Raw genomic sequence first — 144,179 nt, forward strand, 5'->3', positions numbered from 1 at the left:
TCTAATAGACGTGGGAGCGTGCACGCCTTCCTTAGTGTGTGTTACACACTTTCAAGGCGTCTCTCATGCTCGACTCGATCGTTTATATGTTTCGACAAATCTTTGATCTCACATTCACAACTACTCCATGAAGACTGTATTTTTCACAGGCCACTCTTTAGTAGCTGTTTCATACAGTCGCCGAATGTTCCGCAGGCTTTCTCTAAACTGGGAATTGTGGAATCTTAACACGCAAGCTTTACAGGAGGAAGATTCTGTAAACAAAGTGAGAGAATTATTACTAGAGATAAAACAAAGTCGACAGCTTCCACTGTTTGCTCATTCGGAAATGTTAAAAGGAGAGTAAAACATGAGCCGTGTGCTGTTTCATGCGAGCTCTCTAAAAGAAAAAAATCCTGATAAACATTAGCTGTATGATTTACTTCACAAGCCGCACGCTTTTGAAAGGCACAAGCCAGAGTTCTATAGCAATGAGTTAAATACAGTTCGAGCGCAAATACAGAAATATGAGACGCAACTGTAAAGGAGCAGTGGCGCGTTTACGGCCAACTCGTTTCATAGATGAGGAGCCCACAGAAAGGGCTCTCAGTGATGAAAAGTGATACGCATTTCGAAGCAAATATTACAAATTGAATCTGGTGGTTCAGTATAGACAGAAATGTCGTAAATAATAGCCACATTTGAAGATCATTATAAAAAAATTCTTTCGCTGCAGTTAAGCTTCAAAATGGTTACGAAGAGAAAGCTGAGCAATTTATTTCCCCTTTACGACACACACAAGATGATGATCGAGTCATAGTTGAAGGGTCAATAGCTCGCGAAGAAATTAAGTTTCCAATTGAAACTCAGCAGAAAAACAAAACGTATGGCCCTGATGGCATAAGTGCTGAATGCTATATACAATTTCAGGAATTCCTGTGTCCTTTTTCTTGAGCAGCTTTTCAGGGAGGCTCATAAACATGGTGAGCTCCTTCCGTTTGTCTATCAGGGCCGCCCAACCTTAATACCAAAGAGCACTGACAATGAAGCAATAAAGTGAGTAAATGGATATAGGCCGATATCATTATGTAACATTCATTATAAAATATTTGCAAAAGTACGTGCAGGTAGTTTACAGACAGTTGTAGCTAAATAGTAGGTGACCGTCAAACATGAGGAAGTCGAGAACGGCCTATACAGACATTCATATGGCACGTGCAGTCCTTGAGTACACAGAGCTATTAGCACGGATCAGGTAGTTTAGCGTTGATAGAACGTCGCTAAGTATATCACTTGTACATAACCTTTCCCTGAATCTATGTATCGTAAGTCGCATCTTTCTCTATCTAGCCAAGATGTGCTTTGCTGTGTCCACGGAACGTGTAAAACAACAGCAGCGAAAACATTTTCCTTGAAGCTGGACGCGCCCAACCTGCTCCCAACAAAAGGAATGCACGTACCCTGGAATGCAAATTGTAGACTTTGCTACCAACCTGAGACAACATAACATTGCTTTGTTCTTTGTCGTAACACATTTTCTTCTTGGGGCATTTTACAAAGAACTATCAAATCAGGGCATGCGCAGCCCATCTCCCCTCCATTCTTCCTCCGCTTCCCGCCTCTTGGTTCCACTGAGCCTTCCTCCTGCACTTTCGTCCCCACTCTTCTATATCGCCTTTATTTCATCTGCCACTGCACTCTGCGTTCTCGTTCATTCTTAGCGGCACTCGTTCGCTCGGTTACGCCGACACCGCCTGCACTCGCCGAAGGCACGAGCTATTGAGAGCTGCACTATAAAAGAACTTTCTCTCAAATCTGGACAGTATTCGGTTCCATCCTTTCAAAACGCAATCAGTTATAGAGCTTGTGATTTGTTTATGTTATTAGGACTCTGTTATCGCGGAGAATCCGCATGATTGACAGACAAGCGACTGACAGTGCCTGTGTTTCGAGAACAACCTGCTCTAGTGCGTAGTGTGGCTGGAGCCTTTGATTCCGTTCCTGAGTGGATTTCGAATCTGGACACATGTGCTTGCTCGCCCGATTTTCGTACTTCCATTTGCCTGCGCAGAGTGTGTATATTTGTTTTTCCTCTGTGTGTAAATATAATCCGACTGATTTTATTCCCAGACTACTCATAATTGAATGTAATAAAGGCAAAAGCTGTGGCTTGTTAGCCTAGTGGGCAAGACACTTGGCTTCGGAGGTTGAGGTAATAGGTTCGAAGCTTACCACAGCGAACATTCTTCCTTTCGAATTTCTTTTGTTGATACATTAATTTGCTCATAGTGATTCGTGTTACGTGTCAGACCGACGGAGGGATGGGTTTCGTTGTCGGGTCGGCATAGCAATGCTTACGTGTTTCAAAATTCTGAGTCTCAGCGTGAACGTTCCTGCGTCGCTTCCGTTTGGAGCTTGTACGGTCAGGTACAACCGTCGCATTATTTACATGTATGTACATGAATGCTATCACCCTTGACTGGCCCCACTTAAGTTCGTGTAAATTATTTGCATTTTGTTTTTATATTTAACGTATTTCAATTTACTTTACCAAGATGTATTAAAGCAGTCTGAAAGGGAAATAACGCAGATTTTTCCAAAATATTGGTTTTCTTAATGTCTGTGATGCATTTTCTGCCAACCATCCGACTTGGCCGATCTCCACAGTTCTGCGTCTACCGCATCAAATCAAAACAAGTCAGGTCCGATCATTTCGTTTGTGCGAAGGAAAGAGCAACAGCAAGAAGGGCAGCAGCAACAACAACTACAGTGAAGACTGTACACACGAGGTTCACATTTGAAAGAAGAGAAACAAGATAAGTAAGCTTACAACGTATTTATAAAGGAAGTTTAATTTCATTAAGTGATTTCTCAACACTGAGACGTTACATAAGTAAGTGGGTAGCGTGGAAACAAAACAAGATGTAATATAATAGCTTAGCAACGTTATAATAAATTGTTAGCAAGAGATTTCTTGAATTCTTTGGTATGGACGATCGAAACAATGAAAGCGGGAAGGTTGTTTCAGTAGGCGCTTTTTGTGGGAAAGAAAGACTTGAAATGCAGGTTAGTTCAGCAACGTAGGCAAATTAACGCTCAACTGATTATTGTTTCTTGAAGAAATGTAAAATAAGGGTAACAGTTGAGTAGCCTAAAACAGGATTATACTTATACATTTTATGGCAGGCACGAAGACGCAATATCTTTAGACAGTGATAGGCTAGGCAAATCAAGGTTGGATTCAATCAATGTGACACTCGCTGCGAACGAGTAGTTGGATAAAATAAATGTGCTACACGGTTGATAATGGCTCTTATTCCGAGATTAAGCGAACTGACACGAGAAGAAGAACAAGTTCATTGACTGGAAAACTTGGGTCACTAAGTGCGTGGCGCTGGGTGTGTGCCGCAGCTCAAAGAACGTCTTTTACGCCAACTATGATGGCTGGGTATATGCAACTGTATATGTGCACCGCTTCAACGAGCACCTTTGACGCCAACTTGGATCCCAAGGCAAGTTCCAATGGATTTGTGCCTCTTATCAATGAAAAAACATTTTGAAATGTCACCCGTGCTGGGCAGCGTTGAACTCGCGTCGTATACAATTAGACAATTTTGACTGAATATATATCTACGCACGCACCACCAGCGGACTTTCCCGCGGCGCCACTAGATGATGCAGCGTGTTCAATGTGGCAAAGATTAGTGCACATCGATCACAATGGATGTACATGAAAAATATAACCTGGGCGGTGATCATAAACACATAATCTTAACGCTAGGGGAGATTGCGATGCAAGATAGAAACCAATAGCAACAGAGTGCATAAATATAACGCAGTGGCGTCTAATTTGATGTTTTTTACCGTTGTGCAGTGTCCAGGTAACCACAGAAAAATGATTATGTGACATTAGCACGTCGCACTTGTGTGTAGTGCGTTCATTTCATAGACTAGTTGAGTGCGCTGACTTGAGCTCGTTTTGGTGATCTCAAGGGATGAGCGCGAGTGTGCGAAAATTACTCCTTTTTTTGCTGCAGGCTCATAGTATACATGTTGTAATGCCGTCCGCATGGCTGTCAGCTCTCTTGCAGAAGGCGACGTCTTATGTCAGACCTTCTGCTTGACGAGTAGCCCAGTAGATGGTCCTCATATGCCTGTGGTTAATGATCCATGGGTCACAGAGCCGTCTGTATAAGTTTGCATGCTATAGCTTTAGTGCTTTATCACGTCTTCTATTGTAAAGAACAGGAGAACATGAGTAAGCAGTGTGGGCATTTTGCAAATCCTGGGACTGTTGTTGATACGTTTGACGGAGAGAACTGGCACGCAGAAAGTTCTGCTTGAGCAAGGCCCTGAACGATTTTCCTCGAGGTGAACCATTACCTGAGCGAACAGGATCACTGCCGAAGAATGTTCGTAGCATGAGATTACTAGCGAAAAAAAAAATTTTGTGGATGTTGTTGCGTCTCAATGGTGGGGGCAGGCCGACATAGAACTACATAAAACGTTCCCATTGGAGATTTGCATTTTGAGAGTCCCAGACATGTTTCTACGGATGCAGCTTGCATACTCTTGATATGCTTCTGGTTAGTTTGAGACAGTGGCCGCCGTGCTGGAAGACTGTGGCACGGCCCTCTGTTGCAAAGAGCGGTAGGACGTACGAGGCCTAACAGCCTCGCGTGTTGCCTGTCGGCACACGCAGAATGTCCAGGAGAGATGAAAGCTCACTTTCAGTCGAACACGTGGGATCCGTGGGATCTCACGCATGCACAGACTGAATTTTAGTCCCAAGAACATATTGTCTAGGGCGTAGGGTACCATGCAATGGACTCCAGACAGATATACGCATTGACTGCGCTTTGCAAACACATCATTAGCACTGAGTTATCGGAAGTCGCAGGATTAAGAAAGCGCTGATTTGCTCGGTATTAAAGCTCTGTCCATTTCGGTTATCAATCTAGAGTAAGAAAAATGACAGCCCTGAAAGAAATCTCACAGCCGTCAGCGGCGTTCCTATAAATTTGTTTTCTTCGCGTTTAAGAACCGCCATAGTTACACTTGCAGCGCGGAAACATTACTGTTGCACAGTGAGCACATGGCAATGCGTACCGCATATTTTTCTACCCCAATAATAATACCTGCCAGGTATTATCGTCAAAGCGACACGAATTCATGCTTCGTTCATGTATATATTTATAAACAATCTTACTACTGCCGCTATGACTGCACTCATTATGCTTTATTCGAGCTCAGCACGCGAAATATTCGTATCTTCCTCGGAAGATTGAGAAACTGAGTTTCTGAGTTTTGAGGATGCTACTTCCAACTCGTAATGGGCGTCTAAGCATGTATATCAAATTCGCCGCCATACACAAAGAACTTGCCTAACACCGCATAGCACCTATCGTTAAGAAATACCTTTTACTGCAGTAGAATTGTACAGAACAGTCACAGCGCTTCCTACTCTAGTGAAAGGAGGTCGATTTATTATTGCATGTTTGACATTTCAAAGGAATGCGAACGCATACTAATATAAATTCGGAAGTATTTTACGTGCCGAAAGCATGCCATTATTTCGAGGCGCGCCATAGTGGAGGTCTCTGAATATTTTTTTGGACCAACCGGGGTTCTTTAACGCACACCTAAATGTATGTACACAAGCGTTCCTGCATTTCGCCTTCGTCAAAATGCGGCCGCCGTGGCCGGGGATCGAACCCGCGTCCTCAAGCTCAGCAGCGCAACACAATTGCCACTAAGCCACTAAGCCACGGCGGCGGGTTTTCGAATGCGTATTCTGGGACGCTTCGCATTTTCTCTTAGATATAAGAAACTACGACCGAATAGAAAGTGATCGATAATGTCAGCAGCACCGGTTCGTGACAACGCACAATAGCGAAAAGAAACAAAAGCACTACACATTTTTTTTTGCTTCGTGACCAGATGTCGATGCGCAGATAAATTGGCTTATGAAGGGTTCAAAGTGTCAAGTATGAGTGTGCACCGGGACCTAGGAGCTGATATGTAAGCTGACGGAGGTAGCATCAAGAGGATAGTTTCGCTAATCAACGCTCTCGCCATGCTAGCTGCCCCTTTATCTGTGGGCCAGCCCTTGTGGCAAGGCATGCGCGTAATATAAGTTTTAATCTTACGGCACTAGTAGATTAATTGTACATGAAAGGAGTGGACCACTACTCTGAGAGATGACCGCAATGACAAAAGTACCCATAGCAATAGCAACTGAAAACACTGGCGAATAAAATTTTCATCGTGCTGAAAAACTCACCAGGAATTCTCGTAAGTGAACAGGACACCAGTAATATTATGGTACAGGCAAGCGATGAAGTGAACAGGAAGATCGCTTGTCCTTTCTACTTGAGGGTTTATCCTGTCCTCTTCTTTCCTTGTGTACGAATTATTTTTACTGGTTTCTAGCTGATATAAAGTATGAGCCAAATCGCCCCATAAGACACCCTGCTGAACCGTCAGAAATTCTGCGGCAGGTATGGGGTTAAAATAAGGAAATCTAATCTATAAGGGCCAGTGAAGCGCAGGATAGAAATGAATATAATACAGCGCGGAAAAACACAAACTGGTTGCTGGAAGCAAAGAAATAGAAATTGGCAGACCGTGCACGCCAAAAAAAGAAAAAAAGAATCAAGAAAAAAAAAACGCAACCTTACTTTTTCTAAACATTCATTAGCCCCAAGATGAAAAATGAGGAGGCGTAGGTACAACACTGGAATGTTGGAAGATCACTGCAACAGACATAGATGTTTCATTTCGTTTACTACCTTTCTCAATATTCAGAGATGTGTAGACTTAGTTGATGCGTTTAATGATCTTCGCGGAAGTGAGAACAATCGTATACGCTGAGGGCCATCTGTGCAGCATAGCTGTAAATGCTGGAGCGGAGTGCCTCATGGTAATATGCAAGAATAAAGGGGGTTAAGTGAGGGGCCTGATTTTTATTAATCATATAATAAGAAGCCAACAAACACTGACACCGAGAAAGACAGGGGAAATTACTTGTGTTTAATAAATGAAGAAAAGAAACGATATATTAGTGGAAATTAAAGTGGATGAAAAAATAGCTTGCCGCAGGTGGGGAACGATCCCACAACCTTCGCATTTCGCGTGCGATACTCTACAAATTGAGATACCGCGGCGCCGTTTCCCCACCCACTTTCTTGGGTATGTATGTTTCCTAGTAGAACTCTGGAAGTGTTAGCCAGCGCCCCCACTCACATACCTTGGCGGCGGACGTGGAACAGTCTTTCTGCCGCAGGCGTTACGAGAACGTGATTAATGATTAATGAATGAATAAACTACCGTGAACGTGATCATTTGATTACGCACAAGTAATTTTCTCTATGTTGTCCTCAGTGTCAATGTTTGTTGGCTTTTTATGTCATGGTAGTACGTGTATCACGAGCTCAAGGTTAGTGCATCCAAGTATAGTATTTGGATTCTGTACCACTGTCCTATCGTTATCACCTATTCGTCTTCGTTCAGTGCAGATAGCGTTCAGTGCAAATCGAGAAAGGCTGCAAGTCACCTTCGCTATATTAAATCATGCTTCATTATTCTATTATTAATTATCGGAAAGATTATTGTAGACCAGAGTGAATAGGATTAAAAACTGGTTGTAATACAACGGTATTAGTGCATCTCACTCAACATGGAGATGGTTCTACAGTTTCCAATTATTACTTATGGCAGCGCCCTGATGTTTTGCCTGATGCGCTATCGCTTTAATGATACAATTTTAATGGCGCAACGATAGCGGTTAAGCAGGCAAAGAGAGTGAAATTCCCCTGGCAAAATGCAGCAGTGCCATCCCAACACAAGCTTGTTTGGTGATTGATGCTTTTGTTTCGGAACTATAAAAGGAAATGATGACCTCTCAAATTTCAGTTTGGCAGTGCAGAGGGTGGACTCCCTAACCAACGAAGGCGTTGTTTTGGTGCGCCGTAACTCCATCGGGACAAAAGTGCCTTGTGCTTGTTGAGACCAATGAGCGTAGGTCGATTTGCGAAAATATTGAAAGTGGATCGCTGGCGAGCCACTTACATCAGCTCAACACATTCTGTCGACAGCCATAGTTTAGATGAGTTGAAAGCGCTGTCCCACATATCTTTTCTGGACTGAAAAGACACAAACTCTACCTGTCGATGCCCTCCAGTGATTTTTTGTCTCCTTTTGTTGTGGTTTTATGTACTGAGCTTGTATTACCTAGTATTCGGGCTCCCTCACCCCTGCCTGCATCCTACTCTTTCTTTGTTTTGATTCTTGTGTACTGAGCTTTTGTTATGCTGTATCCCTAGTACCAATCCTGCCTACTACTTCGAGAATAGGCCGGAAATATATAACAAACAAACAAACAAACAAACAAACAAACAAACAAACAAACAAACAAACAAACAAACAAACAAACAATTAAATAAATAAATGAATAAATAAATAAATATCGACTACAACTGAGTGGCATCATGTAGAATGTTACAGCAAACGTCTCACAGTCTGAGGCAGTCATAGGTGCTTTATTCTTTTATTTAGTTAGCAAAAGGTATAAATAAGCTTTAGCTAACATTATAAATGAAAGTGCTAATCATGTGTAACTATTATCGAGACAGAGAAAGAAGAAAAGGATAAATGAAATGCAGGGAATCTAACCAAGATGGAGCTCAGCTGGTTATAAAGTTCCCCGATATTGCGATTTGTGTAAATTAAGATCCTGGCAACATATTTAGTTATTTTGCTTGAGAACGCAAAACGATTCCTCGCAGCATACAGAGGGGAGTTCTGGGCCGCCTCCATGATAATGAATTTACTGTTCAATTAGGATCGAAAATTTTTCGTTTCACGATTCAGATTGCATAAAGATTTGATTAAATAAAATCACGATGAGTCGTATCTATCACTAATATATCACTTCTACATCTAATCGACCAAGTGTAGGCCTTGTTCTTTCCGATGAGTGAGAACTGCTCGAAATTAAGCAGTGAAATTCGCCACAAGCTCGTATGTGGCGGCATGGGCCTTTCGCGTGACCGGCAAGAACCACAATTCATGAGAGAGCTTCACTGCTATGTTTCGTATGTTTCGCGTTAGATATATGAGCGAAGGCAGCAAAGTGGTATGGGGGCAAAAATAGTTGTCGGCACAGATAGAAAAATTAGACCGCCCTTTCTAACGTTACGCAACTAGTAGACGACGCCAAAATGTCTATCATACAGCTGTTCGTTTTGAAAACTTTATCATTGGCCTATACCTAGAGATGTTTCCAACTGTTAAAACAACTTGGTGTCACACTGCCATCAAATATTGGACATTTATCTAAAGCCGATGTTATCAGGTCAATTGTACATGCAGTTAAAAAACGCCATGTCCATTATAACAGCTTCAAAACTTTAGACGGTGGAATGTCTCTTCCATCATAGGGGTAAAGTGCACTCAAGGGAGTCTTTGCTTTGTGATCTCTCTGTCGTTCCTGCATCATGTTCACCGTGGTGCAGTCCGGAGTGCCGGCATCTTCCTGTGACTGGATCAAAGTCGTCTCCACGAGACTCCATAACGATCATCGAACTTGCACGATGATAGGAGATGGCTCGTTGTTAATTACAATCACTGGAAGGGAAAATAACGGTGCCATGGTCTCATAGGTGACTCATATAGAACTTGGGAAGGGAGGCTATTCTCTCTTTCCTTTAGGAAAGGAGAAAATATAAAAATGATTAATGTATAAAGCTTAATGCATAAAGGCAACTTGTGCAGCCCGTGTGGCCAACGAGGAAAATGGCACACATGCGCTAGAAATCTGAATACCGAGGTGAAATAGCAACTCACTATATGCATGCTATGTTTGTTTGATACCTACGGAACACATTTTTACACTTCCGCCTGCAACGACACGCACGAAATTAGAAGTGGCCTGTGTTTTGCAACATAGCTTATGAATGTGAGAATGATGCTTTGTCGCACTCTACTACGCAAGTCTCGTGTAATGGTACGCGAAATGTAGTTCTAGCAATATTACAACGTTCTTTTTTTTTTCTTCCTGGGTTGCCACACTGCATAATGTTGGAATGAAATAATATATAAGCATCATGCATTGACAAGTTCATGAAGAGCCGCAATATAAAACTATAAACTGTGTTGTCGATGAGTCATTCTTATTACCCTCCAGGTTCGTTACTTTGTAACTTCCCACCCCTACGTACACTCTCGCGGACGGCCTTTGTCCCAGGTCACGTACAGAGTAGATAATGGTTATTTACTGCAGACACAAGAACGATGCACTTGTGACACTGGACATTCTCTTCATATGGTTGACCCCAGGTACATGCAATAGATGTTGTAAAGGCTACTCCGGCCCTCGAAGTCTTCTTTCCTCCTTTCTCCGAATGAATTGGACAATGTGCGTGACGGTTACTTGTCAGAAGGTACTCGTGACAAACAGTTTTTTTTATTTGATCATCTTTTAAAGAAAGTTCACAAACTTGCGCGCATCACGATTTAATGATGGAATGATATAGCGCAAAAAAAAAATCAGGAATAAAGGAAGGACAAAGGACATAGTGCAGCGTTCTCAATGTCTGCAGACCAATCCGCTCGGCAATGCATCTTACTTTTATCACGTCCCGGTATACAGAATAATTATCGGCCCAGACGGATAACATTTGCAAGGAAAAGCAAAGCCATCTATCCATTAATAAACTATTTGACGTGAGCTTCTTAGCTGTAAACTTCACGGCAGAAATTGATAATAGAAAGTTGAAGAGGCTTGTCATAAAACCTAGTTCTCTGTTTGGAGACTGAAAAAACAACAACAACAAAAAACCTACATAATTATCGTCAAATTGTTCGTTTAATTTACCTGATTACACACGCAAAAAGCGAAGTGCGGCTAGCGGTGAAAATCCCCATGTGACGCAACAGGGCGGCACAAAATGAACCTCGGCTATACGGCGTGGTAAGGCGGTCCATCTCGCCCATGCTGCTTATGGGATTTTGCATTGCAGCGGCAGCTGTGCACAGCGCAATTCGGCCTCAGATTGTGGGAAAAAGGGGAACGCGACAGCAGTTTCATTTTACGTCAACTTTCTACGTCACAAAGGGCTTCAATGGGGCCACGTATTCTTTTCGAATTTAAAAGATAAGCACTTGCCGTAAATTGCATGATAAGGACTGTAATTATTGCCCTTAGATTAGTTGGTAAAGAAATAGCTTTATTTTTTCGTTGCAGATAATGTCCGCTTGGGCAGGCTGTAATTTAGGCTGCAATAAAGCAGGCGTCTATAGGAAATTTCTTTAACGCAAAAAATAATAAGCACGCTGCGTACATATAAAAATCACCTTCTTCTCGACAAAGGACCACTCGTGTGCTGCCAATTTCGCGTAGCTCTGCGAGAAGGACAAGCGAAAAGCGATTGCTGAAATGGGTAGCTAAATACCTTTCGGTGGCTCTTGTTTGATGACAATTGTGGACCCAGAGCCTGATGATGGGACTATTACATTCGTTGAATCCGATGATCCCGTTTGAACAATTATGGTTTCACCTGATATACAAAGAGTCAGAATATAGAGGCGCCAATTATCGGAAAGTTAAATAATGCTTCTAAACTGGCGATTGAACAACGAGCAGGAGTGTAGTCTTTTCCCTCAAACACGAGTGAAAGCAAGACATTCAGAATTTTTTGCATTCTTGAGGCAGCGAATCGTAACGCCTGTGAGTTACGAAACGTCGCCTACACAAGGGGCTCTAGGTGCTCCAAGGGCACTGCAGGGGTCTGCCTCGGCCGTTCCGCCCCCCTCGCACACGTACACACGCACGCACCCACGGAAACAGGCCAGATATTTAGACTGTACATATCCACGGAAACGGGACACATTTTTAGACTGCACATACCCACTGAAACGGGCTACATTTTTAGAGTGTACTTATCCATGGAAACGGGATATACTTTTCGACCCATGGAAACGGACCAGATATTCAGACTGTACATATCCACAAAAACGGGCCACATTTTTAGGCTGCACATACCCACAGGAACGGGCCACATCGTTAAGCTGCACATACCCATGGGAACAGGCCACATTTTTAGGCCGTACATGCCCACAGAAACGGGCCACATATTTAGAATTTAGACTGTGCGTACCCACGGGAACGAGCAACATTTTTAGACTGTACATGCCCGCAGAAATGGGCCATATATTTAAACTACATATCCTCGGAAACAGGCCACATTTTTAGACTGCACATACCCACGGAAACTGGCCACATTTCCAAACTGTACATATCCATGGAGACGGGCACACATTTTTAGACCCATGGAAACGGGCCAGATATTTAGGCTGTGCATATCCACGGAACGGGGTCCACATTTTTGGACTACACATACCTACGGAAACGGTCCACATTTTTAGGCCGTACATACCCGAAGAAACGGGACACATTTTTGATCTGCACATACGCACGGCAATGGGCCACATTTTGAGACTACATGCCCACGGAAACGGGTCAAGCTTTTATATTGTACATACCCACTAACGCTGGCCACATTTTTAGACTGTACATACCCACGGAAACGGGCCACATTTTTATACTGTAGATGTCCGTGGAAACGGACCACATTTTTAAATCCAAGGAAACGGCCCAGATTTTTAGACTGTACATATCCACGGATACGTGCTACATTTTTAGATTGCACATACCCACGGAAACGGGCCTCATTATCAGGCCGCACATAACCACAGAAACGGGCCTCATTTCTAAGCTGCACATACCTAGGGGAACGGGCCACATTTCTGGACTGCACATACCCACAGAAACGGCACACATATTAAGTGGCACATACCCATGCGAACGGGCCACATTTTTCGAATTTAGACTGTACATACCCACGGGAATGAGCCACATTTTTAGAGTGTACGTGCCCACAGAAACGGGCCATATTTTTACACTACATATCCTCGGAAACGGGCCACATTTTTAGACTGTACATATCCATGGAAACGGGCCACATCTTTAGACTGCACATACCCACGGAAACTGGCCACATTTCCAGACTGTACATATCCATGGAAACGGGCCACATTTTTAGAGTGTACATACTCACGGAGATGGCCACGCTTTTAGGCACTACATACCCACTGAAACTGGCCACATTTTTAGAGTCTACATACCCACGGGAACGGGCCACATTTTTATACTGTGCATACCCACGTTAACAAGCCACATTTTAGACTGCAGATACCCATGGAAACGAGCCACATGATTTTGGCTTCTAGCGGCAATGGCAATGGGCCAGCCACAGCCACATATTTAGCCACATACACAGCCATACAGCCACATATTTAGGCTGTACATACCCATGGAAACGGGCGACATTATTGGACAGTACATGCCCACCGAAACGGGCCAGATCTTTAGACTGTACATATCTATCGAAACAGGCCACATTTTTAAGCTGTACATACCCACTGAAACTGGCCACATTTTTAAGCGGCACATACCCACGGGAACGGGCCACATTTTTAGACTGTACCTACCCAAAGGAACGGGCCACATTTTTAGACTGCACATTCCCACAGAAACGGGCCACATTTTTAAGCTGTACATACCGACTGAAACTGGCCACATTTTTAGACTGCACATATCCACGGAAACGGGCCACACTTTACAGAGCGCATACCTACGGAAACAGGTCACATTTTTAGGCTGTACATATCCACGCAAACGGGACACATTTTTAGACTGCACATGCCCACAGAAACGGGACACATTTTTAAACTGCACATAAGCGCGGGAACGGGCCACGTTTTTAGACTGCACATACCCACGGGAACGGACCACATTTTTAGATTGCACATGCTCGCGGAAGCGGGCCACGCTTTTAGACTGTACATACCCACTGAAACTAGCTACATCTTTAGAGTGTACGTACCCACGTTAACAGGCCACATATTTAGATTGCACGTACCCACGGGAACGGGTGACATTTTTAGACTGTACATACCCACAAAAACGGGCGACATTCTTATACTGCGCATGCCCCTGGGAACGGGCCACATTTTTAGACTCTACATACCCAAGGACATGGTCCACATTTTTAGACTGCACATATCGATAAAAACGGGCCACATTTAGAGACCCACGGAAACGGGCCAGATTTTCAGACTGTATATACCCATGGAAACGGGCCAGATTTTTAGACTGTGCAACCCACTGAAACGGGCCACATTTTAGACTGTGAAACCCACGGAAATGGGCCGTATTTTTAAACTGTACATACCAACGGAATATATACATATTTTCAGACGGCACATACCAAAGCGAATGGCTTTAGACTGCTCAACCTTCGGGATCAGCCTATTAAGGAGGCTGCGAATACACACATGGTGGCATGCCGAATACGGAAAGGGGGTAACTCAGAAAGGAAAACATCGTCTATAAGAAAAGCACGATGAAGTATAATCATGATATGCACAGAGGGACAATGCTGATGTTATCGTCGTAAATCGGTAAGAGCTTGCCGACAAAACCAACCGCACGAAAAATGAAAATGAATATTACAGCTCACCTGTCCACGCTAGTTAGAAGGAGGATCGAATCGTTCCTTATTTCTTATTTTTATGGTGGCAAATACTTACTAACTCTCACGAGCTTCTGTGTACGTGCCATTGGCGTTTGGTAAAATGTGGGGAAAATGCCAGAGCTGACCGGTGATAGCGGTTCTTTTGGCCCCGTGTATGTTGCTTTGCTGCTTTGCACTTTATAAAAACTGCTAACACCTAAATCTGGCGTCGCAGTCCCTGTAATGGCCACTGCAAAGAAAGCAGTCACGTGCTACACAGTGACGATAAATTGTAATTATGTTGCGCGACTTTTATAGGCTTTACCTTGAAATACGCGAGGCTATTTGGCCATACTTGTACAAAGCTTTTGTTAAGCTCCTATAACGCCCGTTAGCATGTATGGGAAACTTACCCAGTGCGGTGACAAGCACTGCTGTGAGGATCAGAAACAGGGAGGCCCCAATCATGTTCAATCCAGCGCCTGTCTGCGTATGCTGATTGGCAGCACGAGAGAAAAAAATATGTTAGCACGCTTGACGTAAAGTAATGTGTTTGCGGCAGCATGAATAAACGAAAAAGCTGATGCCATGGCGAAAATGTGCTTGGAGTGTGCATGTTATTGTTATCGCAATAAAGAAGAAGTCATGGTGAGGTAAGGGCACCACCCTTTCAATGGAAGAAGTGTCCCTCTCTTCGCACTCATGGCAGTGTGGTAAAGACCAGATAAAATTAGCCGCAAGAACTCTAGGGCCAGCGCATTTCAACTGCGAGGTTCTCAGAGTGAGCTAGTTTGTTCTCCACTGAAGCAACCTGAAAATTTGTTGGTTACTGCTGCGGCCCGATTGGACAATGTTTTCTGGAAAAGGAAAAAAAAAGAGTGCGTTGGAAAGGACATAAACCTACTTATCAAAAGCATTTTCAAGACTGATGAGAGATAACAAAACCTACACTCACGGTTTCCATGACATCAACACTGTTGCACAACCCAAACACTGAAATGTCACGCTTAGCGCACAACCTCGCGCTATATGGCTCACTAACAGTGTGTACATAAGTGAAAAGCACTCGTACATACGGTGCTCGTCAGGTATTGCGGTCTACCGGAGGAACGATGCACCGTTCATATGGACGCACAGTCATCGTTGGCCTCTAGAGTGAGCTTCCTATGACTGCAGATTTGGCTCTCTCACGCACACAGAAAGCTTTCCGTTGCTTGTCCACTTGGTATTTTCCCAACGAAGGCATGGTGAAAACTGTGTACTGTCGGCCAGAAGAGCAAACGGACCATGGCTTAGATGACCAGAGTGGCTGCCGGGCCACACCGTGGCGCTGCTATCTCGCCCCGCGCGCTGATGGCGAGAGTGCCCCGAGTGACGCCAGACTTCGCCCTCACCTTCACGCGGGGCCTTTTCACGCTTGATCCATTTCTGGTGCACCGTTCGGTTGCTCAGGTGATGACGGTTGCGACGAAGGGCACCGTGCATTTACCGGTAGTCTAGCACACGGCGTTGCCGCACAGTAGCGGATGGCAGCCGGGCACCAAACCGTGGCACTGAGAAGGAACGAAGACCCATTCTGATTGTTGTTTTGCTTATATGCACCTTATCTTTCATGTTAGTGCATGTCACCGGCGTACACAATTTGCGTCCTTCCCACGATGCATGATCTGAGTCACTGATGATCGCTCTGTATCCGTATTTGAGTATTCTGTCTTCCCGTGCCCGCAGAGTCAACAGCCCCGTAGTACCGTAGTTGAGTAGGTGCGTCCAATAGTAGGCTGAACGCATGCGCTATCATGCTTGTGTCTTTTACCACTTTTTCGGATGCCTCTTCATGCACTCTCAAGTGGCAAAGGCCTCCAAGTTAGCAAACGACAAGTTGGCGTACCTGGATCCTTATGGGTGCTTCAAGAAAATTGTAGATTATTTTTCTTTTGTAAACCACGCCTTCGAGATTTGAAGGAAGCATTGCCGGACCGCATCATATAGAAGGAAACGCGCAGCAAGGTTGGCGCTTTTATTCATGCAACAGTTTTCAATTATTTATTCTACTTGAGGCTAATAATAAGGTAACGCATGGCTGGCTTATCAGAAATGAATGCATGCCAAGAATGTGTGCTTATTACATGCCTACCCTTGTGCCACTTCTCATGTTCGTCCCACTTGCAACCTTTATGAATGTTACGGATTGCATATTTGTGAGAGGATCCCTAAACGCTGCACCGTAAACGAAAGCTTGTTCCCTAGGTGCTCCCCAAAGGCTGGACTGTGAACGAGACTGCGTGACGGATGTGCAACAAACATTGAGTTTAGCTGTAGAATTTTCTTTGAAAAGGTTTCTCATTTTTGCACGGGGAATTATACAGATTTCTTTTCACACTAATAATTAATACACTCTTAGCGACGTGTCCAGAGTGTACTGGTTGCTGCCGTAGCTCTTCTGCTGCACACGCAGCCGAGAAAGCATGATCATATTGCATACGTTATTTGCAATCTATCCATTCACTATGAAAGTGAAAGGGTGCTTTATACAATCAACGCACATTATTTGATAGCTCCACTGTATTCCCTATTTTGTGTTCGTGAGGAAAGGTTTGAGAAATCAGAGTGACGGAGGAGAAATCTCGTTGCCGAGAGGGACGAGTACATTTGCATATTTGACTGACTATATATATTTGTATATATATTTGGATACAATGATGAGAGAAGTGAGAATAACTGCGTGGATGAGCGCGAGAAAAAAATGTTGGAACTGTGCACTTGCTTGATGCTAGCCAACAAATAAAGTCCCACAGAAATAAAGAGTCCTACGCCACGGTAAATTTTGTTTGTAAGCATTGACCCAGTTGGCGTCGATGTACTGGCGGCGAGTCGGTAGATCACGCTTCACGATGACGGCAGCAGCGAGCATCGAACATGCGGGCGGGGGTCATGGACGGTCGAGGAGAGAACGGCAGGGTGGGCCCGGTGCAGTCTGGCCCCGGATAACCAACAAAATGCGCAGGGCTTCAGCTCGTCACGGCCCAGGTAAAGCGGACCATCGTCTGCAGAGGAAGCACCAGGCACGTGGAGTAACCAGGAAGAAGGTGGACTTCGGAACTAGAACCCGACGAGCTCTCGCGGCATGCCACTATTCGTTTCGGTGCCGCTGATGCCGCTGATTATGATGGTCATGGCGTGGGCAGATATCATTGGTGCATACTCGTGAAAATTGCCCAAGATTCGGGCAGATTTTATGTATGTGCTAAGGGAATAAATTTGTATGTTTGGTGCTGCTCCACGAGCTTCTCTCAGCACTTTTTTCCTTTTCCTCGTTCTTCGCGTGTAATTTGGCTATTGGCCGAACATGTTCGTTTTTTTCCGGTTCTCTCCTTTTTATTTATCTCCCGTCCGCCAGACGCCAGCAGCATTGTCTCCTTGCCTTCTTCCTCGCCTTCGCATAATTTCGCCGGCACACCGCACAGCACCCCGCAGACCACGCACCACGTGATGAAACCGCGCATAACATGACAGTATTGTACAAAGCGCAATTAGGTTAATTTGGCGTGCAGGGCGAACCCTGCAATTTGGGGGAACCTTACTGACAAATCTTCTTGTTTCTTTTTATTAAATTGAAATTTTCCTTTGTTTTACTCTTCTGTTTTCTGTTCTAAAGTGTGCCTTGGCAAAACGAATGGTCGTTTGTTTAAACCTTTTTGCATGTTCCTGGTCAGTAGGACACATATCCATCCATAGTTTTGATGTGTAAATCACCAGCACATTGAGGTAAATTTTTCTTTGCCTGCAAGAGTGTCGAATTGCCCGCGGCTGAATTTGTTTGTGAACTTGTGTTGGGTCTTCATTATTCAGCATATATGCATTACTAGAACGTGGTCCGAGTTCCGTAAAACGTGCAAATCATTCAATATACGTGCTTGTTTTTTTTATTCAGGTGATATTTAAATTGAATTATCTGACAACTACATGTTCTCTTCAGCATTCCACGATCTTTTTGCCGGGTTAATGAGCTTAATGCAGCTGCGCCTTTTCTTGTAAAATAATAGTCAGTGAAATCTCAATAGAGACATTGCAAATGCAGGAATGTCCCATTTTATATACGTGAAAGTTTTACGTAGCTGAAGATGGCCCTTTGAGCTTCTTGTACAATGCCCTGGATAGCCTGGAATAAGTACTGCCACGTATGTCGGCATAATCGTGATTGGTGAAGCAATCTTTCAGATGCTGTTATATTTTACAAGAGCGAAACTGCATCAAATAGCTGCAACATAGAAAAATCAGCACCACTGTCGTTAGTAGAACAAATTGCAATAGAGTAAAAACTTACTCGGCACTCACTCTATGACCAGCTGCAATACAGTAAAATTAGCAGAACTCCAGTTATTCTCTTTCCAAAGAGTAAGGCTGAAGTACTCTTGTGCTACTACCTCCTCTGAAAGAGGCCGTGTTGGGAGTACCTAGAATACATGTACACTAAAAAAAGCGTCGAATTTCGTCAAGCAGCTGCTCCACTGATACAGCAACTTTTACAACTTGAATACCCCTTTTGTTTTTAAAGTGCAGATAGAGAAGGTGTCAGTAGCCAATAGAAATAGCCATTGCTTATTGAGAAAATGCTTAAGCATTTACATGCCCACAAAAACGAGCAGCAGTGTGATACGCACACAACAAAATATGGAGAAAGATCACACCGCCCAGAGAACCACTGGTGATGGAATCTTCTATTCCATCTAAAAGTGATCTTGTATAGCTAGATACATAAACTAATGAGGCGCTTCTCAAATATCTCGGGAATATTGAATGGAACGTCATCACCAAAGGAGCCAGCAGAAGCAGTGAGTGATTGTCGTCACTGCACTCTTTTTCTCGTGTTATTGCCAAGGTCTGGCTTGGTATTCCTTGAAATCCACGATTTCAAGGAATACCAAGGTATTCCTTATATCCACGATATAAGCAACGTAACTTCAACGGGCAGTTAAGCTATATATCAACAATATATTGCTGATGTTTACGCATACACTACCGAATGCCAATTTTTGTATGCAGTCCAGAACCATGTATAAAAAAAAAATATTTGTAATTGCTCAGGATGAATGCGCACTTTTCATTACAGTATATTGGCAAAAGGATGAAAAGAAATACACTTCACTTGCAGCAATTGCTTGCCGTGTTTAAACGCACAAATGTATGATCCATGGAGTAGAAATTGAAGATAGCAGTGTTTTGCTCGCGAAATTAGAAGAAAAGGCTGCAAAATTTGAGATAACTGTTTTGCATGATTGATGGCTTCGCATAGCTTATTACGTTGGTGTTTAAAGTCCAAATGCAAAAGGAAGTGCTACGTCATTGATTCGATTGTTTTTCTGTGAACCTGACTGTTGCAAAAGGGAAACTGCACGAGCCCGATGCAAAGACGCGGGCGGCATGATTGAAGAGTTTGGTGACATCTAGAAATGTATAAAACAGTAAGCGCATACCTTTGCAACACAGGAATGTATAGATCGAAGCACCTTTGAAAGATCTTTAAAGTAAATGCCTCGTTGGTTCTTGAAAAGCCTATCCAATAACTCAAGTGGCATGTTTCTGGGCAACAAGTGATCGTGTAAACTTACCTTCTCCTCCTGGTACTAAGAGCCCGGGGATGTCGCGGGAAAAAAATTGATGGTACTTACACTCTTATCCAACAATATGGGTGCGAACGATGTATGTCAGTCAGGGAGAAAAAGATAGCTGGCCTAGTTTCTTCATCGGCATTTGTGTTCCTGCGCAAAATACAGGACAGCTGCTCACTTCTTCGAGTGCTACAGTAAGGTGAAACCTTGTGTCAGATAATGTCAGATAATGACGAAAAAACGTGGACTCGAAAAAGTGCGATGCGAATAGGTTTCTGTTCCTACAAGGCTGCAGCTGGTGCCGGAGGAGGAGGGTGAGAGAAGGGACGCACAGGATGTGCGAGACTTATGAAACAAAGACAAAATAAAAGATGTGCATCATGCTTGACGTGCAGCTGACCGGATGGCTTTCTCGCTACGTCTGTTGCCTTGGTGTATGGCGCACAGTCTGCCACAAAATGAAGTATAAAATGAGCAATAAGGCTATACACAAGTTGCAGCCTGCACCTGCGCTACATGTAGAATAGATCCCCATACAGAGTTCGCCTGCCTGTTCCGCGAACATGTGAAAAAGTCGACTATGCAGGTGGCCTTGCGATGACATGGAGAGAAGTGAACAGCGCGTGGATTGCGAGAGCAGCAGCGAGGGACAGACGTGGAATTTCCTTTGCATTGCATCAAAAGCTGTGCGTCCAACGAGGAAAAATTTCAAGTGCTGCGATACAAGCTGTAAGGCCTCTTACGATTAGTTCTCAGAAAGCGAAATGTAATTGAATGTGATATGAAATGTTCTCAGATAACATCAGCGTATCTCGGTTTACACTTCGTAAGCAACTTGGGGGACCATTTTTGCTGCTGTGCACAAAAAAAGAAGAAGACAGAAACTAAAGGCGGCAAGACTCGAAGCCTGGGGAGCACGCCAGGAACTGACTGGAATGAGGTAACTGATAACATAAAGGCAAATGCTACAATATATATATATATATATATATATATATATATATATATATATATATATATATATATATATATATATATATATATATATATATATATATATAAATATATATATAACAATTGGCCACCATGTATGAGCAATGCCTCATGACCTTGAGGGTACCGGAATCTTGGAAGCACGCTACCATAATACTAATCCATAAGAAAGGGGACGCCAAAGACTTTAAACATTATAGACCGATCAGCTTACTGTCCGTTGCCTACAAAGTATTTACTAAGGTAATTGCAAATAGAGTCAGGAACACCTTAGGGTTCCGTGAACCAAAGGACCAGGCAGGATTCCGCAAACGCTACTCAACAATAGACAATATTCACACTATCAATCAGGTGATAGAGAAATGTGCGGAATATAACCAACCCTTATATATAGCTTTCATTGATTACGAGAAAGCGTTTGATTCAGTCGAAACCTCAGCAGTCATAGATACATTACGGAATCAGGTTGTAGACGAGCCGTATGTAAAAATACTGGAAGATATCTATAGCGGCTCTACAGCCACCGTAGTCCTCCATAAAGAAAGCAACAAAATCCCAATAAAGAAAGGCGTCAGGCAGGGAGATACGATCTCTCCAATGCTATTCACAGCGTGTTTACAGGAGGTATTCAGAGACCTGGATTAGGAAGAATTGGGGATAAAAGTTAATGGAGAATACCTTAGTAACTTGCGATTCGCTGATGATATTGCCTTGCTTAGTAACTCAGGGCACCAATTGCAAAGCATGCTCACTTACCTGGAGAGGCAAAGCGGAATGGTGGGTTTAAAAATTGATCTCCAGAAAACTAAAGTAATGTTTAACAGTCTCGGAAGAAAACAGCAGTTTACAATAGGTAGCGAGGCACTCGAAGTGGTAAGGGAATACATCTACTTAGGACAGGTAGCGAGCGCGGATCCGGATCATGAGACTGAAATAATCAGAAGAATAAGAATGGGCTGGGGGGGGGGGGGGGCGTGCGGCAGGCATTTTCAGATCATGACAGCAGGTTGCCATTATCCCTCAAGAGAAAAGTGTATAACAGCTGCCTCTTACCAGTACTCGCGTACGGGGCAGAAACCAGGAGGCTTACGAAGAGGGTTCTACTCAAATTGAGGACGGCGCAACGAGCTATGGAAAGAAGAATGATGGGTGTAACGTTAAAGGATAAGAAAAGGGCATATTGGATGGGGGAATAAACGCGAGTTAATGACATCTTCGTTAAAATAACGAAAAGGAAATGGGCATGGGCAGGACATGTAATGAGGAGGGAAGATGACCGATGGTCATTAAGGGTTAGAGACCAGATTCCAAGGGAAAGGATGCGTAGCACGGGGCGGCCGAAAGTTAGGTGGGTGGATGAGATTAAGAAGTTTGCAGGGAGAATATGGCCGCGGTAAACTATGCCCTAAATTATAATTTTTACAGAAGTAATCATATATACAGGGTGTTTTTTTTTAGCTGCACCAATCTTTTTAGGTATTACGTATGGCGGGTAGCACAGTTCTATTACTTCATCTAAATTACTAGATGAGCTAGTCATTAGTTCTACGAGAAATCGAAATGTTCAATAGAAGAATTAGGGCAATTAGGCTAAGTACCTTTTCTAATGAATGACCTTAAGTCACATATTTCAATATAGGAATCATAGCCGCTGAGTTCACCTGGCGTATGTACTTGGAACAATTTCACTGGACAGCACCAGTTCCGAGATATTATATTTCCAAAATGACCGTCGAAATGCATTGCTGGTCCAGTTACTTTCGTGCTTCAATGTATAAAACAGCGATTTCCTAAAATATAACTGGAACGCCAGTGCATTCCGTCAGACACATTTAATATTATTATCTCGTAACTGGTGCTGCCCAGAGAAGTCATTCCAAGTGGATAGGCCGTGCGAACGTAACGGCTATAATTTGTACATTAAAATATGCAGCAAAAATCAATAAATTAGAAACTTAATTAACATAGTTGTGTTAATTATTTAGTTGAACATTTTTTATTCCTCGTAGAAGTAATGGTCGCCTCATCGAGTAAATTATAACGATGGTTAGAATTGTGCTATCTACCACAGACAATGTCTAAAAAATTTAGTGCAGCTAAAAAAGCACCCTGTATATCCGATTACTATATGTAAAAGCGGCGGTTGTCCTGGCTGAGCCAGGAGAACCATCGGGTTTGTAAGCGTTGATGTGCGCCGCACTGTTTGGGCCCTGTTTCGTTTGCCATGTTTACACTGCAATGTGCCGACTGATACGGAGCTTCATTGTTGTCTCTCGTTGGTGCCCCTCACCTCTACACATTACATATAAGTCAGATATAAAGATGTACATGCATTATTTACAAGAAAGATAACGACACACAAACAAGATGGCTGTCGAGACAGAATTCACTTCGGCACGACTGATCATCTTGCGACTGTAGCGACACTCCTGGTTGCGCCGTAACAATATCATAGCGACATTACTCAATCATGCTAATGGTGTCTCTCGATAATAATATCCAAAAAAAAGGTGTGACGTCACTCGTAAAAACGATACCCCAGAAACAGAATCAAACAGCTGAAAATTGTAGTTATATTCAGTGCACGTTGCTTCTCATTGTTGTTTTAATACTGTCCATCAGAATGATGCACCTGGTGACATGAAAATAGCAGATGTGCTTCGTGGAAATTTTTGTGCTGTAGAACGAATAAAGTGAGCGCAAAAGTGCCATTTCATCACGCCGGAACCTGGAGCATTGTTTGGCTGCGTGACGTCAAGGATGTCAGACGAGTATCTCATCTCGGTATGCGTCACGTTTCCTCACTAGACGGCAACTCTGGGATGACATTGCCGAGTGCATGTCCTGGTAAGGCCACGTGTACTTTACACCTAGGTCTTATTTGTGACCGTTTTTGATACCTTGGCAACAACTGCAGTGCAGAAGCTACACCCAAGTCTTTCTCAGATGCTTTAACGCTAATCCCTTAGTTTACACGTGTTCTGCATAAAGGACTGTTCTGCGCATCTGCCTCGCCAGAGTGCGTGTAGGCAAGACCTGCAGTGCATAAAGCGCAATAGGCTAAAAGCATGGTACAAGCAATTTACATCGTGTATGTGTTACTCAAGCAACTTTCAAGGAACTCCTAAGCAAACTTGCCGTGCAAAGGTATGAGAAACTCGACAATCGTATGGTACGTAATAATCATACTCTTCCACTTTTGATTTATAAGCTACGCAGTATTACGAGCGCTTTGCCTGTTTATGCCCTCACAGAATATAAAAACTGTCCCATGTCATAACTTGAACATACTAGTGAACTAGCTAAATGTTTTATGTGACCCTTAGTAGCAAACGAGGACTGTTTGGTTGTAAACGAAGTCTCTCTGAAAAAAAAAACTGATACTAATGTTGAAAGAAATTCTCAATTTAATTGGTTGAGTCAAAATACAGGTGGTTATCCTGAAGGTACAGACAATTTTTGGCGAAAGAATTACTTGGGAGCTATTTAGAAGAATGGCGCCAAACTTGGCAGTGCTAAATTTTCACGTAAGAGAGTGTGTGCGTCACGTTGATCGGCTAGATTTAGGAATATTTGTTAGTATGACACCTACCAAAAATAACAGTTGAATTATCCTGAAGGTACAGACAATTTTTGGCGAAAGAATAACTTGGGAGCTATTTAGAAGAATGGCGCCAAACTTGGCAGTGCTAAATTTTCACGTAAGAGAGTGTGTGCGTCCCGGTGATCGGCTAGATTTAGGAATATTTGTTAGTATGACGCCTACCAAACATAACAGTTGAATTTTACATGTATACCAATAGAGAGGCCTTCAACATTGCTCAATTACGCCGGTCTTCGTGGTCACCAGGGATGCATGAAATGTCACTGCCGAAGACACTTACCCCCTTCGGCATCAGGATTTGCGGTAAGTTTTCATATAGGAACGATTACGCCATAGGTTTGCTGATGCTGTGTAACGAATTTGATTTTACGTTGCAATAAAGTTCACTTAGAGATAGTTTTACGATATGACGTATATTTACTAGAGTTCTAATATTAGAGATAAATATTAGAGATTTTTTGGTAATACTAGTAGCAGCAAAAACGCGTGAGTCATGAACTGCCTTCGTGCTGATATTCGTTCACAGTGCAAACAAATCCTTTTTTGCAGAACACTAATGGCAGTCAGACATTGATAGCCGAATAAGCGTTTATTCCCTGGTTCCTACCAGCTATATGGGAGTAGATATAGATGTATAGCGTGCTAAAATAACAGAAAGGTCACGAAGGCCGAAAACTCCGTTTTGAGACCTAATTTATGCTTTCCATGTAATATACAGTTTCTGCAAGGTGACACAGTTACGTACCTCTTAGATTGATCGATAACTCGAACAATCCAACAATCTTTGGTTGTATTAAACTAAAATTTGATAGAACTTTCTTCACTCAAACATACTCACGCGCAAATAATTTTACTTACAATATAGCAGATTCTCTTACTAAAGATTGTGTGTATCTCTGTATTATCTATTTCGCGGCCAAATGATTATCTAAGTGATGTTACGAATTTGTGCCAGAAATCACGTCACGAGCACTGACACGAATGAGTCGTTGTTTTATGTTTTCCATCCTCCATTCAAAGTAGCAAAGTAGAAGAAAATGGTGGCTTGTTGGGGACCCATTGTTATCGATGTGGCCCTCGGGTGGCTGCGATGACTAGTGGTCGTGCATGAAGCGGACGACACTGATAACGGCGGCGAGCCAGCAAGAATCCACCGTAGTGGTGTCAGGGCTAAAGAAAGGCTTATCTTGTGTCATCGTTGCCTGTGTTACGCTTTGCAACTGCAGACCTTCCTTGTGTAACCTTGTAAGAGTGGCAGACCTATTCAACGTCTACTATATGGTCCTTGAGCCTGAAGAATGCATCTGGACAGATAGAACCTTCCGTTACTACTATCATCAGCAGCAGCATCATCTCATGCAATCACCTCTGTCTTCCGCAAGCTGATCCCTTTTTGTGCCTACAAACTTCCTTATTTACTTTAACTACCTAATTCTGTTCCCCTCCTCCACTGCATTCCCCTCCCTTGGTACCTATTTTGTAATTCTAGTACATCACCAGTTCTATAGGGTGCTTAATAGCTGCATGCACTAAAAGAATATCTGTGGCAGATAGAACAGTTCTAATCTCCGAAGTAAATTACTCAATGAGGCGGGCATTACTTCCATGATCAATAAATGCGTAAATGAAAAATTAAAAAACTTTCACAAATAAATTTGTTAAACTAATATACAGCGCATACAGCAATTTACGAATTGTAGCTAGTGAATTTGCAAGGCATGTTGGCTTGGAGCGAATCATATTGCTCCCGTTTCAAGATACGCACTGTTAGACGTGTGCCACAAATTCATATTTGTTGCACTTGCTTTTTTTAGGAAGACGCGGTTTTATTCATGACTTCAAACTTCAAACTTCAAGCACAAAGGTAATTGGAATGCCAACGTATTCTGTCGTACGGTCTGAAAATTATTATTTCAAAGCTGGTAACCCAAAATTTGTTCAAGTGCATACGTTTTGCGAAGTCACCGGCCACAATTCCCAAATTGGCGTATGTGCTGTAATGTAATTAATTACAAAGTTTATTAGACATATTTCTTAATTAGTCGGTTATGCATTTTTTACTTTTCGTAGAAGTAATGTACGCCTCATCTAGTAAGCTAGCTATACGGCTAAAATTATGCTGTCTGCAACAGATGATTTTAAACGAAATTGGTGCAGCTAAAAAAAAAAAAAGAACAGCTTCGTATGCCCTTGCCATTACCTGTACTATACCCAGCTTCATTTCTAAATTTTTATGCCAACTAGGATATTGCATACCACCATTTGCTCTATGATATACAGCGCTATCTTCCTGTCTGTTAACATTACGCGTAATATTTTTCGTTCCATTGCTTGTTGCACGGTTCGTAAAAGGGTGTGGAATCACTTTTTTTTCTTTAGAAGCTCTCAGGTCACTTCCGGAAGAGTATTGTGCCTCCAAGGAATATGTTACTGAAATAATTAATCGCAAAGACCTAGTACGAGCCGTACACACCATGAGCGAAATATTTATCCTTCCTCCTCAGCGTCCACCGTCCAGGTGATCCTGCGCGGTTCCGTTTACGCTGCGCGCGCGTCTACGGCGTCACCTGACTTCGATATTGTGTTTCTCCTCTCAGCGGAAATCGACGGGTGCTGTCACAACACATTTCCTGTAGCTTTTACTATAGTCAAGTCAGTCGTCGCTTTGCTGCACTACAGTCAACTAGATAGCTGCACGCGGCTATTTTCTCTCGTACCAAGTGGCACAAATAGCAGATTTGCATTCGCACTTATCTCTGCGGCAATCTCACAGTTTCCGAGGCTTGAACTAAAAAGTTGTCTTCGCTCGAGTGACTACGTCGGAGGCGCGCACATCGGCTCCGCAATGGGTGCGGCAATACGTACTGGCGTAATTGGAGAGATTCCTAACGTGACCAGCGACGACCATGAGTAGATGCACGTTGAAGGTATGCAACCCGGGAAGAAGATCAGCGGTGCTATATATGCGTAATGCGCCGAGTTTGGCGAAGCTCGGAATCTTCACCAGTTCTGGCGACGCTCCACGATGAAAGATGTAACAGTACCAAGACAAAGTTTGTTCCTCAGCACGCCTCCAGTTTCATTAGTCTATCGAGATTCACTCTGGGTGGCTATCGTCCCTTGGGCGTTGCCCTATGGGTGGTCGACAAGCTGGGGCTCACGTAATCGTACCGTCGGTGCATGGTCCATGCGTTCTTCCATTTACTTGTCGTTCAACCGAGTGCATTGCATGCACAAGAAAGTTAAAAAAATAAATGCATTTAGTAAAATATTATTAGTCACCCGAAAGTTGTTAATAATGATTTTAATGTTTACCGGGTGTGCAATGAATGCATATTAGACTAATTTGTAATTTTTGTACGTTTCGCGTTTTACGACGAGCGAGTGTTCCCCCTTCTCTGTCCTTTCGATTGGTCGGTGCGGCTCGCAACGTGCTGTCCATTCGAATTTTCTAGTACAAATTGCTGTGCGCCTGGTTTTAGCAAGTGGTTTCAAGAGATCGCTCGGTGGTTGCGCTAAGGTAGTGCTGCTAGTTGAACTGAGCATCAGCTAGCGCAGAATTAGTTTGCCGCGCGCTTACCATGTACGCCCACAGGAATGCAGGAAAACACTCGTACAAACAACAGTAAGAAAAGTACGCTTTAGGTTCTTTTACTTTGTGATGCAACTGCATACTGGGTTGCACCGAGCGATTGTTTTTAACAACCGCGGGCAAGAATCTCCATACTCGTTAGCCCCAAGCGAACCATGACTTCTGAGAAACGCAATAAAGGGTCTTTGCAGCGCACGTGGCCGTTATTTGACTGCCACCACATCCACGCCAGGTGGGAATGCAATAGCGGTGCGGTTATCCTTTGGCTGTCGCTAAGGAAGTGGCGATTCATTTTTTGACAATGATTTTCTATTATTTCTTTTGCGTGTGAGCGCCCGTGATAGCGTCCACAAAGTTAACGCTGCGGTTGACTGTCTCCCAGTGCAGATTGAGGCTCACCCCGTTAGGATCCACTAAATTTGGGAGAGAATTATATGCGCCCCATTCGTCTATGTGAATATTGGTCCTCGGTTGAACACTGGCTGCAGTAATGGGGCCTAGCGTCGCCGCGTCTAGTCGGTCGACATTGAAAAGTCGCAGCTACCCTGTAGTCGCGCAGGCCATGCCGAAAAACCATTGGTCCACTATTTCAAACACGGTCGTAATTTTCGCAGTGCAGCGGAACGTTGTCGACCGCCATCAGGCGGCCTTGATTGTACGTTCGCTTGGCGCGAAGACGGTACTCGGTAATGTGCACTATCATCCCGGGGCCACAAAATTGAGGTCGTGCTAGGAGCCCGTTCCTCACGACCACACGGGCGTAGTTCCTCCAGTCGGCGATGGCGTGCTCCGACAGAGGAAACAAGTAGCCGGTCATCTGCTTCAACAGCCACATGTCTATGCTTTTGCTCACGTAGTACATGAGCCAAATCACTTGCTGCTTGGAGAGGCGGATGTTCGGACGGCCGAGGTGGTCCATGCTGGCGAAGTAACTTCCTTTGCATCTCTGCCCGTGCAATGCAGCAGTACCGCGTAACTGCGACAACTAAAAAAATCGAATAGTGGTGTTTTACGTGCCAAAACCACTTTCTGATTATGAGTCACGCCGTAGTGGAGGACACCGGAAATTTTGACCGCCTGGGGTTCTTTAATATGCACCTAGATCTAAGTACACGGGTGTTTTCACAATTCGCTCCCATGCGGGATTTGATCCCGCGATCGTCGTGCTCAGCAGCCCAACACCATAGCCCCTGAGCAACCACGGCGGGTGACTGCGACAACTGCTTTCGACACCTGTTGCATCGGAAAGCAGCCCAGCGTCCATTGTGAGTCGTCCTATATTATGCGACCCCTTCGCCTTCGCAGGTTGGTTGTTTCGGGTTGAATCCCAGGTCCTTGCAGCTGCCCCTGCACTCTGATGACGCCGCCCGACCTGGCTTGGAGCTGGTGCGCGGTGGACGCACCGCGCTTGAAGTCGGAGCTAGCCGAATTATTTTTACGAACTCTTCTTCCGCAACCTAGTCAGCATTTCATGCTCAGAAAGCGTAATTTCTCCGCCAAGCTGTCTACGCAGGCCAGGGTCTTCGCCTCACTCGTCATACAGCCAGTGCTATGGCGTTTTGGAAAGACGAAAATGACGCTGAACCTCTACGTCTGTCATGTAGGTGAACGGGTCCAAACAGTCATATTGACGCTTGCTGCCGCTGAATGCGATGACAAAGGCTGCTGCTGCCGCCGCCATGTGCCCAAGTTCAACTAAGGCAGGCAGGAGGGGAGGGGTCGCGATTTACGTGTTTTGCCTCAGTGTGTCTGTGTATCAAAACCATAGTTCATGGCCCGTGGGAGGCATGAAACTCTTGCGCCCGCAGCCACCACGGTGGGGCCGGGTGCAATTTATTTTTCGGCAACAGCGACGGGGTGCTGAACTGAGAGGCATATCTTGACCGCGGAAATAAAACGCGCACAACGCACTGTCATCGGTGATGTACTGAGCACCACTGTAAAAAAAAAAAACAAAGCGTCTGCTGTCGCTGCTGGCTTATGCACACATCGTCTCCGGATGCGATGGCCCCGCAACACGGTTTCATTCCTTGCACAGTGGCGACGTAGCGCACAACAAATAATTATTGGCACGCCACTCTAGCTACTTGAAAGGCGCGAATGCGCCGTGGTGGACGATGATGCTCAGGAGTCTGTACTGTTTTCCAACTACAACGTATCGCAGCTGTCATTTGGCATGGCTGCTCTGCCTTCGGTTATGTATCGGAGCCGCAGTGTTGCAAACATGGTCAGCGTCGAGAATCACTCGCTTTTCTTTACCCAGTGCGATGGCATTTCTTCATAACAAGCACTGCGCTGTAAACAATGGCGACACCCTCCTCCGCTGTAAGTCTCATTTCATAACTGCACACAAGAGCCCTCACCTGTCAGAACGCGATTGCTGCTTTGTTGTTACGATATCCATCTGCGATCGCTATTAGCTCAGCAGATGCAATTGGCAAGTACGTTGCAGTGCACAACACACTCAAATACTGCGTACATGTGCTCAGAGGCACCTTCACTGGGCAAGCAATGACGAGTGATGAGTTGTGTCACTGGGTAGCACGCTATTCTTCGCAACGCATCGCGGAGGCTTCGCGCACACAGATAAAATGGTACCTTTTCACTCTGCCGCGCCATTAAGGCTCCTAGAATGCCTACCGTCACTTTGCAGCGACAGCCATTGCTACCGTCTCTATGGTAGAGTGTCGTTTTAACTTGGTAAAACGGCGGAAATAATAGCCTCAGTGCAGCGCCTGCGCTAAGCAGCCATGCCATGGCACTGCGTTGCCACTCGCCTTATAGACAGGGGCTGTGATCCAATACCCGCTGTAGACAGCTAAGTAGACGGCTGAGTGGACAGCGGCCATTTTGATTCTCGTCCCAATTCTCACGAGGACGTCAACGCACACAGCTTCGTGAAGACAGCATCGTAGTCAAGAATGATGCAGGTTACTTTCCTGTCCAAACAAGATGGGGGCTGAGCAGGACACTTGGAAATCCAACAGGAAGCTTCTCTTCGCACAATGAAATGTTCACATGCTATCCTACGTCCTTTATGTAAGCTAGCTCATGTTTTTCGTAGGTTAGCAGGCAAAAAGGCTCAAAATAGATAAATAATTTGTGCTTTTCCCCACTTTTTCTTTTTGCAGCAAAGGGGCGTCACGTCGCAGGAGCATCTTCCATACCTCTTCTAGACGGTTCGAAACGCTTTGCACGACGTGGCCTTGAAGCTGTCTCGGCTGTCGCTTTAGCTGTCTACGTAGGCTGTCTCCGATGCCAGCCAGAATTGAAATACAGTCAAGGAATGGTCCCATCATTGTTCATGGCTGAGTTTATTGAGAATAGTATGGTAGCACTCCTTGTGACTGCTCACCGTATCAAGTCCATCGTGTGCGCTGTCCTGTAGAATGTATCCGCTTGTAAGCTTTCGCCTCACTGTCATCACTCGCAGTAAAAAGGCAAAATTTAATCATTCCGTCGATATCCATCTGTCATCAGAAATTTACAGCATTCAAAACGAAAAACAGATACTTTAAGAAGGACATTTTATATCATTTTGTGTGTTGTATTTTACCTAATTCTATTGAGGGAAAAAGAATGCGGTCCGTGTGCTTTGTTCGCATTCGACCGGAGATAGAACGATAATGCCCGAAAGAGGAGGCACGTCCTTGACGAAACCGAGAATGGCGGGACATGCGGCTCACGGCACATGTGCAGATATACAGCGGGACCGTCACGGCATTGCTAAACTGCGAGAATACGTTGAAAACAATACGCGACGCTGGCGCGTTTCGTTGCGCGGCGTTCTGAGCTTAAAACGCAGAAGCAGTATGTCGAGCAGGGTGCGCTTACGTTGTCATACGCGGCTTTTCCTGGACATTTTTTTTGCCTGTTGCTTTTGCGCATTCCATGCTATCTTCGTTCACTGACTGCCAACGAGAAAACATGGGCGAAACTCGCGCGAACGAGAAACTGGGCGCATCATGCACAACAGCCCAGAAATAGCCAGATGTCTGCATAGCAGTCTTGTGTACTCGCGTACACTAACCGACACGCTAGTCACTGCTGAAGCCCAGACGCAGTTGTCATCAGCGTAGATGAAGACACTGAATGTTTTCGGTTAGGGATTGAGCGAGCCTGATAAGCGTGGCGATGAGAAAGTAGTGGTTGAAGCGTCGGCTTAAAGGACCCGATTTCACATGTAGCGCTTGCAAGTCGAGATGTCTTCAGCAAGCATAAACAAGGAACGGTAGAGCGCCAGTACGCATGTCACAACCCTGCTGTTAGAGGCTGCACCCCGCCGTACCCTTTCGCAAGACCGACGTACCATCCCCAGATAGATGGCAAAATGATGATTGCAGCACACTAGTGTGAACTAAGACGCTTGAGCACAAAGAAAGGATGAAAACGAGACTTTTCCTAGCATCTTGCATCACCGTAGTGTGCTGCAATCATGAAACATGTAAAGCCAACCACCCACAAACTTCAGTGGTCGACCAAAGAATATTTACAGAAGCACTGCACAACTTTTGTCTTTGCTAGAACTTCATTATGCAATTAATAGCAAATGTCACTTTCTTCGTCTGCATGCAGCCAAATTAACCCATAAATGGTGGTTCGGGTTATTTCTTACATGCTGAAGCTGCTTTGACCGCGCCGCTTCACGAGGTCGCGGGATCGAATCCCGGCCACGGCGGCCGCATTTCGATGGGGGCGAAATGCGAAAACACCTGTGTACTTAGATTTAGGTGCACGTTAAAGAACCCCAGGTGGTCGAAATTTCCGGAGTCCTCCACTACGGCGTGCCTCATAATCAGAAAGTGGTTTTGGCATGTAAAACCCCATAATTGATTGATTGATTGACCGCGCCGCTTAATGTGCCTAATTTAGGAACGAGTTTCCAGAGACGTATGGCTGCTCTAGACAGCATAAAACCTACATTGCAATGGCACCGGATTTTTGTTCACCTCCTAGCAGGATTTCTAGCTCACAACTGCTGCAACAGAGAGACTGCAGAGTGTCCTTAGCAGATGTGAAATAATTCTTAGTGAATACCGGAAGTTTGAGTGGAATATATATGGTGCTACCCATTCTTTCAAAACCAGAAGTAAGACTAATGTGAAGCCTTACTACAGCTGCGAAAAGGCAGCTTTGATGTGAGAAATAAATGTTATAGTCCACTGCGTGCAACGACGCAATAATAATTGAGATACACTTGCCCCTTGCCTTGATGCCACCCTGTTGCGTGCATATATAGGCACCTTTCTTCCTCGGCCTCACTTACTTCGCTATCACGTGATCCTGGGAAAGCGGTGACTGGGTGCAGGAAAAGAAGCTGAGGCGCAGTGTCAGTTTTGATGCGTGCATTTGACTACTATTGAGGTTTAACTTCAATAACGGATGAAGTGAAATAGTATTTTTTGACAGTGACCCTTAACGTCACCTGTTCAAACATTTTGTGAATAAGAAGAGTAAGGTTATATAAAACCATACTCTAGTAAATTTTTTGGGTAGTGCAACATAATCTTGACCGAACAGTGACTGGATGAGAGAAGACAAGAGACCGTTAACGAGAGCCTTAAAAAAACATTTTGTGAATTAGTAAGGTTTTGCAGAATAGCTGATTTCTTTTTGCGGCCCATGCAATGAAGAGGCAAAAGGCCCGCAGATACCGGAGCCGTGTGAAGACGCGAAAGCCTTGTTACAAGCCGAGACGCCAGCGGTCTCGCCCATATTATGATCACCGACAGAGTATCTAGGCTTCGAGGCAGGTTGTCTTACAAAAACTGAGACAGGTCAAAGAGAACGGCAGCATGCAGATGCATGCTTTGAAGGCCATTTTGAAAGATCTCCGTGAAGAAACGATTTACCCAGTTCAGCGGATACCGGCCGGGGACCGACATCACAAGCGTTTCTTTCGATGTGTGAACATCACGGCTCGAATGTGCGTGAAAGACATGTCGCACTGGTGTGTTCAAGGTAAATGTCCGGAAAGGACTGCGGTACATGGGCTGTGGCTAATACTGAAGTGGACTCTGATAAAGTGCGCTGCTGCATGTGGAGGATATGCGTGCCTCAATATCATCAAACTTCACAGTTTTTGTCTTCGTGTTCTTTTCCTACGCTGTATATATGCTAATGTATTATGCAGCGGCCGGATGTCTTAGTCACCAGGGGATCATCCGTAGGTTGGAATTATGCTTTATAGGGCTCCTTGTTTCAGTACGGTAAAAAACAAAATACGCGATAGCGGCACATGATTTCCTTATACCGTTTACGTTTTCGAGTTAATTGAGCGTGACCATAGAGATAACACGATGCTCAGGTTATACGCCCAATTGTGAAATAAATCTATTCGGGATGTATAGAAGGCACAGTATTTGTGAGACCAAAAGTTTTTATGTAGCTGACCGCTTCTAGACTTATCGTCATTTCATTCACGCTAATATGAGGTACGCAACATCAAGTTTGACTAGTGAGTGCCGTAGCCAAGGCGTTGCGGAGCCTTGAAATTTGTTCCGGTGACTTGCGAAAGCAAAACGGCCGCAAAGTTTTATTCTATATGGCTCAGCAATAAGCATATTTTGGTGGAACCATCCTTATGCTGAACAAATCGTCATTTTTTAAGCAGACTACGTATCATTGTACAACTCAACAGCCAGATATCTTTGCTCAAGGAACATTCGACAACACATGTAATAGAACTCTGGAATGTTATTGCTGATGTCTCTGATTTAAAGAGAGAGAGAGAAAGAGAGAGAAAGGTTTCGTTTGTTTACCGCTTCCAGATGACTGTCTGTGACATCTTTGTGATAAGTGGAAATTACGCTGGCATAAATCTAACTGCAGAAGCAAGCACTAGTGCATTTACTGTGGAAATTTATTTAAAACATCGCATAATGTGATGACTGATGAGTTCAACAAAGTTCTCTATATGTATCATTCATCGCGAACGCAAACAATGATTGCCAGGTCTTCACCACGGGAGGCGCACGCTCAGGTCCGCAAAAATGTACGAAGCGGCCGTCCAGAGGGCTGTGCAGAGGTCCAGTTCGTGGCGGTCCAGCACGCTCATCGTGTCCGCTTCGGTGTGGTGGAAGTAGAAGTACTTCTCGTTCGCCGTGCTCAGCGACGCACCGGGAACGCCCGCTTTCATCCAGGACGAAAGGTCTGGAGCCGAAGCGCCTAGCGTGAGGCGCGTCGCGTTGATGCGAGCGAATAGGCGAAGCACTTCGGCCACGATGCAACGAGCGTGCTCGTTGGAGCCGGAATAGGCGAGGCCCAGGGGACGGAACGTTCCCGTGTCCGATTCCATGACGAGGTTCATGCGGTGCAGCTCACGCGCGAAGTGGCGGCGGAAGTATTCCGCCGCACCGGCCATGTGTAGCTCCTCTCCCGTCCAAAGGACGCAGCGTAACGTGCGGCGAGGCTTGAGGCCCAGCCTTCGCAGAATGGCCAGAGCCCGCCACGAGATGAAGGCGCCCGCACCATCGTCCATGGCGCCTTGCCCGACGTCCCAGGAGTCTAAGTGACCGGATATCAGAACAACCTGCAATTTGCACCAGAATCGTACAGGCAATGTACAATATTTCGTGCGTTCCACTTGTGCGAGTCAGAAAAAGTAATTAGCCGTACGATCGAGGAATTAGTTCTTGAAATCTGTCAAAATTGTGTACACGACTGTGAAAGTGTAGTGGTAGGTGGCGGGCTTAACAAAGATAAGTTGAGTCAGTTTTGTTTAAATATAGCGTGCGATCTTTCTTTAGACAAAAAAAACGCATTTAGTCTTACCAAATGTGCGACCCCAAAACAGAAACGAATGAGGAAATGGTTTATATGCGTCACGAGCATTACGAGTGACAGAACAAGTGGTTGGGGTATGTTACCTCCTCCGGTATGCTGTCGCCGCGAATTTCCGCGATCGTGTTTCGAGAGCTTGCAGGCGGCAGTGACTTGGCTCCCATGACCAGCTTCACGACAGGCTCACTCCCTAAGAAAAGATAACAAGTAGGCCAAATGAACGTGTATAATTATCACGCAAATGTTAGTACAGGAGAAGGAACTCTAGCGCTAGAGATGTGAGGGCTAAAAAAAAACAGAAAGCATTTGTAAAAACTTCTCATTTCCAGAATAACTTCTTGGTCGACTTGGTGCTCGCTTAACGCAACCTTCGTAGAGCAAAAAACTCGAAAATAAAGGATAACAGCGAGAGGAACGAGAAGACAGGAAAGACGAGGGTTACGAACGCTTTTGTTCCGTCTCAAGGCACAACAAGCGGCCGAAAAGAAAGCGTCAGCACTCTGAACTGGTCCCAGAAAAGCTGGTATAAGTAATGGTGGCGTTCCGACTTGTTGAGGGTTCGTTCTGTAAGTCGAAAAATACTTTCAAAAAAGCAGAAAAGTGCGACACGAAAAGTTTGTGCTATTACTTCAGCACTCCTTTCCCTAGTGTAAAGTGTTTCAGCACTTTCCGCACATATAAAGCGTCCACGCTTCTGACCTAGTTGTTACAATTGTGGGTTACGCAATTCACCACGTGACAAAACAAAATCGGCGCGCAATAAGAAATAGTAAAGTTACAGAAGTTTGCAGACAGTGCAGACAGCCTCGCCTCTTTAGTAAACTAAGAGGGCGAAGCTTTCACGGACAGCCAGAAAAGAATTACGAAAGTTGTGACGAATTTCGGAGCGAATAAAAAAAGTAAGCTATTTGTCGTAAAACATTCATATCGTGCCAATACATTTATAAACACGTCTTTGCGTGCACCTCGCCTGCTGTCATTTTTACATCCCCATGAAAAATAAACAGGTTAGCATACTTTTCCAGTGTGTCGAAATTTCCTGCAAAAAGAACTAGCTCTTTCTTTTTGGTCTTTCTCAGGCTTCGAGATTTGCGAAAATTTGACATCACTATACATCACAGATATTATCACTTTTCAAATTAATTCCTAAATATCTAGATGGAAACTTGTAACTTTTGGACATTTTGGGTGGTGCTAAAATATTCCTGTAGAGCAGCTATGGCTATCACTGCTGTGACACTGATGTTAAATACAAAAACAAACAAAAGCCGAGTAGGTCTCCGCTCCTGATTAGCGAGACTAGCGTAGGTGAAGAACAACATGAAAACTGTAAAAAATAATGTAGATCCCACGCTCTATGGCAATCGATGTAAGCGAAGCTTTCTGAGCTGTTTGCTTTGGTTGACGATAATTAGTGGTGATGTTGACGGCAAATGTTTCATTTTTTTCAACGTTTTGTCTAACACAAGAGTGGTGAGTTGATATCAAGCGTTTACCTTGCATGCACCACTGCTGTTTGTCGGCGTAGTACACAAAACGCAAAGGGAGAGGTGTTTGCTTGAGGCGTTGTTGTGCGCCATATTTCGTGACCTCTGAGAGGGTTGAGCATTGTCATTGCCTCACATAGCATATCACATCGTGCCAGAAGCGTTATACTTTAATTGGATTATGGGGCTGTACGTGCCAAAGGCAGGCCGTAAGGGCACCACCGGATTTAATTTTAACCCCATGGTGTTCTTTAACGTGTCCATAAATCAAAGTGCGCAAGCCTTTTTTTATTTCGCTTCCGTAGAAATGCGGCTGCCTCGGTCAAATCCGTGACCTCGAGCAATGGCATAGTCGCATAGATATCGCGGCGTGAACAGAAGTGTTGATTTGACATGCGATTGCTTGCGATGTGTCGCCTAGACCCTGCGGTGTCCTTTAACCAACGCGGCTCCGCTTCTGCACGCCCTGCGTAAATTGTCCGCTAGACATATTTCATGGTTTTATTTTTCAGAAATCGCAGGAAGGCGCGTTACTGTACCTTGAACTTAACTTTATCTAGCGTTTCCTTGCCGTCTCACGTCGCCATTTCCCTATCCACCCCCCCCCCCCCTCTTTGTATTTGTATGGGAACTGCGAGTGAAGAGTCCAAAGGCTGTTATTCACTCGTTTTGCGACTTCGTTGGTTCTACCCATTCTTTGCCTCCTCTCCCCCTCCTGTCTTCCGTTGTATGTAGCTTTTCTCTGGACTTACACGTTGGTAGAAATGTAACTGCTTGCGGGGGCTCACAGATAAATACAGCTGTCAAGAGGCTGAATGGCGACGACCCGGGAGCTCCAGAGGGCATTGTGCACATTCGAAATGGTGCGGTCCAAGAGAGTTCTTCGCGTCTTTTTTCTTCTCTGCCATGCTCGTTGAATTTATATACGCATTCTGAACCACCCCCCGTCGCCGTGTGCCAAAAAGCAGCAGCCACAGCAGCAGAAGCAGCAGCAGTGGGAATGTTGAAGGAAAAGGTTAAGGAAGCATCGCTGTACTATAGTTCCCGCTGTGCCTCACTGCTACCATATAGGGGGAACGAAAGCAGTAAAAGCGCCACTGTTGAGTATGTCTCTTGCTCCAGCCGTACTGAGGGCATTGTGTGCCTTTTGCCCTATGAGCATAAATTGTAAAAAGCAAGAAAGCTAGGTTCTGGTATCATAGTTTTACAGGACGCGATAACTACTAGTGTTTACGGATGCCAGACTAGAAGGATTCCTCTCACACAATTTGATAACTTTTCTTATCCTCTACCGTTCAAGGCGGGCCGATTCCCGTGATAACAAGTTCAGCGCTACTCGGGCCGCTGATGAAGTGCGAAAATGGCATTACAATACAATCGCAATTATTCTGGTAGAGGAGGCATATTACGCATATATTTGAACATATATCCCTTGAGATTTCGCAGCGACTTCATTAAAATTGGTTCGCATAAATTTGGAGGCAATTGTCCACCTGCACATTGCGCATTCAACATAAGCACAGAAAGAGGACGATATGTGGAGTTTTACACCTCAAGGGCCTATCATGGCTGAAGCGCATCAATAAGTACAGAAGAATGTCCCGGAGCTACACAATTAACGAATGTACTTACTCGACCTTGTACGCTGCCGTACAGAGAAGAAAGGAGCGGGTAAAAGGCATGAAACGAACATATATTTGTCCAGTGAAGCACAATAAGAACAACAGTTTTACTGACTGTCGTATGGGTGTCGTTTATAAAATTCCCCTTAGCTGTGGCCAGTTCTACGTAGAGCAAACTGAACGGTGTATCAATCAGAGGCTAATGGAACACAAAAGGTCGTTAACTGGTGGATCGCCTTCGAATCTTTCGCTACATTGCCGAGATTGTGACTGCACGCCAGAGTTGGATGAATGCGCGATATTGTACAAGCATAAGAGTTAAGATACGCGTCTTATGATAGAGGCATGGCATATCTAAAATAGTCGAAGTGCGTGCGTGAGTCAGCCTTCGATTACTTTACACAAGGAAGAGATTAAGTGCCTTAACGGTTATCTCTCACGTAGACCGGCACGTGTACCTGACTGACACGTGATGTTACCATTCCTGAGCATGCGCAGATGAGTTTTGTGTCTTCTTTCTTTTTTCGCCTCAGTGCTCCCTTCAGTTGATAGTCGGCGTTCGTGTTGTTCACTTCTCTACTCTTGTGTCCTGTCTGCACGCGTCACTTATTTTTTTGCATAATGAATCCTTACCAACTAGCTCAGCTTTCTGTCGTTCTACGCAATCGTTATCGTTCATATTATAAACTTTTATTTGATAATCTTGGTGTCGCTTAATCCATACACCGAGACGCTGCGCCTGACACCATTACTAAGCAAATTTTACGTCGACTCATATTTTTTTTGTTTTTGCACTCGATCATCAATCACCTAGTTTTTCCTACTATAGATTTGTGACTTTGTATTTATGTAGCTCTTTACCTCGTTCTTGCAGTCGAGCCAGCAGTTCGGCGTCCTCGACGGTGATAGATGCAGTCGGTATCCTGGTGACGTTTTCGTCGTACTTCATGTAACCCGTGTGCGGGCTGTTGATCGACATGGGCGTCAAGGAGCGGACGAGTGCGGCCACGGCGCCGGCCTTCGCCGCTGCCGAAGCTCCCTGCACGCGGTACTTGAGCGTCTTTCCGTAGGTGACGTACTCCTGGTTGAACACCACTATTTTGCCCTTTGCCTGCAGCGGGAACGGAACATGTGAGAAGCATGCGGAATATTTCAATTGTGCGTGAGTTAGGTATCGGACATTCGTGATCACCATCAAAGTCTGCGATTACCTAACCGGAATTCATTTAAACTTAAGCGAGCTGATTTAAAACCGTCGTTGGAGATGTATCGTAATTAAATAAGAAATTGTTTCACAATTTGTGAATGTCCAAAATAGGAGTGCCGCCCGTGAGCGGCTGCAAGGTAACAAACGTGATTATTAAATGACGTTATTTCAACAGCTGTAGAAAGGTAGTATGGAGAGGCCGGACAAGAGTGAAAAAGAAGCGATGAAAAACAGAGAGAGTAATCAGATGAACTGCCTGGTTGGCTACTCCACATTAGGGGAGAAAGGAGAGGGTACCAAAGACAAGGAGAAAAGAAGAGGTGAAGACCTGGGTCGGCACAAGCCTGAGGAAAGCAAATGACAGCCACCATCGAGCTTTTTGTTCCGTCATGGTTGTTTTAAAAAGAACACTAGCGGTATTAAAGCAACGCGAATTGACGTTGATTGTGACTAGGGTTGAAGAATTCTATTTTGCGTAAGAAGTGATTGTCAAGGTCGTCGAGCGTAGTGCCATCCGCTTTTGTTCTGCGTTAAGACGAAGACAATCACAAAGAAGGACCGCAATCATCTCGTTGCAGCCACAAGCTTCCCATTTGACAATTTGATGCATTGCGATGAGGAAGGCTAACGTATTAGTCAGTACTACTCCGAGCAGTCAACGACAAACCATTGTTACGTCACGTTATGGTCAGCCTTGCGGAAGGTGCAGCTTTAGATAAATAATGTAGGGTATCCGCACGCACCATAATGTCGAGAAATCCATGAGAAGCTAGAAAACAGGCAACGCTGCTGAAATAAAAGCTCCTACATAACTTACACAAAGGTCAAGCTAAATAATGTTGGCATGGTCGCACATGTGTGGTATTGCTAACTTCTTATGAACTTTCTTTTCACTTTTTTAGTAGCGCCTTGCTTTGGTAGCACGTCTCCTTTATTTGGTATCTTGTCTTTGCACCATGTATTGTTCAATATTTAAGCAGAAAAGGTTTCTAAATGATGTCCCTTGTGATTCCCGCTAGTAGTGACGAAAACCTGGAAAACAAATGAGAGGAATGCAATTGTAAAACACATTTCGCTGACTGGCCTAACACTCCACTTTTTACTCAAATATTAATCTACTATAATACCTAGGCGGATCTCCATTGCTGTATTACGTAAGTAACCGTGAATTTTGTTTTCGCCTTGCAGCGCGAGATTTTCTTGAAGCTCGAAATAATCCTTCGGATATTACGCATGTATAACCTTGACTGTGAAGGATTTAATGAGACGTTTCATGTATTCTCTTGACTTCTACTTCTCCATACCTTGCATTTATCGATTTGAAGTTAAGAACAGAAGCTTCAAAGAGTTCGTTCGTGAGTGTGCCTATCGGCTGCGGATTAACTGATGACATAAGTGTGTTGTTCCTAAAGGTACCTTGAACCATTTTTTGGACCACCTCCTGTAGCACTGGAAAGAGTTTATTATAGATTGATGAAATGTTAACTGCACCCTGGCGTGTCAACGAATCTAAAGGCACAGCCACCGACGTCAAAGCCACAAGCACCATGCCCCACTGCCGCTGCCAAAAATCACCACTGCGAGTACTTGTGGTCGGAGCAGGAGGCGGTTTCTCTGGTCAAATAAAATAATGTATACTTTCAGCGTTCTCGCTGGTGCTACGAGATGGCCGCATCCCACAGTACCAGAAGAAACGATGAAAACGACATGCCTAACTTGTGTCGCAGGGCCCCTCTAAGAACGCATGCGCTTTCTTCTCTCCGTAAGCACATGCGACGTTTCGGATGTGCCCCTGAATACATACCACGGATTCACAGTGTTAAATTTCAGGGCATAACGAGATAGGAAGAGCCTCTTAGCACCTCATTTCAGTGCAGCGCAGGGCTTTCTACAGAAATCGATGTTTCTTTGCTGCTGTTAAAGAAACTATTATGCGCGAGTATTATGAGCTCAGAGGCACAACGACAGCTGTAGCTTTGCTCTACGAAGATCGGTCCAGCGGACGTTACGACCACGTATTTTTTCAATTATATGTATTTACTGTTTGCTCTTATTTTGTCCAGATAACTCACTAAACTTAGCTAAGTGAAAGTTTTATCTTGGTAGTATAAGTGTTTTTTGGTAAAGGGACCGGGCTGGATGTATAAGAATTGTATGTTGGGAAACATTGTTGGAGGGGTCTAGGTAATTTATGTGGTGTTTTATCAGATAAGAATGGAGAGCAGTGACCATAGAACCAAGCTTTAACACTTCTGCACATTGCACTTGCAGAGCACATTTTGTATTATAAGAGGCATAGTGTTAAAGTAGGGGAATTTGAAAACGGTAGTACTAATTAAAGAGACTACAGGGAGCTTGGTCGGAACAATCTGCTCATGAGGAAGCCGTGAAACTTTAGTGATGATGTGTAGTGCTGCAATCGTTCGAAGGCGCTTCAGAATATCAGTGATATTTACTATTATTACTGGTCCAGAAAAGACGGGTTTATAATTTGGCGTTAGTGTTCACATAATCCGCTAGCTGTAATAAAGGATATAAGATAACATGGTGGATATTAGTGAACAGAAAACAAGTCATTTTGTGACATATATACGAGACATATGTCAGCATCGCGGCCTTAGAAAATAACTTCACCAAGTGGCACTATAGTAACGGCAACTCCCCTGTCGTCTTGGAGCGAAAAAGCTTGTGCCTATGTCGCTTTGGACATCATAAAGCACTGTTACCTATGGAATGTGTGTAACGACAATTCATTGCTTCCTTCTCTATCGTTGTATAAACTTTTTTAAAACAGGGTTGAAGTGCCTCAGACAGGCTGGCCAACGTTTCGATAGGTGGACCTATCTTCGTCAAAGGCGGCCTCGTCATCCTCGGCGTGTTAGTTTTAAAGGGTTAGTGCAGTGACGTCACGTGCGGGTGTTGTTGCTGGCGGCTGGTTTTAAAGAGAGAGATTACAAGAGGGAACAGGCGCTGTCGTCCGACGTCTGTGAGCCTCATTCTCAAGACGAAGGGACAAGAGCGTGAGAGTGGGCACGCGGGGAGGAAAGAAAAGAAATAGAAGCAGAAAAAAGGGGGAAAAAAAAAGCAGGGGGGTGCCAGGGCCGTACCAAGACACAACAAAGGGGGGGGGGAGTGAAAGAAAAAGCAAGAGAAAAATGAAATCTTTAAGAAATATGGGGGCTTGGGAGCGTGTTGGGGATGCGAACGGTTAGGAGGTAATCCGAGGGAGTCGTTGGCGGCATGTTTTTGAGGCAAAAACATGCCGCCAACGACTCCCTCGGATTACCTCCTAACCGTTCGCATCCCCAACACGCTCCCAAGCCCCCATATTTCTTAAAGATTTCATTTTTCTCTTGCTTTTTCTTTCACTCCCCCCCCCCTTTGTTGTGTCTTGGTACGGCCCTGGCACCCCCCTGCTTTTTTTTTCCCCTTTTTTCTGCTTCTATTTCTTTTCTTTCCTCCCCGCGTGCCCACTCTCACGCTCTTGTCCCTTCGTCTTGAGAATGAGGCTCACAGACGTCGGACGACAGCGCCTGTTCCCTCTTGTAATCTCTCTCTTTAAAACCAGCCGCCAGCAACAACACCCGCACGTGACGTCACTGCACTAACCCTTTAAAACTAACACGCCGAGGATGACGAGGCCGCCTTTGACGAAGATAGGTCCACCTATCGAAACGTTGGCCAGCCTGTCTGAGGCACTTCAACCCTGTTTTAAAAAAGTTTATACCACAGTGTGCCATTCCATCTGCCAGCCCCTTTCTTGTTTTTGGACTTCTCTATCGTTGGTTTGTTTACTTCCTTATTAACGCCATTAGCGTTTTTACAACAGTTTCTCCAGCAATTCTCGAATTAGAACCAAATTCCTTCACTTCTGTAACATTATGTCAGTTACACAAACGTCATTGTAATTAGAACATTTTCGCTATAAATTTCAATCCTGAAATTTAGCATAAACAATTTCAGTAAGGGTAAGGGGGCATTTACATAGATTACGTGAATGTGGTAGGAGAGAGGAAGCAATAGGAGGCACGGTACGGGGCTCAAGTAGACGAGTGTTCGGATTACTACTGTGGAAGGTTGGCGTGTGGTAAGGTTAAATATGAGGGGAAGGGCAAAAAGAGAATCAGTGAGCACTGCACGCACGTAAGATCCACCACATGAACTACAAATAGCCACTCAGGATTACTAGCGACACGAACTGCCGCCATGGCACTGCATTCACAATTCGGCGATTGATCGAAGCGCTTATTACCTTGCTCGAATTCTCCTGGAGTTCGTCGAAGCACCCAACGACCAGCACCGGCGCCGTGATGCCACCTGGCGGCGTGGACACGCTGTTTCCCAAGCCCAGGATGTTCATTCGCTTCAACCTGGGCTTCACCATCCACGCCTCTTCGTGACCCCTCTGCCAGTTTACCACGCTGGCGTTCTCAGTATGCACGAAGTCTAGTCCCTGGCCTCGCAGCATGTCGAACATGTAGTCGATCGAGTCTTCCAAGCTCTTACTACCAGATGGCCGCGCGCCGAACGTGTCCACGAACTTGGCCAGTTCCTCGTACGTCACATTTTGTTCGTCGCCGTACACAACGGTGTCTATGATCTTGTCTACGATTGGCTTGTATTTACGGATCTCGCGCACCAAACGCGGAGGAAGCATAGTGTCGCTGTCGCACGTATATTGCTCTTGGCATCGCGATATTTCTGCAGCATGAATCACAAGGAGGGTGCAGGTGAAAGCGTAAAACCAGGCCATGGCTCCCCGCTTGCGACAACTACTCACCTGCAAAGGAACAAGGTATTGCATAAGTGTGCGATCATCATTAAGTCTTTGAAATATTGAAAGGCGATAAGAAATAAAGGTAACGCAGAATCTGCAAATAAAGATTGCATTCCCACAGGGATTGCCACGATGTACTTACAAGGTTGCATAAAATATCTTGCATGTAAAGAAAATATAAGGAGTAAGCTATGAATATAGAAATCCTCACAGTGTTCTACTATTAGAAAGAAATTATTCAGATTTAAGTCCTAAGTGATACTTGGTGTTACGCGAAAGATTTTGCAGGTATCTGGTATTCGAAGGACGAGCCCACCATTTGTCAAGCATTTCTTTTTTAATAAAGATACCCGGAACAAGGCCAGAAGAGAACCTACTTTAGGCACAATGCCTGGAATGAAACAAAGAGTGTTTCGCAATAAATAGTAATATATATACTTTCAACGAACACGATCAGTTAATATTAAGAACGTTCCTTCTAAAACGGGGTAGCGTCGAGCCTCCGGTCACCGCTATTTATTGGATGTGTCGTTAGGCTAGCGAGTCTGAAATTGTGGGTTCGGTTCCCAGGAGAGGTGGGCGTGTTCTGATAAGAATGGTACGTAAAAAAAGCTTATCCATTGAACGTGAGTGTGGGTTATTGAGTACTACATTGGTCCAAGTTATTACTATTGCCTCTACTGCGTCGTCTGTTGATGCCAAACCTACCATTGCGATGTCCCTCACAGCCCAGGTGTTGCTTAGGCACTTTGATCCACCAAACCATCAGTAACCGCTGTGTGGCGTCTTGCATTATATTAGGGTAAACATCGCTATACATCGCCATGATTTCTTTATTGTGCGTTCTTTTTCATGCTAAAATTAATCGCAAATTTTTCAATTCTTACCTACTTGTGTCCATCGCATCCCCTGCCTCTGCACTGTTGCGGAATGCCTTTATGAGGCTGTACCAATAGCCGCATTCACTAAAGGATGCGTGCCGCGACATTCCGGCAAAAGAAGTTGAGAGATTCCGGAACGTGATACTCTTTTCCGCTACCTCGTGAGCAACACACATTTATGAAAGAGTGACAGACCAGTGACGCAAAACGTTATTCTGCAACTTGGGAGAGTTACGGCTCCCAGGTGCGTTTTTATACGCCTATATGTATCGGTGCCGCAGACAATGGATAAAGTTCTGTCTTCTCTTCATCGCCTATCTTGGCTAGCAGTAACTGAGTCGAACACATTATGGGGCCGCGTATAATATTATCATTGTTTAAGCATTTATATTTACGCGGTTTACTTGGGAGAAGTAGTGATAATTGGAACGACTCCGTATATTTTTCCCTAGAAAGCAAAGTTATGATTACGAAAAAGATCGAAAAGTACGAAAAGGATCTAAATATGGACTTCAACCAACGACTTCAGTGCAGGACTTGGGAGCAATGAATCATTCCATGACAGGAAAAGCAGATGCAAAACAACGTGAGAGGTGTTTGCTTGAAGGTGCGCATTCCTTGCAGAAGTTTGCTGCGAATCGTAAGCGCCAAGATATCCCCCATGCAAAGTATTGTCACCTATATTAAAGCCAAAGATTTGTTTCTCTTGCAAGCCGAAAAGGAAGGGGGTTTGTCATCCTGTCCGAAAATACCTGTCAAGCAAAAGCGCGTCTGGCCGTAAACCAAAATTTTGCGCCCCAAGAAACTCGGGTGCCGCGCGTGAGAAAAGACTTTTTGCGTTGTTGTAAAGATATCACTTTAAATACTTTAGCAAAAAAAAGCAAGAAAGGCTCCCCCACAGTTTTCTTCAGTGCAAAAGCGCACAAAACAGATGTATCGTTCAGGGCTATTGTCAGTGAACGTGACGCATGAAAACTTCAGGTCAGGAAGTCCCTGTTAAGGTGCCTTAAGAATCTGGAAGTGAAAGACCCACTGCTTGTTCCTAACTCGGATGCAATCACATCCTTTTTTCGTGACAACAATGTTTGCTTGTCGTTCACTATTATACAGAAGACCTGGTTTATTCCATACCGCACCGTGAATTGTTTGCTGCTCTAAAGACATGTGTTAATGACAGAGGTGAACCCGAGTTTCAGAACGGTGTTGGTCTGAGTTCTTGTCATTTTTAGCCTTACTGGACACCCCATCTGAGTAGCGCTTTTATCCTTTTTGACAACCACCTGTTCTTGCAAAAAAAAGGCCCTTTGTATTGGTTCATGCGCAGTACCTTTATTATGTCACGTATTTCTTTTGTAATGTATAAGAATCTCGACGACTGCCTTAAAGGGCACACCTGTGTTAAGAGTTTTTAGGTACGTCGAATACTTTCTTTTACGATGGACCAACAGTATTTTTTAACTTGCCGTGACGAAATTAACAAGTTATTGGATCTTTTTAAACTCCATGGTCAAGGCCTATCTTTTACGCATGTTCCTCCAACTTATGATCAGTTGCAGTTTCTTTTTTTTAGATTCAGGCATCAGGTTTTTATATGAGCATGCTTTTTGACGCTATTGTCTGTCAGCGCAAAAACGACTCCTGCCCATGGGAATCTGTCTACTGGAAAATTGTTAAAAGACGTATAGCGACACTCTGCCTAGGGTCCGCGCTTAGAAGGACGTGTGTTCACCAGCTCCATCGAGCGTCAGGTCCAGCGGCTTTTAAATGCCTGATTTCTTCGTTCGGTCATCACCTCGGTGGCACAAACCTTGCTGCAGAAGCTCAAACGTAGAAATAATTCCAAGTGGAGTCAGCGAGGTGAGCAGGATCCCTGAAGAAAGATCCAGGTGGTACCTTATAACCACAAGGTGAGCCAGAACCTCAAGAAGGTGGCGAAGAGGCATGGGGGTACCTGCTGTATTTTCCAGCCCGAACAAACTGGTTCGCCTATGCCCCCTAATCACAAGGTGTGCAGTGCAAACGTGCGAAGTCAGGCACGCAAAGCGCTAGGTGGAATATTGTTCCACTGCTGTGGTTTACCAGATGCCGCAAGTTGGGGGAAGACCTACGTTGGGCAGACTGGCCGTTGTGTGAACGACCGAATGAGGGAACACGCATACAATTGAAAAAAAAAAGGCTATGAATTCCCATTCTCTACGCATTTCAGGTCGTGCTGTTGTAAGCCACGTTTTTCTGAGGTAAGAATTCCAGGTAGGAGTAGAGATAGAACCGCGCGGCAACTGCTAGAGACATGTAACATTCACATCAGCGGTCAAGCATGTGCTATGAAACATCTGTTTCGTTACATGATTCGGAAATGAAATTGTTGGACTTGACGCAAGCAAGATGACCTGTCGCTTGTTCTTTGCTGCCCTTGATGTCGAGAGTGTGCGCGGTATATATGTAGCAAGCTTCGTGCCTAATAAACAATTGGAAATCTAGTGTCGTATTTCTTTCCCTTCTTTCTGTCCTTTAGAATCTCCTTTTCTAGTTTTTTTTGCGCCACAACAACATGTAGTTCAGCAGACACCAACTCCCCCAAGAAGAAGTTATCTTGCAGACCCTGATAATTCACAGCATGTCTATCTGCACTTGAATTTGTGTCAGCCAGGCAACTACTGCATCTTTCTTGATTTAATTTGCAGTATAGTACGACAAAAGAAAATTCGAAACATTGTCGGACGTGCCAACTGGCAGCTCTTGACACTGACAAGAACAGTGCCATGCACCGCCACAACAATAAAAGTGAGGGCACTACAGCAATCGTGTAGCAGCTAAATAAATGAAATTTGGACGACCTGGGGCTAGCGCATTATGTGGGCCGTGCTAGACGCACACTGAACATCCTTGCAAAACACACAGAGGAAACCGTAGCCAATCGGAAATAAAACGAGCGAGGTTCAAAAAAGAAAGGTCACCTACTTCAAAAGTGTCACTGGGCCGGCTTCCAATGCTGCAGAGAACGCCGCGTGCAAGTTCTGCATGCAGAATCCAAAGAAGAAGAAAGTGATTTGTGCACGTAGAGCAGGCAGTCACGTGGGTGCACTTGTAAACCGACACGGGTGCACGCGAGGAGAACTATACTGCGCGTGTCTTCGCAGCACAGTGATTTGAAATAATTTTTTTTTCTCATTCTAGGCAGAAACTGCTCGCCGTGCCATGAACACAGGCCACGAAATTGCTTATTCGAGTCACGCAACGAGCCTTCCTGCCACGATTCTTCCAAGGGCGATCACTGATTACCGCCCCGAGGTGGAGAGCGCAAGCAGAACGCAACAAGCACAAAAAATAATCGATCGAGAAAGAAAGAAAAGCTGCGTGCAATAGTGCTTCGAAACTGCGGTGAGCTGTGTGGGTCGTACCGCATTTGCAATAACCGCGTAGAGAAGCACGAGGTCAAGAACGAGTTGCACAAGATTGAATTTATTGGCGGTCGTTAAAGTGCCTATGGGTATGTGGCAGGATTCATAGGAACTGTGAGAGACGCCATTGCGGAGGCCTCCGGATTAATTGTAACTACGTGGTTCTCCTTAACGTGCCCACAAAGTACGGTAGAGGAGCATTTTTACATTCGTCCCCACTAGCTAGGCGACCGCGTAGAAGAATAATATCAAAGAGGCCGCTGCAACCGGTGAGTTGGAAAACAAGGCGAGCTTGTGCACATTAGGTTTTCATACACACTTTCTTATTATTTTGTCCATCTATCTTGACTTAATTTCCCATTTTTATACACATACCAGCCCCACGTGACTAGTCACCGTGGAAAGAAACACAATAGAAGAGGTCCCGACGTCGCGTTCTGGACGCTGGAAGTGCAGTCACTTTGATGTGCCATCTCCTTTTGCATTTTCAATGACCTCCCCGGAGTAGATAGGCGCGAGCTTCGAACTAGCATTGTGACGAGTCACGGGAAGTGTGCGCTGCTGATGTGCCTCAAAACGAAACATACAAGACTTCTTCAGTAGTATCACCAAAGCAGACACGCCCTGCAGTTATTGTATCACGTTGAATACAATGTCCCTACATATTTTTTTTTTTGCTTTTTGTTTAAGTAGCGACGCGCTTTGAAGCCCTGCCGATGAATCTTATTGAGCGGTGGTCATTTCCGCCATCCATGTTCTTCCTAACGCTGTTCCCCCCGCAGTCGCTTGCACGCTGCAGCGAGCGAACTTCAGGGTCGGCTGAAGAGGCATTATAGTGAGCTGTGATTCTGTGCGCGTTTATTTTTGTGTCTTTTCCTTGTGCGAAGGATTTTCTGTGGTCGGTGCGACCACAGCAACGTGGCAGGCGTCGCCGTAAAGATGAGTTGAGGATGGACACCCTCAGCCACTTCGGCCCACAATTACGGCGAAAAATTTCGCGTTTGGCCTGAAGAGAGCCATACTTAGCCACTTTTGGGTTCGTATTTGATTGTCTGGGCCCATGCCTGAAGCTTGTATTTCCCTCGTGTGGTGCAGCAGCTGCTGTTGATGGTCGGATGCTACCTACGCGGGTACGCTGCTTCAGGAGGTTAGCACGAACATGGCGGCCGACGCCAGCTGCGTGAGAGGAGATGCCGCTACTTAAACAAGAGCAATAAATCTGGGGATTTTAGTTGAAGAAGTCGACGAAGATCGGCGCTGTGATTGCGTGGTGGCCTGTTTTGCTGGATGGCGCTCACACCCGTAGCTCACAGACCCAGCACTCAATTTTGAAGCTCACACACCACCTTGACTCCACTTACATCTTGTCTCACTGAACGGAATGTGCTTCGAGAAAAATCCGGGCCGAAAACGTTTATCTTACTTTTCAGACACCCAGAGCAGCGAGATCTTCACGGACGCGGACGCTACGGAAACGAGGATGTTTGGACCACCAGTTACAGCGCGCCTTTGCGAAAAACAGCATGCGACTTTTGCCACACTCCCTCAAACAGTGCCTGGCTGGCCTGGGTCCTTCCTAAGCTTGTCTTCCACCTCGTGACAAATAAAGGAAGCCTTAGTGAGTGGTTCAATATTTTTTTGTCAATTCGGAGTCATAGTTTACCAACATCCTTCTCGTTTAATTTCAAGAAGGCAGGTAAATGAACTTCGGGATGGAATATAGTTTATTCCATTTAACGTTAAGTTACCATGTGCTTGATACAAGGTACAATAGTGGCCTGGGGTCCAATAACGTAAAACTATTCCAAAACATTTTTATTCCAATCTCCTGACGTCAAATTTGCGAAACCGCCGACGCAAGCATCGGGCGGTCATCCGTAGGATTGTCTGAACACACCAATAAAACCCTTTCCTCGTTCATAGGAGGTCACTTTCGTTTGCTTGAAAAATGAATAACATTGCCCACACTGAGCAGCTTGTCTTATCTAATTGGCTGACAAGAGGCGAGGAGCACGCTCAGCTGGAAAGAGATTCGATGGGGCCGAGCCACTGCGCTGAAAATCGATAACCGGATGAAGAGGGTGGTGCCGGCGTCTGCGATTGGTCCGCTTCCCCTTGCTTAGCTTGAGGTGGCTGGTCGAAAATCGCGGCGGCATGCAACGGAAGCTTAAGAATGCCGCTAAAACGGATCCTCAGCAAAGAAAAGTTGGCAGAGCGAGTTCGTAAACAAGCCGTATTGCTCAAAAACGTCACATGGCCACGCAGAAAGATTTATTGTACAAAAATGAACTCATGCTCTCTGGCACGTGCGAGTAGCCAGTGCCTGAGCGATCGGCGGCAGCCATCTTTTCTTCCTTTCGGAACGGGGCAACCTGCGGCTATCCAGAAGAAAATTCAGTTTTGTTCGGCATATTAATGCATCTTTAACGCGTACACGTCACTTTGACGCGGTGAGTTTTCGCGGTTTTGTGACGTCGCGTGACAGGCAGGTGAAGTGTGTGCAACCCGAAAAGTTTTGACCAATAACCGAGAGCTAATGGCGAAAAGGCGTCGAATAAGAAATAACTATTTTTCTTTTGTTCGGTCAAATCATGCATAATCAGCGTGCACACGTCTCATCATATGGGGAGGGATTGCGGTTTTCGTGACGTCGCGTAATAGACAGGTGAAGTGGGGGCGGTCCAAAAAAGTTTTGGCCAATCGCGGAGGGCCGGTTGCAGAAATGGAATAGAAAAGTTTGGAATAGTTTTACGCTATGGCGCCCCTGATCGCGTTCCAGCGAATTGCGAAGGCTGAAAAATTTAGTCGCAGTAATCATCGAAGGCGATTGAAAAGTAAACAAAAAATCTGAAGCTGATGAAGAAAGTTCATGGACGCACTAGACGCACTACCGAAGTATAATGTTGATACTACTTACGGTGTTTGATGGTAGCACTGCAAACTATTGTCGAAGCGTTTCGACATGCGCATGAAATGAAAGCGTGGTGACGACGCAGTCATGACGACAGCGGAATAATGGCAGCGTTGCAACAAATGCGCATCGACAGCTGCATTACGACAGCTGCACGACGGTAACGGAATTCATTATTTATTATTTATTTATTTTACAATACTGCCGCTCTCAGCCGAGAGCCTAGCAGATGGGCATGAACACTTTCTTTTCCCGACATAAATACATGTGCGAGTTACACAAAGAATGAAAAAGCAACAATATTCAAGAAAATACAAAAGATAAGGTAGATAAGCTATACAACAAAACACTAAAAAGCCGAATAAAATGAACAACAACCGGGGCATATCATAGTCAAAGCAAAAACGTGAAGTATTTGGAAACAAGCAAGGGTATACATTTTTTTTCTAAGCAGTTAGTTTAACATAAAGAGAACAGGGAGCAAACATGAGAAATCGATATTAATCTCTTGTGATGAGCTCCAGTTGTGAAACGAACAGGGATAAAGAATTTGTCGCTGTTAATGACGAGTTAAGTTCATTCCATTCTCTGATTACTCGAGGAAAGAATGAGTACCTGAATGCGTCATTAGAAAAGGAATACTCGGTTAGCGTATGTTCGTGTTGATGCTGTGTTATCCAAGATTGCGAATATGAAATGTACCGGGTGATATCAATTTTATAGTGATGGTGCAGCATTTGAAACAGAAATTTTCGTCGACCTTGTTTCGCTCTCGTGGATAATGTGTTGAGGCCTGAGGAAGCTAAGAGACGTGAAGGTGAGTCAGTAGAACGATATTTGCTATGAATGAACCTTGCGGCTTTTCTTTGTACAGCTTCAAGTTTAGCTATGTTTGTTGCTGTGTAAGAAAACCAAATTGTGTTAGCGTATTCTAAAATAGGTCTCACAGATGTTTTGTAGGCCAGAAGCTTAATGTTCGTTGGAGCGATCTTTAGGCGTCTTTTTAGATAAAATAGCTTTCGAATGACGACAGCTTGACGGCGGTGGCTTCAAAAACATTGTGCGTCTGCGCTTTCTTATCCACTCGTTTAGACCATGGTGGCCAGATACAGCTCCGACTTTCTGCTTTAAAGTTATGCAAATCCAAAGCACCGTGAGAGCCAGTCTAAGCCAAGCTCTGGTGAGCTGAAAAGTTGAAACAGTGCACGTGGACAACAGACGCGCAGCCTAATTCGGCGCCCCGCAACTGTCGGAGGCGGAGAAGCATGACCCGGAGCCATGACCTACAAAAGCATTTAAACTTTCAAATGCTACGAAGCTCTCGCACGTCTGCACATTCGTCTCAAAGAGCTAGTTGGCGTTCGGGAACCGCAGCCTGTGTATTGTTACAAAAACACCACATTTAGTAGGATTTGCCGCTTTCTCTATTTCTATTGAGCACGTTTGGCGTTTTCAGAGCAGCTTATGGCAGCCAACTTATCTGCTCCAAACGCTATTCCTAACTCCTGTCACCTATGTCTCACAATCAACCTCTCTTTCTTCCGTTTCTCAGTGTATACACGAAGGCGTCCCACAGGCATGATCTCCCTCTTTGACCTTGAAGTGTCAAAACAAAATAATATTAAGTGTTCAGTGATATATGGGCGTTGGAGCATGTAAGGAGAATAGGTCAATAAAAGGAGCACGCTTGTAGAGAAAATATGTTTAGTGGTACCTGTCGTACATGGATATCACAACTTGCGAAGAATCACGCAGGGAGAAGCAGCAGAAAGACCCGAGTAACAACGATGGCAGTCACAGATCACGTTTACGAATGTTTGTACGCCTGCTGAGCGGCAAAATCAGGTAAAGATCTTGGCTATGGGATGGAGGGCGTGGGCAGAGATGCCTTCGTATTGGAGTGGATGTAAATGTGGGCCGATTGTGTAGCCCTACTCTCACGAAGACTATGGAGGCGGGCGCCCAAGAAATTCTTACGGTGTATAAATGAGAGAGCCTTACTTGTCGCTGGCTTACGTCGCTTAGTTTAGTGTTGCATCGAAACGTTGCTCAGTTTATAGCGCTGCTGCGTTATGTCCCCGAGTTTAACTGTTGCTATTTATGAAGCAGCAACAACGCAAGATGGCAAACTGGCCATATTGCGATCTATCAGCTGAGTTTTATTTGCAGATTTTTCATCGGTGTTTCACGCACATTGCGTTGAGTAGTCTTTCTCGATGACACCACTCTTCAGCACAGTAACACCACCTTTCTGAGCGATGGCAGTACTTTTCTGAGCGGCACCATGTTGCTCACACTACATTTCTTCGCCGGGTTCGTGGGCGAACTCCACCTCATACTCTAGGGGGAAGCCGCAGTGGTCGCCCGACGGGTACCTCGAATGCGCTGTTTCTTACTCGTCGTAGTCGTCCGTGGTCGCCGACCATGGCGGGTCCCCGACTACGCGAAAGGCAGAGCCAGCGGCTGCAGCTCGCCGTGCTCACTCCGCAGCCGCTCATTAATGCCATCAAGTGAATCACTCGTTAGGCAGAGCCAAACCACCTACACAGTATCGAACTTGTTCATCCCTGTCGCCTGTTGCGTCAGTGGCACAGGGGTTAGCGCACTCGGCTACTCAGCGGTTGTGAGTCGAATGCTCACCGTGGCGGCCTTTAATGCGAACAAAGCATTATATGCCCCATTACCTTAAAATCTGTCGGCGAGACCAAAAGATGGTACTAAAGATGGTCGACTGCACAAAGTGGTAAGAACATTTCAAAAGCATGCTCGGATTGACGTCTAATTTCTCAGGAAGGTTTCTGTACACAAACTAAATTCATGTCTTTGAAAAGAAAATTTGATACATTTAGGTCTTGCTATATTTGATACATTTAGGTCTTGAAGCACCCCGGAGGCCCGGGGTGCTTCAAGTTTCTGGTCGATCAAAGGTGTGCATAGTGCTTGCGTTCTGAGCGCGTGCATGCGTGCTGTGAGCGCGTTCATGACGTTCCGAGGTCGACAAACGGTACCATGTTTTCGCATTCCCGCACGAAGTGTTCTTAAGTGTCTCTGTCAAAATTTTTTTACTTAGCCGAAGTGGACGTAATTTGTGCGCTGTTTTCCTTGCAACGTCTTTATGGTGACGGTGGATTCGCACAATGAACCAAATAATGTTCCAAATAATGTTAATCAAACTGAAGTAAACTGAATAAGAATAATTACTGCAGAAGCTCCACTGGAATAGCTTTAATATGTGACACTTGCTAATCTACACGCAGGCCGGCGGAATTATAAATATTATCAATATTGATCCGACCAGTATAAATCCTTATCATCCCTTAGTGATAGTTAGCAACCTTATCGGAATAGATCCAGCCTTTATCAACCCTTATCGGTTATTATCATCAGATTCGGTTCGACCCTTCTCAACGCTCATCGGTCGTTATCAACCGCATGGGACATGATCCTTATTAACCTTATCAGTATCGATCCGACTCTTATTAACCCTTATTGGTCCTAATCAGCATTATCAGAATTGCTCGGATAATTGCGAGCCCTTACCGCCTTTAGCACCTTATCCACCCGCGTCGAACCATTATCAACCGTGATGAGACAAATAACCCCCCATCACTACTTATCAGCCTGATGAACTCATTGCGCATCTGTCAGTGTTGCGCGATGCAACACTGACATCGGTCGGTGACATCGGTCGGAGAAGGAACGCCCCAATGGAAGTCACATCCTGCGACCACCGAAACACATCGGGCATGTGGCGTGCTTGGCGTAAAATTTTAGCAGAGTTGAAATTTTCATGATATCTACAATGCTCCAAGTCGGCTCTATACATGATCCTAGAGATGGCTATTATTCCACCATCGCCAAATCTTTGAACAAAGCCTTCATAGAAACTGTTATCTTTTGACATTTGTCTTGTGCTACCGGCACAACGCATTCATACCGTTCAGATATATTCACCTTCAGCAAGCGTGAGTGTTTAGCCCAGTCGGCGAGGCTTAGCGTGGTGTCGCAGGTTTGAAGCTCACCAGCGCCGACTTTTTATAGCGCAGGCACCAATTCCTGCGGCAAGCGTCGACGTCCCTTTTAACCAAGTGAACGAGGACAACGAAGCACGAAAGAATGAACGCAGAGCACTGCGGGGGATGAAATACAGCCGTAACGAAGAGCGCGCCCCATATTCCCCATTGTGCAAAATCCATCGGCGTAGTAGGCGGCACCGAAAGATGATACCCAAAATGACCGACCATGCAAAGAATAAAAACGCTTCGCAAAACACTTGGAGTGGCGTAAAATTTCCCACGGAGGTTTCTGTAAACAAAGTAAAATTAATGGCTTTGAAAAGAAAATTTGGTTAATTTCGGTCTGGGTGGGAATCAAACCCAGGCCTCCGGGGTGCTAGGCGCGCACGCTTCCCTGACGCATGCATGGCTACTCCACGGTTCTCGTTTACTAAAACAGTGCCTAGTGCAAGCGTAACTGGGCACGTGATGGCGCAGCCAGAGAGAAGGAGGTGGATGGAGGGATGGATGGATGGATACAACTTTCTTGTACGTCCGGCAAGGTTTACGCGACCCGGGCTCAGGTCTCCCACGGGGGAACGTCAAGGCCCTGCCTCAACGCCACCTCACGGGCTTGCTGAACTGCCCACATCTGGATTCCGAAGTCTGAGCTGCGCAGAGCGGCGGCCCACCTCGACGACAGGGTTTCCGGAGTAACTGCCATCCCTTCTATAACTACATTGTACTCCCACAGCATCTGTTTGAGTGTTGATGGTCCTTCCTGGCACAATTTGCACGTGTCGTCCTGATGCATAACTGGGAAGATACGTTTCAGACGGAATGGATTAGGCAAGGTGTTCGTCTGGAGTTGTCGCCATGCGACGGCCTGCCTCCTGTTCAATCTGGGACTCGGCGGTGGGTATATCCTTCTGGCGTTCAAATATGCACTGGTTATGTCTTTGTATCTGGTGAGCCTGTCCCGTACTGCTCGAGAAGCGTTCGCTGTCGTGCGAGAGGCGCTGCCCTGTACATTTTAGTACACAAGCATGTTTGTTTTTTTCATTATCATTGAAGTGCAGCGACGCGGCCGTGATCGAACCGGTAACCTCCAGAGCTCAGCAGCGCAACGCCTTAGCCATTGGGATACTGCGATGGGTGTAGCATCAACACGGTTACAGGCTCAGACTTCATTTGAAGTGAAGTCACGTGCTGCCAATCTCTTTTTTTTTACACTTATGGTTACAAGTGGCTGCTTTTCTTTTTTTGCCAATAGAGCCCTGTCTTTTGCATCTGAAGGAGCTCCGCATTTTGACGCGCGATGTACGAACACAGACAAGTGTATGTTTTTTGCCGCCCACACATACCTAAACACGTTTGACATTTCTATTTTAGTGCAATTTCCACACGAGAAGGCGACTGTAAATATCGCACTTAATTACACATAGGTGTGTCATCATAACACGCATTGTTTAGCCGTTAGGGAACACTAAATGCTACAGCACTGCAGCAGGACCGCATTCCACCAATACATGATTGCACAGGCCGTAGATTTGATCATAAAAGCAGCACAGCAGTGGACAGTGTGCCGCTGTTTCATGAGGGCTGCACTATCTGCAAGACGTTCATGCGTTCCTAGAATAATTAGTGTAGAGGTCTCGGCTATGGCATGGTGAATTATGCGAGTAAACCCTCAGTAGCCATGTTTGCAATACTTTTGATATATCACTTGGTATTATAACCATATACTTCACGTGTTCATCCCATGTCATATTTTCTGAAAAGTATACACCTAGTGATTGAAAGGTCTTTACTATTTCGATAGTCGTGTCGTTTAACACAATGTGTGGCATTTGGGTTTGCCTGTGACGGGGGTGAAATAGGACAGTTTTTCTTTTACCAACGTTCCAAGATAACTCTACGCTACAGCAACTCTACGTACGCTGGAAACGAGGCCACGTTAAGTGCAATATCTGTCGACGAAATATCGGTCGTGTCACACTTAGAAGCGTTGCAATAAATACTGGACCCGCCGAAGCTTATCCTTTTTATGCATTATACGAGGTTCATAGCAGGCTCTGCCGCTTCCCCAATGAGCTAAAAAGGTATCTTGATCACACTTCTTTAAAATGAAGCGCAGGTCATGGATAATGTGTAGGCGAAGTTTAAAATGTGTGAAGAAATAACGCGGCATTAGCAGTAAATTACGTACAAGAACTATCAAGAGCGTTATGGCTGCATTTGCGAAAGAAATACACAATTTACCCTGCAGCCCTGGGGCAATTACTTTTGGCAAGATCACATCTAGAGAAAATTGGGGGATCATTATGATCAATGCCCTCTCGATGAGGGAATTACTGCCTTCGTGAAAAGTATGTAGCAAGTGTCCGAATATATTCGATAGTGGCAGGGTTTCAACGGGACTAATCATATAAGGTCAACATTTTAAAGGACGCGAGTTCATTACAGGCAACTCTATTTCTTGTTGCAAGTGCTCGAAATAAACACCTTCGCTAGAAACTGCGTTGTGAATCTGCAAGAGAGCACAGGGTTGGTGTCTTTCCTTTACTATGCTTTCATTTCAAAATATACAATGTGACTTAAGCTACAAGATGAAAAAGAATAAAAAAACACTGTAATATGCTCAGCCCGCGTTGTTTCAAATAATTTAGGCTGCCAGCACCAATAAGTGAAGGCAGGAAGGTGAAATGATAGCGATAATAAAAGCTAAATGTAGGTATTCATTTTGTTCCGTTTACATAATCAGGAGCACTCGCTACTCCGTATATATATTTTTGGAAGCTGTGCTGAGCACGAAATATGGGCCTTTATTCAGAACTTTTGACCAAATTCATTCATCCGTGTACTGCTCTCCGCGTTCTGCGCCGTTCATCTCTTTGGATTTGAACTCTCTAATAACACGACTGCCAGCAACTTCTACACTAGCCTCAACTACAACTCGCCATCCCGACGATTAAGAAGAAATATCGAGCACCGTTGCAAGCTTTACAGCAAGCAACATTACAAGGTATGCGCAATGTGCACCCAGAACGCGGCAACATATGTACAGAGATGATTTGGTGTAGTTAGACAACGCTGCGGCTGCAGTCATCGTTTCGGCAATATCTGCTGAAATAAACTGAAGACATGACCTTGTGTAACCACATCCCTGGCTGCAGAACGCCTTGGAGTCCATGCTGCACTTGCATTCATTAGTGATGAGGCACCCCAACAATGCAAACTTCTGTGCGACTCTAAGGCAGCTCCCCAAAGCACAGGAAACACAGTGCACACGGACTTATTTAACGACTAGTCTGAAAGATCATCTACACCGTGACAAATAACACAATATACTTTTTCAGTTGCTTGCGGCACCCCGCGATATTAAAGGGAATGACCCTGCCGACGAAACCTCCTGATCTGAACATGAGAGCGCTCAATCTGCTTTGACTCGCTTTCGCTATCTGACGCTGCAGCTGAGCTACGCTACAGATGTTCCGTGAATGTGCATTGCACCTGTGGAACTCGAACGTTTTTACCATGCGTCGTTTCAGGTCGTTGCACCCAGAACTACCGCTACGCCTACCACCTATTTTACCCACTGGCGAATAGATTATGTGGCTCAGCACTGCATTTACTCAATCTTTGGAATGAGATGAATGACACGACAACCTATGAACATAGCTTAGACGAGCTATCCACACATTTATATCGTCATTTGCCCGTCCTGAGTCAAGGGACTGACGTGAACAATGCTGTATACACTGGAGAATTGTTTAGTATCATACCACAAAGTTCTACGCCAGTGTTCCTAAGGGAACTCCATGCAGAAAATTGTATTATCGCTGTTCAAGTCCCCGAAGTCTATGGGCTTACATGACATTTTTTTAGGAAAGCTGCCTGCTACTGCAGTATAGCATGCGCAGTGTGGTTTGTCATGCTCCTCTCCCTTTATCTTTCCTTGTGCTCTATATCTCTGTACCCCTTTTCTCTCGTGCAGGCTAGCCAGACCGAACTACTTTTGGTCATCTTTCCTGCTTTTGTATACCCTAAATCCTTTCTCTTTCGTTATTGTTGTATTTATGACCATTCAGAAGAAAGAATCTCGGCTTTTGTGGCAATGTTCAGAAAGTTGAGTCCCATACAATTCACCTGCATAACTAATGAAAATGAAACACCCGTCTTCCCATCTCGTCACTGTAAGACAGAAATCCTGTTGCTACACCTTTTATTTTCCTTATCTCTCCATCTGCATTCAAGATGGCTAGTGGGAATGCGGGTAGACACGTAAGCCAGGGACAGGGCTGCTGTCTAAGTGTCGGTAAAGATGCTGAAACAGCAAGGAAGAAAGGCTTTGAGTATCCGTGTGGAAGCATTCTTTTTTCAAATATATTGAAACCATAGCTCAAGATTACCAGGTCTGTAATTGATGATTTACCCTTTTCGCACGTTACAATAAGCGAAATTGAGACTTTTGATGGCGCATGTACTCTGACCGTAGCATAGGCGAATACAAATTGGCAAAGGAGGGCACTAATCAAATGACTTGGAAGCGATGCACCCGCGCACACGAATGGTGGCATAGAATGAACCTTACCTTCTCACTGACGTCAGGGACAATATTGATGTTCTAAGCACCCTCATTCCGAGATAGTCTATGCGCAATGAAATGTTCGCTGGGAACGTTACAGCTTAATGCAGCAGGTGGGCGGTGTAGCGTACAAACGGAAAACTAAGGGACATAGCAGTCTTTGCCAAACCAACCCAATAACTATGCATAGAAATGACTTTAACCGAGTAAAAGGGGACAGATAAGTGCATGATGTTAGGAAATATAAACGTAAGCCTAGAAGCCATAAACGTAAGCCTTTGTGCCCCAAACTCATTCGTGCCTGGTAGCAAACTACTGTGAGGGCTTTCAAATGTTGAAACGGAACCCGTCTCGTGTGTCGAAAACAAAGCGAAGCCACTTAGGGACAAGAAAATATTGGTACGTATTCTTTTCAGCATAAACAAAAAATGCTCTAAGAGAAATCTTCGCGCTGGTGCGTCGAATGTCATGCCTGCCAGCAAACGCTGCTTTCGACACTCTTTCTATATAACAAAATTTAACAGGGCACACAGCAATATGGATTGCTAAAACTCATTTATTCACCACAGCGGTGTTGATAGCAGTTTACAACATAAAAAATAATAAAAAGAAAAACAGTGTTAGGACGCACAGGTACAGTGGCACTTGCAGCACGAGTACATAAAACTCGACGCCGCGATCGCGCCTGTTCACCATTACACTTCACTCAGGCGAATAGGCCCGGACGGTTGAGTTTATTGCTTATATATTACTTAAATTTTTCATGACGCTCTTTGCTGAATTGGATAAAACGACGAGTCATACGTAGACGGAGACTTTTCGCACATACACTTAGTATTACTGGGAAGACTTTCAGCGGGCGCGTAGTGATGCGCTTTTGAATAATTATGCTACACGAACACCCGCATGCCAACTCCTTGTAGGTATTTCTGGAATTTCGAGGTCGCTGGAAGCAGTTTGCGGAATTTGAAGCAGAATGTGCCTTTCGGCTCCCTTTGTAGACTCGACGATTGTTTATCAAAGAAAAATGAGCCCGACACATTCAAAAGGGGGAGTTTCCAGCAGCAGCCGCCAGGAGCGCTGATTAGCCAGAGTCCCTGAAAGCTGGATCCTTCGTTATCTACGGCTACGCCTCCGCAAATGTGGTCAGATTTATGATACCTAAGTGAAATATTGCACCCATATGTGTATCCTCCGGCCGCTTGTGTTAGTCCAAGTTACAAACGTTTCTTCGGAAATGGCGTCAGCCGTATTACAGAAAAAAAAATAATGGTGTATTTCCTGGTGGTGTCTACCGCACTGCTGTGTTCTGCCATATCCTTTGCACCCAGACAGTGTGAAGCGAAGTGTACGGACGCGATGGGGGGTTGAATGGTGGTGGAATGGTGGAATGCATGTCTGTGCGTTCAACTAATGTAGAAAATGTTGCAATTTCTGGCGGGACGGCCGATCGCTAAGAATATTAAGCGTATTATTTTTCTTGTGGTCTACTAATTATCGGTAACGATTGTGGAAAGTCGCTTACTGTTAGGCAAAACACCATATTTTATATTCGACCTCTTATAGAAGGATACATTTCACCTGAATGCGCTCAGACCAATCTGTCATTCATAGGTGACTGTCCTATGCGTCGCATCAGGCACATTACGCAGGCAAAATAAATGAAATATAGAAGTTGTGTCACCTTGGACACAAAAAATTTTAAATAAGAGTGGATAAACCTGTACAATAATAACTTATATCTACAATGCTTTTTCATCTTTTATTGTAGTCGTAACACTTTCCCACTGCCGGGAACTATTCCCAAGAGACTGATCTCAGCAGGGCCTATCAACCAGCGCTTAAGAATTGTGGAGGGTCATCTGGGTGTGTGCACTTACTTCGATACACTCAATAGACAGCTTCAAAACAATCATTTTAGTCTGTGGGAGGCGGCACGAATAGGTAGCCGCTGTAGCCGCGGTTTATTTAGACCGGCCAGCCATGGTACCAGGGGATCGTGGGAGCGATGGACGTCGCGGCCGCTCAGGCCCGCTCGGTATCCTAAAAACCTGGACGACAATGGTGGTTTCGGCTGCGGCGAGGGTACCGCCCTCTTCGCAATGGCGGTTGTAGACACGAAAGGAAAGACCATGAAGGCGGGCTCTGTAAGGACCAGATCGTCGGAGACAGTGGAAGAAACGGCAATCGCATTGGCTGTAATAAACGGTGGGCAACAAGACAGAATAATAATCAGCGACTCCAAGATGGCCATTAGTAACTTCACAAAGGGCTGCGATCCCTTCGAGGTGCCCAAAATCCTGAACCGAAGAGCAGAAAACTTCAAGAATAGCAAACACGCCCAAATACCTCAGATGGATCTCGACACAGATGGGGGAAGTAACCACAGAGGACTCGAGTACACCTCCCAGCCTTATCTAGAAGGTCCACCGAGCCGTACGGGAACCAACCCACCGCGGCTCGGACAGTGCCGGCTTAATACCCCGCATCTCCGCGGAAGTAGGGAGCACTGCGGCGGAGGCGATAGAGAACACGGAGGCTATGACGACGACCGTGTTGCGATACAAGACAATAGGGATAGACTGGTCACGTACCACAACCTGCTGACACGCTATGCGGAACAAAAAGAAACCTACCTACAAGCACACAAAAAACCCGACAGGTCCTAAGAAACAGATTGAAGAAGGTTGCAAACTAGAACCTTCCGAAACCCAGCATACTTAAACAGAATAACTTCCAGACAATACCTAGAAGCGAGCTGCAAGCTCTGCAAGCACGAACACATAGACATGGCGCACACCTTATGAAAATGCACAGAGATCAGAGCAATAAACGTAGAGGACAATATAGAATCGGTCCTTCTCGAGGAGCGATGGCTAAACACCCTGGCTAGGTCGGATCTACACGATGAACTATGTGCAATCCAGTGGCCCTGAGCAGCGGTGAAAAGGCTGTGCCTCATCGCACATAATGCTCGGGTGGCCTGAGCTCGGGCTGGTAACCTCCCAGGTGCTTTTCTCAATAAAGTTCTTTTTCCTTCAGTCCGTCAGGCGGAGCTAGCCAGCGTGTTCTATTCTCGCCCTACCTGCATGCGATCCCTTTTCTTCCCCGACGGATGTGGAGGCGGTAGACACGTCCCTACCGGGCGCCTCTCCTAGTGCGAAGCGGGATTGAAATTAAGTCGCACGCAAAAGGCCAAGAAAAACAGTCCAGCTAAAGCGTACAGATGGTGTCGTCATTGGGAGTGTCGGGTTAACGAAATCCGGAAGAGATGCACCAGGCAGCACCGGTAGCATATGTTGCGAGCGAGGCGCAGCCACTGTGATGCCGTAGAGCGAAATCACCAGCTCTAGTAGTCGGAGCTCCAAGAGTACACCGTCTGGCAGCTCGGGATTTGCGCAGAGATAGCGCAAGTGTTGGTCAGTCCCGATGTAGACTTAGTACTGATGCTCGAGCTGAAGAAACCAGATTGCAGTGCTCCTCCTGTAAAACTTTGGTAGGTCATGCATCCGCGGAAGGTGTGAGCATATAATATCAGAAGGCTGCTGGTGCTTGAGCTGAAATCTCGAATGCTGATGGTATCACTGTTGTGATGGTGTCTGAAGGCATGGCCAAGGTTGTGCTTGTGGCGTCCCGTGCCTGCGAGAGCGAAATTCGCACCTAGTGGGGCTGGTGGGTGACCCTCTGGATCGATGATGGATGAGGTGCCCCCGAACGGAAAACGCAGAGCTTGCAGGAACGTCCAAGGAAGGAGAGCGGGGGGCCGTAGAATTGCCGTAAACGCTTACTTTTGACCCAGTGAACTCCAGTTACACGCCGCCAAGGGATGCCGTGTGTCTTCCATCGATTGTGATGCCCGTTTTGATCGTGAAGGGGACGGCCTACGCTATATATAGGCGTGGGAGCATCATTTGTCGCTTTACTTGCTGTTATGTTACTTGCCTCGAAGCCAGCTGGCGTAATGGTTGTGCACAGGGACTTTTTTTATCGGTGGAGCCTGACGGGTCCTTGCTGGCAGTGAAGAACGGCGTTGTCGATCTTGCTAATTGGCCTTTAGCTTCGTAGGGAACGTCGTGGAAATGATGTCATGACCGTTTGTTTGGAATAGGCCGCCTCGAAACGATGATAATGTTTCAGGCTCTACGGTATTGTCTTTGTGTGGGTAGGGGGAGGATTACTTCATGTTTCCCTGTCTAAAACAAGAGTAGCAGTACACAACGGAAGGCTTGAATGGACGCGGGCGCAGTACGCAGCCATAATACAGGATACGTTCACGTGGGGAATTATGACATTGAAGCGTGATTATACCCGTACTATCACTGCCTAGGTATCGAGGAGCTGCGACCTTTCGCGTGGGACAGGGTAGTTCCTGCAGGAATTTTTCGGGTTCTTCGTCATGGTCAACGCCATTAACGACATTGCGCCTTAAATCAGAACCACTCTCGAGCTGCGCCTGGACTGGAAGGACCCATTCTTCTAAGACTTGTATCTGTTGCAGTTCTTCGAGCTTATGAACTAGTGCCACAGCAGAAACCCATACTCTGAGGCCGTATTGGTAGGTTGTATACAGAGAAACCTTGAAATCATGAAGTGTTGAGGCAGGCGTCCAGGGCCATTTGAATGATGAGGTTTGTCACAGTGGACATGTTGTACCAAGCACGAGGCTTGATAACCACTTCCTACCCCGATGTCTTTCGCGACATCGGAGACGTATCCGTCGGTCGTGTGGGCAGGGCTTGTGATGAGCGTGGTCTTTGTGGCGCTGCTGGAGCTATATTCTCTTCCGATGGAAGGCCAGAAGCTTCCGTCGTTCTCTTGGCTGAGGTGTGCGCCGTGACTGCAGGGCTGTTGTGCTCCATGCAGGTGGTATCCATCCTCAGGAGACCATCTACGCCCGTTGCACTCGTCCCGGAGAATGAGACACTAGCGACTTATATTGCTGTTGCATCGGCAGCATTCCGCTCGCTCGATACAGAGGACGGAAATTTTGGCACTCCACGCCGACGCGGCGAGCGTAGATGCCTACTAACCTTGTAAATAGGCGCCAGTAATGATTATGAACCGCCAAAGCGGCCCATAGGCACCGGGCGCGGGTTGCGTTTGGACCGATGGCACCTTCATGCGGCGGCACCACAAATGTAATGGCATGTGACGGCCAAGCAAGGCTCAGCAGGCGTTCCCGCCAGCTACGTTGATTTAATATGTTCAGTCGTTTTTCCTGTTCGCGTTGGCGAAATACCATGTGAAACGAAATCTCATCAAACATGTTGCGTTTTTGGGTGCACGAACAGTTAGTAAAACATTGCTGAAGGTGGTTAGGCCATTCACTTCAATCGGGCTTCTTTGCGGCCTCACCAGATGGAACGATGAAAAAGACTGGTTACGTATAGTAACCAGTCTGAGTACGTATAGTACTCAGCAATTGAAGCGCGATACTGAGGTGCATGGCCACCGGCAATTTTTGCACCGCTTGTAAGCGCTGGGGACACCGAGCTGATTCATCGGTATACACGGTGAAAGTGAGCACTTTTGTGATGCATTGTGACTGCGTTTAGTCCCACGGCGATCACTTGAGCTAAATAAAAAAGATGGTGGCAGCCGCGCTTTCCGAGTATTGCGTTTCAATAGATGAGCACTGTACATTTCCAACATGCTTTGCTACGGTCTAATAGCTGTAACTTTATAAAGGAGCCGTTCAAATGCAAGAGCTTCGTGTCCCATGTGAATTGTCTGTCCTCGTCTCCGCGGCTGTAGCGTCGCCAGAGCTTGTGCTGCGAAGGTGAACATTCAGATTGGTAGTCCCCATTTCGCCATCTTATCAGTTCTTGTCTTCCTTTTAGGGTACATTTTCCTCCCTCGGGCTTTCCAACTCTGGTTGTGTTCGTCGCATGACCCTTTGCTGTCCGTCTCCGGCAATCGAAAACTCAGTGGCGTGTTCACGCTTGCCGTAGTTATGGCTCTTGTCGCGTTAATCAGTGTGAATGGACCATGAGTGAAGATTGGACTAGTTTCTAAGACATGAAGAATGACAAAGTATTGCAGAGATAAATATAGCTACAACGGAAAGAAGCAGGGAGCTTACCGACACATGCGCAACCAGCGAAACAGTTAAAAAAGGGAGAGACCTGCGTCTCCTTTATTTTATCCATGATTTTAGAGCGCAGCTCTTAGGCGCCCATTCCTGCGTTAAGCGTGGGCGTAACCGAGCGAAAAAGCACAGCGAAGAGGGAAAGAGCGAACGCGGAATGCAGCGGGGCATGAAAGATGGCGATATAGAAGAGGGCATTAGGAAGAAAGTGGAGGGGGAGGATGCAGTGAACGATGAGGCGGAGAGCGGAGGAGGGTATGGGGAAAATGTGAGAAGAAAAGCGTAGTACCGCGCAAAATGGGTTCCGCGGTGACGACCGCTACGACATGTCGCCGGAGTAGCGCGCCGTCGTCTGTTCCCCGATGGCATGCGGAAAGCGCGTCTGCCGATACTATATATGCAGGGTAATCTTAGGCAATCTTAGGTAGGGTAATCGAGAGAGCCGTAAAGGAGCCGCGTCTTCCTAAATGACAAGGGCCATTGCGCAAGTCAAAGCCACACGGAAATTATTTTCTTTCTATGCTGCTCGCAAATATCCGCACTATTCGTCCTAAACTAGACACAGTGAAAAGTATGATAGACACATGCATCATGGATATGATTATCGGCACCAAAACATGGCGGACCACTGACATCCTTAACGGTGAACTATCCCTCCCGAGTACCTTGAAAGTTTTTCGCAAGGATTGGAGCGATTGCAAGGGAATAGGTGTATAGATCGCTATACAGAACGATTATCAGGCCGTCACCTATGACCATTGAAACGCCGCTTTAACTACTGTATGTTATGTTTAGACATAATGGCATCACGTACGTGATAGGTGCGTGTTACCGCCGCCGTAGCACGTAACGTGACTGCTACGTAACTTAATTGATCATTTTTATAACTCAATAGAATACGTGTTCAGCGTGCATCCCACAATGCATTCTAAGATAAGACAGTGATTTTAATTACCCTGGTATCAATTGTAGAACGTTCTCTGTGTCACAAGTCCCACTTTCTTCACACAATACCCATGTTCGATTTGGTCCAGCTGGTACGCGAGCCGCATAGAGGCAAACGTATTCTTGATTTCCTATTCATAAATACCCCAGGCAAAGATCATACAAATGTACTTCAGAAAATTAGCGACCACAGACTCGTTTACTGTACACTGCCACTCTCCCGCGAAGCAAAATCTACTGTCACAAAGCAGATACTAAACTATTCCAGAGCTGACACCACTAAGATGAACTGAATGTTGGATGAGTTTGCCGCCATGTTCGCAGTCACGTTCAGTACCCGGACAACAAACGAGAACTGGATCGCATTCAACGATAAAATGAAAGAAATTGAACTTACTTGTAGCCCTAAAATAACCATTAAAACCAGAACAGATGCGCAGTGGTTCACAGGATATGTTAAAAAACTTCTTAATAGGAAAAAAAGAGCATATCGAACAGCGAACAAAACAAACGCTGCCCGTGATTGGCAAAAGAACAAACAGGCGCACGCTACGGCTGAGACAGAAATTAATGACGCTAAAGACAATTTATTTAATTGTACGTTACCGCAATAACTAAAGACTAAGCCTGCAAAATTATGGCGAGTGATTAATCCTAAAGATGAACACGCTGTTCTTTTAATGAACGATGAAAGCGGTGACTCTCTTCCCGCGGAAGCCACAGCCGATGTCTTTAATAATTACTTTTCTGAAAATTTCACTAATGAGTCACCTTTCTAGATTATTCTCGAGGGCACTAATTCAGCTCTTCGGAAGCCATGCGCAGAAGTAACAACAAGAGCACCAGGCGTAGCCCGTGCTATTGTGCGGTTGCCACTTAATTCAAGCCCTGGTCCTGACGGGATCAACACTAAACTTCTGAAAATGACGGTTTACGTTTCATCCATTTAAGTGTCGCTCATCTTTCAATAGTCCTTAGACTGCGGGAGCATTCCCAATGACTGGAAGTTGGCACATGCCATTCCAATATTCAAAGCCAGAGTCCTAATAATTACTGACCAGTATCGCTGACCTGTATTTCCAGCAAACGTTTAGAACACATTCTTTTCTCATACATTATCACTCATCTAAATAAAGACAACTTACTTTCACTCAAACAGCATGGCTTCAGGCACAAAAAAAACTTGCCAAACACATTTGTTAGAACTAGTTACTGACATTCACAACTACATACATGAGCAAACATACACAGACGCATTATTCATTGATTTCAAAAAAGCTTTTTATCGTGTTCTACATAACCGATTGATCAAGAAGGTCGATAACCTAGGATCAGATTCTAACACAACCAGTTGGATTGCCAAATTATTAACTAATCGATACCAACCAGTTGCTGATATCAGAAGTGCCACAAGAGTCAGCTCTGGGACCATTGCTTTTTCTTATTTATATTAATGATATAACTGATGACACAGGTTCCCAAATGAGAATTTTTGCTGAACACTGCGTCATTTACAGGCACATATTAAATCCCGAGGATGTCACTAGCTTACAAACGAACCTGGTGCAACTGAGCCAGTGGTGTAAGGTCTGGCACATGGAGATAAACGTAGGAAAAAAAACAAAGCTTATTACATTTCTTACGCTTACCAATACTCCTCTAAATGCTTAACACAGTAAACAATACAGGTATAGAGAGAGCGTGCAAAGTTTTAAGTACCTGGGCGTTTATTTACCCACAGATATAACTTGGCATACAAACATAAAGCATAGAACCAAGGAGGCACTCAAGAAATTAGGATTAATCAAACATTGTTTCTATCCTGTAAACTCAGAAACGAAGCTTTACACACATCTCATCCGGTCTTTGTTAGAATATGCATCGATAATATGGCACACAGGTACTGTAACGTTGCAGAATCGCGTCGAGTTAGTACAGAATAAGGCGGTAAGATTCATAATATCCTCGTATTTCCTCCTGTACGAGTATATCATTCTTAAAAACAGCATCAATATTTCCGCTCTGAACACCCGACGCAAACATTCACGTTTAACATGTTTTCATTCTTTACATTACGGCGAGTCACCATTTACAACCATCGCATTAAACAGGCACATCACATTTCATACAGGCGTGATCATGAGCACAAAGTGCAACCCATATTTGCTCGTACACTAAAGTACCAATGTGCCCCTCTAGCGCAATCCATAAACGAATAGCACGCGTTATCAGAAAGCATTGTCGCTTGCACTGATGCAGCTAGTTTTCAAAGGGAACTTCTGGAGTATCTCCATGAATAACGGCTATTTTATGCGAAGCATATTACGAGGGCTCAACCCAGCTCCTCAGGCGCGGCGGTGACCATGAAATCACGTGACACCGTGACGTCACGACAGAGGAGAAGTGGCTTTGGCTCAACTCTTGCAAGACGGGCTGGGTGGGAATCGAACCAGGGTCTCCGGAGTGTGGGACGGAGACGCTACCACTGAGCCACGAGTACAACGCTTCAAAGCGGTACAAAAGCGCCTCTAGTGAATGCGGTGTTGCCTTAGAAACGCGCTGTTTCTAAGGCGTGCGTCTCTTGCTCAGGCGCACATTTCGTTGCCGCGCCGAACGCTGCTTTGCTCGACGCTCACCGCGTCCAATGCGGGGCGCGTAGTCGCTGCCCTGTAGCCCATTGTCTTACACCCCTTGGCGGGTCGACGGGAACGCTGTCGCGTTCCACTCTTGAAGGCGAAGAAGTAATGCATGAGTTGTTTCTTCGTCTAGCCGAACCAAATATAGCCAAGCAACAGCAGTTCACCAGGCTAAACAGTGGTTCAACAACTAAAATAAAGGCTAGTATGCTTCGCATCCTGGGCTTAACCTTACCTAAGCCACAGCCATTTTTTGTCTGTAGACGTCTCTTAGAATTATATAACGTTTTTTTGTTTACTCGTGCACATTTAAATGTGACACTCAACGTTTATATTATAATATATTACATAATATTATTACTATATTACATATTATTATATTATATTACTATTATACTATATTATATTGGTGTTTACCAATTCCGCGATTAATTTCAGTATTCCTGTTATCTATGCGCATACGAAATTGTGTATGTGATATTTGTATCGTTGCGCCAGATTAAAATATGCATTGCATTCTGGAAGCGTCATTAGAATTCCTTTATACCGCAGTGTTTTCCTTTAACCCAATTCATATATTTCTTTTTCTTTTTGTTTGTTAAGGTATTTCTATATTTGACACAATTATTTTGTATTGCAATCCGCTCCCCCTCCATATCTAATGCCCTTCAGAGCCTTTAGGGTACCTATATAAATAAATAAATAAATAAATAAATAAATAAATAAATAAATAAATATGGAAACCAGGCACTGCATGAGGGGTGGTCTTTGTGCGGCTGCTGCTGTGAATTGTGCCCACGCGTGAGCCCGCGCGCTGCCTTTCAGGATCTCCCGATTAGCGAGGTAGTCGCGCCGCAGTTCGCTCTATTGGCAACGTGTCGCACGAAACAGATTTTCCACGCCAGCCAATATATCACGAAATGAAAACACGCATACATTTCGCACTAGGTAGTCTGGTAATCGACGGCGAATTTTTTACTCCAGAAAGAAACGCTGCAACCTGGGCCGAACGCCAAGGCAGTACAATGCCTCGCAGCGTTTTCCTAGCGCTCTGCTACGAGGAAAGGACTGGGGAATAAGAGCCGACCCCGAAGGGGCGGGGGGGGGGGGGCGCAGTTTAACACAGCGTTCCAAGGCGTCAGCTGTCACGAGGCGAGAATCGGGCAAACTGACACGCTCCCGCTTGTGAAGCGAGGAAGATAGTCCTTAATTATAGTTGGCGAATGGGAGCTAGAGCGCACACAAGTGCACTAGCTATATGGGATGTCACGTAAGCTTGCCAGTCGTGCTGAAGAAGTGTAATACAGTCATCCGCCTTTATAACGAAGTACTTGGGACCTCCGAAAACTTTCGTTAGACCGGTCGGTTCATTGTAAAGATCGCGCCTAGCACAGCTCGCACAAGAACAGGCGCAGAGTTTTTCCTTTCTTATACAGGACATTCCATTATAGAGGAGTGTGTTGCAGCTGTGCCCGACCGTGATTCGCGTTGGCATGAGAGGAGCATGCGTACGGTTTGAACAGTCGCGCAGCTGTGCCTGCGGCGTCAAGGGTTCGATCCAGTCACATATAGGTCCAAGACTCGCACTCGGGAGTGTTGTCATTGAAACCGAGTAATAGCTGCAGAAGCCTACGCGTCATCGGCCATAACCACTGCAGTCACTCTGTTAATCTTTGTAGCTTTCTGGCAAATGCTTCGTAACTGTTTGTTTATCGCCAAAAATAACAACAGTTTTCATGAAAAGCTTCGGCAGCCGCAAAAGCGTTTTAGCTTAATATGTCCTACGCGAAGACTTAATGAGCACCAATGCGATGATGAAGGTCATATAAAAACGCGCTCTTTGAGAGCCGTGAAAAAGAAACAACGTCGACGTCAACCCTCATTTGCAAGAAAACTCAAATTACTTGAATGTCACCGTGTAGGTGTGGCGTTGCTGTGATATTTGCAGTGAGCCCAGTTGACGTCAAAAAAGGTCCTTTGTAGAGCGGCAGATTCCCGCTGGCCTTCCGGGCATATACTTAGTGGCACACACGCAGTGGCTTAAGGGTACATACCCAGTGGTATGTATTTTACAGATTTTTCTTACATCGTCGACGAATCTTTTCCTGCTCTTCCCCTATGTACACGATCAATTACGCAACAGCGTTAACGTGCACAGCAAAATAACATCTGGAATATAAATGCTGGTACTCCGCGTCTAAGCTTACCGCAGTGAGCTTTGTTGCCGGGGCGCACTTGCATCGCAATTTCCACTGGTTTTCTACTGATTATATTACCTGCTTGCGTGAATGTGACCTGCCTCGTACAAGTGGCGACTTTTGTCAAAAGCAGACACAAGAAAATGTGTTTTCTGGTACGTCAGGCCTTAAAACCCGCAATGCGAAATCACCGGAAGCACCGCGATAACGTTCGTCCCGTCGTCTGCTTCCCATGCCAGTGCTCTGACTTCTGCCGTTCGCGGCGCTCTTCACCAGCACATCGCTGACATGCCGCTAGCGCCTTACGGTGGCCGCCTTGGTGACTATAAACAAGAGCGTTTCAGTAGCGGGGAAACCAACAAACGGGTTGCAAATCTGAAGCTACGGAAAAGCACGTCCGAGCAGAAAGAGCGCTGGAAAGGCCCCAGATTTACTTTGAAGCAGCGCGCATGTATGTACTTTCTCTGCTGCTTTCCATATCGGGTTTTAGAAGTAACCTAACAAGCATGTTTTGCCATGAATGTCATATGACACACCTAGAAAAGCCGTTTTTTTTATGAGCGCGCACACAGCGTTCACAACTTCGCCTCGGTAAATTGAAAATGACATTTCTAAAGAGGTCTCACGTGCGGCCATGTGCGGGCAGTGACAAACGCAGCAGCAGTGACGCAGAAAACCTCGAGCACGCTCATAGTGGAATACAACTGAGCGCCTGGAAAAGCTGTCGCTTACGGGGTGTTTTTATGTAATGATCGCCGGCATAGGTTCTGTTAACTCCCTTGTAGTGCCAGATCAGCCTGCTTTGAATTGAAGTGGTCTAAGTGTTTATAAACATTGCTACAGAAACAACGACTTTTTTCAGAAGTGTATTACTGGGCGCAGGTAATGTTACCAAACATGTCTTGTTCAGTGGCTAAAGAATAAGACTAACTCTGCCCTTAAAAAATTCTTAATTAACTTCGTCATCGCCATCCTTCCAATAGCTTATCGAAAGCAGTCAGTGGTCGAGGCACCTCGAAATGTTGGTATTAGCTCCAGGTTCGACATACTTGTTGACATTGACCCGCTTAACCACATTGGTTTTTCACTTGTCAAAGATTGTGTGAGGGGGTTGAAATTCTTTTTCTAGCACCTGTTTCAGCATATTTGTTAGCAACGTACGTTTGAGAATACATTGGTGTTTCACTCAGATTTGCCGCACATTGTTGGAATGATTCCTTAAAAAGTCTTTACTGGAATTCCAATACAAATAGCACAGCTGATAGGGTTCAATACGGCTTCAAATAGGACTAGTTAGTACGGCAGTTATCGGTTTACTGCGCAAAGGAGAACTAAAAGGACATGGACCAACAAATGCGCAAAATTGGTAAATCTTTTAGTGTGTAGATAGTTTTCTCATCTGCTTTCCATATGGCAAGCTTATTGAAGTGACTGTGGCAGGAATTTCAGAAATATTTCATGCACGCAGCGAGGCCTCTAGTTGGCGTTACAAATGCAACACGTGCTTTTAGTTTTTGGACATGAAGTTGACATTGAGTGTCACCCAAAGAAATTGGGAGTGCAAAACGAAGACAGAAAAATGCTTCCTTCCTTGTGGTTCAGAAAGTTATAGGTTACTAAATACAGCCATTTAGTCCTCGTGCACTATCTAAGCTACCACCAAATCATATGACCACTAGGTCAACACTAGCATGCGGTTGGAAGTAATGAAGCCAACGCACAGTTGACATCTAGCCTCCTTAATGACATCTATTTCCCCTGAAGGTTCGAGTGGCACTGCCAACAAAACGAAGACAGCTAAAATGTATGAAGATCATCACATCTTTGAAAGTAAGTTTGATGAAGAAGATTCCCAAAATTTCAAATGCCACATAAAACATTGGCGAAAGGTGTAAAAGTGATGATTACAGCACTCTAAAGATGAATGGGCTATGCATAAAAGTTGATGCCCCCAGGAAAAAACTAGCTAAGAATGCGCAACCAATAAACCATGCTAATCAGCCCATGAAATGCCTACAGAACGTTATGTGTAAGAGCCCTTTCACATGTGGAGAATCGTAGATAGCGCTCACGTGCCGCTGCATTACCATGAGGTTAAGGGGACTGCAGATATGCAATAAAATGCTGTAGTCACGAGAGAGTTTGGTGGCACACGACGCATGGTGCGGTGGTGCGGTTGCTATCTTATCTTAGACGGAGCAAAGGCTTTGGTGCGTTGAACATTAAAATGAGTGCGAGAAATGCTGGCAGCATACTTTATGAAAAAAAAAAAACTTTTAATAAAACCACGTAAGGACACCTCCGCTCGTTGTGAAAGAAAGTTTTTTTCAATTTATGAACAAAAACAAGGTAATGCTACGGTTGTCATTACAAAGTTAGAATAGCTTATATCACGTTCATTTCTCCCCTTTTCTCTTGTTTTCTTATTTACATTGAGTGACCCTTTTTGTTTTAAATATTTGGCCGTGCGTATGCAAACACTAAAGATTTGAGAGTTTGTGCACTTGTGTGCCTTAGTCCTTTTCACTATCTCTTGTGTGAAATACCAGCTGAGCAAATCGACAGATAGCTAATAACATATGGCTAGACTCGCCTGCGTCACGAAGGTTAGTCTATCCCGCGTGTGAACTGCAGAAACAGCTCGCTCATCAGCTGTATGACTAGCTGTGTCGACAGCTGGTCATCATGCTAGCGAGTGTTCAGTAGCAGAAGCTAAGAACAAAGAAACAGACAGGGAATGAGTTTCCCATCAGTAGCGCCTTGTGCACTTGCTTGTTCCAATGGCTTGTGCAATGCGACAATGTGAGTTTAAACTTTTTTGTTCGCGCATAACTTACGATGAAGTTATGGTTGTTTTGCGTATTTCCATGAGACCCCATTTAAGCAGTCTTCTCTCGTTGTAGGTTGACACTCGTGTCCTAAATATTCTGTAATCTCTGCCACGTTTTCCTGTGCTCTCAGTCACAAAAATTGTGAAGTGCACTGGTTGCTGATTATTAAAGATGTTGTAGGGGCATGAGAAAGCACAATTATTACTGTAGAGCATGTCCTGCTTTGTTGAGCCGTCTGTCTGTATTTTAGGGCATTTCTCAATGCTAAAGACGCTACATTTCAGTCTTGAGTGAAGAAAAAATATGTAAACCTGAAGGCTACTGGTTGTAAGATACTGACATTTCATGCACAGCAACACTTTTGCAAGCATAACTAGCAGGGCAGCAGCAGATACGGGGTTTCGGTAAAGGATCGCGTATATGTACAATCCCAAAAAAACTTTGCAGTTGGTCAAATTATTCAGGGCTGTCAGTTTTACTTTGCGAAGTATCATGCAATAGGTCAGGGTAACTATTGTACCTGCAGTGTAACCAAGTGCAGATGTCCTTACTATCATGCGAGCGTAAACAATAGTTTTTGGTTGAAGATTCTGAGTAGGTAACTAGCCTACATTTTTTTCTTGTTTTCGACATTTGCAGAAGAAACACCCCTCTTATTTGCTCAGAAAACTTAGCTCACGTGGAATAAAAATCGGTGATACGAAGCTAAGCATGGATCTAGTGGCAGCAGCAGCAGCATAAAAAGGTGACTTGGAACGTAGCATCAGAAAGCTTCCCATTTGAAATAGTGATCTTGTGATTGCAAGCACGGTGGCATTTTTTTTCTCACTTGCGCAAGAACACCAAATGATTGAGCATTATATTTGCGCACAACCAGCCGAAAAGAGCTTTTTAGAGTTCACCGGAAGCTACTCACCAGACAGCTTGTTGCGAGGCGTCAAATCTGTTTCACTTCACCAAGTGCGTTGGTCGGGTGCAGACAGCTGAGTATCATGCTCGCGACTGATGGTTCCGTAACGTAGTCTGGGTGTAACGCTGCCCCTTCGCAAAGCTCACCGCACACAACCACGCTGGACGGTTCGACTGTCGCGAGAGCGCTAGCTTTGAAAGAGAGCCGGTACGAGGACAACCCTTATCATTGAAGATACGATATCGCGGAAAGGGAGACTACCTAGGGCTCTTCAGCAATCTTTCTTCATTACCTGTTTGCTTGTTATCGTGCATTCCCAAGGGATGTGCGTACAGAAGAGCAGCATGCACTGATTTTCTAGCACAACCAAGGATACACAGTGATTGTTTGTCTTTCTCCCATTTCACTGCGTCAAAATACTTATATTGAGAATCCATGTTAAGTACGGCACGCGTGCATCGCGTTATCGTGACGTGGGGGCCGTTCGCCTATTTGAAAGAAGCAGCAAAGCGGCCCGACATGCAGATTATTTTTAGTCAGTGGGTAGATATGAAGTTTTCTATCGGGAAAGTTATCTATGGAGGAAAACGACTGCTGATACGACGCTCAACAAACAGAGTTAAGGAGTGCTTTGCACGTGTTTTAACCATTGTGCTACATCGCACTTTCAGTAAACATGAAGACCGCAAGAGTTCATGCAGTGGGCTGGATACATACAGGGTGACCATTTTTAAGCTTCACATTATTTCTAAAAATAACCTGTTGCGGATGGCATAATTCTAGTCCTTGAGATGTGTTATTGAGAGAGGCGGACATTGCTTGAACGAGAAATTGAAACACATCCAACTAATGAACAGAGATTCAGCAATTACCTCCCTCATTTATTACCTTACGGCACATTTTGCAATGTACGAATTGTAGCCGGTGAGGTTGCAAGCGTATACACTTAGAATGAATATCAGAATGACACCAGTATTGAGATATGCGCCATCGAACTTTCCGCAAATATGCACTGTTCCGCTTACTTTTTTCAACAAAACACTCTTTTATGAACAGAAGTAACTGGAACGCCCATGTAATACGTTTCACACTTTGAGAAACTATCTTTAAACTTCATTTATAGTGGATACGTCTAGCAAGATCACCTGCAACAATTCGTAAATTGCAATATGTGTCATAAAATAATTAATTGAAGAGGTAATTCTAGAATTCTGATTCAATAGGTAATTATTTTTTTGATTTATCAAGCTAGTAATGTCCGCCTCTTCGGATAATCTAGCTCAAGGATATCAATTATGTTATCTGCCACAGAGGATTTTTAAAAATTCCATAACCCTTAGAAAGGATCACCTTATAGAATGTGTTTTAAAATTAGTTATACTGAATGAGAAATATCGCTTATTCTATCGAATGCAATTGTCATCCTTGAGCGGGATCGTTCGCAGAGGCGCGTTACAAGTGCTATGGTAATCCAAATTCGCAGTTCACTAACAAACAAAATCTTACTAATAATTTTTTTCACCTATACTTTGTTTGCTCTGATGTGGGGTAAATATATTTTAAGAAATGTAATTTAGGGAAGCCGCGGCGATTATTAAATGTAAGGGCGTTGTTTGGCCTCATATGAATCAGACCTCTAGTGTTTCCTCACGGCCACTTTATTCTAGGCCCCATATTGCAGCATATGTGCACAACTGCATATGCATATGCACATATGCAGAATATGTATATGTGCAGCATCCCGCCAGATCAATTAATGGGTTGAACTTCTGGCCGAGCTGATAGTGCGAACCATCAGAAATTAACTTAGAACTTAGAACATATGCTCTGGCGATGCCCCTCGTTACAAGGCACAGATCAAGCAGACCAGCCAAGGTGGAATACGTCACTGCTAAGGCCCCACTACCGGGGCCAAATCTGAGCCGTCCAGAGAGCCCACGATGCGGCGGCCAGGCTCGGCCTGCCCGCCCCAACGTGGGTGCGGCGGATCGCGCATCCCAGGACGGTGAATAAATTTTTCCATCCATCGAATCGCGCATTTACTATTGTCCGCCATAGCTCCACGCTTTGGTTTGTTATCTTGTTCGACACCAAAAAGTATCCTTCATCCTGCGTGCGTTTTTATTTCTGACGCACTGACCTTTGCCGTCGCGAATGTACCAGCTCAACATACCGTTTCTGACAGAAAAGTAAGGTAAAGGGCTTTGTAATAAGAGAGGTCCCGCACGAAGTATTGCTGATAATTGTAGGTTATTCGGGAAAACGCAAATGGGCGTAAACTATCTTTTATAGTGTATGATTATCATACATTGCATTCTTATTCAATGCTTTGCCTATTCCAATCGAACCCCCTTGAGTATCGACGGCATGTCCAATGCAACATTGTGAGTTTAAACTGTTTTTTTATGACGCGTACTTTACGACGTGCCCAACTTCCGATGAAGTTATCCTTGTCTTGCGTATTTTTATGAGCACATTTCAGCAGTCTTCTCTCTTAGTAAGTAGGTTGGCACTCGTGTCCTGAATATTTTGAAATCTTTGCCACGTTTTTCTGTGCTCTCAGTCACAAAAATTATGAAATGCACTGGTTGCTGATTATTAAAGATATTGTAGGGGCATGAGAAAGCACAATTATTACTGTAGAGCACGTCCTGCTTTCTTGAACCGTCTGTCTGTATTTAGGGCACTTCTCAGTGCTTAAGACGCTGCATTCTATTCTTGAGTGAAGGAAAAAATCTAAGCTTGAAGTCTACTGACCGTAAAATATTGACATTTCATGCACAGCAACACTTTAGCAAGCATAACTAACAGGGCACCCGCAGATAAGGGCTTTCGGTAAAGGATCGCGTATATGTATATTCCCAAAAAATCTTTCCAGTTGGTCAAATTATTCACGGTGGTCACTTTTACTTTGCGAATCATCGTGCAATTGGTGAGGGTAACTACTGTACCTGCAGCGTAACCAAGTGCAGCTGTCCTTACTCTCATGCGAGCGTAAACAATCGTTTCTGGTTGAAGATTCTGAGTACGTAACTATTCTACATATTTTCTTGTTTTGGATATTTGCAGAAGCAACACCACTTCTATTTGGTCAGAAAACTTACCTCACGTGGAACAAAAACCGGTGATACGAAGCTAAGCATTGATCTAGTGGCAGCAACAGCAGCAGAAAAAGGTCGCTTGGAACGTAGCATCAGAAAGCTTCCCATTTAAAATAGTGATCTCGTGATTGCAAGCGCGGTGCCATTTTTTTGATCACATGCGCAAGAACACCAAATTATTGAGCATCATGTTTGCACACAACCAGTTGCAAAGAGCTTTTTAGAGTTCACCGGAAGCTACTCACCAGACAGCTTGTTGCGAGGCGTCAAATCTGTTTCACTTCACCAAGTGCGTTGGTCGGTTGCAGGCAGCTGAGTATCATGCTCGCGACTGACGGTTCCGCAATGTATTCTTGGTGTAACGCTGCCCCTTCGCAAAGCTCACCGCACACAAACACGCTGGACGGTTTGACTGTCGTGAGAGCGCTAGCTTTGAAAGAGAGCCGGCGCGAGGACAACCCTTATAATTGAAGATACGATATCGCGGAAAGGGAGACTACCTAGGGCTCTTCCATGATCTTTCTTCATTAGCTGTTTGCTTGTTATCGTGCATTCCCAAGGGATATGCGTACAGAAAAGCAGCATGCACTGAATTTCTATCACAACCCAGGAGACACAGTGATTGTTTGTCTTTCTTCCATTTCACTGCGTCAAAATACGTATATTGAGAATCCATGATAAGTACAGCACGCGTGCATCGCGTTATCATGACGTGAAGGCCGTGCGCCTATTTGAAACAAGAAGCAAAACGACCCGACATCGAGATTATTCTTAGTGAGTGGGTAGATATGAAGTTTTCGATCGTGAAAGTTATCTGTGAAAGGAAACGACCGCTGATACGACGCTCAACGAACATAGTTAAGGAGTGCTTTGCGCGTGTTTTAACCATTGTGCTACATCGCATTTTCAGTAAACATGAAGACTGCAAGATTTCATGCAGTGGGCTGGATACTTACAGGGTGACCATTTGTAAGCTTCATGGTATTTCCAAAAATAGCCTGTTGCGGATGGCATAATTCTACTCCTTGAGCTGTGTTATTCAGAAAGGTGGACATTGCTTGAACGAGAAACTGAAACACATTCAACTAATTAACAGAGATTCAGCAATTACCTCCCTCATTTATTACCTTACGGCACATTTTGCAATGTACGAATTGTAGCCAGTGAGGTTGCAAGGCGTATTCACTTAGAATGAATATCAGAATGACACCAGTATTGAAATATGCGCCATCAAATTTTCCGCAAAAATGCACTGTTCCGCTTACTTTTTTCAACAAAACACTCTGTTATGAACAGAAGTAACTGGAACGCCCACGTAATTCGTTTCACACTTTGCGAAACTATCTTTAAACTTCATTTATAGTGGATACGTCTAGCAAGCTCACCTGCGACAATTCGTAAATTGCAATATGTGTGATAAAATAATTATTTGAAGAGGTAATTCCAGAATTCTTATTCATTAGATAAATATTTTTTGATTTATCATGCTAGTAATGTCGGCCTCTTCGGATAATCTAGTTCAAGGATATCAATTATGTTATCTGCCCCAGAGGATTTTTAAAAATTCCATAACCCTTAGAAAGGATCACCTTATATAATGTGTTTTAAAATTAGTTATACTGAATGAGAAATATCGCTTATTCTATCGAATACAATTGTCATCCTTGAGCGGGATCGTTCGCAGAGGCACGTCATAAGTGCTAAGGTAATCCAAATTCGCAGTTCACTAACAAATAAAATCTCACTAATAATTTTTTTCACCTATACTTTGTTTGCTCTGATATGGGGTAAATATATTTCAAGAAATGTAATTTAGGGAAGCCGCGGCGATTCTTAGATGTAAGGACGTTGTTTGGCCTCATATGAATCAGACCTCTGTTTCCTCACGGCCACTTTATTCTAGGCCCTATATTGCAGCATATGTACACAACTGCATATGCATATGGACATATGCAGAATATGTATATGTGCAGCATCCCGCCAGATCAATTAATGGGTTGAACTTCTGGCCGAGCTGATAGTGCGAACCATCAGATATTAACATATTGAATACAAAATCGAGAACAGTGCAGTGTGGGAGGAATTGAATGGCGGATCGAGAGGTGTCGATTAAGGCGGTTACGAGTTAACGCTGAGCATACTTGCGACAATCATCATAACCTAATAGCATGCCGGATCCGTTAGCAAAGGAATGCGTTTTTTTATTTGCATACATTTCAAGAAAGTTTTTTTTCGACATTCCATATTTAGGGTGTTGACCAAAAATGGAGGCCTGCGTTAGTTCCATTTGATGCGCTAATTACATTGCGCCACGTGTGGCCATGTACAGGCGCCGACAAAAGTGGTATACTCCACGCAGCGGGAGCCGGAGCAACGGCAAGCTGCATCGCAGCGCCATCTACCGGCAGCATCTGGGATCGAGACAGCCAATGGGTGCCCTTTATTATCTGCAAGCGTGTCGCTTGACTCGTGTCAGTGTTTCGTGCTTCAGCTCTCCAAAATGCCGAGCGATGCCGCTGCAGTAGCAATCTGCGTGGAGTAAACTATTTTTGTCGGCTCCTGTACATGTTGTAGCCAGTGAGTTCATACAAGCCACATACTCTTGAAGCGAGCTCTGAGGATGACATCAGTTTCGACGAATGCCTTCGCAAAGTGTGTGACAAGATACATTGAAGTCCAGGTCATTTGTGTCCTGCAATGCGGAAAATGGCATTTTGGCAAAAAGGCGACTCTAATAATAGTCTATTTCACTTGAAGATAGACTGCGCTTACCTGAAAACTATGGTAATTGTTCCGATGGGGCGTGCCTAAACATGACACTGGCTGAAGTTACTGGGCTGCATTATGAGATAAGTCCGCCAATCGAAGCGTCGGCCAGAGTATTTGATACGGTGGCTAGATGGGTACCTGCGCGGACCGGCGTCGTCCACTGCTTCGCGTCGTCGAAACAGGAGTGGCGCTGCGGTCAGAGGCCGATCGTGATGCGCGCGCCGCCAGCTACTGGATATGTTGTTGTTTCATGCCTGTTGTATTTAAAATAATTGGTTTTCACAGTAAAACGGGAAAACAAAATGGTTCAATTATGTTGTGAGAGTGCATAAAAGTTTGATGTTTCGTGCTGTAATGAGTAATTTTCAAAAGCGGTCATTTATATCGTCTGTTAGCACGCTGACGGCATGGTGCACTGCGATTGCAATCGCGATAATTCTCCGTGTTCCAGTGACTTAAAAGTTTAAGGAGTGAAGTGGATACTCTGGGTGAGGTTCGTGAATTCGAAACATTTTAGGCTTCGCGACAGAGCAAAGTGTTCCTGCACAAAAAAAAGCTAGCCGGAGGTGCAGCACTTACTTCGTATCGAATCGTACGTTCGGCTACAAACCTGCAAGCCACGGGCTAAAATATCACTAAATTCGACGCCACTAGACTCAGAACTTTGCGAGAAACGTGAGCTTGCACCTCTCCGAGCTGAAAAAGTGTTTCAAGCGCAATAATCGTGTGCGAGCCCCATTTCGAGGAGCACTTATTGAGCGTATTGCGCAGATTCCGAGGGTGGATCTACCGCTAAGAAATGGCTCCGTTCCTTTTATGTAACCCGACACTCAAGCTCAAGAAATCTCGAGCAGACAGAACAAGCACCACTTTGACGGGATGCGGGCCACTAAAATAATCCTGAAGAGACAGTGTGCAAGACTTGCGCACGTGCTTCAAGCAAATAGTATGCGAGTCAAAATGAAGAAGTGAATCTGTTGAAAGCCGGTCGACAAAATGATTCTGTTTCAGAAGGCTGAAGGTGTTTTGGGAAGTATGACAGCAAATATCAACAACCAAATAGCGGAATAAAATTGAGCTTCAAGTGCAGCGGCGGCTGTTCACAAGAAAACCACTGTGACGTGCACTGCAGCTGTACGATTTTTCTTCTTCTTTTTTTCACCTCAAGGCTCCTACACTGATCGCGTGTGAGCAGCACAAACTTGAACTTACCAATAGCATCATCGATCTATTCCACTGCTCGTCGGCACTTCCTTGTGACAAGCAAGAGCTTGGCTCCTGAGTGTACACCGGAAAAGCACCTTACGCTAGGTTACATGTATTCCGAGTGCTGTGATACATTGCCATGTTAAATTTAAGACTATAGTTAGCTGTAAAAGCTTGACATTCTTATCCTACGCGTTAGATCTAAGAGTTACCTTATTACATTCATATAAATATACGTATGCGACCGTCAACAGTCCCAATTATTATTATTATTATTATGCTGCTAGTCTTCTCACACATCATACCGCTAATCATAAGTCAAGGTAAGGGCGAACAAGGTAAGGTAAGGGCAAGGGGGAACAAGGTAAGGGAGAACATGGTAAGGGAGAACATGGTAAGGGAGAGAGAAAAAAAATAAGCTTTCATTTTCTGAAACGATAATTCGAGTCAGGACTCGGTTCACCCTAAGTGAGAAGATTCCTGATTGCTACAAACCTCTGGCTTGGGCTGCGTCCTTGGCCCGGGCGACAAGGCTGCGTTGTTCGTCCAGGTCGTCAGAGGAAAGCTTGGCCTCCCACGTTTCAGTGGTGGCACAGCCTTGCGGCGAGTTTGGGTGATCTTCTTGTGCTTATATGGGGCGTCCTTGTTTGGAGTCGTCTTGTGGATCTTCTGAGGGTGGGAGGGGGTTGCTGCGGATGTGTCATGCACTGGGCCATGCTGGACCCTGTGTAGCAGAGTGTCTGGGGCGTCGCAGTGGGTGCATGTTTACGAGTACTGCGTAGGATAGTATGTGCGTAAATTCCCTGTACGCAAGATGCGGAAGATGGCTTCTTCCTTTTTGCTGAAAATCTTGTATGGTGAAGGGTACATTCTTCTGCTGAGTCGGTGATGCTGCATAAGCTCGGAGTGCTGTAGCACAGTGTCATCAACGTTGGTGGCCGACCTGGTGTGGGATGGCAGGAAAGCCCGGCTGGTATGCTCGCGGGCAGCGGCGTGTGCCACCTCATTTTCTGCCATCCCCTGACGGCGTGGAATCCAAATGTTATCGCACGAAGCAAATGACATCGTTATTTAAATGTTAATTGTTAAATAACATCGCTTCATGGCTTTAAGCGGTGCGTCACAGCGAGTACGACGGTAAAAAAATTTGCCTAGGGTGTCCATATAATTGCTCACTTCAAGCCGTTTTAGATATTGGACCCACGACGCTGAGCCAGTGATCAGTCTACGTTCCAGACCTCAGAGGTCCCCATCGCGCTCGCTCCAGTAGCCTGCGCGAGCCGGTCAATTTCGAAGGCCACGCTGTAGTAAAAGTTTAACCGTCAACGTGGCCAAGCAACAGCTAACGAAGGCAAAGCAAAGCTGCCTCTCCATTGTCGACGCTCCTAGCAGATGACGTTTTCGCTTTGAAACTGATTGACAGGAGCATTACGTGAAAATTATTTGAAGCCGCACCATGCTGCCAGTGGTGACAACTAAATAAGACAACAATGACCACAATTCTTACGAGCGCTAGTGAAGTTCAAGGAGCTTACTATTACATGGTATATTGGCCCAGCTACTGGGCGAGGACAACGGTACACGGCCAGTTTGCTGAACTGGCAAGATTGCCGCTGATGGTTAAAGAAGACATAACAGCCGTTGACATCCTTCTGTGATTGCTTAGCAAATATGCCTTTCTTCGTACTTTTTTCTCGTTATTGTCATTTCAGTTTCAATGATCTCAATCTTGCCCTTCTTGCCGTCGCTCTAAGTTTCGCAGGTGTAATGTAAATTAAAGCCCCTCAAATCACCTTCATCCGGCCTCCCGATTCGTCGCCTGTCTCTCAGAGTGGGCATGTGCCACAGGTTTTGAGGTCATCACTGCCATCTTCGTGCTAGATCGGTGATGGAAGAAGGAAAAGAAGCAGAAGAAGATCGACAAGAGGCCAGCAGCAATGGGAGCCTCGATAGTGAAAGTGGGTCTGGCCGACGAGCAAACGTGCATGACGGACCGCGAGAAGCTGGTGGGCAGCAGCTGGCAGCGGTTCTGAGACGTGAAGCATGACTACGGAATGCTACTCTTCATGTGCATGTTCACAAAACACCCCGACTACCTGAAGCTGTTCAAGCAATTCAGGGGCCGCGACCTGCGCTCGCTGCCTACCGACCCCAAGTTCCGGGCTCACGCGAGCGCTGTAGGCCACCAGCTGTCTGCGATGATCGAGTGCCTGCACGACCCCGATGTACTGATCGTGCTGATCCAGAAGAATGCGCTCAGCCATGCGACGAGGAATGTGAAGCCGGCGAACTTCGAGGGACTTTTTGAGGCCGTCATTGAGGAGATGGCCGCGAGCGAGAAGTCGCTCATGAAAACAGCTCCCGTCACTGCCTGGGAGAAGCTCTTCGACGTGAGAAACGAGGCGTCGGTTCTGATGCAGAAGAAAGATGGTGCAGAAACCGTCGAAAACACTGTCAACGTGTCAATATTACGTCAAGCTAAAGTGATAGGCTAGTGCTCGAGAATCTCTAATGCGTCAATATTGCCGCGAACAGAGCCTTAGTAATCGAGAAAAGAGGTGAATTTAGGACACGATTAGAGACTCCCGCGGGACATTCAAGTACTTGCCCGATGACGAAGGCACAGCTCATTTAAATGTTCTCACCAGTACTCAACCATTAGTTATTAAAACATCGTTTATTGCATTCTAGGATGAAAGGAAATGCAACTTATCCAGTTTTATTCCTTTTATTTCATTTTTTAGGAAAAAGAACTGCTTAACATTACCCTTGACAACGACGTGAGCAGTTGAAAGGTTTCGTTGTCGCTCGACTCGGCCGTCCGCAATTTGGCCTTTCAGTAGCTCGGTTAAAGCGTAGCGCTGCACTAGTTTTGCTGGCTCGTGAAACTAGCAGACACTGCAACTAGAAGTGAATTCCGCTTCCATGTCATGTCGCGGGGTGCCGGAATTCTCCATGCCACTTGACCAAAGGCAGCTCGAGTGGTGAGTCCACCACTCTCTCTTGACCCTGTTCCTTCACGGGGAACCAGCGCTGGAGTTTTCACGGCACCTACAGCGCCGGCCCGGCGGCTAGAACGTTCACAACTCAGCCGCTCCCGCGGACGGAAATTGCTACTGGTAGTGGCATTGCGTGCGCTGAAAGTCGAAGGAAAACAAAAGGACGCCGACGATACTGTTGCGTATACAAGTGCCGCAACTACGTCGGGATGAGGGAGGATGTATCCTTCTGCGTCTTTCCATCTAAGGGGGGGGGGGGGAGGAGGGAGTAGATTTTAATGAACAGAAAGGAGGAGAGGTCGGCCTGGAGAGCGTGTCTCTAGCCTGCTACTCCTCACTGGGGAAAGGGGAAGTGGGAAATACAGGGAAGGTAGGTGGCGGGTGATTATGTTATGGTACAATGAGATACTATATACACGTTGCCCAATATGCGGGTGCGCCCTGAAGACGCATACCCGTAAGGGTAATCTTGCCCATACAAAAAGTAATATTGTCCCAAAAAGTTATTGCGCAAACACATTTCGTACTGACTGCACGTCGCACAGCTTCTAAAGGCGATCGTCTAGACCAGTCTCACTTAAAAAGTTCAAAAGTGATTTTGTGGCACGTTGGGCACAGTGAACACTCCTCCACGCGCCCAAAAGCTTTTCTTCTGAAAAGGGGCGGGAGTCCAAGCTGTCAGCTATTGATTTGAGTGTTCTTCGTTCGGCCGCATATTGAGGGCACACACAAAGTACGTGAGCTATTGTCTCGAGAGTGTGACAGATGCTACATTCAGGGTCCTGTGCTTGTCCAATCTTGTGAAGGTATCGGTGGGTGTATGCCACACCCAGCCGTAATCGATGAATGAGTGTTTCCTGGCTTCTCCGCAACCGAAGTGGAAGCCGGAATTGTAATCCAGAGTCAAGTCTATGAAGACGCTCTTGTCGATGTTCGGGGTTGTCCCAATGTCGTGCCGTAGAAGTTTTAAGGGAGGTATGGAGCAGGGCGTTAATGTCATACCGGGAAAAATGAATTTTTATAATAGTTCCGTCAGTGTGCGCCTTTTTGCTTCCGCGTCAGCCTGTTCGTTTCCAGCTATTCCACAATGGCCAGGAATCCACTGCAGCACGATGGTATGCCCGGAGTGAGACGCGTCAGCAAGTAGAGACATGATGTCATGTACCAGAGGACTATATGCGGTTCTGTCACTCATATAATTGCTGATGAGTTGCAGTGCTGGTTTTGAGTCACAGAACACTGTCCACTTCTCGAGACTCTGTTGCAGTATGCAGCGAACTGCTTCTCGAACTCCGGTCAACTCAGCTGCTGTAGACGACGTCCTGTGTCCTATCTTGAATCGTTGTGCGATTCCCATTCCTGGCACCGTGTAGGCCGCCGCAGAAGAGGTCTGTGTCACAGAACCATCTGTAAAAACATGTTCGTAATATCTCTACATGTAAGCAATGTATGATAGCGCAAAATGCGTGAGCCCAGCAAGCGGCATCTTCGACTTCTTCGTTATTCCAGGGATTGAGAGTCTCACCGTTGGCTTTGCCATCGTCCAGAGTGGAACTTGGAGTATGTCATATGGTTGGAAGTCCGACGGCAATAAGTCTTGCTGCGACAGCACGGCTTCTGAGTAGGCAGACACAGACCGTACGCTTGTGACGTTCGTGAGTGGATGATTCCTGTGTCTGGTCAGTAGCCTTAGATGCACTCGCAATGGCTCATGTTGCAGATAAACTCGAGCTGGGCACGCACGTGCCTCTGCAATCGTGCCCCAAGTAGACGCACAGCGTGGTTGTCCAAGGCAAATTCTCAGTGCGCGAGCCTGAGCACTTTCAAGTGTGCGTACAGCAGTTGTACAAATCCGAGAAAGTACAGGCGCACTGTAGCGGAAGTAGCCAACAAAAAGTGCCTGGTAGAGCTGCAGAAGAGATGACTTGGATGGGCCCCATGATTTTCCATAGATATGTCGAATGATCTGAGTAAAGCTGTCTAGCTTTTTTCTTAATCCGGAGAGGTGCTTCGACCAAGATAAGTCACGGTCGATGATGACTCCGAGAAACTTGTAATGGGTTACTGAAGGTATAATCTTCCCATCAAGCATAACGGGGTAGCAGGCCATTGACTTCCCTGTAAATGCCATGGACACACTTTTGTCCGGTGAGAGCTGCAGTCCGCGACTGTTTAGGTATGTCGACGTTATCGACACCGCGCGCTGCAGCTTCGTTTGCACTTGCAAGCGCGTTAAGCTCGTGGTCCATATACAGATGTCATCTGCGTACACAGAGGCCGAGACTGTGCCTGCATGTTCTTTGACCAGTCCAATGAGAACGATGTTAAATAAGGTTGGGCTCAATACACCTCCTTGAGGCACTCCACGATAGACGGAGTGGTTCTTTGTTTCACCGTCTGGAGTTGTCATGAATATCGTTCTCTCTTGAAGATAGCTGGCTATCCATTGATGCATACGTCCCCCGACGCCACATTCTTCTAGGGCATCTAAAATTGCATCATGTAGAACGTTGTCAAAAGCACCCTTGATATCTAGAAAGACAGCAGCCGTTAATCGACGGCGACGTTTCTGATGTTCAACAGTTGTTACTAGGTCAATGACGCTGTCGATTGACGACCTACCCTTTCGGAAACCTGTCATTACGTCTGGATATATATTAAGTTTCTCCAAAAACCACTCCAGGCGCGTCAAAACCATGTGTTCCATGGTTTTACCTATGCAACTGGCAAGCGCCACAGGTCTGTAGGAAAGCATAGTATGGGGTGTCTTGCCTGGTTTCAATAATGCCACGATTTTGCTTGTCTTCCAATGTGCAGGCACAGTTCCCGAGGACCACGAGAGATTGTATAAAGCCAGGAGCTCTTCAGTCGCTCGAGGGCCTAGATGGCGCAAGGTAGAATAGGTAATGCCATCAGGACCAGGCGCACTTGAGTGTCTTGAAGAGGAAATCGCTGCACGTAGCTCTTGCAGCGTGAATGGGAGGTCGAGACGATCGTCCATTGTTGGAGGAGCACACCTGAGCACTGAAGCTATCGATGTTGCAGATCCAGAGAGGTGTATGCAGAAATCTTCCGCGATTTCCTTCTCACTGCGCGTCTGGATGATAGCCAAAGCTCGGAAGGGACGTAGCTGTTGTGGAGGAGATGGTAGTGCTCGTACAACATGCCATATTGTGGACAACGGTTTTCGTGGGTCCAGGCTGGTGCAAAAGGACCTCCAACGTTGTCTGTCGAGCTTGTCTAAGTATCTTTGAATTTTCTTTTGCACACGGCGTGCCGTCCTCAAGTCTGATATCAGTTTAGTTCGCCTGTATTTCCTCTCGGCGCGACGTCGGACTGCCCGCAGCTCTTCATATATAACGTCAATGGATGTTCTTGAATTTGATGTTTGGATGATGCGTGTTGTTGCGCGCATTGCTGCTCTAATGCGCTCTTCAATCTCTTTCGGTGAAATTACACAGTTGCAGGATCCTTCTAGCTTGTTCTGAAAAGAATCCCAGTCAGTGCGTCGCGTATGAGAACTTGGAAGTCTTGTAAACCATTTCAGTTGTACATAAGTAGGTAGGTGATCACTGCCATACGTTTCAGCATCTGTACACCAGGCAGCAGAAGACGAAAGACATCGTGAAGCGATAGCTAAATCGAGGCAACTGCTGTACGTTGTGCCACGAAGAAATGTTGGTGAGCCATCGTTCAGGATGTCAAGATCATTGCTGCTTGTGAAGTTAAGAAGTTCTTTTCCTCGAAGATTTGTGATCCTACTACCCCAAAGATGGTGGTGCGCGTTGAAATCACCTACAATAATATGAGGTCCTTGGCAAGTGTCAAGAACAAGTTTCAGGTGTCCAGAGTCAAATCTTCCTCTGGGAGAAATATAGCCACCGATGATCGAGATTATCCGGCGCTTTAGCTTCAGTGTTATAGAGACGTACTCGTTGCTGCTATGCACCGGAGCTTGGTTTAGCGAATACGTGAGGTCACATCGCACACACAGTAAAACTTTGCTAGTATTTCCACTTGTCCCAGACGCGAATTGTTCATATCCAGAGAGTCTAAATGGCGATGTCATATTCGGCTCGCATATCACGATAACTGGAAACCGATGCTTGAGCACTCTCTGTTTAAAATCTCCCAGGCGACCCCGTAGACCTCGTGCGTTCCACTGGAATATTACGTAACCGCTTATCCTTTCCTGTAGTGACAACCTTGAAGTTGATGATGCCATGGCGTTTACTAGCTTTTATACAGCAGCAAGCACTGGTTCTAGTGCGTCGAGAATTTGCACCGCAGCCTTGGCAACGGGCGTCTTAACTCCGATGAGCAGCATTCGCAAGGGACGAATCAACTGTGCAAGCATTGCCTTGATTTGCCCATCCGACGATGAAGGTTCATGTTCACGCTGGCGTTCCGGCTGCACTTCTGTACTCCGAGATGGCAGGGAAGGCCATATTGTAGTGTCCTTGGTGTTTAGAAGAATAGACATGGTTAAAGGTGCCTGTGACGTTTGAGGACTAGCATGAGCGCGCGACGACTTTTCCTGGAGTACAGGTTGTCCTGTTGTCGATGCTGATCTCCTTCTTCGATTACGTGAGCGCCTCTGGCGGCGGTGGACCTTGGTAGCCGCTTCTCTGTGCGTAGATCGATCTCGTACCATTTTCCTTAGCACGGACATTTCAGTCTTTAATTTTGGACAGTCCTTCGACGTTGCCTCGTGCGGCCCATCGCAGTTAGGGCACTTCAAGTCAGAGCCAGCACACGTCAACTGATCGTGATCACCACCACAGCGCGGACATGTCATCCTGTTCACGCACACAGCAGTGACATCCCCGATTTTCTGGCATTTACGGCACTGCAAGGGCCTAGGGATGTATGGACGGACAGGATGTCGCACATAACCCACTTTTACATGTGTTGGTTAGGTCTCTCCCTCAAAAATGAGTTTTATGCACCTCGACTGTCCAAAACGGTGTATGTCTGTGATATGGACAGTTGAGGAGATTAGCGTTGGGAGACCATCATTATCAATATCTGTATCGACATCGTAGATAACACCGGCGGTGGTGCTGCCTCCATGTATGATGAATGAGCGGACAAGTATATTTCCTAGCTCAGTTACAGCTTTCAAAGTGTCGAGGATGGTTCGTGTAGTCACATCAACAGTAAGTATGTTTCTTCTGGGATTAATTCGGACCTCTTTGATTTTCCCTGGAGCCAGCCTCTCGAGATAGGCAGTGAGAGTTTGCCTATTGAGGGAATTGAGGTTGCCTGTAGCAGCGACGGGGATGTAGGCGATTGTGTACGCTTGCTGTGTGGGCGGCTTATTGTAGTTAAGCTCACTCACGCTTGATGTCCTACGAAGTTTCCTCTTCAACCGACGATTTGTGACCTCGGTATATCCGCCGTCAGAATCCATGTCGTCGATGTCTGAGTAGCTCGATGACCTTGGCAGAGTCGCGTTGAGGTGGTCGAGCACAGCAGACCGACTTGCAGCTTGAAGGCCAGCCCCCAACCTTGGCGGCAGAGGAGGCGGAACGTCCGTCATTGCTTTTGATATCGTACCCGCCTCGGGGGCGTCGGTACGCACAAATTTAACCGAAAAAACCAGAGCGAAGCAGGACTAGCAGCTGATCAAGAACTCGTCTTCTTCGTCTTTCGTCTTCGTCTTTCCATCTAAGCCCTACGAACAAGAACGGAGGTGGCGTTGGATCCAAGCAGTCAGGCTAGCGGAGTAAGTTCCTGTCTTGTCGCCCTGTCGAGCGGTGTCGGGCTGGTTTCTAAATCGAATTTCGCGTGTGTGCTTGGTTTATTCGATAGTGAAGACGGTCAGCCGTGGCAGCCAGTACCAAACAGCAGAATATGCAGTCGGCATTTCGTCGGAAACAAAATGAGCAATAGCATGCACCATCCGGCATATATGTACCAACCATTTTTTCTTCGCAATACCACCGCCAAGCCCTTTCCAATGCCACCGCACGAAGCGAACGATACGAAAAGTAAATATTATCCGTTCACTGCCAAGAATTATGTGGGAGGGAAGCTGCCTTGTAATACGAGTTGTGTGCGCATACTGCCGGCGCACGGGCGACTAAGCCACCTATGTGTTATTTAAAATGCGCATGCGGATGAGGACTCGGCGCTGAGATGCATGCGGTAAATTTACGTAATTAGTGCTAAATGTAGCCAACGTTGTTACCGATCCAGCAGCGGAGCACTCAAACCCTTGCTTGCGCGAGTCAGCTGATGCGATAAAGCTTTCTTCTCCACTGACTACTATGGCGAAGTAACATCTTAATTTTTTATGTCTAGCCAGAGAAATATGGAAAGTCTTCAGGCCAACTAATACTTCCGAAATCATAGCGCAGCACGACCGGAGCCATAGCTGCTAGATTTGCGAGGCAGGCTGCCCCGCACGCATGGCAATGGCACACAGCGCAACCATTAAAGAAACACACGTGCTCGCCGCGACACACTGTGAAAAATATATAAAGCTTAAAAAGCTTCTTTCGTCATTTCTTCACTTGATGGCGCTAGCTTCTTTACGAAAACTGTCCACTTGAAGCGGCGCGAAAACGGAAACATACGAACTATATTAGGGCCGCGCACGTGTGTGTCGTCTGGTCGAGCGGCTGGGATATGCCGCGTTTCGTCGCCAGGGCGGCGTGCAACGCACTCTTTTCGACGCGCCGCCTATCCAGCGCTGGTTCCCCATAGCCGCGCGTTTCAGTTTTCACAGGAAATGTATCTGCGGGGCACCGTTTTACTCACCAACGGCAGTGAATTGCAGTGATAGCACATGTAACGTCACCACTCCCCGCTCGGGGCCGGCCGATTTGAATTGCGATGTTCAGGTATCCGGACCCTTCAGATAGAGTTTTCTTGTAAAGTAAGTCTTTCAATGGCACGAAACAACCGCTGTGAGGTTTATGGAATGGTATTTAAACAGTCAAGGTCGAGTTAGTACTTTTGCCTTTAGTGTCCCTCTAATAAAAGGACGATGCGCTTAAAGAGGTACATTAGTTGCAGTGAGGATACTTTGGTCCTGTTGTTGTTTCACAGCGTGATTGCGCAATGAACAGAGCCGTTGGCCTGCAGATATGTAGCGGTAGTATAGGTGGCTGGTAGCCATAAGTCTGAGTGGCGTCTTCTCGCGTGTGACGTCAGCTTGGGTACTCGGCTGGTGCGCCACACGTACTCGCGACGTAGGCTCCTGGACGTTGTTGGTTGACCCGTGCTGCTCGAGTTCATAAAGCGGTAGTGCTGAACCACTTTTTATCGATGTCGGGAATGCAGTTGACCCTAAAACAGACTCTTTCAGAAATGCTTTGCTGCAAAAAGTACTTCATTGCATTCAGAAGAAGCGGAGTTATTGGCAATCACACGCTACCTGCGATTCCCTTCGCGGTGCTCCCGGTCCCCTTTCAGTGCCTTTCGCACGAAGAGCGTAGCGGTGCCGACAAAACTCCGCCTAGTGAACGTACCCGTTGCGCGCAGTTCAATTTGATTTTGGATGTTCAGATAGACGCCACTACTTTTGATTTCTACGCTTACAACTCGCCAAACTCGGTGGTTATTCCTCCTCTTACGGTTGAGTTCACGGTGTCTCATCACCTTGCTTTGCTTCGGTATACTAGATAACTAAGTACTGCTATTCTCGCAGCGAGGGACATAGTTGCATATTTCCTTTCGCCCTTTTCCCATTGGCAGTCACACAATTTCCGAGGTTCGAACAAACGTCGGCTTCATGTTTGCTCGTGCAAATATATCAGCAGTGCACACCTTGGATAAGCGATGGATGCCGCACTCCAGACTCGCGTTGAAAGGTTACCTAACGTAACGAGATTCGAGACACCTCGAGGGTGTGCAGCTCGGGATTTTGGCGGTCGGACATTGAGTCACATCACTCACAGATACCAATCATAGCACGTTACCGAAGCCGCAGTAACCTTAGCAGAGTGAGCGCGCTCATGGCGGTACCCCGCGGCCACCGAGGTGCCTACGCTACGCTGCAGACCCATATACATACAACTATAGTGCCTGACTATGTGCGCGATAGGGTTGGAGTGCGCGCTCACGTGCTCCAGACTGGCCGTGATGCAGGGCGCGGACGGAATTTGCCCTGCGTCAACTTGAGCGACGGATAGTAGCCATATCCCAATCGCACATTTTCAAGAGTTATTAATAGTTGAGTATATGAACCGACGTTTGCCAAGATTGCTAGCCAGGAGTGGTCAGGAGTGAGCGCGCGCTGGCAAGCGCACGTCTGGTCTGACCTTAAGTTTCGCACCGTTTGAGGCAAGTTGACTGTTCAAAACTCATTGAAGTTACCGAGACACGATGGCTACGACACTGGTAAGCAGTGTGACCGAAGTTTCCTTTGCGGGTGGGCGCGATCGAGCATTACCAGAATATAGCCGCTGATGGTACGACTGTTGTACTTTCGGAAGTACGTAATTCCTATCAAAATTGGAAACGCTTATTTTCGCTTACTGCTGCCTGTTCATTAAACTGCGTCAATAAATATACACAGTAACCGTAGGCAGAAGTGCATGCATCCAAACACATTTCTTAATTGATATAAGCTACTGGCCAAACGCAGCTGCGTACAGGCATCTGCTATCGGGGTGATCATTTTTAGGCTATCCAGAATTTTTAAACTAGTCTGTTGCAGGTAATATAATTCTAGGCCTTGTGTTGGATCATTCAGAGGTGAATATTACTCGCACGAGGTCGAAACAAACGTTAAATTACTCAAAAAGAATCAATAAACACCCCCCTAACTAATTACTTTACGACACACATTGCAATTTACGAACTGTAGTCGTTGAGTTTGCAAACCGTATACACTTGGATTAACTTTACAGAATGACACCCGTTTGAAGATAATCATCATCATCATCAGCCAGGCTACGCCAACTGCAGGGCAAAGGCCTCTCCCATACTTCTCCAACTACCCTGGTCATGTGCTAATTGTGGCCATGTTGTCACTGCAAACTTCTTAATCTCATCGGCCCAAACAACTTTCTGCCGCCTCCTGCTACGCTTCCCTTCTCTTGGAATCCAGTCCGTAACCCTTAATGACCATCGGTTATCTTCGCTCCTCATTACAAGCCCTGCCCATGCCCATTTATTTTTCTTTATTTCTACTAAGATGTCATTAACTCGCGTTTGTTCCCTCACCCAATCTGCTCTCTTCTTATTCCCCTTAACCTTACACCCATCATTCTTCTTTCCATAGCTCATTGCGTCGTCCTCAATTTAAGTAGAACCTTTTCGTAAGCCTCCAGGTTTCTGCCCCGTAGGTGAGTAATGGTAAAACACAGCTGTTATACACTTTTCTCTTGAGGGATTATGGCAACCTACTGTTTATAATCTGAGAATGCCTGCCAAGCGCACCCCAGCCGATTTTTATTCTTCTGATTATTTCAGTCTCATGATCCGGATCTGCGGTCACTACCTGCCCTAAATAGATGGTATTTCCTTACCACTTCCACTGCCTCGCTACCCGGAGGTAGCAGCTATAAAATTCGCCGTAAAAGTCAATTGTTGTTCCACTTACTTTTTTTAGCAAAACATCATTTCACGCATTCAAGTTCGTAAGTAAATCGAACGCACATGTCTTTCGTTCCACATCCAGGGAAATGATATTTCTAGGCTGGTTTAATCATCGAGTATAATTTCAACTGGATACGACTTGCAAGCTCACCGGCTACAATGTGCAAATAGCAATGCGTGCGATACGTGGATGCGAAAGCATTCGATGGCTCATTGTGAGAAAAAGCCGGCGTCTGTCGTACGGACCAGTGAAAAACGGCCCCTACATTTCCATTTGCTGCGACGTCGCGTGCGCGTCTCGACGGAGCAGAACGGGCGAAAGAAGACACTTGCTGCCGGGGGGCGTGAGGAGAGGGGGGCATCGCCGCGGCGCCATGTCACCGTCGCAAGCCTGTGTTATCCGGGCGTTTCTTGTCCGTCCGAGATCTCGCCTGCGTTCTAACTTCGGCTCGGTAATCGCTATAAAGAAATTAACGTAATGCAGACAGAAGAAATTCGAAAGGAAAAAATGGCTGTGGCTTAGCTAAGGTTAAGCCCAGGATGCGAAGCATACTAGCCTTTATTTTAGTTGTTGAACCACTGTTTAGCCTGGTGAACTGCTGTTGCTTGGCTATATTTGGTTCGGCTAGACGAAGAAACAACTCATGCAGGCGAGCGCACGAGCTGAGACCCGGCTATGTAGCTACGCGGCCGCAAGCGAGCGCACGAGTTGAGCCTCCGCTTTTGCAGCTGTTATGACGTCATATTGTAGCTACGCGGCCGCGCGCGGCGCAGCAAGGAAGAGCGTGGTTGTGCGGCTAGTATGCTTCGCATAAAAATGGCCAGGTTTAGCTTGGTTAAGCCAAGAATGCGTTGCATATTGCGCGAGTTGGGGCCCAGCTTTTCCTTCCGCTGTCGTGACGTCACGTCACGTGGTTGCGCTAAAGGTCAATGGTGGCTGCCCGGCCGCGCCCAAGGGCTGAACTGAGTGATTGCAATATGCAACGCATAAAAATAAAAGGAACTTAATAACAAACATAGCATACTTAAAAGAGAATAGACCCACATATGAGACGCGCAGCAATGAACAATGGCTCATACCCTCAATGGTAGCTACGCGGCCGTGCGCGGCGCAGCAAGGAAGAGCGTGGTTGTGCGGCTAGTATGCTTCGCATAAAACGTTCCTGGTAGCGAGTTCCTTGCGTACGATCCCACACTCAGAATCAGAGTGTCTTACCCACTGGCGTACGCCCGCGCCTGCTAGATGGCAGGCCTGTGCATGCTGCTTTATGGCACCATGCTACTTGGACCAGAATTTCCATGATCAAGCCCGGCTTGAGGAAGTCACTTCCTTTGTCAAGCCCTGTCTCAGCGAAGTGCCGCCGTTTCCATACCAAAGCTTACCAACTACCACTGATGAGCAGGTGTTTAGTGGTTGTTAAATATGTGGAATCTTTGTTAGTATAGGACTAGCGAAACAAATGCGCAAAGCAGACAAAGTTACAGAATCATGTGAGGCAGCTCTGCCGACTTGGTGAACGCCATACTGAATAAACGTAAACGTCACACGAGAATAATGCTGTATCTTGTGTAGGTCTAAATATATATTCCGCGACGCTACGCCTTCCGGAAAAGAAAAACAAGCACGATTTGTAGACATCGAAATTCGTATAGGATTTATTACCCAAACGAAGCTTCGCTTCACATAGATTCAAACCGGCAATTTGAATCAGTGTAACTTTTTTTGTAAGTGCGTCAACTGTACTACAAAACCTATAAGGCAACAACATTTAGAAGGTCGAACTTGTTGATTTGTGGAGAATTAAACGCTAAACAGAGGTGGACAGGGAAGGGTATCACAACAAGTCCAATAAAAATGTTATAAGCACTAGACCGCCATAACAACATGTTTTTCTGCGTTTTATCTTCTTTCAAGCAAGAAAATATCCTTATTTTTACGCTGACAAAGCGTCACTTTGCTACTGCTTTCATGCTTTCTAAAGGGGCATTGAAGAGACGCACTTCCCCTATACTAACCAAAAGCAACATCAAATTTTCAGATTGAAAATAAAATTCCTATCAAGGAAGGCGATGTAAACCATGGTGGGTGACGGCGAAACCACTTAAAACCTAGTACAACTACTGTTCGAAAGGAAACGCTTGTGACTGAAATTGTGAGATTTGCAGGTTCATTAGAGCTTCGGTTACTTAGCACCAAATGAGCGGAATTGTGAGCGAAACGTAACATTTGCGATTGCTTTTGCGATGTTTGCGATGTTTGCTGCGAGAGTGCGGCCAGCGTCGACCACCGTGAAAATGGACAGAAGAGAAAAAAAAAAGCGGTTCGCTTTAATAGTCGAACCCAATTCGCAGGAATTTTCGCTGCGAAATTGAGCACAACATTGAATGAGGAGGACTACGAGAAATGCGGGGACTGTACCTTGCCTCTTTCGATATCGTCATTGCTGTTTCCAGCCTTCAACTTCCGATCGCCTTTCTTTTTCTCGCGTTGGTATACCCATCACGTGAATCTAATACACGGTTGTTTATCTGGACTGCGATCGCACGACTCACCAACGCGTACATAATGCGCGGAGCGTAATTTTCTGCCCCATGTTTCCCAGACGGTGAACCTCGTAACAAGCTGCGTCTAAGACGAGGTTGCCGCGTCTTCAGGGGCCGCCGTGTCAAGCGACCTCCGTCAGTACGAGACGCCATCCAGCACGAAGCCCAAGAAGCGCATTTCTATCGCAACTGCCGGACTGCATCCGCTGGCCTTTAGTAGCCCTGTCTATGACCCGGACGAAAATCCAGCCGAAGCCCCCAAGGAGACCCCGACCAAAGACGACGCCGCGAGAAAGGGCTCAAAGGCCGACCGCCGAAAATCGTGTTCCGACATTAAGCAGAAATAGTACCTTCTCGTCGCGACCCTTTGTAGTTTCCTTACGTATAAGCGAACTGGAAAAGAAACTCGCACGCCTTAATGTGGGCGCACCATCTTGCTGATTTATTTTTAGCCGTTTTCGCGCGACGTTTTCGTTATTGACGAGCAATGCAAGTGTTTCTGAATTAACAATGCTGGCATATTTGTCTCGCACTAGTTCCAACGCGTAAGAAACAACCAGCTCCATTACTGATCGCGCAGTTATGATTGAACCAAAACAGACGAAAGAGTGGATTCGACTAAAAACTAATGTTGCTCACATGTATATAAACGAAACGTGCAAGCGAGCGTGTCCAGCTTAAGCAGCTACACGATGCGCAATACGATCGTCGCACTTGTGGTCAAGCTCTCGTGCTCGGGCGCGTCACGACAATGCGTCTCGCAGCGCTCTCGCACATAGACTTTTTTTCGGAATGTTAACCTTTGCGCTGAGAACGTTAACCATATGCTTAGCATGGGAATAACGACATCCAATATGTCACTTACGTTCACTTTGCAAAGTGCGTGATAACCATTGGGCGTGTTCATAAGAAAATAGTGATTGGTTTTCTTTGTTGTTGTTATGAAGTTTCAATCTGCGGGCCCAAATCTGGCATATTGCCCTATGTAGACCCCGCCTTTGTTAGTTGCGACAGGGCTCACCATCATTGCTTTACCTGTCACTGCTCTATGTGTGCTGCATGTGACGCGCATTGCATTGGTAGCCATAACGTTTTTACTACTTTGGCATATGTACGGGCACCGGACCCACGTGAAAAAAAGCAGGTAAATCCTACAAGTGGATAACCAGAACCTTCGCAGTCACGAAGTGTGCTTCACCCACATTCTAACATAAAAGAAACGAAGTCTGACACATGAAAACTTGATTAATATGCGATCGCGTTGCAGCCATGGTATGGTATGGTAAAACTTTAATGATGTCCTGCAGATCATGAGTCTTCACGAAGCGGGCCATTACTTAGTGGTGCCACATTTTTCTACTAAACACTTAATTCGTAGCTTGGAAGTTGTAAGCCGCCAGATTTCGAGCAGCGAGAGAGAAAAAGAAAGAAAACAAATTATTTTGTAAGTTCTGCAGAATGCCGTATTAGCAACACATTTTCGAAATAATGACAGCGGCTTCACCAAACTCGAGAGTCAACATGATGCTTCAGTTTACTGCAAAACTGTTTAGGGAATTTTACAGCTGTTGTCATGTGGCGCTAAAGGTCTGAAGCGGAGGTGTGGTCGATAACAATTAGCAAAGCAACCTGTGTCGGAAGCTCAATTTTTGCTTTGAAACGTAATTATCCGCGATTACAAAAGAATCGTTACCTGTCGTACGCCTCACGTGAATCGACACCTTGGGCCCTATAACGTAAAATTATTCCAATATGTTTTTATTCCAATCTCCTCATCAAAGCAAGCGTAGCGCGGTGATCCGCAGGGTTGTCGGAAGAGACCAATGAAATGCTATCCTGATATATAGGTGGCCACTTTTGTTTGCTTTAAAAACAAATGACATTGCGTACACTGAGCGGCTTGTCTTATCTAATTGGCTGACAAGAGGGGAAGAGTACGGCCAAGTGGAGAAAGATTCGATAAGGCCGAGCCACTGCATTGAAAATCGATAACCGGATGAAGAGAGTCGTGCCAGTGTCTGCGATTGGTCTGGTTTCCCTTACTTAACTTGCAGTGGCAGGTCGACAATCACGGCGGCATGCAACGAATGGTTGAGAATGCTGCTAAAACGAATCCTCAGAGAGAGAGTAAAACTTTATTAATATAAATAAAACAAGGTACGATGGTTGGAGCCCCTATTCCAGGGCACCACTGGCACGAGCGGCTCGCTGGGCTTGGTCCAGAAGAGCCAACTGGCTCTCCCGACCCTCGTCCGCAAGCCATGCCTCCCACTGCCTATTCCTCATTAGTGGATGTTCGTGTAATATGGGACTGTCTATGTGCGGAGGCCTCCTGGGACACTCCCATGTGATGTGTTTTAGTGTGGGTGTGTCTGTGCACCACAGACACTCGTCAGTGAACCTCGTGGGGTGTATTCTGTGTAGGTGGTGCAGGTTGGGGTATGTATTCGTCTGAATACGACGCCAGTCCCTCTCCTGTTGGCTGTTTAAATCGGAGTGAGGATGTCCAAAATGTCTCCGCTCCTGCCTTTGCTGTAGGAGGATGTCACGAGAATTCGGTGGAAGGTCATCGCTAGGCCATGCCGTTGCTCGGACGTTCAAACCTCGAGCAATACGGTCTGCCCTAGCGTTTCCTGCCAGTCGCTCGTGTGCCGGACACCAGACGATAGTGTGGTGCCCCTCCAGTTGAGTGCCTAAAATTTTGATTACTGATTTGGGTGCCGTTCCTTGCAAAAACAGGCGGCAAGCCGCTTGTGAGTCGGATAATATGACAGCCGAATTGGTTTGGCGCTCGGCGTCCTGAATGGCCAAGGCGATGGCTGCAGCCTCTGCCACGCATGCCGAGGCGGTTTTGAAGGATGCCGTTGTTATGTTGTTGTTGCATGTAGAAACTATGGTGAAAGTGTCTGAGTTGGCTCGACTGGCATCCGTATAATACACCCCCGGTCCCATGCCGAAACGTTTGTGAAGGGTCTTTGCCCTTGCTCTGCGTCGTCCGGGATGGTACTTGGGGTGCATGTTTTTGGGAATTGGGGCCACCGCGATGTGCGATCGAACATTGCGGTCTATCTGTGCCGTTTCCTCTCCGCAATACTGGGGTCTCAGGGGAAAGCCTAACCTCGCCAATACTTCCCTGCCCTGAGTTGAAGAACAAAGTCGTTCTTTCTGGGCATATAACGTCGCGACTGCGTACTCGTCAAAAGTATTGTGCAGGCCCAGTCCCTCGAATCTCTCTGTGCTAGCGCATTCGGGAAGACCAAGGGCGGCTTTGAAGGCTTTTCTTATTATTGCGTTTGCCTGTTTATTCTCTTGGTTTGTCAAGGCCTGATATGGAAGGGCGTATGTGAGTCGGCTAATTACGAATGCGTGAACCAGGCTGATGGTCTCTCCCTCAGTTAGGCTGTCTCTGCTTTTTGCCACTCTCCTTATCATCCTGGCCACGTTTCCTGTGACCGCCTTTAGTTTTTGTAGGGTGTGAGATGTTCCAGCATTCTGCTGTATCCACATCCCCAATATTCGGAGTGTCTCCACTTCACGAATTGGCACCCCGTCGAGAGTCGGAGTGAGCCGCACCCAGTCCTTCTTTCTTGCGTATTTCGCACGCACCCGAATGAATTCCGATTTTTCGGGTGCGCATACCATGTCCGCCGCCCTCGCGTATTCCACGACTGCGTCTATGGCCTTTTGAAGGGTTTCTTGCTTGTCCCCGTAGGACCCCTGGTGAGCCCAGAACGTAATATCATCGGCATATATCGCACAACCGAGATTCGGGTGTTTATCTAGCTCCAGGGCTAGCTTTCTCATCCCTACATAGAAAAGCAGTGGAGAGAGTATAGCTCCCTGAGGGGTACCTCTGTCGGGACAGTTGAAGGTGTCGGACCTCGTGGAGCCTAATCCGATTGTGGCCGTGCGGTGGCTGAGGAACGAGCGCACGTAGTTATAAATTCGCGTTCCGCAGTTCACCGCTTGCAGTCCCTCCAGAATAGCGTGGTGGGAGATGCTGTCGAAGGCCTTTTTGATGTCCAATGCCAATACAAATTTATCTTCCGACCCTCTGTTGGGGTGCAGGACCTCGTGTTTTAGTAGTAGAAAAACGTCCTGCGCTGACACGTGGGGTCGGAAACCGAACATGTTGGAGGGGAACATGTTGTTTAGCTCTATGTGGTTCGAGAGCCGGACCTGCACAACCTTTTCAAAGAGTTTCCCCGCGCACGACGTTAGGGAGATGGGTCGAAGGTTGTTGATGTTACGAGGCTTACCTGGTTTTGGAATAAGAATAATTTTTGCTTCCTTCCATTCTTTCGGAAGGACGCCGTCCTCTGTCCAGACCGTGTCGTTAAAGAATTTGGTCAAGCTCTTTAGCGTGTCATCACTTAGATTGCGAATCATTGCGTTCGTGACCTGATCTCGAAAATGGTACACGGCCAGGCAAAGAGTTTTATCGGACGCAAATAAACCCATGCTCTCGGGCAGGTGCGAGTAGCCGGTGCCCGAGTGATCGGCGGCAGCCATCTTTTCTTCCTTTTGGAACGGGGCAGCCTGCGGCTATTCAGAAAAAAAGTTCCGTTTTGTTCGGCATATGAATGCATCTTTAGCGCGTACACATCACTATGCCGCCGTGAATTTTTGTGTTTTTGTGGCGTCGTGTGACAGGCAGGCGAAGTGAATGCAGCCCTAAGCCCTTTGGCCAATAGCCGAGCTCTAATGGCGAATAGGCTTCGAATCAGAAATAACTATATTTATTTTGTTTGGTCTAATCACGCATTATCAATGTCTACACGTCATATCAGATAGGGAGCTATCGCGGTTTTCGTGACGCCGCCTGACAGACAGGCCAAGTAGAGGTGGTCCTTAAAAGTTTTTGACCAATCGCGGAGGGCTCTTTGTAGAATTGGAATAGAAAAGTTTGGAGCAGCTTTACGTTATATCGCCCCTTGTTTACGTGTTTTCTTTTTGTTCAAAGTAAAATCGCGCGCAGCAATGCAAGCAATGTATCAGATTGTAGTGTTTCCGTCAAAGACTGAATTTATTATCATAAACTGGTTTTATTTTGTGTAGAGGAAGCCCTCCAGACGAAGAATTCAAAGAAACCAACTGTCTGCATCAGAGATTATAACAACGCGGACAATGTTAGCATCTTGGACTGTCTTGAAATGTCACTGTACTCGTTCGATGGGGCGACTGATGTCAACATCTTGTGGAAAAGGTTTAGGAATACGGTGATCTAATGTCTGGAAAAGTTCGTGCCAAAAGGAATCGAGGCAGTAAAAAAGCAAAATCCTTGGAATAACCGCAATATATTACAGCTTAAACGAAGAATAAGACGCACAAGTAGGAATAAAGACAGGAACAAAATGAAGATTTCGAAGCTTTCCCAAACGCTTAAGCACATGCTCGTAACGGCAAAGGAACACTTTTACTCGCAGAAGTTACCCCATTTCATGAGATATTCACCACAGCGTTTTTGGCGTCATCTTACCCCGTCACACGAACAAATACAACATGTCTGTATTGTTGGCAATATAATTAATGACTGTGCACAAATTGCAGAAAAATGTAATGAATATTTTCATTCTGTGTTTGCTCCACCAGAGCCACCTTCCACTGACCTTGATGGGAATCGCAACGAGGGTATGTTGCCTATGCCGGACATCGTTTTCTCTGAAGAGGGGATGTATGCACTACTTCTTAGCATAGACACAAAAACAAATCAGCCGGTCCTGATGTCATCCCAAGTGTATCTTTAAAACGATATGCGGAATGGATATCTAAATATCTCTGTATCATTTTTAAGGCGTCCCTAGAGCAGCACAAATTGCCATCTGACTGGCTGACAGCTAGAGTTGTCCGCATCTATAAATCCGGCAACAGACACAGCAACGAAAATTGTAGGCCCATTTCAATTACCTCTACATGCTGCAAGAATATGGAGCATGTAATATGAAAAAGCTTGTTCAATTACTTGGAAAATGCTAATATCCTTCTTCCTAAGCAACATGGTTTTGGACAAAAATTGTCAACTGTTACCCAACTCACCGAAACTATACATGATTTTTCAAGCGTACTTAACGAGAAAGGCCAGTTAGATGCTGTTTGCCTCGATTTCTCAAAAGCTTTCGACCGCGTTCCACACCTAGAACTTCTTGACAAACTGCTTAATCTCGGTGTTGTCATTGTCAAATGGATTCAATCATATTTAGTAAGAACACAGTTTGTGGAAGTGAATGGTGCGACATCTGGAGAGTTGCCTGTAACGTCAGGAGGCTCTCAGGGATCGGCGCTGGGCCCTGTTCTTTTTCTCAGTTATTTAAATGACATTGCAGACCAGAATAACCCCGTCATCAAAGTTTGACTTTTTGCGGGCGACTGCTTGATGTATACCGCAGTATCCAGCCGCCATGACCAGATCATCCTAAATTTCGCATTAGAAAGAATTAGTGACTTGTGTAGTAAGTGGAAAATGAAAATAAACTACAGCAAGACTATGCAAATAAGGGTAACCAAGAAGATAAAAAATATACACTTCTTCAATTATGAGTTAGATGGTAAGGTGATAAGCCGCGAAAATCACATTAAGTACCTCGGAATTACCATATCGTGTGACCTCAACTGGAACGCACAGATAAACAACATATGCTCATCAGCTGAAAAAAAAAAGCTCTGGTACTTGAGGCGAAAGTTAAAACTTGCTCCTCAACAAACTAAATTAGCTGCATATTTACCGCTTGTTCGCCCCACATTAGAGTACGCGAGCGCCGTGGGGAACCCGTTGAAAAAAAACCTGGTAGATAGAATTGAAAAACTTCAAAGGAGAGTGGCAAGATTTATGTTGTCAAAATATCGTTCAACCGACTCCGTAACTGAAATGCTCAGGAAGCTCAACCTACCTCCACTTTCACAACGCAGGATAGCTAGACTAACATTTCTTTATCTGATGCGCCATAACTGGTTTAACCTTAATACACAGCAGTACATAAAACAGCATCTGTCTCGAACAGTACGAAGCAGCAACCTAGGGCGAATTCAACCCATTTCAGCACGAATAAATGCACATAAGTACTTGTTTTTCCCCAGAACAACAGAGGAATGGAGCGCGATACCACATGAATTACTAACAGTAGACAGTCTAAATAAATTTGTGGCCACACTAACAAAATTGTTTACTTCGGCTAGAAGTACAAAGCTACTACTTTAAAAATGGTACTTTGTCTTACTTATGTTCCTGGTTGTAACACATGTGATTAATCCAGTGGCTGCGGTATATTTAATACCACCCTATTGCAATTTGTTTTTGCTGCTTCTTGCTTTGCAATGTGCCTTTCCCTGTGTATATGCCTTATTTGGTCTGCTCCAGACTGCGGCAGTGCTGCTATCTTGTTTCGTTTGTCTTGCAACCACCCTGTAACGACCTTCGGCCAACAGTATTGTTAAATAAATAAATAATAAGTAAAAACCGCAAATTGCAAATGAAGGCGGAAGCAGTGATCGTTCGCCGCCTAGAAAACAGGCGGAGGGACTCGCTAGTCATATGGCTCGCTGTTTTCAAAAGGCGATGGTGTTCCGTTTCAGTGGCGTGTGTTTGCAGTGGGACTGTCCGCGGTGGCTACGACATTATTTTATTCGTGGCACGAGGTTGTTGGCTCGATTCCGGGCTTCGACTACAGCTTGGTTGATTGCTTGGTTAGTGCCTGGTATGGTGGCTTAACTCATTGCGAGGGATAGGCCATAAATCGGGCCGTAAAAGGGAGAAAAATGAACAAATCTAAGAAAGGAATTTTTTAAATAAAGAGAAGGTCATAAAGTGATAATCGCATTCTTTAACGAATTGCGATGCCACTCATGACGAACAGAATGATGTCTTGCAAAATCGACAGAAACCCACTGTGGCGACAGGCCAGAAGAGCAGTGGAATTATCGATAAAAAAGTACAAGTGCAAATACGAAACTGATAATTTACACAACAAATAAAAAATGCGTATTAGATTAGCTCGCCTCTCAAAAATAAAACAAAACGAAATAAAAAAAGTTGTGAGAACAAGGAAATCTGTCAAGCTTCTAAAGTCAATATTTTGGAATTGGTCCTTTTGGTACTGAATTGTATTTTCGGTGAACAAAAATAAATATTGGAAATAAGCAGAATAATCAGAAAAGGAAAACCTTAGGAAGGGAAACTTTTCGTTTGGTAGTGGTAATAGTAAACGCTAGGCAAACGTGAACGACTGAGCTTACGGCATATATGAGTGGTCATCTCCGGACATTTGCCAAACCTGTTGTGCATGACATATTTTTTACTTGAGCACGAAAAAATACTTTTATAATGTGGCTATCTTTACCGCACTGCCCAAATATAATTCCCCTACACTCTTATTCTCTACACTCTACATTAGGCTTAGGATGCGATATATGCCCTTCGCACTCCTTTGAACGCACAGGCGTGCAGTAGGTGTATTTTCGTGAAGTTACGCTTCTGAAGAAGAGACTTCCGAAAATAAAGGGTGTTTTATACATTTCGTATGGCGATACACGGTACGGGTGCGAATGGTTCTGCAGTGTAGGTTAGTGTTATAGGACATACGTAGATGGATGGATTTGTGGTTGCTATGAGCGTCCCTTTTGGATTGGGGCGGTGAATTGCCCCACCAAGCTCTTGCTATTATATTGCCTAACGTCTTACCTAGGTTAATCAGAAAAAAAAGGAAACATCAAAAAGAAAGCCCGCAATGAATTCCCTAACCAAACTTTCTAAACCCCTATTGTGAGCTTTCTTTTTGCACGAATCTGTTGTGTGTCGTTTCCCTAGTTTTCTTCAACCAATTTTCCAGTCGCCGCTTACTAATCTCTACGGTGACCAAGTTTACTTTTCCTCTGCCTGAGATGCCTAAATAGACCACTGGGCAGATATGTTCACATTCTAATAAAATGTCATCTATCGTTTCCCTAGCTTTACCACAGCAAGCACATGCTTCTTCTTCCTTTTTATACCTCGCTTTATAAGTGCGTGTTCTAAGGCATCCTGATCTCGCTGCGAAAAGTAATGAGCTATCGTTTGAGTTATCATAAATTGCTTATTTCCTGATTTCGCTTTTTTCCTCTCACGTACTCATAATATGTTTCTTTTCCATTGCCACCACCCATGAAGTTATCTCAGCCTCTCTGACTTTCCCTTTGACTTTCTTTGTCGCCATGTTGCTAACTATACAGGTCGCATACTCGCTGGCAAGTTTTCTAGTTCTTTTCGTCCATGAGGAATCAACGTTATTCCTGTACAAATACCTCAATACTCTCCCGGCCCATTTAATTTCTTCCATATTCGTCAGTCGCTATTCATAATCAATTTTACTGTGAGTTTCCCTAACTTCAGAGCTTGTGCAGCCCATATCACCCTCCACAGCTTCATTTGTAGTCTTCCCATGAGCGCACAATGCGAGGCGCCCCACTGACCATTGGTTGCCATGGAGTACTGCTTGTACCCCAGATTTCATGCACGCAACCACGTTTCCAAGTCCTGGAACTCTTACACTTTTCTACATGTCCCGGAACACCTCGTACCTATTGTATCCCCATAGCGCATTCCTCTTCCCCTCTACAGTTACTGTTTTTTCTTTTGTTTCCATATATCTATTGCCTTCGTTTATCCATATATCAAGGTATCTATGTTCTTTTACGCGAGGTATTTCCAGGCCCTGTATTGTCACTGCATACTAACTGTTTTCATTGAATACGAGAACACGTGACTTTTTAACGCTAAATTTTAAATCTAAATTCTCGCCTTCATGTGCACCGATATTAGCATGACGGTGCATATCACTTGGCTTCTTAACTAGCAACACAATGTCTTCGACATCAAACAAACCTTGAAGCTGCTGGCCTACTACTAACCCGCCTCTTTGTATAAGAGATAAACCCGATATTACTTTGCTCTAGCACGCTTTCCGTCCTCACCACGTATATCGTAAACAGCGCTGAGAATAAAAGGCACCCCTGCCTCAGTCAGTTGCTCATATACACTTTCTCTTTGCTCCTCATCCCTTCCCACTCAACGCAAACGGTATTTTCTATGTAGATATCAAAAGCTGTATAAAATCTTTGCTCAAGCCTTCCCTTACCAGAATATCCCATAAAATGTTGCGGTCTACATTGTCACATGCTTCTGTAATGTCTAAAAAGGCCACAAGTAACCGTACCCGTTCTACTCTCGATGCTTCAATACACCAAGTAAGGACAAATGAGTTATCATCCAGGCGCCTATTTATACTGAAGTCATTCTGAAGTTCGCCCAAAATCTCATTATTCTCTGCCCATGCTTCCAGCTTTAATTTAGTTGCCTGCATTGCTAACCTGTATAGTATGGATGGAATGGTCAGTGGTGTACATGAGTAGATTTTATCTCCCCCCGCCCCTTATTTTATAAATTAAATTCATTCTACTTTGTCGTCAACTGCCTGGTGTTCGCCTATCTTTCGTCTAACATATTCATCTAACGTTAGCCCCTTTGCATGCGCCTATCCACGAACTATGATTGATATGCCAACAGGTAAGCATTTTACAATGCCGTCATCGCGTACCGCGCTGCAGCGCAGAAATAAACTACTGATACGGAGAAAAATTATAGCCTTTCAGAGTGCTCTTCAATGGCAACCCATCATCAACGCTAAAGCTTTAGCATCACCGGCATAGTGAACGTTAATAAAAGATGCACTTTACTTACGCTGTGCCGTCTCTACAAGCCTAGCAGCAACAAAACAAGTATCTGATCCTAATAATAGCGACAAAATATTGCTAATGAATTGACCTCTACTACACTTGCCATACTGTAAAGGTGGTGCAATATCCAAGATGCGTGAATTCAGCGTTAGATGCCGCTTGAGCGGAGATGATAGAGCGTATAAGCGTGACAGAACGAGGACGTAGAAAGAAACAGATCCACAGAGACGGCGCTTCACCTTCAACTATAGGTTTTATTTTCGCACGCATCGATGTGTACATACCGTACGAGCGAAAACAAACGTGGCAGGAAAAAAAAAAACAACAACATTCAGTGGTGCACATACATTGAAATGTACACGTCTGCAAGGCATGGTGAAAACATACTGCAATGGTTACAAAGATAAACCGAGGAACCGTATCTCCTTTTCCGATAGCGACACTGAAAGCTTGCTCATGAACTTTTTCAATAATTTTGCAATTTCGTAGATTTTCACAACCTCCCTTGTCATCCTGCTTTCAGCCCTATACAGAATGCAAGTACTTTCATACTTGGGTTTGCAGGAACAATCTCGGCAATGAATACCCAAATGACCCAAGATTACCCTAGTGATGTTGTAACGATGCTATTTTAATCTCTCATCGATGAATCTGCCGGTTTGGCCAACACACGTTCTTCTGCGCGAAAGTGTAATGGCATAGACAACCTTGTGAGTGAAGGTTGCAAATTGTTTGCGATGTTGAGTAGGACATACGTGCCTTTTGTTATTCTCTGCATTAACCTGTCCGCATAGCTTCTGTAGACGTTCCGGGGCAGGGCGGATTAAGTGTCATTGTTGAACGTGGAGAAAGACGAAGGATGCTCTAGTTAGAGTTTGAAGCTGTTAGCTGATTCTTCGACACAAGGAGTTTCGCACAAATATATAAAAAGCAGTTGAATGTTCGGTCTACTTAGTGTCTATGTTGCTGTTTGCGCTTTTAGTGCCTTATATAGCTTGATTCTTGATGGCAATGAAGACATGAGTGACAGTTGTACATCCGCATCTTGGCCAATCCCCCACAGTGGTTATGAGCGAGTGACACAGGACAAACAAACAAAAACAAACAAACAAACAAACAAACAAACCGACAAACAAACAAGAAAACATAACTACTGGGAGGGATCAGGGTGCAGGTCAAGGCGGTTTGTGAAATAGACTTCGAGAGGTATCAAATTTAGGGTGAAGATATTAATGGAAAGGATGAACAATGAAACATGCAAACGGAAACTGTGAGAATGTCCTGAGCAACAGAGAAATAAAAAATCGAACGATTAGAGCATATCAAGCTAGAATAGAGAGAGAGAGAGAAAATAGATTTGTTTGTGTAGATGGCACTGTGACGCCTCCGTCAACAAAGAATGCACAAGACAAAGTGAGAAATGAATAGGTATTTATTCATATGCAATCACCACATCAAATTAGCAGAATTTTTATTCTCTTTCGCTTAGGAGAGAAAAGACCGCGGCAAAATATTAACAGAAACGGTATTACGCTTGATGTTTGTTGGGACACAAGCAGAAAAAAAAGGTAGACTAGATCTTCGCTATTTAATATTTTCCGATGGAAAGCGGCAGAACAGATTCGTGTAGGTGACGTAAAGCGTCAAAATCCTGTAGGGTATTCCGAAGGATATTTCATGGCAGTAATAGGTGTCAAGCGTCTCGCTAACCCACAAGCTTTTACCAGAGGAAATAACGAAATGTCTAACTAGCATTGGGCACGTAGAGGAAGAAATCCGTCTTGACTGTGTCAAAAGGGAACCGCCTGATTCCCACTATAGCTTATTGCACTTGAGCCCCTCGAGATGGATGATGGTAGAAGAAGAAAAGGGAGAAGAAGAACCAAATGGCCGAGGAAGGACATGTTCTTGAAGACGCCGCTATCAGTCCCGCTGTGCAGCCCATATCACCCTCCACAGCTTCATTTGTAGTCTTCCCATGAGCGCACAATGCGAGGCGCCCCACTGACCATTGGTTGCCATGGAGTACTGCTTGTACCCCAGATTTCATGCACGCAACCACGTTTCCATGTCCTGGAACTCTTACACCTTTCTTCATGTCCCGGAACACCTCGTGCCTATTGTATCCCCATAGCGCATTCCTCTTCCCCTCTACAGTTACTGTTTTTTCTTTTGTTTCCATATATCTATTGCCTTCGTTTATCCATATATCAAGGTATCTATGTTCTTTTACGCGAGGTATTTCCAGGCCCTGTATTGTCACTGCATACTAACTGTTTTCATTGAATACGAGAACACATGACTTTTTAACGCTAAATTTTAAATCTAAATTCTCGCCTTCATGTGCACCGATATTAGCATGACGGTGCATATCACTTGGCTTCTTAACTAGCAACACAATGTCTTCGACATCAAACAAACCTTGAAGCTGCTGGCCTACTACTAACCCGCCTCTTTGTATAAGAGATAAACCCGATATTACTTTGCTCTAGCACGCTTTCCGTCCTCACCACGTATATCGTAAACAGCGCTGAGAATAAAAGGCACCCCTGCCTCAGTCAGTTGCTCATATACACTTTCTCTTTGCTCCTCATCCCTTCCCACTTAACGCAAACGGTATTTTCTATGTAGATATCAAAAGCTGTATAAAATCTTTGCTCAAGCCTTCCCTTACCAGAATATCCCATAAAATGTTGCGGTCTACATTGTCACATGCTTCTGTAATGTCTAAAAAGGCCACAAGTAACCGTACCCGTTCTACTCTCGATGCTTCAATACACCAAGTAAGGACAAATGAGTTATCATCCAGGCGCCTATTTATACTGAAGTCATTCTGAAGTTCGCCCAAAATCTCATTATTCTCTGCCCATGCTTCCAGCTTTAATTTAGTTGCCTGCATTGCTAACCTGTATAGTATGGATGGAATGGTCAGTGGTGTACATGAGTAGATTTTATCTCCCCCCGCCCCTTATTTTATAAATTAAATTCATTCTACTTTGTCGTCAACTGCCTGGTGTTCGCCTATCTTTCGTCTAACATATTCATCTAACGTTAGCCCCTTTGCATGCGCCTATCCACGAACTATGATTGATATGCCAACAGGTAAGCATTTTACAATGCCGTCATCGCGTACCGCGCTGCAGCGCAGAAATAAACTACTGATACGGAGAAAAATTATAGCCTTTCAGAGTGCTCTTCAATGGCAACCCATCATCAACGCTAAAGCTTTAGCATCACCGGCATAGTGAACGTTAATAAAAGATGCACTTTACTTACGCTGTGCCGTCTCTACAAGCCTAGCAGCAACAAAACAAGTATCTGATCCTAATAATAGCGACAAAATATTGCTAATGAATTGACCTCTACTACACTTGCCATACTGTAAAGGTGGTGCAATATCCAAGATGCGTGAATTCAGCGTTAGATGCCGCTTGAGCGGAGATGATAGAGCGTATAAGCGTGACAGAACGAGGACGTAGAAAGAAACAGATCCACAGAGACGGCGCTTCACCTTCAACTATAGGTTTTATTTTCGCACGCATCGATGTGTACATACCGTACGAGCGAAAACAAACGTGGCAGGAAAAAAAAAACAACAACATTCAGTGGTGCACATACATTGAAATGTACACGTCTGCAAGGCATGGTGAAAACATACTGCAATGGTTACAAAGATAAACCGAGGAACCGTATCTCCTTTTCCGATAGCGACACTGAAAGCTTGCTCATGAACTTTTTCAATAATTTTGCAATTTCGTAGATTTTCACAACCTCCCTTGTCATCCTGCTTTCAGCCCTATACAGAATGCAAGTACTTTCATACTTGGGTTTGCAGGAACAATCTCGGCAATGAATACCCAAATGACCCAAGATTACCCTAGTGATGTTGTAACGATGCTATTTTAATCTCTCATCGATGAATCTGCCGGTTTGGCCAACACACGTTCTTCTGCACGAAAGTGTAATGGCATAGACAACCTTGTGAGTGAAGGTTGCAAATTGTTTGCGATGTTGAGTAGGACATACGTGCCTTTTGTTATTCTCTGCATTAACCTGTCCGCATAGCTTCTGTAGACGTTCCGGGGCAGGGCGGATTAAGTGTCATTGTTGAACGTGGAGAAAGACGAAGGATGCTCTAGTTAGAGTTTGAAGCTGTTAGCTGATTCTTCGACACAAGGAGTTTCGCACAAATATATAAAAAGCAGTTGAATGTTCGGTCTACTTAGTGTCTATGTTGCTGTTTGCGCTTTTAGTGCCTTATATAGCTTGATTCTTGATGGCAATGAAGACATGAGTGACAGTTGTACATCCGCATCTTGGCCAATCCCCCACAGTGGTTATGAGCGAGTGACACAGGACAAACAAACAAAAACAAACAAACAAACAAACAAACAAACCGACAAACAAACAAGAAAACATAACTACTGGGAGGGATCAGGGTGCAGGTCAAGGCGGTTTGTGAAATAGACTTCGAGAGGTATCAAATTTAGGGTGAAGATATTAATGGAAAGGATGAACAATGAAACATGCAAACGGAAACTGTGAGAATGTCCTGAGCAACAGAGAAATAAAAAATCGAACGATTAGAGCATATCAAGCTACAATAGAGAGAGAGAGAGAAAATAGATTTGTTTGTGTAGATGGCACTGTGACGCCTCCGTCAACAAAGAATGCACAAGACAAAGTGAGAAATGAATAGGTATTTATTCATATGCAATCACCACATCAAATTAGCAGAATTTTTATTCTCTTTCGCTTAGGAGAGAAAAGACCGCGGCAAAATATTAACAGAAACGGTATTACGCTTGATGTTTGTTGGGACACAAGCAGAAAAAAAAGGTAGACTAGATCTTCGCTATTTAATATTTTCCGATGGAAAGCGGCAGAACAGATTCGTGTAGGTGACGTAAAGCGTCAAAATCCTGTAGGGTATTCCGAAGGATATTTCATGGCAGTAATAGGTGTCAAGCGTCTCGCTAACCCACAAGCTTTTACCAGAGGAAATAACGAAATGTCTAACTAGCATTGGGCACGTAGAGGAAGAAATCCGTCTTGACTGTGTCAAAAGGGAACCGCCTGATTCCCACTATAGCTTATTGCACTTGAGCCCCTCGAGAGGGATGATGGTAGAAGAAGAAAAGGGAGAAGAAGAACCAAATGGCCGAGGAAGGACATGTTCTTGAAGACGCCGCTATCAGTCCCGCTGTGCAGCCCATATCACCCTCCACAGCTTCATTTGTAGTCTTCCCATGAGCGCACAATGCGAGGCGCCCCACTGACCATTGGTTGCCATGGAGTACTGCTTGTACCCCAGATTTCATGCACGCAACCACGTTTCCATGTCCTGGAACTCTTACACCTTTCTACATGTCCCGGAACACCTCGTGCCTATTGTATCCCCATAGCGCATTCCTCTTCCCCTCTACAGTTACTGTTTTTTCTTTTGTTTCCATATATCTATTGCCTTCGTTTATCCATATATCAAGGTATCTATGTTCTTTTACGCGAGGTATTTCCAGGCCCTGTATTGTCACTGCATACTAACTGTTTTCATTGAATACGAGAACACGTGACTTTTTAACGCTAAATTTTAAATCTAAATTCTCGCCTTCATGTGCACCGATATTAGCATGACGGTGCATATCACTTGGCTTCTTAACTAGCAACACAATGTCTTCGACATCAAACAAACCTTGAAGCTGCTGGCCTACTACTAACCCGCCTCTTTGTATAAGAGATAAACCCGATATTACTTTGCTCTAGCACGCTTTCCGTCCTCACCACGTATATCGTAAACAGCGCTGAGAATAAAAGGCACCCCTGCCTCAGTCAGTTGCTCATATACACTTTCTCTTTGCTCCTCATCCCTTCCCACTTAACGCAAACGGTATTTTCTATGTAGATATCAAAAGCTGTATAAAATCTTTGCTCAAGCCTTCCCTTACCAGAATATCCCATAAAATGTTGCGGTCTACATTGTCACATGCTTCTGTAATGTCTAAAAAGGCCACAAGTAACCGTACCCGTTCTACTCTCGATGCTTCAATACACCAAGTAAGGACAAATGAGTTATCATCCAGGCGCCTATTTATACTGAAGTCATTCTGAAGTTCGCCCAAAATCTCATTATTCTCTGCCCATGCTTCCAGCTTTAATTTAGTTGCCTGCATTGCTAACCTGTATAGTATGGATGGAATGGTCAGTGGTGTACATGAGTAGATTTTATCTCCCCCCACCCCTTATTTTATAAATTAAATTCATTCTACTTTGTCGTCAACTGCCTGGTGTTCGCCTATCTTTCGTCTAACATATTCATCTAACGTTAGCCCCTTTGCATGCGCCTATCCACGAACTATGATTGATATGCCAACAGGTAAGCATTTTACAATGCCGTCATCGCGTACCGCGCTGCAGCGCAGAAATAAACTACTGATACGGAGAAAAATTATAGCCTTTCAGAGTGCTCTTCAATGGCAACCCATCATCAACGCTAAAGCTTTAGCATCACCGGCATAGTGAACGTTAATAAAAGATGCACTTTACTTACGCTGTGCCGTCTCTACAAGCCTAGCAGCAACAAAACAAGTATCTGATCCTAATAATAGCGACAAAATATTGCTAATGAATTGACCTCTACTACACTTGCCATACTGTAAAGGTGGTGCAATATCCAAGATGCGTGAATTCAGCGTTAGATGCCGCTTGAGCGGAGATGATAGAGCGTATAAGCGTGACAGAACGAGGACGTAGAAAGAAACAGATCCACAGAGACGGCGCTTCACCTTCAACTATAGGTTTTATTTTCGCACGCATCGATGTGTACATACCGTACGAGCGAAAACAAACGTGGCAGGAAAAAAAAACACCAACATTCAGTGGTGCACATACATTGAAATGTACACGTCTGCAAGGCATGGTGAAAACATACTGCAATGGTTACAAAGATAAACCGAGGAACCGTATCTCCTTTTCCGATAGCGACACTGAAAGCTTGCTCATGAACTTTTTCAATAATTTTGCAATTTCGTAGATTTTCACAACCTCCCTTGTCATCCTGCTTTCAGCCCTATACAGAATGCAAGTACTTTCATACTTGGGTTTGCAGGAACAATCTCGGCAATGAATACCCAAATGACCCAAGATTACCCTAGTGATGTTGTAACGATGCTATTTTAATCTCTCATCGATGAATCTGCCGGTTTGGCCAACACACGTTCTTCTGCACGAAAGTGTAATGGCATAGACAACCTTGTGAGTGAAGGTTGCAAATTGTTTGCGATGTTGAGTAGGACATACGTGCCTTTTGTTATTCTCTGCATTAACCTGTCCGCATAGCTTCTGTAGACGTTCCGGGGCAGGGCGGATTAAGTGTCATTGTTGAACGTGGAGAAAGACGAAGGATGCTCTAGTTAGAGTTTGAAGCTGTTAGCTGATTCTTCGACACAAGGAGTTTCGCACAAATATATAAAAAGCAGTTGAATGTTCGGTCTACTTAGTGTCTATGTTGCTGTTTGCGCTTTTAGTGCCTTATATAGCTTGATTCTTGATGGCAATGAAGACATGAGTGACAGTTGTACATCCGCATCTTGGCCAATCCCCCACAGTGGTTATGAGCGAGTGACACAGGACAAACAAACAAAAACAAACAAACAAACAAACAAACAAACCGACAAACAAACAAGAAAACATAACTACTGGGAGGGATCAGGGTGCAGGTCAAGGCGGTTTGTGAAATAGACTTCGAGAGGTATCAAATTTAGGGTGAAGATATTAATGGAAAGGATGAACAATGAAACATGCAAACGGAAACTGTGAGAATGTCCTGAGCAACAGAGAAATAAAAAATCGAACGATTAGAGCATATCAAGCTAGAATAGAGAGAGAGAGAGAAAATAGATTTGTTTGTGTAGATGGCACTGTGACGCCTCCGTCAACAAAGAATGCACAAGACAAAGTGAGAAATGAATAGGTATTTATTCATATGCAATCACCACATCAAATTAGCAGAATTTTTATTCTCTTTCGCTTAGGAGAGAAAAGACCGCGGCAAAATATTAACAGAAACGGTATTACGCTTGATGTTTGTTGGGACACAAGCAGAAAAAAAAGGTAGACTAGATCTTCGCTATTTAATATTTTCCGATGGAAAGCGGCAGAACAGATTCGTGTAGGTGACGTAAAGCGTCAAAATCCTGTAGGGTATTCCGAAGGATATTTCATGGCAGTAATAGGTGTCAAGCGTCTCGCTAACCCACAAGCTTTTACCAGAGGAAATAACGAAATGTCTAACTAGCATTGGGCACGTAGAGGAAGAAATCCGTCTTGACTGTGTCAAAAGGGAACCGCCTGATTCCCACTATAGCTTATTGCACTTGAGCCCCTCGAGATGGATGATGGTAGAAGAAGAAAAGGGAGAAGAAGAACCAAATGGCCGAGGAAGGACATGTTCTTGAAGACGCCGCTATCAGTCCCGCTTCGCCCGAGCATGGCAGTGAGCATGCCGCAGGGAGCACGCCTTATATTCCCGCGAGCGCATACAACTTCAGCGGCAACTCATCACCGCTCCTCGGGCATCGGCCAAGTCGGGGTTGCCTCTGCACAGTCTGGGTCTTCTGCTTGGTGGGCGTCATCACTTTGTTCGTGCCACTCGCGCTGCTCCTGCTTCCATTCACGATCGCGCAAGCCCGCTACACTCTTAGCGACCTCAACACATCGTCCACCGCATCGTCGCAGGAGTCCCACGGCTGGCATTCTCCGCCGCCAGGATCAGAGGCGACAACCGTCGTGACCGCTGTTATTCGGCAGGCTGTCACGCCCGACTTGCCAGCTTCGTGCCGCAGGGATAGCCCCCGAGTCCCCGACGATCTCGTGAACGTCAACGCCCAGCCACTCTTCCCTGCGACGCCCGTCGTGAACAACACCGGAAGCGTCTTCTGCCTCTATAACAACTCGAGGTTTCGCAAACCCATGGGACACGACTTCCTACCGGTCCACATACCATGGTGGTATTGCTCTCGCCTCATATACTGGTCCATAGGCATCGACAATGGCAAGCTAACCAGCAGGGCGCCCAATTTCGACCGTGCGTACGGCATCTACAAGCTCCGAGCCATCGCTGACACGTATCGAGTAGGTGTTGAGCTTCTCATGACCATCGGCGGCTATCCAGAGGACACTGGACAGTTGTACGCGCTCGGTAGCGGCACCAACGCGAGTTATTCGCTGGTGAGCGACGTGTTGGAGACCGTGTATTACACTGGTTTCAACGGAGTCAACATACACTTGGTGGAAGACCCTCCTTGCGAGCGTCATTTTGGGTCGAAATTTCGCTGGCTATCTGACTTCATAGACGATCTCATAGAGCGCATCCAGATTAATTTTGCCACCGTACCGTTCAAGATCACGGTCATGGTCGGTGCTGACAGAAAATTGGTGAGGAACGTCGTAAAATACTTGGAAGGTCATGTTCACTTGGTATTCTACGACACCCAAGGTTTGGTATCGACCAACATCAGGAGTCTAGAAGAATACTGTTTGATGTATGGCCTAAAGACAAAGAATTTTTTGCGGGAGCTTAGGCATGCAAATACAACCCAATATTGCAAAAGCTTATCCTTCATTTTACCGTGCCGGTCAACCAACGACCGCAAGATTGCCTCGCCTGCGCACACTCTTTCCAGGCGAGAGGGATTCACGTCACGCCTGGACTTCTGCGTAGAAAATCGCACAGTCGTCAGCGGGATTGATGTAGCCGGCTGCACTTCGTTTACCTCCGGAGGCCCGTGGGAAGTGTCGGTCTTCCCGAACCGTTCGGCACTTCGAGAAACGTTCGGTGACAAATGCCTGTGGCTGAATGATATAGACTTTGACTCGTACAATGCGACGGAGTGCGCGTACCTGGGCGCATGGGCAATGCTTCGCGACGTTCATGCCGCTTTGTCTGCGTAGCCATCAAATACAGTGCATGGATTCGCCAACAATACGCACTTTCAGAAATAAACAGATTGAAGGATTGTATTTAGGGTTTCCCGTCCAATGAAACAGTCGTGGTCAGTGCTTGACAATTTAACAAAACACAAGCGTTATTTATCGGTTATTTCATGAATAGCTCAATGCTGTCATATTGGCGCCAAGGTAACGCATGCTCGACTATGTATGCTGGAAAACGTCTCTACGTCTGGAAAATTCACTGTGCAATCTAAACTGCACAGCAAACAGTGAAGCGTTTACACTGATGACGGGGACTCCTCTTTGATGTATATAGTTTATGCCAGTAAAACGTATTGGTCTTTGCCTACGCTCCTGGTTTACTATGGCTGCGGGAGGGGGAGGGGCAGACAACGCGGGTAAAATATTGCCACGTGTTCGCGCACGGCAATTTAGAGACTAACCTGCAGGCAAGTCAAAGAAAACTTAGAAATTTGGCAATGGAACTGCCGTGGGTACCGCAGGAAGAAAGGGCTGCTAGCACATTTGATCGCTCATTCCTCAAAACCACCAGGGGTCATAGCCCTACAAGAGCCCGGTACCCGACCAACGCTACATGGCTACGAAGAATACCACACAAGTCAAGACGACAAGTGGAAGGTAGCCACACTAGTAGACAGAAACATCACAACCATACAACACAAACCCATAGACGACGTGGACGTACTACATGTACTTCTCGAAATAATATACAAAGGCAACCAGAAACAGAGCGCCTTCGTACTCAACATTTATTGCCCCCCTAGCCAAAGGCGGGCAAACATAGGAAAACTTTTTGGGGACACCCTCCGCCTCGCTAAAGACAGTTCCCTGGTCATCATGGGCGACTTCAACGCTCAGAACACCCTGTGGGGGTACCAGAGGCAGGATTGGAAGGGTCTTCAGCTACAAACACTGATGGAACAGTGTCACCTCACACTCATCACAGACCCGAACATACCGACGAGGGAAGGGAACAGCGTAACACGCGACACAACTCCCGACCTCGCCTTCATCACTCAAACCACTCGAGCCGAATGGCTCAACACACTCGAAAACCTAGGCAGTGATCACTTCATATTAAACATAACACTACAGACTGGACGCCTACGCAGGCAGATCGGCAAAGCTAAACTCACTGACTGGCGAAAAATCAGGGAAGCCCAAGAACAGGACGCCGACACAATCACGAATCTGGAAGAATGGTGCGACAACCTCCGTCGACATAAACAGCGCCAGAAAAAGGAAATCGCCAGAACGGAAGAGACCCCAGAGGTGGATCCCCACTTACTACACCTGTGAGATGCGAAACGGTGCCTTACCCGCCGCTGGAAAAAAACAGAAATATAACAGGAAACTGAAGACGCGCATAGCACAATTAACAGCGGAAGCAGAGGAATATGCCATGCAACTCGCTTCCGTGAACTGGTATAGATTCTGCGACTCCTTCGGTGGCACGCTGGACACGGCCAAGACGTGGAACATCCTCAAAGCCATCCTGGACCCCACCAAAACCAAAGGAGAAGGACAAAGGGCTCTGGAACGGTTACTACACACCTACCCAGGCAGCCACCAAGACCTCATCGATGCCATCAAGACCAAGTGCTATGGAGATCCCACTCCCACACAACCATGTAGAACACCTTACACAGGACAACCCAACCCGCTAATGGACGAACCTATCACCGAAAATGAAATGAGAGCGGTCATCGCAGCCACCACCCGTAACAAAGTGGCGGGCACGGACCAGATCACGAATTCGCTGATGAGAAACCTTAGCGACAAGTCTATCTCCGCGCGCACGGCTTTTCTCAACAAACACTGGGAACAAGGTACGGTACCGGCGATGTGGAAACACGCACGAATAATCATGATCCCCAAACCGGGCAAGAAATTGGCAAGTGAAAACCTCAGACCCATAGCGCTCACGTCCTGCCTCGGCAAGGTGTACGAAAAAAATATAAACGCGAGACTACAGAGACACTTGGAAGATAACAAACACCTGCCGGACACCATGTTCGGTTTCCGCGCAGGCCTGTACACACAAGATGTGCTACTCCAAATCAAGGAAGAAGTCCTCAGCAACGTTTCCCGCTGCGGCGAACACGTCCTCCTAGCAATCGACATCAAAGGGGCTTTCGACAACGTCAGCCGCCAAGGAATCCTAGAAGGGCTGGCCAACACCAACTGCAGCGTGCGAACGTACAAGTATGTTCAGAGCTTCCTGAGCCACCGCACGGCGGAGCTGATGATGGGAGAGATCCAGACCCCAGTGTACCACCCTCCCAACAAGGGAACACCACAAGGTGCTGTCATCTCTCCCACGCTGTTCAACGTCGCCATGATCGGCTTCGCAAGCAAACTGCAGGACGTAGCAGGTCTGCGGCACGCAATCTACGCAGACGATATAACACTCTGGACCAGAACAGGGTCCCTCGCTGAAAAAGAAGAACGCCTGCAAACTGCAGCAAATCTAATCCAAGAATACGTCAGCCAACGGGGACTACAATGCTCGCCCGAAAAATCTGAGCTCCTATGAGTCTGGCGAGGCCGGGATGACCACGCAGTCCCCACAGACCTAACAAGAAGACTCGAGGTACGCCTCAACGGGGGCCTCATACCAGAGAAGCCATTGCTGAGGGTGCTGGGCATGTGGTTGCAGTCCAACCAGCACGCTACACACACCCTTACACTCCTCAAAACCAGGGTCAAGGCAATATCACGCATGATCTCCCGCGTAACATCCAAGAACAGAGGAATGAAGGAAAGGGACACCCTCCGACTGGTCAGTAGTCTGGTGGTGAGCAGAATCACATACAGCCTGCCTTACTACCACCTCACACAGTCCGAGACGAAGCAGGCCGACACACTTTTGAGGATGGCGTTCAAGACCGCTCTCCGCCTGCCGATGAGTACATCGACTGAAAAATTATTGGCCCTAGGGTTACACAACACCCTCAGCGAACTGACAGAAGCCCATTACGTCTCGCAACAACAGAGACTAGCGCGGACTCACACGGGCCGGCAGGTCCTACAAACCTTGGGGTTCCCAGCAATAACAACACGAACCCAAGAAACCTGCTTAATACCTCGTCACGTCCAGGACAGGTTTCACGTTGCCCCGATACCACGCAACATGGACACTAACCTACACTCCGGCAGGAGGAGAGCAAGGGCCCAGTACATGGAGAAAGCGTTCAGGTTCAATACCACGGCCCGTTTTATGGACGCCGCCATGTATGGGACGAACAACAAGGGCGCAGTGGCAGTGGCATGCTACCACCGAGGCCACGTTACCTCCGCTGCATCAACCCGCCCCTGCACGATCACGGAAGCCGAAGAGATGGCCATCGCGTTAGCCATCCGCGAGGGCCTACACGCAAACCAACCACTGACGATCCTCACGGATTCCCAGCAGGCCTGCCGCAACTTCCTACAGAGAAGAATTGGAAGACCTGCTGCACCAATCCTAGCCCGAATACTTAAGGAGGATCCTGAGGACTTCACCACCCAAACCATCATCTGGATACCGGGCCACACTGGCATCACGGGCAACCTGCAGGCCGACAGAGCAGCTCGAGGATTCGTACATAACCGAGCACTCATCAGGCCGGCTGCAGAAGACCCGGACCCTGTCGACCTCGAGTATTCAGCCATCGTTAACTACCACAGAGGACGTCGCTTTCGATATCCACCACCCCATCGAAATCTAAAGACAGAAGATGCCGCTGCCTGGCGTATGCTCCAGACAGGCGCTTACACGGACCTACACATATTACATCGGATACACCCCACAGCCTACAGGGACGAATGCCCATGGTGTGGGGCCACGCCAACCCTATACCCCATTACGTGGGAGTGCACACTACAAAACATAGAACACCTAGACACGAACACCACGAGGGAGCAATGGGAGGCACTGCTATTCAGCTGGGCCCTCGACGACCAGCTCAAGCTCATAAAGAGAGCTGAGAAGATGGCAAGAGCCAGCGGAGCCCTGGACTAAGGGCCCCGACCACTAGCGGTTTTCTGATTATTCTTTTTATAAAATCTATCTATCTATCTATCTATCTATCTATCTATCTATCTATCTATCTATCTATCTATCTATCTATCTATCTATCTATCTATCTATCTATCTATCTATCTATCTATCTATCTATCTATCTATCTGTCTATCTGTCTGTCTGTCTGTCTGTCTGTCTGTCTGTCTGTCTGTCTGTCTGTCTGTCTGTCTGTCTGTCTGTCTGTCTATCTATCTATCTATCTATCTATCTATCTATCTATCTATCTATCTATCTATCTATCTATCTATCTATCTATCTATCTATCTATCTATCTATCTATCTATCTATCTATCTATCTATCTCGAAACTACCAAAAAATGCTGCCTAGAATTCTTTTCACGATGCGGAGACACTTCGGCACCTCTTTCCGCAACATTGCGAGAACATAAATTTGCTGCCTCTATTCAACCGTAAAAACACAAACTGTTCGAAAATGTGTTGCCGCTCCCAACCAGAGACATCCTCATGCCTGGCACATACCCTCTGCCTCCGACTTGCTGATATAGCCGGAAGCATAGTCCTTGTAAGGACTGGGTTCGGGCATGAAATATATGGTAGCTGGCCCATGCCCTCGTCCAACTCATCTACGCTGAGGACGTTGTTGAATGGGGAAACTTGTTCTCATCGATAACGAGGAATATGTGATTTATTTACAGTATCTACAACAGAACGTTCGAGTTCATCAGCCTAGCGTGACTGAAAGAGAATGCACACTGAATACACACTGAATAGTACCGCAACCTAAAAATTGTAACAAACTGCAAGTTTTTCTTGGGATGATTAACTTCGTCGAGCGCTTCATCCCCAACATGTCTTCACCGTCCGCGCCCCTCCGGGAGCTATTGAAAAAGAACACGGCATGGCTCTGGACAAAAGGGACTGAAGGAAGCTTCCAAGGCCTTCGCGCCTGTCTAACAAAGGAACCTGTTCTTGCCTATTTTGAGAACGGAATACCGCTTTCGTTGTTAGTAGATGCAAGCCAGAAAAGAGTGGGGGCAGTTCTATTGCAAAACGGACACCCAATCGCCTATTCATCATGGATCGCTTACCGAAACGCAAAAGAAATATGCGCAAATCGAGAAAGAAATGCTAGCCATTGTTCACGAGTGCGCAAGGTTTGAAGACTACTTGCTAGGGCAGCCAGAGGTCATCGAATATGATCACCGCACCTTAGAGTCAATATTTAAGAAACAGCTGTGTGTGTGCCCGTTACGCTTGCAGCGTATCAGACTCAGAACTGAGGTGAAACATCGCGAAAAAGACGAGGACACAAGGAAACAAATATCACAAACAGCGCTTGTTTGTAGTATTTGTTTCCTTGTGTCCTCGTCTTTTTCGCGCTGTTTCACCTCAGTTCTAAGTATGAACCAGCTAGCCCTCTTCAAGATCTTACTAAAGTATGAGACTCACTCCTCTGAGGTTCCCTATAGCAGTGACCTACAAGCCAGGAAAAAGAACTGTGCCTAGCGGATGCCCTGTCAAGCTTTCCGAACAAGATAGTGCTGAAAGAAGAATCGCTAGATTTTCAAGTACATGCTCTTTCTTCGCTTCCAGTGTCTGATCGGCAACTGCAGGGAATCCGTGAAGGTCTACTGAAAGATGCAACAATGACTGAATTGTGTAGCTACTCAAGCAACGAATGGCCTGAGAGCAAGCAACAGGTATTCGAGGCCGTACGCGCGTACTGGAATTACCGCGACGAACTCCATGTCGAAGACGGTCTCCTCCTAAGAAGCAACAAACTCGTCGTTCCCCCAGCAAAACGACAAGAGGTATTTCGTCTATTCCACACGGCACATGGGGGTGAAGAAAAACTGAAGGCAAGAGCCAAAGAAATAATGTACTGGCCTACCATGTCGGTGGACATTGCAGCTCTCGCGAAGACGTGCCTGCTTTATCAAAAGTACAAGAGCAGGAACGCCAGGTTACCCATACTTAGTCACGATATACCGACCTGCCGTGGCAAGTAGTCAGAGTCGACCTTTTCTACCGTGAGGGCGATGAGTACCTTGTTATGGTAGACTTGTATCTTTCTTTTTCGAGATCAAGCAAATGCGTTGAACAACAGCAGAAGCAGTGACAAACGTGTGCCTGCAGATTTTCGCCACTCACGGCATCCCAGCAAAAATATGCAGTGATAATGGCCCCCCGTTCCATAGTGCGTGCTTCCGCATTTTTACCACACAGTCGCGCATCGTTCACGAGATTTCCAGTCCGCATTACCCTCGCGGTAACAGCATAGCTGAAAGGGCCGTTCAAGAAGCAGAGCAACTGCCCAAGAAGTGCCGGTATGGAGCGCTGGAGTTCTACAGTGCGTTGCTAAGATGGATGAACATGCCAAGGGACGACCACCTAAAGTCGCCCGCACAACGACTCATGGGCCGTCAGACGAGGACTAAACTGTCATTACTTGACTGCCACCTCGAACCACAAACACTGCCAACCGAAATTGTCCGGAAGCAACTCGACGAAATAACGTGCAAACAACGCGTATTCTACAGCAGAACGATGCGAAGTCTGCTGGATATTCACAGGGGCTTCACGGTGACTTTATGATACCACACACAGGATAGGGGCACAAGCAGTTGTCATAGGCCCGGCAAGTACACCGCGCTCTTATGTCGTTGCGACAGAGAATGGGCAGCATCTACGACGCACGAGGGAGCACTTGAGATCAACAGAAGGAAAGCTTTCCGCCAGCAGAACGTGTGTACGATAGCGACCGCTCAGTCCTCCCCTGAACCGTGCAACCCCGAACAACAAGCACCTCAAGAGGCGCTCCGTAGAAGCACACAACAGCGTAGAGAGCCGCAACGGCATCCTCTTCCTGAACGCCACACATAGACAGTTCATTAGAAGCTGTGCAAATTCACTTATTAGTTGGTTGTACAATCTTTTGCAGAATCTCGAGTTTTTTTTTCCTCAAAGCAAGGAAGATGTCACCAGTGGCTACGGCATCGAGAATATTGTTTATACACATTCGCAAACCTGGTCTGCCTGTGTATAAATACACAGGCTTCTTGCAATAAAGCATTCCTTCGTTTCCTTCTGCTCGGCTGTTAACAGTCTGTATAACCAAAGGGAACATAACAGAATGAAGCCTCAATGCAGCGATCATACGGGTTCGCAGCGACCGAATGCGCGTCTGCATGCACGTCCACGCACAATGTTTTGCTGTCGCTGTGAGTACGTTTTCGCACTTTGCACACAAGCAACCATTGTTGCGGGGACGCTATCAGAACTGTTCAAAAATAATTTCGTTCTAGAGACTTCGACACCTGGCGACGAGGATTGTGATGTGCCATCGGGACGATTCAATCTTTCTTGTCTTCTAAATTCCTGGACATTTCACTATTATTTCTCAGGTTGTGTCGCACTGTATGTTTATCGGCCTTCTCAGCGTGTGATTTCCTTTTGCTTCTTTTTCGTAATAGAGTGGATTAATTCATAACGCAAATATGGCCATATGCCATGCCTCTTTTTTTGATGTGCGACTTACTGCTCCCTTTCTGTTCCAGTGAACTTGCCAGTATCTAGCATCAACAAGTTCATAGTCCAAACCATCATGACATTAGCCGGGCAGCGGGCGCGAGCGAGCGTCTCAGTGCGCGTTTTCTGCTACTCACGGAACATCGCAGAAATCTTCCTCGCGGCTGCGCGTGCTGCATACCCGAGTTCTACCCGGTAGCTGTCTGCCGGTTCTAAGTTTCGCGAGCCAAGCTTCACGCAGCTTCTTGTCCTGCGGCTACGCGTGAATAAGCCTGACACCGGACTCCGTTGCATACGTCCAGCACTGCGGCAGCGAGCAGTAGCCTACCATGCTGCGCGGCTCCAAAAGCAGCCACTACCTATTATAGTGCTTTCAAATGTTGTCAAGCAGACACCCAAGGCGATGAAGCCTCACAACTTAACCCGAACCGCAGCACAGCTGGGACTTTAATCTTTCGTTTTCAGCTTGCTTCGGCGCCTCAGGAGCCGGCGAAGCGGTCGCTATGTCCCCGTGATCCCTCATGCCACGTCACGCCAACGGTGGCGCCAGCTTTTCCAGGGGTGGAGCTCGCCCCCGATAGTGCACTAGATTATTCTAGCACACTGCACTGGCGCGTACTCTCCGCGGCAGTTTGATTCCGCACTGCTGTTGGTGAATTCTGACAAAGGTGAACAGCAAATATATATATATATATATATATATATATATATATATATATATATATATTTATATATATTGATTTTCCATTCCGGCCCTGTGAAAGTGGTTGTCTAGCGAAGCCACTAGCAAACACCGCTACAACTGCTGAGGTGGGTATGCAATGCTTTATGCCTTAGAGTAATGGCAGTGGCTCTATTTTAGAGAAACGGTAGTTGTGGGAGCAATGGTAATTTTGATGGCACGCCGCCTCCCATAGCAGTGCTGTAACAACATTGAAGTCAGTTGCTAGGAAGGTTCATTTAAATACAAAAGGCTAGGGACGTCACCATCAACGTCGCAAGCTGCCGTCTTCGCGACAGCTTGAGGAACACTAATATCTACCGGGAAACATATGCGGGGAGCGTTACGTGCTTCGTGTCGTTCTCAGGAGCGCCTTATGATCAAGTATGGCGTTGGATGCGTGTCTTCAGCTTGTTCTTTGTTAAAAAGTATGCTGTTTTGTATTTGTATACGTGATTTTAAAGAATGTATGCACTGTTCGCTTCATTTTGCTGAGTGCCTGTAGCCTCTGCCTTACCGGCTTATGAACCATTGATGAGTCATTGCTTGAAGCCTCTTCCTACGGAGGTATGAGCCATCTCTCTGCGGTGAACTGCCACCCGGATCGAACCACCATGTCTTTCTGTCGACGTTATGCCAGGAAAAAAATTCAGAGATCCTACCCATAGACAGCTTCGCTGTAAAATGCTCCTGAAGATTGATTTATGTGAACGTTAAAGAACATCGTATCGCCGAAATGAATCTGGAGCCTAGGTTCCACCCCATCCCTAATAACGCTTTGTGCATTTTGAGGACGCTAAATATTTAAAACAAACCTGCTATGACGTGCGCGTAGACACTTGAGCAAGGATGCTTCCTACTTACTAGATTGACAGCTGTAGCAGACTCACGTGAGACATGCGAACTAAATTAGCTAGCACCTTGCATTTATCAAATGCCTTTGCACGTGCATAGCAGTACTTGCACAGCATTACGCAACTTGTGTAACTGCCCGGGTAACATACGTAAATTAGCATTCCTATCATTTGTTACCCTTCCCCCCTCACCCCGCTCCGGCTTGAGTTCGCGCCCCCTATATGGTCTTCTGACCATGCATACTTAATCCGCATGTTATAAGCCATTGGAAGCCGAGCTGCTCGATTCATTTCCCGTAATAAGAACCACCAGTCAGGCATTACTCAAATAATACTCGACCTTTCTTTTCAATCACCAAGTAGCTGAGATGACATAGCACTCCTGTCCTTGCTCCATAGATGCGGTCACCAAATGACCTCATCAAACTTGCCACTGGAACGCACGTATTGCACATCAAGACGACATTATAATGATTTAAGCTTCATTTCCATTTATTGGAACACTAATGCACTTAACTTCTCGGCTTTGCCGCAAGTAATTCGGTTATGGAATTCACTTCCTAACAGCACTGCCGCAAAAATGAGCAAAGATAAATTTAGACTACTGAACCCGCAGTTTTCTTCATAACAAATATATTCGTCCATACATATTCCATATCATATAATACGTGCCATATATGCGCCATGTCTTTCTCTTTTTTTTCCAATGTGCCGTTCTGTGTTGCTGAGATAGCAGTATTCGGTGATGCTGTTGACCTTAATGATGTCTGAGGGGGTTTACCTGCTTTCGTGGTCCATAGGAATACATTCAACAACGAAGCTTCCAAAATTATTTTTGATTACAAAGCTCCGTTACAAAGCTTGCATTCGTGAGGAAGTGCCTTTCAGGTCTTGGAAGAACCTGCAAAACAGAGCAACAGCCGTTTAAAATTTGAGCAATTTTATAACAGACGTTTAGGGGCAGAAGCTATACCCGCAATGCTCCCACCTAATCGAAATACCAGTCAACAATCGCTTCAGATGCTTTTCAGTTATCTTAAAAAAGGTCAACAATGCAGGAATTCTACAAACAGCTGTTCACCCTATGTTCTAACATCTATTCAATATATTATAAGCGTTAACACAGATGATTTCGGACACCATCAGTAGGCAGTCTCACGAAATAATAATGACGCGCTAAGAGCAATGGAGCATAGCATAGGACATAGTGGCATTAGGTGGCCCAAAGCACAGGTAATCAGTTGAAATTGCCGGTATTTTTTAATTCTCAGAGCATGGCACTACGCGCAGGAACTGCGCATTGTGAAAGCAATTTTACATAGCTTCGTTTTTGAAAAACGCCCATCTTTGAAATGGGTGTCGATCTTGTACTTTGCTGGGTACCAACGCAGACATCTTTACGGAGGATGAGCCCTACGCATACTCCTACGAAAGCATTGACACAGCAAATGAACACTACCTAAGGCACAGCAACGCAAATTTTGGCAATGTCATTCGGCAAAAAGGTAGTAAGAAAAATTCTATGCACTTAGACAGGACCGCTTAGACTTAGCGCACCGAGTATGCGGTACTCACCGGGAAGAAAATGCCAAATATAGAAAAAAGAAAACAGAAAAACAAAGAGTATATATCCAAAGCGCAGTGAATATGCACCACCACGAATAAGTTCCGTGCTAGCAGGTTGATGCACTGTCAAAGCAATGCACATATTCGCCATGAGAAACGAAACCGAATGCAAATGCACACTAGCAAAAATGCCGGGAACCACCGTACGCGGATGCATTCTTTCGTTACAATTCTGCAGAAGCTCCGCGTACTCATAGACCATTTTGCGCGAAGAAGAAGAAGAAACTTTATTGAAGAATAGTCCGGCAGTTCTTGCTGTGGTGGCCTCAGGTGGCGGCTCGAAGTCCTTGGACTCGGGCGGCATCTTCGGCTTGGTGGACGGCCCAGAGCTGGTCTGCCAGCTCTGAACTTTTGATAGCCGCCTCCCAGCGGCGGCGACGCCTACGGAGAAGGTCCCGGCGGCTCCCGCATCCGGGGCGGCGTCGGGAAGAAGCGAGCTCGAGGCTTTCCGTACTCTAACAACGGCCGCAATTATGGACGCGTCGCGAACGAAGAAAGCACTAACAAAGGCTGTTCCCAAGCGCTAACCGCTCACCTTGTTGGCCCTTCTTGGTGTCATAGTACGTAGCTTCGTTGTATTCGTGCGATCAACCGTTCACGTCGTCGACAGCAAAATTATTTCCTCGATGGGAACTTCTCCCTGATTTTGCTCCGTCAGGTGTTCTATGTTTCCAGTTCTTCTTGCCACCCCAAAAGCTCCAACAACTTCAAACAACTTCAAATATTTCAATCCCTGTGGCGCCTCTCACCGTTGGCTGCTGTCGGTCACGAGGCGTTTGTAGAGCGAAGCGCTCTGACCGCAGCTCTGACCTTCCCTTTCACTCTCGCATGGTAACTGTGGCAACACAAAAAAGAAAGCTTGGTCGGTGCGGAGGTGTTATTTTCTCTTCACCTGATCTTTGAGGAGACGTGGAAAGTGAAAACGACAGAGAGCGTTCTCTGTTTGTCCTCGCGAGCTGAGAAGCGTTGTAGAGTTATAGCTGACACACTTGAAAGAACCTTGCCGTTAGTGGTTGCCGTTCCCTTTTGTTTTTCTCTCACCCAACTTTCTGTTATGTAAGGAAGTGTGTAGATAATCAAAATGCATTGTGCATTGTAGGTAAAATGAAGTACGAAACAAAACGCGATCACCGCGTTGAACTGTAGCTCACGACATCCGTGCTAACAACTAGGGCACATCGGCACAGGTGCCAGCGCCCACTTTGATTTGGCTCTAGACGTGTATGGTGTCATGACTAAGGCTGGCTAAGCTATCTTAAAGAAGCGGCTATCGGACTCGAGAACTGGCACCTAAGGCCTTTTGTTAGCGATCGCGTTGCCAGCTGACGAAAATTTTTCTGTAATTATTGTTCACCTGATTACTCTTAATTTTTGCGTAATTCAAAAATTGTAGAAAATTGCATAAGCTCGAGGGTGAAATACTTCATCGCCTTCGGAAAGACCGCATTCGACAGTTCCCAGCTTGCTTCGTTTTCCCTCGTTATTTTTTTCTGTATATCAGAATTCAGCCACAAAACATGAACAAAGATGCAAAATGAGCACGTCTGTGGATATCGTACGCGCGAAAGCCGCACTCTCGTCTGCTGGTCCGGCAGGTTTGCCAGGAGCTTGACTGTCGCATTGTTTTCATAACACATTGTTGATAGGCACGAAGTATAGAGGAGAAAAAAAACATTATGTTAAATTCTAGATGACATATTGTCCATTCTTGATATTTCTGCTACACATTTACTGTTCACGTGCTGTAGCAAAAGCTTTGACACAAGCGGAATACTCGTAGGGAGGCGAGGACCGTTATGGAGACGACAGTGCTTACAAGGACGTCTGTAAACATAGCGTATAAACAAGGACACTAAATAAACGCATAAGTATACCCAATAAATGCTCACGGATCCTTGGAAAATGCAATTTCCGGTTTCATGTTCAAAAAACGTCTCGGTTTGTGTGTTCAAACAATGCAAAAAAGTTTCAAGGAGACTAACACTTCAGCTGAGTAACAGAGGTGAGCAAGAGAAGCCTCAGCTTGTAGCCAACGTTTCAACAATCAAACATGTTTATGAGGGCTGTGACGGAAACAAGTTCCCATGCTGAGGCTTCCCTTGTGCGTCCACTGTTGATTGGCTGAATTTTAATCCAAACTTCGAGTATATTTGAAAAGCTTTTTGTGAGCACACCGGCCTCAGGTATGTCGTCTGATCTTTGCAGAGAAAGAAAAATCGATTTTATTGGTTTATTATGTTTGAGAAGTTTAGAGTAGGCCTGTTATGTGAAGTCGCCTTTTCAAGCCAGCTCTTAGGGTGCAGGGCCAGCCTAGTTACTTATTTTCTGCAAACTGCACATGAGCCTTTTGTAGTTAACAAATGAAAAATAATGCAATATCCAGATCTAATTCTAATCCTAGCAATTATCATCTTAACATTTCCTTAGATTTCGTCATGTCCTATAAATATATTGGTGTACACATTACAAATAACGTAAATTGGACCAATATAGAGTACGTAATTAACAATGCTATTCACCTGCTCGGGTAGTTACAGTGGAACTTTTCTAAAGCACTGTCTATTTTAAAATTACACCTTTACAAGTCTAATATGCATCTGCAATAAGGGAACCTAGTCGCGTTAATCTTAGTACTTCACTTCAGCTGGTGCAATATAAGTCTGCTCGTTTCATTCTTTCTAATTATTACCGCACCGCGAGTATAACCTTAATGAAGCTAACGAGCACTTATTCCTCTAGCTAACCACCGCAGTCGCTCATATTTTGCTGTTTCATAAGATCTTCCGTCATACCACACTTCACCATGAGTTCATACCGCGGCCTCAATACATTTCAAACCGCATCGATGATCGCAGTAAGGCAGGAATTGATTCTTGTTACACGAAGTTTCCCTTTCAATCTTTCATCCCCCGTACATCTCAGGAATGGAACTACCTTCCCTCAAGTATCGTAGCCATCACCGATAACAAACATTTTTTTTTGCAAAACTTTAGCTTACATTGCATAATCAGGAGAATCATTGCGTTATCAGAACTTGCTGCTATTGTTTGTTTGTTTCGCTCTACCACTTTGTAACCACTACCCTCTTTAATGGTATCTGGCTCTGAGCGTACTTTAAATAAAATAGAATAATAAAGTGAAGAGTGACTGCCGTAGTTCGTCAACATGAAGCATAATTTACACAAAATTACACTGAGTGGTTTTGAAGGTTTTAAAATTCTTCGCAGTCTTATGTAACAAATTAACGCTATGAGGGAGCATGTGATACTTGGTGGTAATGCCCGTCAATCTGATTTGCAAATAGCAGGTGACAGAGTTCATGTATAACAAATTAGGAGCTTGCTGCATTGTTTCCATTCTAGTCGCCATGGCTATAATGAAAAGAAATCAAACAGCTTGGGACTCAACGTGTTACTTCTCCGATTGTCATAAAATGGCCTTAAAAGCAAGTAAGCTTGTTTGTCAAATTTTAGCATTCCTGCTGGGTACGATACATAACTGTAGACTGCTGTTTTATTTATAGGGCTCACAGCCCTCTATCTGGTAAATTTGCAAACATTTAACGGTGAAACACTTAGTTCAAGAAGACCTGTTGTCATTATGGTGACCATTGAGCTTCTTATGGCTTGGCGTGGGCAGCTTGAATACCAATAATCTCTATTTTGTCCGTGTTCCTGAAAAGAGAAAACCATGACAAATATGCAAGCAGAAAAGGGCGAAGCAAGAGTTAGGCAAATAAATGAACAAATCACGCTTCTAGTTGAAGTGTTCAAAACCATACCTCGCGAGGATTCTGGTGGTGTGGTGAAGCATTCACTGTTAATTTGTACTCCAAAAGGCAATGTAGTCCAAAGGGGTGATGAAATATAAGCAGCGTCTTGGAGGCTGGAGGCAAAAGAACAAAAAGCCTCAATTACTATGGTGGAAGTGTGGGCGAGTTTCTGATTAATGTACCACTAACAAAAGTGCACAAAACGCTCCATGAAAGAAAAGGCCAAACACACACACACACACACACAAGACTGTTTTGAGTGTGCTTTTCTTTCAGTAGTGTCCTTGTGTGGCTGTGCTCAGTGAAGCCTGGATTAAATTTTTTGCCAGCTACTAGGTAATAAAGACAGGTATTTTATTATATATCAAATGCTAATAATCCAACTGTATCACTGGAAGTAGCACTAATGTGCAGTGAATTTATCGCAGTGTATCATTCATAGAGTACTGGAATCTGTTTTATCCGCCTCGCAACCGAAGAAAACTGAAGAAAAGTTGAAAAAGCGAAGCAGTGTTTTCTTAATCACTGGTGGACACACCCAGAGGCTGCGAGGTTATACCTCTTTATTGGGCATAGTTTCTAAACAGACAATATTTCGTTCCAGTGACAGTGACAAGAACTTTATTAGAGTGTCCCAAGGAACTTGATTGGAGGAAACCGAAGGCTCCCCAATCAAGTTGGTGGCTCCGCCCACGACGGGATAGGGAGGTGGTGACTCTCCGCGACGTCGCGGGCCCTCTGGACGGACTGTAGTTGGTTCGTGAAACCGAGCTCTTCAGCAAGGCGTACCACTTCGATTTGTATTGAAAATCGGAGACCGCGTTGTACGGGCTCAGCCAGAGCATGTGGTTGAAGGAGCAGCATGCGTGATCGCATTTGGAGCACGACTGCGGGAAGTCCGGGTCTACCCAGCTTAGCGCTCGGGGGGTGAGGTGGGTTCTCGTATGTAAAAGCCTGGAAGTAACGGCCTAAGTCCTGTTCAGTTTCGGGCTGGGGGGAGGGAATTTCCTCCTGCTGTGTCTGCAATGCGACGTAATTTCGTTAAAGGTGGTAAGATTATCTTTGAAGGGGCAATCCTGTGGGAGAGCCGGACCGTCAGCTCGGGCGCGGTTCGTGAATTCACGCGCCAGGTAGTTGACCCGCTCGTTCGGGTTGCAACCTGCTTGGTTACTTCAGTTCAGTTAATTTTCCTTAAAGACCCTCGATTTCAGGGGTATTACATAAGGGATGGGCACAAGATTCGAATTTGCACTCGTTCAAGTAACGTTCAAGTTCAAGCACGCATATATATACCCATACATAGTGCACAGATTCAAGTATATTCACACATGTATACACACATATCAAAGGCTTTATATCTATTTATTTAGTACGTACTCCAGACCACATTGTTGTCCTTGCCGGACGGGCAGACGTTGAGTACAAGGCATATACAAGATACGTTCGTATATATTCATAAAATATATACACTTTACAAGGATATATTGCTCACCGAAACACTTAGTGATAATATCAAAGCACAATACCTAAATCAATCCGTAGTGCAAAGAGAACGATGTAAAAAAAAGGCAAGGGAAATGCACACCAAACGCAAGGAAATTGCACATCAAAGGCAAGGGAGTTTAAGAGTTGAAGACTTGCCTTGATCATTCAACATGAAGGAGAACACATTCTATGCAAAAACTTACAATAAAAACTTACATAAAACACAGTCACATGTTGTAATATATGTAGACATACATACATGTATGTAAATAGAAACAACATATATAAGGAAAAATTATGTACAACGCAGTTGGAGATGGTCAGTAAGCTGTTGTAAAAATATGGATGGGCAGATTAGGTCGACAATGGCCGGTGGGAGGCCGTTCCAGTCTGCCACCACGCGAAGAAAAAATGAGGCTAAAAATGTTGATGTTCGTGAGCGTGGTGGTGAAACCTGCAGCGAGTGGCTGGTCCAGTATGATATGCGCGCTGCGGGCGTGATATAGGGTGCTTCATGAAGGATAAGACTGTGAACGAATTTGTGGTAAAGAGGGAAGCTATACAGCGACGTAAAACGAGGTCCGCAAGCCCAGATAGTGATTTCAGTGACGTGATGCTTATGTCATATGAGTGCGACGAATGGATGAATCGAGCGGTGCTGTTTTGTACCGCTTCAAGAGCGTCGATGAGATATCCTTGATGCGGATTCCAGACTGCTCAGGCGTATTCTAGTTTCGGTCGTACAAGTGATGTGTAGGCAAGTTCCCGGCCCACATGAACGATGTGGGCCGGCAACCACGCTATGGTATGACGTCCAGTTTCTTCTCGCGTATTAATACGAAAAGATCTGTTGACGATGCCGGCTGCCTGTTTACAAACTAGAGTGGACGAGAAAGGTGTGAGCGACGTGCGCAAATTACCGGGCCTTTTGCGGCTTGAAGAGCCAAGGCTATCGCGGTTTTCTCCACCTCATTCGTGTGTTTAGTATAGATTGACGCGGCGCGGATAAGTGTTCCGCGTGCGTCAACGACCGAGATTTCAAACCTGTCTCCGCTGCCATATTTGGTGGCATCGACGAAGTATGCATCTGCCCCGTAAGGATCGATTCGTCGATGGATGGTTCTAGCCCGCGCACTTCTGCGACCTTCGTTATATATTGGGTGGATGTTCCTCGGTACGAGCTCAACCTTTATACCTTCCCGGGCTAATTTAGACAGGGGGTGTCTGTCTAACAGTGCCTCTATAGGGAGTATAATACCGGCTTCACCAAGAATCTCCATTCCCGGCTTAGTTGACCAAAGCCTGGAGATCTGTGCAATAAACTGTGCTTCACTTAATTCGTCTGTGGTATCGTGAACTCCTAGTTCAAGTAGTTTTACCATGCTGGCGAATTGTGCAATACGAGATATTCTTTTGATGCCGGACCTGATGAGCATGCCGAGTTCGTTCTTTTCGATTTTGCTGCATTTGAGGCACGGCGCCGTGTAAGTAATATGACTGATGAAGAAAGCTTGGAAGACCCTGAGTAGGTTGCCCTCCTTGAGTACCCCCCCCCCTCCCCTCCGTTTTGCTTGCGATTCTAGTGTGAGTCTTACTTATTTTTTGCCTGCACTCCTAGCTTGTTTAGAGCTTCTCCATTACACCCTTTGGCGTTGATGAAAGGTCTTAAAATTTTGATGGAGTTCACCCTCGGAATGGGGTGCCCTTCTCGTGTTGCAACTCCGACTGGTAGCGTTTGAGAGGCTCGAGGTTCCTAACGCCCTGCGTCGACCATCTGTAGAGGAGGAGTTCGGATTTGGTCGTTGACAGCTTGAGACCCGTGCATGTAATAAATTCTTTCGTTACATCTATGGCCGCCTGGAGAGATTGCTCCAGATCGGCCAGAGATCCCCCCAGGGACCAGATTGTGATATCTTCTGCATGGATTGCGTGGCCTTTTTTTTGGGAGTGCGGCCAGCCTTTGGAGAGTTTATGCATTGGCGATATTAAATAGTAGCGGGGATAGGACCAAGCCCAGAGGGGTTTCGCAGTTGCCCAGTTTGTAAGGACCGCCTCAGATCGTGCCCAGTCGAAAGAAATATTTCCTTTCCGATAGGACTGAGAGAGTGAAATTAAAGAATTCACGCCCTAGGTAGATATAGGATATTTCGTTCAAGATGTGTTCGTGAGCCACTTTATCAAAGGCCTTAGCGACGTCGAGTGCAATGATACCTCGTACTTCCCGCGTCTCGTTGTCGAATATGGATCTTTTCAGGAGGAGCATTGCGTTCTGTGTGGAGAGTCCCCCTCTAAAACCTATTAGATTATGCCTGAATAGATCGTGGTTTTCTACGTGCTCAACCATTCTATTGTGTACTGCATGTTCGGCCACTTTACAAATGCACCATGTTAGAGAGATGGGACGCAGGCTATTTATGTGCGGAGGTTCCCCCGGTTTAGGGATGAGCACCACCTTGGCCGTGCGCCATTCCGACGGGACCTACCCCGAGCTCCACACCTCGTTTATCTCTACCGTTGGTATTTCGAAGGCCTTGTCATCCAGGTTCCGGCGGAGCTTGTTGGTGATCCCGTCTGGCCCCGGGGCGGATCTTCCATTTAAGTTGAATAGTACGTGTCTGATTTCTGAAATCGTAAAAGGTTCGTCTCATTCTGGCCTGTCTAGCCCCGTATAGCCCGCTCTCGCGTTTGTGTCTTGAGAATCTCCTTCCTTGACGGGTAAGTAAGTTCGCGCCAGTTCGTTGACAACTACTTCGTTTGTGAGGCCCGAGGTGACCTGCTTATGTATAAGCCTATCGACGGCGAGATTGAACGCAGACTGTTTGTCGTTGAGGAGGCTTTTAAGCAGACTCCACTTATTGCCTCTTCTCATGCGACCGTCAGTTTCGTTGCACGTCTCGTGCCAGTGTTGCAGGAACAGTTGTCTGGAATACCACTCTATTTACTTTTTAGTGACGTTAGTTTTGCACGTAGTCGGCCATTTAATTCCTGAATTTTCCACCTCTGACCAAGAGTGTGTCAAGCCTCCAGCAGATGCGCAAACAGCGAGTCCATTTTGGGGACATCAAGTTGTGGTGGTTTCATTGGTCGCGTTTTTGGCTGCCTGTTCAAGATTGGCAATAAGATCTTTAAATGATCCACTTGAGGGAACCGTTTCGGCTCGAATTTTTCTGGAAGGAACCCAATCGACGTATTCGTATTTGTACGGAGGTTTGGGTTTGACCTGCACCGCAATTTCGAGAACGCAGTATTTCGGTATTTCGGAAGAATGCGAGGTCTGGCGATGTGTCTCGACTGACCGAGTTACCCCTTATAGTGGGAAACCTAGGATCCCTAACAAGCGTGAGGTTAAAATTGGCTGCACATCCGGCTAAGTTTGTGCCCTTCTTGCTTTTAAAGCCCTATCCCCATTCCGTGATCGGGGCGTTGAAGTCCCCGCAATGAAGAGGGGCGCATTTCTGGCTGGCCTGATTGCAGAATGGGATAGCGCATTAAAGTCTCTGTTTCTATCTGCAGGCGAACTGCAGACGTTAAGAATAAAGACATTCGCGTTGCTCGATATACTGGGCACGAGCTCGATCACTTGTGCTTCTAGTCCGCTCCGATATTTCGGAACGCATTGCTCCACACAGGAGACGCTGTTTTTTACTAAGGTGGTGATGCCTCTTCCCGTTTCGCTTTTATTCGCTACTGCGCGATACCCCGACCGAGTGATCTCCTTCTCCGCGAGCGTCTCCTGCAGTAAGATGACTTGTGGCTTGCCGGTCGCCGATCTGACGAGCTGACCTAACGGAGCCTTGCGCCTCTGGAAGCTAGCGCAGTTCCACTGCCAAATTTTAACGGTATTGTTATTTGTGATCGCCATCGTCTTTACTGTGAAAGTTTTAGAAACCTTTGGCGCCCCCATCGGGATTTGACCCGGTTGGGAGCGGTTCAGTATGTGTTGTTTGTCTTCTTTTGGGCTGAGCCCTAGGTCTTTCTAGTAGCGTTACTCTCAACTCTAAGGCGGAGAGCATTTCCATAATCCTGTTCAGGTTGTTTTTCAATTTAACTTCGTTTCTGACGGGGGAAGCCGAGGTGCCGGACGGGGTCTCGTTGACCTCGGTTATGCCGCCCTCTTCTTGCTCCTCCGTGTCTCTAAAAGGTTTCGGGTTGTGTGCCTTGCGTTTCGACTGCCCGGCTAACGGACCTGCGTTACTATTGCTAACCTCGAGCTGGTTTATTTTTCCTTTCATGCTGTTAAAGGATTCCCTGAGCTCTGCGAGCTCGCGTCTAAGTTACCTACTTTCCGCTTCGAGCGCTTGGATGCGGGGATCGGGCCCGCTCTTCGAGAGCTGTCAGCAGGCGAGTGACGTCAGCTCGGCGTGGGCCCGCGTCAACGGCCCCGTGAGACACGTGCCCAAATTCGCGGTGGCCTTCCGCTGCCCGCTGGGTTCGTTCATGAACCCACACGACAAGTGCTGGGTAGATGAGGTAAGCACCACCATGCGCCAGCCTTAACGGAAATTTGTTAGGCTATATATGTGACGGGGGCAGAGAGACCTATGATCTAAGTCTGCAGCGAGATTATAGGTTACTTGTGATGACGTTAAACGATGCGACAGACAATGTGCAAACGGCGAGAACACAGATATGTGCGGTCTCCCTAACACGCCGTTTATATTCTTGCAAAGTAGAATGCTTCTAACCTAAGCCTTCATGGAAAACGTAGTTTTGTCGCTTGCTGATGTCTTGTCGGGGTCGTTAGCATGGATGTCGTTGCTTACCGCCACAGCACACGATTTCCGCGATTATGTTGATTTATGCGATGTACAACAGAACACGTGTACAATGGAGTCAAACTGGTATTGTGACAAATCATGACTCGTGCGTTTAAAACTTTTAAGCGTTTTTTCGATACAGTGTTCTTTTTCTTATTACCAAAAAAAAAGAAACATGCTTTTCGCAATTTGATGTTCATATACCGCATAGACGTTGCACTTCGGCTGGCATTTTCCTATTTGTGGACGCGGTTTTTTTTATCCAGATTAAAGCTAGTGTGTTGAAGATTACCCCGGATGTTGTTTGGTTGATTACGTATGCGTGCAGTGGTTACATATGGGAGGAAGTGTGGGTGCGCGTCGTTGTTGATAATTGCTTCTCGTCCTTTTGTATGAACGAGCATTGCTCATGCCTCCGCGGTGCGTTAGGTTGTTTTCAATGCAAATAAGCGTGAGAAATGTATTGTTCAGTTCGTTCGCGCCTAGCACCCAGTGGCTTGCGAGTGAACCTCGAACGATTGGGACGCGAAGAACGCGCAATTGGACACCCGTAAATGAACACGGACAATCGAGGAATACAGACGGTGTCACCGTATCACCACCATTCGATGGCTGCCGTACGAAGTTTGCCTGCATGCGTGCGAATGCAGCGATAGCGCTACGTGCACAACGTTAGCAGACAAATTGTTTAGGCGTGCGTGAACCGGCACGAATATGTGTAATAATGAAATACTGGACGTGGTCTGCCCAGGATAATGCTACGCTGAGCGAAGAAAAGTGTATGGAAAAGCGAATGCGAGCATATGACATTAGGGAGACGAAAAAGTCTCGCTGTGGCTGACGTCACACCGGTGGGCGGCACCGTTAATGACAAATTTTCGGTTGTTTGACTTTAGCTACGGCTCCTTGGTAAACGAGCTACCAAAACTGTTCCAGAGGAGGCAGGTATAGAGGAGATGGATAGCAGATTATTGCACATGTGGGAAGCGAAAGGTAGCATGCTGAAAAGATGGAAAAAGCAAAAACATAATTGGAAATTAAGGAAGAGAATTGTGGAATTAAACATGGAAATCGAGATATATGCTAATAGGTTAATCCAACAGAAGTGGGAAGCCACGTGCGACTTGATGGAAAGGCAGATGGGAATGTCCAAGACCTGGAACATTCTCCGATGCCTCTTGGACCCCAGAAGTACAAAAACCATACAAAGACACAATCTACAGAAGGTTATACACAGCTACAACGGCACAGAAGAAGAGCTCTTCCGAGAGCTCCAAAAGATGTACGTTGGAGATGCGGATAGAGAAGTACTTCCGGATTACCTAGGTAACGAGAATCCAGATCTTGATACCCCTATTACGGAGGCAGAAGTCAGATATGAACTGTCCAGGCTCAACTCGAAATCTGCACCAGGACCTGATGGGATAAGTAACAAAACACTTAGAAACCTCGACGATGTATCCATCCGAGCTCTCACGGACTACATGAATAACTGCTGGGAGCAAGGCAGCATTCCAAGTCAATGGAAATCACCCCAAATTATTTTTATACCAAAGACTGGAAAGAAACCACAACTGACGAACTTAAGGCCCATATCCCTGACATCCTGCGTCGGTAAACTCATGGAACATGTGGTTCTCACACGTCTCACGAGATACATGGATGATGGAGGACTTTACCCACATACCATGGTTAGATTTCGACCAAAGTTATCGACGCAGGATATTATGCTCAAACTAAAACATCAGATCATAGATGCGGGTGAGAAAAGTCTAGACACTAGGGCCATACTAGGTCTCGATCTAACTAAGGCCTTTGACACCGTCACGCACAAGGCCATACTACAAAATCTCCAAAAACTGGATGTAGGACGTAAAACATACGCGTACATCAAAGACTTCTTGACAGATCGTACCGCAAAGATTTCAATTGGAGAATCCCAATCGGGCGAACACAAGCTAGGTAATAGGAGTACCCCGCAGGGTTCAGTCCTATCTCCCTTTATATTCAACGTGGCAATGATTGGTCTTCCTGCGAGACTCGAAAAGATAGAAGGACTCGGACACAGCCTCTACGCGGACGACATCACCCTTTGGGTGGCGGGTGGAAGCGATGGGCATGTGGAAGAGATCCTTCAAACCGCAGTAAACACGGTAGAAGACTACATCAAAGACAAGGGACTGAGACGCTCCTCGCAAAAATCAGAACTTCTGCTCTATAGGCCCACATGCCGGGGTCGAGAAAGCATTAGGGAAAGGCCGGGCATTGTGGTCACAGTAGAAGGCACCACAATACCGATAGTGGAGAGCCTGAGAATACTGGGACTCCGCATATCCGAAAACGGCCATAACGGAGAAACCATTAGACTACTTGAAAATAGTGTTCAACAAACAATCAGACTAATAAAGCGGATATCCAACAGGCACTATGGCATGAAAGAGCACAATCTCATCCGATTAATAGAAACATTCGTAATCAGTCGTATTGTATATGTGGTTCCTTACCTCAAGCTCTACGCTGCGGAGAAAGCCAAGATAAACTGCATTATTAGAAGGGCCTATAAGCAAGCCTTGGGACTTCCGGCAAATACGTCAAACGAGAAATTCTTGGCGCTTGGCGTGTACAATACATTAGACGAATTTATTGAGGCACAGAGAGTAGCGCAGTATGAAAGGCTTACGCAGAGTTTGACGGGGAGACACATCTTAGATGACATCGGAATAACCTACGAACCACAGCACGGAGTGCGGAGAGACATCCCAAGGAAAATGAGGGAACATCTTTCAATACCCCCACTCCCCAAAAACATGCACCCGGAGTTTCACCAAGATCGAAGAAACGCACGAGCGAGAGCTCTCCACAAAAGATTCCGTGATGCCAGGGACGTGGTGTATGTGGACGCGGCGGAGTACGCAAATGGACAGAGTATGTCGATAGTTGCTACGAGTCTAGAGGGTGACTGCAGAGTTAGTGGGACGGTGAAAACATGGAAGGCAGAGCTGGCGGAGGAAGCTGCCTTAGCACTGGCAATAGCCTCCACGGAAGCCAACATCGTAGTAAGCGACTGCAAGACAGCAGTCAAGAACTATGCAAAAGGAAGAATCTCGCCGGAAGCACTCAGAATTTTAAACAACTTTCGTGAAGATCGCGACATTCACATTATATGGGCACCCGCACACTCCTCCCTTCCCGGGAACGAAATAGCGCACAACCTGGCTCGAGAACTGACAGGCCGAGCAGGTGACACGCAACAAATACTGGGAACGGAGAGAGACCGGATGAACAGCTTTAACGAGATCACGAAACACTATAAATTGGGAAGGGCCCATTTCCCCCCGGCACACTCCTCGTTAAATAGACGGCAAGCGACGGCATGGCGCCTCTTACAAACAGATACATATCCGAACCCGGTGGCCTACCACCGCTACTACCCGGACCTTTACACGGATAGATGTAGATTCTGTGAAGAAAGGGCGGACCTACAACACATGGTAAGGGCTTGTCCTCGTACACCCATACAGAATAAAATAATTAAAACCAGAGAGCAGTGGGAGACCGCGTTGCTCAGCTGTGCACCGGAAGACCAACGCAAGGCAATCCAGCAGGCCGAAGATGCCGCCAGGGCCCAAGGGCTCGAGGCCGTCATTTAGGTAGAGGCCTAGGTCTCAAATCTGCTGTGCACAAATAAAGTTTATTCCTCCTCCTCCTCCTTGGTATAATGCGACTGTGCATTGCGCACTCAGATCGTTATCAACAGTGCTCGGCGTTGTGGGTCACCATCGTGGTTCCACGTTCTCGCTTTTTTTTTTCGACGGAAATCGGCGAATCTCTTATCGAGTTAAGTCTTTTTCCGACGTTTCCCGCGTTAATCGGCGTTTACATTTTTCTTTTTCTTTTACTTGCTGATTATGCAAAATATTGGAGTTTTATTTTGCGCGTATTGAAAGGCGGCGCG

General features: G+C 45.6%; 2 protein-coding genes and 2 long non-coding RNA genes across 7 annotated transcripts; 2 read left to right on the plus strand and 2 right to left on the minus strand.

The window, feature by feature from the left end:
- Window positions 1-8,533: 8,533 nt before the first annotated feature.
- On the minus strand, window positions 8,534-20,400 carry LOC135895837 (uncharacterized). The gene is made up of 4 exons (XR_010562490.2): window positions 20,225-20,400; window positions 14,969-15,050; window positions 11,433-11,537; window positions 8,534-9,606 (listed from the first exon to the last, which is right to left on the minus strand). It is a non-coding gene; the product is annotated as an uncharacterized lncRNA (long non-coding RNA).
- A 429-nt stretch (window positions 20,401-20,829) lies between these two features.
- LOC135895836 (uncharacterized) lies at window positions 20,830-31,615 on the plus strand. Its single transcript, XR_010562489.1, has 3 exons — window positions 20,830-21,104; window positions 24,961-25,064; window positions 31,485-31,615. It is a non-coding gene; the product is annotated as an uncharacterized lncRNA (long non-coding RNA).
- A 3,582-nt stretch (window positions 31,616-35,197) lies between these two features.
- On the minus strand, window positions 35,198-80,171 carry LOC135895845 (carboxypeptidase Q-like). 4 transcript variants are annotated; one of them, XM_070532953.1, is made up of 6 exons: window positions 76,619-76,805; window positions 49,071-49,126; window positions 44,704-45,231; window positions 40,106-40,355; window positions 36,222-36,325; window positions 35,198-35,884 (listed from the first exon to the last, which is right to left on the minus strand). In XM_070532953.1, the coding sequence occupies exons 3-6, from the start codon at window positions 45,202-45,204 to the stop codon at window positions 35,312-35,314; spliced, it is 1,428 nt and encodes a 475-aa protein (XP_070389054.1). In that variant the 5' UTR covers window positions 45,205-45,231; window positions 49,071-49,126; window positions 76,619-76,805; the 3' UTR covers window positions 35,198-35,311. The 4 variants fall into 4 exon arrangements, with proteins under 4 accessions (XP_070389054.1, XP_070389055.1, XP_070389053.1 ...); XM_070532954.1 differs by lacking the exons at window positions 49,071-49,126; window positions 76,619-76,805 and adding an exon at window positions 79,959-80,171; XM_070532952.1 differs by lacking the exon at window positions 49,071-49,126 and having other exon boundaries at window positions 76,619-76,804.
- A 5,571-nt stretch (window positions 80,172-85,742) lies between these two features.
- On the plus strand, window positions 85,743-86,183 carry LOC135895829 (globin-like). The gene has a single exon (XM_065424030.1). It carries the CDS (start codon window positions 85,743-85,745, stop codon window positions 86,181-86,183), a length of 441 nt encoding a protein of 146 aa, XP_065280102.1.
- Window positions 86,184-144,179: the final 57,996 nt, after the last annotated feature.

This window comes from Dermacentor albipictus, chromosome 2, assembly GCF_038994185.2.
Source record: "Dermacentor albipictus isolate Rhodes 1998 colony chromosome 2, USDA_Dalb.pri_finalv2, whole genome shotgun sequence".
In the NCBI taxonomy this organism is placed as follows: Eukaryota; Metazoa; Arthropoda; class Arachnida; order Ixodida; family Ixodidae; genus Dermacentor; species Dermacentor albipictus.

What these genes read in the sequence shown, in the direction of transcription:
- LOC135895845 (XM_070532954.1), bottom strand. Translation starts at nt 45,204, where the DNA reads ATGGCCTGGTTTTACGCTTTCACCTGCACCCTCCTTGTGATTCATGCT. An exon ending in TCCAGGAGAATTCGAGCAAG is followed by an intron (nt 40,356 to 44,703) that starts GTAATAAGCGCT and finishes TTCCCGCTGCAG; the next exon opens with GCAAAGGGCAAAATAGTGGT. An exon ending in GGCTCGACTGCAAGAACGAG is followed by an intron (nt 36,326 to 40,105) that starts GTAAAGAGCTAC and finishes ATCTTTTCTTAG; the next exon opens with GGAGTGAGCCTGTCGTGAAG.
- LOC135895829 (XM_065424030.1), top strand. Translation starts at nt 85,743, where the DNA reads ATGCTACTCTTCATGTGCATGTTCACAAAACACCCCGACTACCTGAAG.